The 144179-nt window shown below is 42.6% G+C and overlaps 2 protein-coding genes and 1 long non-coding RNA gene across 5 annotated transcripts in view; 2 read left to right on the forward strand and 1 right to left on the reverse strand.

Moving 5' to 3' along the window:
- Positions 1–4026: 4026 nt before the first annotated feature.
- LOC119659905 (protein tincar) lies at positions 4027–118276 on the forward strand. Of its 3 annotated transcripts, none has more exons than XM_038068230.1 (8): positions 4027–5547; positions 83116–84255; positions 88752–88867; positions 88940–89171; positions 106267–107796; positions 107855–108176; positions 111027–111522; positions 116128–118276. In XM_038068230.1, exons 2-8 carry the CDS (start codon positions 83754–83756, stop codon positions 116830–116832), a joined length of 3903 nt encoding a protein of 1300 aa, XP_037924158.1. In that variant the 5' UTR covers positions 4027–5547; positions 83116–83753; the 3' UTR covers positions 116833–118276. The 3 variants fall into 3 exon arrangements, with proteins under 3 accessions (XP_037924158.1, XP_037924159.1, XP_037924160.1); XM_038068231.1 differs by having other exon boundaries at positions 116132–116343; XM_038068232.1 differs by lacking the exon at positions 116128–118276 and adding an exon at positions 115717–115868.
- LOC119659906 lies at positions 90019–98401 on the forward strand. Its single transcript, XR_005250383.1, has 3 exons — positions 90019–90167; positions 90223–90325; positions 98274–98401. It is a non-coding gene; the product is annotated as an uncharacterized LOC119659906 (long non-coding RNA).
- Positions 118277–141239: 22963 nt separating the features above from the next.
- Positions 141240–144179, reverse strand: part of LOC119659657 (farnesol dehydrogenase-like) — a 7752-nt gene continuing 4812 nt past the window's right edge. The window contains exons 2-5 of the mRNA XM_038067867.1: positions 142107–142405; positions 141814–141958; positions 141572–141712; positions 141240–141354 (exon numbers count right to left, since the gene is read on the reverse strand). Coding sequence (XP_037923795.1) covers positions 141313–141354; positions 141572–141712; positions 141814–141958; positions 142107–142405 — 627 coding nt within the window. The 3' untranslated portion in view covers positions 141240–141312. The remainder of the gene's footprint in view (positions 141355–141571; positions 141713–141813; positions 141959–142106; positions 142406–144179) is intronic.

A 144179-nucleotide genomic window follows, 5' to 3' on the forward strand; every position in this document is an offset into this window, starting at 1 on the left:
CTTTTAGTCCATACCAGATGATAAAGGATAATGAAATTGCTTGAATTCATGGGCTTAGTTGTTTTTATGTTTCCTTCCTTCCCCGCTATCCTTCATTGTGACATTGATTGTGGAGATTCCAGCAAGGGACCCATTTTTATTTTGCAAATAAGTAGAAAAGGAAGACAAGTTTTGGACCGAAGAATATAGAAAGGAATTTGTTAAAAAATTTGATTGGAAAAGTTATTCATGGAGTCTCCTTTTCTGGGCATTTCCCTCACTTTTCTGATTTGAATCTTTTGTGTTATCAGATATTCAATGAAGGACGTTCTGTTTATGTAAGGTTTTGTCTCGGCTATGATAAAGGTAAAGAAAAAATTTGCTAATGGCAGAAATATTTTTGGAAGGAACGTGCTTGGAATGCGGATTAGAAAGAAAGGGTGGGGGAGGGGAGGGACATGGTATTTTAGGGAATAAATCATATTTTTCGGAAATTGAAAAATACGACATAATACAACCAACAATTTGCGGCGAGGCAGAAGGAGTTTATTCAAATGTTGAGTTTGTCCAAAAGAACTCCAGTTCCAAGGAATTGACACTTCTATCAGAGTAGTCACAAACAGGAAGGAGAGACATCAATAGATGCCTTTGGGAACAATCCAATCTTTTGAAGAACTTTAAATGCTTCTGCCTCCGTAATTATTTCAGGATTTAGAGAAAGAGATCAAGAAATTGTTACCTAACCTTCGGGAATAGAAACAATGGGATGAAAACCCAAGGGACCGAAAGAGATATATAAAGAAAAGGAGAAGAAGACGAAATCCCCTCATAAGTATCTCTGCAATGATCCCTTCTCTTGATCACTGCTTCTAGAAGCAAAGAGGCCCGAATGCGGAGAAAAAAGGACTAAAAAGTGATATACATTCAAAGTAGATGGTTGAAAAAGACGTTGAAAGCGTGTTTATCTTACGAGGAAGACGATCAAGATTGGTAGCAGACATAAGAAACGTCAGTGATTCTTTGAGCGGGGGGATGGGTTAACCCATTATTGTGCATTAACCCACAAGATGGATCGGAAGCAAGAGAGGCTTCCTCAAGAAGCTAGCTAGAATACACCGAAATGTAAAAATCATATACAGAGACGTCTCATCCAGCTCAGCCGCGCGAGCTTTGGAGCCAGAGCGGGCGCGTGTGGGCTTCGCACTCACTAAAAAACGACCCCCGGTCTCTCCAGCCGCAGGCCCGCGGGACCACCATTAGGCATTACTTCGGAGAATGGGTTTAACTTTAGGCACTTGTCCTTCTCACCGTTTCAGCCTTCCTCTGATTACTTTCTTCGCTAGCACGTTCTATACTTTTAGAATCGCGAGAGAAACCGTAAGCCAGTGCTCCTTCGACCTCAACATCTCCGCAACTATATTCTCCTATTCTTACATCTCGAACCTTTGACAGTTAAACATCACATCTACTGAATCCTCCGGTGTGACATTGCATATAGGACAATTCGGTGAATGATCCAGCTCAAAGCTGAGTTGATACCGTCCTTAGAAACACCATCTCCCGTGAGGAACTGGGTAATGAGATAGTTGATTTTTCTATGCTACAATGAACATGCATCAGAAATCCGGTTCAATAGATAGATTGCGAATGGCGCAGGCCAAGCGTCAGAAAGCTTTTAGAAATGTCGACCTCGGCGCAAAACTGGGAAGTTTAGAGTTCATTATTAAGGCAGCTCTAGACCACATACCGTTGATGATTATGATTTCGACTTCGCTTTAGACGACATAGATGCCATCCTGAGAGCGGGAATGAATGCCGGCGATATATGAATGTAGTGAGCTTCCCCTTTGGATTTCGTGGAGTTCTTGCTCTGACCAAAAACGTTGAACGAAATTATCGAGACCAAGCCCCTCGTCGCTAACGTGCGCAACAAACGACTGCAGTATAGTCTTGACAAAGACAAACCACCCAAATCGAATCAGCTATGCAAATAGTTCATCAGCTTTTCTGCTGAGAGCTATGGTTTCAGCCTCCCTAGGCGACTATTCTGCATGCAAATGTCCCGAATGTTGTATCGAGTTGTTGAAATCTTTTTAAAAGCGACCAATGAGGTCGGTCGCTGTAGTCGATGAGCTCACTTGGGATCTCAGGTGGCAAGGAAATTGAATCATATAAGCTTCATCAGATTTACCAAAAGCGTAGCGTGCGTCAAGTTAGAAGCCAAAAACCCCAATCATACTGGAAATGTACTTGAGAAAAGTATGCCAATAGAGCACCGTGCTGATATGCCAGTATCCTGAAGGACATCCCAAAAAGGGATCTCTTGATAATAGAAATTTTAACTCTGGTCTCCAGTCATTGCCATCCACCTTTAGCAACGACAAATTCGATGAGGACTCTGACATTAAGAGTACAAAGGAGAGTTTACTGTGGTAAAGCGCTACCTTCAAAGACCGGGGAATGGACCTGCGTAAGTCGCTGCACGGTGTTCCTCGGCAAAATTCTGGAATATCCTGAGCTGCTTTAGAGCATCCCATTAGTTGGCCTAGGAAAATCTACCACAGTCGGGACTGTTATCGCTAACAATCTTCAAATGATTCCTCGAATCTTGTGATGTGAATTATAATACTTCCAACTGCTTCCATAGCGGTCGTTTGATGTCTTCTACACTTCCTAGTTCAACTAGTATAGAGACCGTCACTGGTATGCCTTGGGATTGTCCTGGTTGCGGATGAGAGAGTGGGCGACCAAAAGGGCCAGTCAATTACCAACGTCCCCATTGAAAGGAAGCTTGGGCTCCTTACCGAACATCGTCAGCGCATTAGGCCAGAGTGTGGCAACATACCATATATGTCCAATTGGAGGGTGGGGGGTTGGGACACAACATCATCCTTATTGAAAGCGGAGTTAATGTTCATTTTTGACTTAATAAAACCCGATTTACACTGAATTTAGTATAAGCCCCCGTTGGGCGCCATTTGTAAGGAGCATAATGAGTTAACTTTACCAACCAGGAGCAAACTGTAACACACGTTTAATGACCGTGTAGATCTCCCTACATTTAAGCGTAGTTTCGCAGAACTTTTAGGGAGTCCATGTGTCTTCCCGAAATGGCTAGAATTAAGGCATTCAAGTGCTCGCGGTGTTACACTTAAATAGGTGTAGACGACCCCGTAGGTTAGGTAGGTATCAGTGACCGCTCCGAGCAGCTCAATTAGTGCTGTGGTGCGCTGTGTTGATGCCACAAACTCCTAAGAGCGTGAGTGCTGTTATGAGAGAGAGCAGGGAGGTAGAGTCCAGTCGGCTCAGATCTTTAGGGCCAGTCCATAGTATTCACGAAGGAAAGCAGCTCTCCCACCCTGCAGCTAGAAATCTCTCAAGAATGGTTTACCCAGTGTCCGTAGCCTGGCTCTAGCTAGAGCTGGCCAATCGCAAGGGAAGTGCCTGAGGGTTTCCTCTCTTCTCCGCAGTTTTAGCAATGCGAATTTTAGGGTATGCTAATCCTGGTGGTATGGTCCCCTATGGGCCAGTGTCCTGTGCAGACTGCCGTAATCTTGTATGCAATTGCACGCGTCCCCACCAGCCTGGATTATGTCGACCGCGTACATTTCAGTGTGACTTCCAGCTTTCGAAAATAAAATAGGATGTTCATTAGGGGTTTCGGAAATTTCAAAATAAATTATGTTCACCAGGCTCTCTTAGCAAATCTAAACTGGAACCATTTCTATGGCTAAAATCACATAATATTCAATTAATTCGGAACTAATTCACAACAAGTTCAAATCCCTCACAGGTAATCCAATATTCCACACCTGCATATAATTTTCCAGCAACAGATAGACAACACCACAACCTTGCACTTGGCTCCCATGCCCGCAAAAGGCCATCATCATTCGGCAAATCATTCCCCATCGCTCATCGATGCAATCCGCTTCCCAAAATAGCCATAGAAGCCCAAGAAAACTTTTATTCGCACTCTTACATGAAGACTAAGCGCCCAGTCTAGCAGCCGGCTAAGAACGCATCAGCCAAAACAAACCAAGACGCCGACGACTGATGAGCTCCCGACTCCCGTCCTACAGAAGTGGAAAAACCTCCCCCCGACTAGGGCATCCCAACATTCCCAGTGCGTTCATTCGATTTACTGTGCGCCTTTGCATTGTCGCTCTCACGGCGCATCCGTCCGAGTTGTTCGTTGAGACGCAAGGACCGAGGGAAATGTCTAGAATTGTTCAGAACGCAGTAATGCCATTCCTTCACTGGGGCAAAAGACCGACTTGCTGAAGTCTTCGAACGCGGAACTGGTCCATCACTCTCAGGTGGATTGCCGAGGTGCGCATTTCGGCATCGCTGTCCTGCTCGCATTTGAACAGTGCGTCTCCGAGTGGTTTATGTACCGGCTAAAGTCCGTTTGGGAAGGGGAGATTTGTGAAGTGAGAGTAGCAAGGACCTTCCTCGCATACACGTCCTTTAGTGTGTTCAGTGTCTCTTCCGCATTTCACTCCAGTCGGTGTGCTTGCTCGTCGGTGATTTCTGTGCAATCGACTTCGTCCCTTGTTGGTGGACGGCTGTTTTTGTTTTGGCTGCCGTGCGGTGTCCTTCGCAAGGCGAGTGAACTTCTAGTGGGTGGTAATGAAGGACGGGTGTGACGAGGTGGACCTTAAAGTATACGTCAGGGGGTCGCGTTCGTGTTAGAAGGCCGGTCGCCGTACGGTCGATCGGTTTTTGGCCGCGTATCGATTTTTTATTTTGTGTGTACATTCTTTCACCCCCTAGGCCCAGGCGGCGCATCCACCACCACCCCCGCCGCAGCTTCAAAAGGACTCGGCTTTCTGCTGTATTTCCGTGTGTTTGGTGTATGTGAATGGCTAAAGTTTTGTGGCCGCAGTAAGAATGGTCGTTATGCACTAGGGTATCTAGTCGACGAACTCCCCCGCAACCAAACGGTTCGAATAGACAAATAACGCGGAAACGCGGGTGGACGCGCGGCATTCTCGGGAATTTTAAATAGTTTTCCATGAAAAAAAAAATTGGTTTAATGAAAAATGTTGGGATGCGGGTCGAAATTAAATGCCACCCCTCGATGCAATGCCATGCAGTTACCTGCGGGTGGATAATTTATTCTGTTAATCCTAATTAATGTCCGTTCGTGGTCCTTGTGTACACTCGTGTGGTTCCATCGTGGACGCGATTAGACAAAAATAGTTTGTTCTCCTTTCCATGCTGGAAGTTCCTCCGACGTACATTAAAGGCGGTGACTGCCTATTAACTCGAGCAGGGGTTTTCCGTGATATGAAAGTGCAGTATTGGATGTTAGTGTAATTTGTTCGACCATTTCCTGAAAACATATTTTCCTGCTTTCCCCGATGCCTAGATTCTTCCCGTGATAGGATCTAAGAAATTGCCGGCAGCATATGGAGAATATAGTTTTCTAAGTGCAGTGAAAATTTGCATTTTACGTGAGGTGAATGTGTACCGACTGACTCTAATCCTGCTCACTAATTACTTAATGGATTGCTTCGGCGGAGGAATGGATAAAATGCGCAATAGACGAACAGAATGATTTAGGTACGTATCTATTGCTTGTTAGGGAGAGTTGACTATGTGCTCTTGGGCATTTCGCACTTGAGTGCTGGAAATAGAATTCAAAACTCCACATTGGGAAATGGGGCCTAAGAGTAATTGGCTGAGATAATGAATAGGCGACGAGGCAAATGAACCAGAAAATCTGCGTAGAGTTCAGAGATATACTAGGAGTATTTACGCTTTCTAACACTAAATGTGTCTTTTATCCAAATTTATGTTCGCTAATTAGAGTCTATAAAGGAAGCGGAAGGCTGTCTGCTTAATATCGCATTTGAAAATTGCTTGAAACTGTTGCAGAAATCGAAAATAAATTTATGTGCTCAGGTTCATTGCCCTTTGGCGCAAGATTCAATAAATTATTCTGTTACAAAATTTAAGGCTTTTTTAGCAATTCAACACAGGGTCATTTGGTTTGGAAATTCAAATCCCTGAAGTGACCAAGCTTTACCACCATCGAAAATTCAGATTCGAGAAACTATCAAAAGAAGAAATTCAAGCTAAAACCAGATCAACGAAACGAATCTTTTGGAAGCCATCTAGAACAGATCTTGGCAGAAGTCAAGTTTCCTTCGGAGTAGGTTAAAATGATTGCAGGAACTTCCCTCAGCACTGGAAAGGAAAGTACTCGTATAATACTCCTTCCGCGAATAGGGTAAACCTCATTTAGTGCTGACAATTTCATACAAACGAAGTCCACGATGAGTGTTTAAAAGGTGCAAGATTGTCTTAGTCTGGACCTAATTCTATCACTAACACAACCTAGCCAAGGCACCTCGAATACAGCCTCCAGCCTTCCTCCCCCTCCTTATCTTCCACTAGTAGCTATTTTGGACGCTATATCCAAAACAAGCTATTTAATATTCCCATGTTACTTACTTCAGATACCTCGAGGATGCCACAATTGCTAACCAACTGGAGAACCCACTAAATCCATCCTGGCTCTCCATTAAACTAAAAATGCCTAAGAAACAAAGACCTTAATAAAAATCGAATATCAAAGGCTGCTCAACCTGATAATTCCGCATAAGGCTAATACGATTCAATCTCATGAACAAGCACTTCAAACAGACATAGGGATTGCTAACTGACAACTCTGGTGACAGGGGCCTACCAGAAGCAGGCAAGTTATATCATAAACGCAAGAATGAAGTGTGAGGTCTTCTGAAAACTGGGCAACTCCACTCGAACCTGTCACACATATCTTTCTTGTATCACTGACCATAGAGAAATTTCGCAAATTTGTCACTGTTATCCGGACCCGGGGTGCAAATCATGCGGGCCCCCCTCTTATTCCTTTAGCGCTAGCTACTTCGTGGTTTTTCTCTACCCCGGGTTCAAGGGTAACTACCATTCTTACTGTCACATTCATCAGCCCTAGGTAACCTACTTCCAAGCATTCTGCACATCTCCTGTATCCGGGATCATTCTTGCCTTGGCTTTATTGTCGCTGGATGTTTGATAATCCTTATACCGCCAGAGTTGCTTTGATTAGCCCTGCATACAGACCGGCTTGAAATAACAAAAATCTAAGTTCTCGCATGGCGCTCTGCGATGATGAATATTGGTTATACTTTTTGCCCCGCGAATTTCTATCTGGACATCCTTCAGATGCTTTATCCTTACAACCTTTGCGGTTACCCACATGTTGAACCTTAAGTACATCATCGCATACGACGTTCGAGAACAGTGAGATTACTGTAGAGGTAGTGCTCACTCAGTCCTTCATCAGTGTCGTACCAAACTGCGTTTCCTATGGAGAACCAACGAGAGACTGGAATATCAACCGTTCAGCCGCTAACTAATTTTATGACTTCGAAAGGGAGATCGACTTACGATAATCAAATTAACCATCTCAAAGGTTTGTAGGGGGGTCAGCAACCCAGCCATTATATGTATATTATGAACTTTGGATACCGAAAGAAGTTACTTCCCCTCTCATGATACAGGGAAGATGTTCTTTGCAATACATACCTCGGACAACTCAGCAGATCTTGCCGACCTTTTCTTTACCATAAGCTGGGAGGCCTCATTATTATTAAGTTTGCCTTCCGGAACCAAAAATTCAGCTCTGCATATTGTGCCCTTCCCTCATTATTGTGGGTAATACCCATATCTGATGGCCGCCATGATTTTCCCCTTGCCGAAGGAAAAGTCCTTAAATGAGTTTTAGCAAGAGATTAGTCCACATAATCCACGGGAACATATGGTTTTTGGGTGGTCCTATCACAGCCCCCAATAAATTCATGAAAAACTTATATTCATCTCTGAGCGAAGCCCTTCCAGACACGCAGTTAAATTGTGGTCCCTTCTGGTGCTACTTGGTTCAGTCTAAACTACCACCTTCTGATCAATCATCTAATCTGGAACTAGTCAATTTCGCTATCTAAGTTTACCAAGGCTGAACATGGGGAATTGTTAGTTCCAAAGGAGCCATTCCAATGAATTTTTTCATTTTTTGCCCCGTCATCAATCGCCTTCTTTGTCTGACCCCTTCTGACTATATTTACTCATCCATGTTTTGGATGTTATTAATCGATGTGATCTACTGAAATCCACTGTTCACTACTACGTAGAATCTATTGTTCTGCTGGATTGCTGAATGTCCTTAGAATCATCTTTATAAAGTCATAAGGGGGGAGGCACTCAGTAGCCTAAGTAAGTTTCTACGTCCCGTTGAGAATAATCGAGTATTTTAAATTGAAAAATGACGAAGAGGATACTGGTTTCTTCCTCAGAAAACTCAGTTTGGAGGATAGGGTTAGCCTCTTTCATTTGATAAACGAAACGAATGTGGAGCGCGATGTGACAAGGCGCGTTGTCATGGTGGAAAAACTACTCGCCTATTAGCAAAAATTTTGGTATTTTCCGACGAACGCCACAACGTAAAGTTCTCAGGGTTTGTAAATATCGATAAAGACTGATTGTCGTACTTTGTAGGAGGAATTTATGATAGATGACATCACTTTAACGGTTGATCTAATCTAGAGAGCTTTTTTTGGTATTTGGTCTTTTTTGGCTCCCGACCAACCGCCAATGTGATGCACTTTTTAATTCTCTGTCATCAAACGTGGAATGAAGTTGGCTCAACTCCAATTTTTGGGTCAAAGTCTCCTGATATGACCCAAATGAGATGTCAGAGTCCTCTGCCATCCCTCGAATCGTTAAGCAACGATTAGAATGCACAAGAGCATTCATTCATTCAGCCACATGAAACTACTCAATTGAGGTTGAAGGCCTTTCTGATTTTTGATCAGACTTCGTACATCCAACCCTTTCTCTCCACACGTTGTGGCCCTCTCTGAGCATTTGCATCTACTGGTCAATGCGATGACCATGTCTAAATTCAAACATCTGGAAGGTAGCTTCTGAGTTAACAAATAACCGAACCCATTTTTTTGGGGTCTGCACGTTAAACACCTTGCTACATTAGCAGGAGCTAACCAGAGAGACCATATTCATCAGTTTCTGCCTATAAATCGATATATAGCTCAGATGAAGCTATGCTTATGGGGAGATCAAATATCAGTAGATGTGCTGCTTTGAAAATAAACGTAGTAGTAAGACGACGAATTGTAAAAAAAACTGCCGAATAAGATACTAGATAGTAACAATAATTGTTGGCCCAACAATGCAATTGGATCTAAGCCTTGAAGTCCGTTAGAGCACTTTATTAAAGTAGGATTACAGTACTTTGTAGGAGGCCATGTGGTCAGCATTGCGCTTGCCCGTGATCGTTACCTTGATCTCACTCAGGTACTCATTAACAGCTGAGTCGCTACAATGACATCCAATCACGATACAAATCCCATTACCACTAGTGAGATTTGAACCGCGATCGTCCGTACAACAGCCTAACGCCGCTGAACCGGAGCCATCAGAGCTGTAATATCCAAGCAGCAATCTATCTAGGGAATCAGATAATTAAATGCTCCCTCTTCAAGTTTCCATTTATTGAACCAACGTGTAATGATTGGAGTGGAAATAGGAGATCAGATCGATCATCCTGAGTGGCCGATAACGATCTAGAGGGTGGAGTTATCCCAAAAATCTAAACAAATTGGCTAAATTGACCGTGAAGGTCCACCCACAAAGAATGAAGTTCCATCATTACAAATGGCGCCCAACGTGGGGCCCAACATTTCCTGGAGTCAGGCGTAATTTTTTTTGTGTGCAGGTTTTCTGAATCAAGTGGAAGATAGCCTATTCCGGCTCACAACTTCGTTTGGTGGTGTCGGATAGAGAATCAATAGATTCTCAATATTGTTCCCGACTAGGCTCCACGTACACTTGCCTTCAGATTTCTAATTTTAGGTTTAACGCCTTTTTCCCCGGAAGCAAGTGTTCCTAAGCCTCATTTTCCTTTCCCACCTTGTAACGTTTCCTGTCCTATCCTTGGTAGTATGCCTTAAGAGCTAGTCGTTTGTTGTGTTTGTCTTGAGATTTAACGTCTCTAAGGTGATTGCCTTCCAGAAGCCTCTGGATCTACGGGTCTTTGCGGCTATAAGCCGAAAGGTATTGCCGTCCGAGCTTCTGAGGAGTGTCCTTCCCTACCTTTATGTGAAACGGTTATCACTTCGTTTCAGAATTTGAAAAAAATTAAATATTGCTTCTTCTTCGTAGGGATGAAGTGACGGGTGAAATGAGTCCTTGATGGAATACGGAGGTAGTCGGCTATATGCTGTACCGTTCCGTCCTCAATGATTCATCTTCACTTTGTTCTGTGACTTCAGACGAGGAAGACTGAATTCTCGCGATCCCTTTTTGCTTGTTTTTTTTTTTTTTATTGAATATTCTGCGACGGGGAGCAACTCGATTGTTGTCTCTTCATGGAAAAACACTGTGTGTGGAAGTTTTCTGCACACAGTTGGAAAAAAATTTATGAGGTTGGGATGGCTTTTTGGTCATCCGAGAGTTCTGCGGAAATTGAACAGGAGTTGAACATTTAAGGGGGGTCGAGCCGTTTTTTTTTTTCTTTTCTAATTTCCAATTTTAGTTCGCGTTCTGTTTATCATTCGATAGGCCGTCGCGAAAGCCTAATTAACGTCTATTTTAGAATCCGGTGCGGACCGACGCAATTTGTTTAGATTTTTGGGATAGCTCTGTCCTCTAGGTCGTTATCGGCCACTCAGGATGATCGACCTGATCTTCTATTTCCACTCCTATCATTACAAACGTTCACCGAAAATTTCATGGGTGTATTACAGTGGTATCACTGAAAATATTATGACTATATCCCTTCAGTTTAGACTCTAAAATTGAAGCTTCCTTTGTGAAGAACGCATTTTGTCATTGAGTATTAGCAGGTAACTATGGGCATACTTCATTGTTTTAAACTAAGCATGCTTTAGATATGATAAATCCAGAGGCTTCTCCTTTACATTTTGTCGGCCTTTCTAACCACCTATATGCACTGGTCAATGCCTAGGGAAGGTAGCTTCTGACGCCCCGAAAGTTCTCAGATATCCACGTTGAAAAAAATTGTATTCAAGGTTCTGTTCTGGACCCGTCCATGGTGTCCAGGTGGACGCAGAAATCTACATTGCTCCCTTCTACATTGCTGCTTTAAAGTTCACAAAAGAAAGTTCCAATTGTTGGCATATTCTCATATTCCTTTTACGTTCCTAGTAGATTAGGTAGATGCCAAGTTCCATTGAGCATTGATCTATCTGAATTGGTTATAATCAAAACCAACAAATGTCTGCATTTGGTTTTAAATCGTACATAAAGTAGGACATGTCCTTATATAAATTACATAGAACCTATTGGACTTAACCGACTCAAACTAACACCAATAAAACAACCCTTCCCTTAACCCACCTTCACCTGCAGCACAGTCCCTGTGATCAATCAACCAATCTCCATTTACATTTCAAATAGGAACAAACAACAGATGCAAATTTGAAAAGCGATTAACCGAAATCAATCTAATAAGCAGCTTCTACAAAGTATCAATCGATTTCCCTCAACGTCAGACGTATTCCAATCCGATTACTACATTCAATAATTATTCCAAGAAGCGAGAGCGTAACTACTGTACAACCCTCATATTCCCACATGAGCGTACTTAAAAGCGATTAATTTCCGAACCATTAACTCGCGAACAGTGAGCTCGAGCAGCATGCATTATATCGAGTAGGTACTTAGCCGGCTTCCATAGAAACCTCATAGTAAAAATACTCACCCCCACCCCTCCGTACTACAGCCGATGGCGTCAAATTTCTAAAAGCAGTCCTTGACAAATTATCCACTAAATAATTTTTAGTGAAACAACTGGAGTCCGCCATGAATTCACTCACCCCTTGGAGTGTTCATTGTCCTTTCCCTTTCACTACGCATTATAGACCTGAAAATGTGTTTAGCGTTTGTGATGTCCTTGGGTGCAAGTGTCGTTGGAAATCCTTACATGCATGAGGTTCAAACATTCACTAATGTGGCATTTTCGATTTTTACCATTTTGTAAGTGTACATCCTCAGAAGCGGTCTAAAAAGATACTATTAACTAGTTAATAGTCGGTGGGACATAAACAAGCGTATTGAGTTGCGAAAGACTGTTATTGATCAAATAGTCAGGGTGTGATTTTAGCTGGGAAGTGGGACACTATGGGGGTGCCAACGCTGTTGAAAGATATACCAAAAGGCTTATATTTAGTTGTTTTGGAGATGGTATGATTTATTGTTGCTTCTTTCGCTATTTATGTACTTTGGAGGGTGGAAAATATTTTGGAAGATTGAGATATTTGCAGATTTGGATATTTGGTGAATTTCAGATATTGTTCGCAGAAGAGGCTTTACAGAAATATACAGCCCTTTTGTGACTCACGCACCCTTTTAACTTATAGAGAGATGCTTTACCATGGATGCGAGGCTCACGGTATTAACACTAGGGCTGTGGCTTATTTAACCTCCCTTAATTGTGTTTCCAACAATCTTGGCAGGTTTGGCTTTTTTTTTTATTGCTTGGTCTGTGTCGACCAAAATCGAATGACTCCCCATGTCTCACTACAAGTAAGGTAGATGAATGCAGCTCAATTCATACTTTGCTGTGCTCAGACAATCTTTCTATTAGTTAGTTGGACAATAGATCAATAGATCAAGGTTGGAAGAAGGGGGCCCATGGAGAATCCCTCTTAGATATCAGCCAGCACCTATGCAGGTATACACTCTTATGAACTATGATTAAAGGTCTTTGGTTAACAGACCTTGTCCGTTATACCACCACTTTCACCATATGAAATGAGAGACTTCCCGGATCGAATAATTCTCAAATCTTACACGGTGTCAACCCCCTGAGGTAAAGCACAGTAAAACGTTGGGGTTTTGGCACCAAATTGCCTAGTGGCTGGTCTTTGTGGGATTGTGCATCAACATAGTTATCAAGCCACGAAAAATAACTAAGTTCGTATACAGTAATTATTCGTTAAATGTGTACTTGGAGTTGGTCCTCAATTTCTGAAAAACTACGTCGTCCTTCTGCGCCTCGGCGATTGCTGGAAAACCGACACGGTACCGGGGACCTTGACCTCTGCAACACGTGACAAAGCGCCAGCAACCACTTTATCTTTTCCAAACACGTGTGGAATATCGGGTGGGAACTGGCTGATAAAGCTCAAGTCCCGAAGTCGGCGAAGGGACGCTTTGCCGGGTTTTTGTTTCAAAGCAAAAGTGAGTGACTTGTGGTTTGTGAACAATGTGAATGGCCTACCTTCAAGGGAATACCGGAAGTATTTGATTGCGAGGTACACGGCAACTAACTCACGATCATAGGTCCTAAAGTGTAGTGTTGAAGAAGCTGAACGGTTGCCAGATTTGTTTCACTTTTTGGTGAAGAGCAGCACCAACGGCAATGTCCGAAGTATCGACGCATACGGCTAGGGGTGGATCTTGCTGAGGGAATGCCAGAACTGTAGTATCCACCAGCTGTTGCTTGGTGGTGTCCAATGCCTGGACAGCCTCTGGGAACCACACAATCAGACGGGAATCTTTGGTTTTCGATCCAGACAAGAAGGCATGAAGGATCGGTAGATGATGGGCAGCCTTGGCCAAGAAACGACGATAGAAGTTTAACCAGCCCAAGAACCTTCTCAGATCCTTAACTGTTAATGGAAGCGGGGAGCTGGAAATCACTTGCACCTTCACTGGGTCTGATTGGATGCCTTCAGTGGTAGTCAGGTGGTCGAGAAATCTCACCTGCAGTTGTAGGAATTTGCACATTTCAGCATTAAGTACTACACCGGCCTCAACGAGACGCCGACATTTGAAGTGCTCTAAACGCTCGGATTTAGAGAAAGACGCGAACTGAATATCATTCAAATATACGGAACAGAAGTGGAGGTCACATAATACAGATTGGATGAATCTCTGAAAAGTTTGTGCCGCGTTGCACAGTCGAAAAGTCATCCTACACTCGAAGAGTCCGAAAATTGTGCAAATTGCCGTTTTCGGAATGAGAGCTACAGGGATCTGATGGTTTGCCTTGACTAAATCGAATGTTGAGAAAATACGACAATTCGCGATAGAGCGCGTAAAATCGTGAATAAGTGGGATGGGGTATCGCCACAAGGTCGCCATTCGCCATTAGATTTAGGGACCATGTGAAGTGGCGAACACCAACAACAATGGTAGGTGAACCCTGCTAGGAATATCCACTAGCAATCCATAGTGGCACAGGAAATCCGCAACTAAGTTAGATATGCTGATGTCCGCGATAGTGAAGGGTCAAGAAAACGCTCGTCAAAGTCCTAAACTCAAGTCTACCTGCCTGTAGCCATACGTGCGAATCTACGAAGAATTTGCTGCCGCGAGTTTCCACGACTACTGTATTAAATTATGTTGCCAGGATACGGGAGGAACCAAAAACTTCAGCGCTTGTATCGACCAGGTAATAGCGCCGATGCAAAGGGTCGTGGATTGTGAGGCGACATGGTACTGCATTTCGGGTCGCTGTCGAACCCCCGGGAAATCTGGTTTTTTCGATACGAAATTGCAGAAGTTGGTACATTTCTTTGTTTTTTTCGGTTAACATACGATGGTATCAGTATGCTCCGGTACTTGCCGAAGATGCTACTTCTTAAACGCAAAGTACCGACGGCCTCTGCCAACTCAAAGACGGTGACTGTTAATGCTGCCACCATCTGCTACAGCTGATCCACCTTGCTTGGGTTTATATATCTCCTTAGAAGAAGCAAGCTGGGAAGTCTTCATCGCTTTCAGTGTACCTATGAATGCTCTGGAATAGCCTCAACATCACTTTGCTTCCCACCACTTCGTGAATTTAAGTCAAACACTATCAGATGCATCGTTGAGCTGTACTCCAAAGGTGCTTTGACCATGGTATGTTACGCTGTAAACCTACCAATTTAAAGCTTTGCAGTAATGTTGACCTCACAGTTAAGTGATATGCGCCACGACTGATGAATATTTTTGAAAGAAACTGTTAGCCCAATGGAATGTATGCGATTCGCACCTACTAAAAATTGCTATTTAGGCATACAGACAGACTAAGATTTCATCCAGGGCAGTTGCAAATCATTAGACGCTACCTCGAGTCGATTACTAGATATTGTTCCTTTCCTTATATTTATCGACAAGTAAGTCATAGGTGCGAATTATATCCACAGGGAAAAATCCCTAGTATTTCTGGCCTAAGCTGCGAAACTGGAATTGAGGGAGCACTGAGTCCGTTATCCACTTTATGGCACGCCGGTCCAATTGGAGAGAAACTTTAATCCATTTTTCTGGTCCATGGGCTGGTCTAACACCCAAAGTTCAAAGTTCAAATAAAATGACTTTTGGATGTGAGTCCAAAAAGAGGAGCCCATGGACGCGAAAAATGGGATGGCCTTGAACTCCTGCAATGGTCGTGGACATTAACTTGGCTAGTTTGATGTAAATCACCCACTCTCAGATATTTGACAGCAGGTCTATAAGAGTCTTTTTTCCACCGATTTCCATTTTAAGTTTTTCATTCTAAATCATATGCTGAAGCAGAGGAAGCTTTGTAATCAGAGCCGTAGAGAGGAAACCCGGAGTGAAAATTATGCGAAAAAATCGGACTCGGGGTGAAAATTTTATGGGTATGAAGTGAAAATTATGTCGGGCCCCATAATCTCCTTTTTTCACTGTCCTCACACACTTTTGCTTGCTTTATGCCAATGACCTTAAGTTGTTTTCACTTGTAGCTTCCCCTGTATACTGTGCGATCCTTTAGTCGAACCAAGACACTTTGGCTCGCTGATGTATTCTTCTTCTTCCGGCTTTGTTCCGTTCAAATGCGGGATCGTCTTGATCGGTTGGAAAATTTTGCTCGATAATATGACTGATCTGAGTGGAGTCGAGAAGCTCTCAACCATCTAGCGTATCAAGCCAATATCGTTTCGGGCGGTCTTTTCGGTTTCCATCGACGTCAGTTAGAGGTGAAATGCACAAAGGACCGAACACCTGTTCCAAATAAACCACCGGCTAAAGCACCCCCCGCCCCGTTGCATCTAAGATATTTACCCGGAACTGTTTGATGTATTAATTCAAGCCAAACCTATTCAGTTTAGGAGCACGTACCTCATAATTCATGGAGCCTCAGTTACTCTGTCGTCTCTCCTAGACGTCTCCTTCTTTTTCATCTTAAGGATGCCTTAAATCCTTGAGGGCTCCACGTGTCCTAGCTCCGTTGCAACATGACCTCAACTATGGTGTCCGGAGACACTTGGCACACTCTTGCTGACACGAAATGGCGAAGGTGCTCCCACCTTCTACAGAAAAAAAAGGTTTGACACACATCATCTACCACATTCTCGCAGTAAATGCAGTCGATTGCGTGCAGAAAAGACTGAAAATACTCGTTTCCGCTGAGCAGCTGGGTTAGGTAATTCGATAAGCACGATAAGGAGACGCAACTTGCAAAGCTCCTCGCCATTATACTAACACCACGTGCTTGTGGTGTATCTCCTTACTCCGGAGCCGTAAAGATGAACCACATTCATCAGCAAACGACGTCTACTGAATAAGAAATCTCCGACATTGGCTATCAGCCGGAAATCGTAAATACATCGCTAATCGCACGGCTGCAGCCTTGTCTGCGGTCTTCCGCATCTTCCTGTCTATCAAAATGCCGAGGTATTTCACCGCCAGCATTGACAAGAACTTGATTTCAGCAACTTCAATAGGGAAGACTGTGGGAGCCGTCTCCTTGTTCAGGTCGGCCACTTCAGTTTGCTTCAGAGCTAAGAAGAGCGAGCTTACGACTCCATATTCGACCAGATGCGATTAAGCAAGTATCTCAAATCATCGCAGGCTATCGTAGAAGTAGACCTCGATGTGACCCTCATCTTATATTGCCCTTTCCGGACCTCGTATAGCAGGGCGCGGTCTATATGGAAGCAATTTTCAGCACCTTGAGTATGTCGCACTCCCCTCATAGAATCGAAGACGTTTTTTAAATCTAACGTCACAAGGAGGAGGATTCCCCAATCCTGAGGCCATGTCGAAACTATAACGCATTGCAACGGGGTCCACTAGACTCCGATTCGTTCTCCAGTTTTAAGTGTAGGTTAAGGTTTCTTCTTTCTCGTCCTCGCGGGAGCAATATTTAACGAATCATCTCTGTTTTCAAACAGTAGATTTAAGCTAATGGGTTGGGTCGCAGATGTCAGCCCAAAAGTGTTACTTTGTCCGTATACAATTTGGTAGGCTGCAGTTTACTCGGAATTGGTTTGCTGGAAGATTGTCTTCCAAGACATATTTAGCTTTAGCTGTAAAGAATTGGCCTCAATACCAACTGTAACTGCTCAACAACAGAATAGTAGGACCTTGGTGGAACTTGGAGGTCGATTACTGCTTGAGTTAAAATCTTCGTTTTATTGTTTAAATTTCCCTTCTATTGTTGTTTCTCGATACTCTCACAATTCTAATGCTAACGCCCACCGAATATCCAAGTCGTATGGTCTTCTAGGATTCCAAGCGGAAGTGCTGGCGATACTGGAAGCCTCTGAGCCTCTGGCTGGGTATGATTCAAGCACCAAGCGTAACATAGCCATTTTGTCCGACAGCCAAGCGGTCATTAATACCTTCTACTCAGCGGCGACATTCTTCAGGCTGGTGGGACAGTGCAGAAACTGAACAGTATGGGCGGCACGCACTAGGTCACCCTCCTCCAGGTTCCCGGTCATAGGAGAACACAGGGAATGAGCGGGCCGATGAAGTGGCCAGACGGGTCCCCTCCCTTGGCAGTCCTTCGATGTGTTTTATGTCTGTCTGGGTACTGCCAAGGGTGGAATTTTCCACACAACTTGACAGCCGCAGACCTGAGATGGCGAAGGCTTACCACTTGTGCCAAGTCAAGGAGGATTTTGACCGCCTATAGCAAAACTCAATTGCTAGAGCTCTTGTACCAGACGAGTGCATATGCATATAAGATTGTGGCGGTCTACACGAAGCACTGGCCTATAGGGGACCATACTGCATACCCTATAATTCGCATTGCCCAAGTTGCCGAGAAGAGGGAGAAACAGTTTGGTACTCTAGCTGGAGCCGCGCTGTGGAGACTAGGTAGATTATTGTTTCAGGACTTCAAAGAGATCTTTAATTGCAAGGTGGGAGGGCTGCTTTCGTAAGTGAGTGTTACGCGGTGGCTCTCAAAATCTGAGCCGGCTGGACTCTCCCTCTGTGTTCTTATCCCAGCAATCAAAACGGCGCACCACAGCGCTAATTGGGCCACTGATATCTACCTACCTACCAATGCCCACCGTCAAGAAATACCAGCGTTGGAAGGAGCGTTATTCGACTGATTAATTGTACCTTTTTCAAGGGACAAATCTTAGGAGAATTGAACTGTTTATCGACAAAATGTTAGCTGTAGAGGCGATAATCTAATCGAATTGGAATTGTCGTCCTTCAAAGTATAAATCTCCTTGAACTAAGAAAGAATTTGTAATCTTTCCTCAGCTCCTGTTTTCAAAAGACAGAGCAACACCAAACACACTAAAAGGGATTCATCAAAATTACAATTGATAATTACAAAGCCTTCTGGATCTCTAGAAGGAGCCACACTGAAAAATTAATATCTTAAAAGACTCCCTTTTAGGGCTTCTTTATTGCACAGTGCGGCAGGTGGCTTTGTGATTCTTTTAATCCATACCAGCCACCAGACAACCCCACATGAGGTGCACTCCGTCTACATCCCATGCGTTTTTATTAAAAGGCAACTTAACCCTGACATTCGTCTCCTGAAGAATACGCCAAATATGCATTCAAATGTGCAGTCATTATCGATTATTGCAAATGCAACTGCGGGGCCCAACTGCAACGTGCTTTCCTGTATGCTGGCGGAGAGGTGGAAAACATGGAAATTATATCATGGAATCGATTTTTTTTCCTGTGCTCCTATTCTTAATGCTACGTTTGGCTTAGTGCCAGCTGCTGCCAAGTTCAGGGATTTCCTACGTTGAGAACTGGTAACGAGTTTTAGATTCAGCAAGCACCGAAACATTAATGAGATTTCGCTGTTATTATGGTTATTGTCGTTCAGGTAATTGATATATGATGTTCAGGTGTAATTTGTGGAATAATGACTAAGAATGAATTTAATGAGTTAAGCATGTTGTCTAATTTGTCTAGCGTGGGATAGGTTTGAGGGTGTTTCCGATATGGGTTGTTGGGTTATGGGAGAGCTGTGCTGTGAGGTGGGTAAACTCCAGGAAGACTTTGGAGAATTAGACAGACCGAAGTAGAGAGAAGATGAAAAGATAGAGTAAATCTATCCGAAAATGATGAGGACGCAGGACTCCACATATAGGTCTAATCGATTGGTATAAGCTCGAGTTCCAAACCATTAAGATTAAACAACCATAAAGGAAAGAAATACCACTTCAACTCCATTTTACTTCAGATGGACTATAAAACATATGCCCGTACATTCACGCTACAACCCTCCTCAAATCCCAAAAAAACAACTCTAAAGATACTCCAAACAAAGAAATCAAAGCCGTAATGAATGAATGAATGAATAGTCACATTTGGCTACAGGTACCATGTAAATGTGCACCTGCCCGGATTGCGTTTGCCTTCTCAACAGGAAAACGATTTCAATAAAATCTACAAGTAAATCTGATATTTGGCTAAAACTTCACGGAATACAGGTTCTTACGACTTGTATACCCTCTCGTACTGAATTCAAGCACAAAAACCTCTATAAAAACCGGTGAGCAGGTGCAAGAAAGCAAACAATCACCGTTTAAGGTTAAGATGTCAAGATTAAAGTGGCCTTTACGAGTCCGAGTCGTACTGTAGCTGAAAGTAGTAACTACGGTAACAGTATCAACACCAAGAATTTTAGAGTCCTGTAATTTTCTGTTATGTTCCTTTTAAGGTTCTTCTCATCCGAGCCACGGATGGTACTGAGCCTCTGGGCAGGGTTTCTGGACAAAGGAAAAATTGAGCCCCCTGCTGATAGCATAAATTTTATCAATTGCACTCAGACTAGCATTTTAATGGTAATTAGCGTCTTGATGCAGACTAGAAATTAATCTTTTTGGTCCCAAGATTGTTCTGAGAGGTGCCCATTTGAACCTACTGATAACTATCAGAAACCTACCTCCCATTATTATTATTCTGTTAAGGGAAAGTCGCACCGCGTCCTTGAAGAACTATTGTGCCCCTTTTACTGGTTATAGTGTACCTATTGATCATAGTATCTCAAGCAGGCCAACCTACCTCCCAAGTCACAGAGCAGTCTCGTTGCGTAGAGAAGCCAGTTATGAACTCTAAAACGGCAGCACCTTCAATCAAAAACCAAATCGAACAGGTAGAAAAATTCAAGGTGCAAAAACCCGAAAATTCTTACACAAATGCTAGTGAGAGGAAACACCACCATCGCCAATTTTCAAGATACCATCGAAACTCATCTTTTGCATTTTGCCTCTTCTTGGCTAGTTGGTCACGACTTATCGGCAGCCTCTTGGCTAGCGGTGTCCCCAGGCTCAGGGAGTATGCTGTGCAACACAAATTCGAAGGAGATAACATAATGATACGACGCACTTGGATAGCGTCTCCTTGAACTTCAACATGGAAATTATACTGGATAAAGGTGCACTTTGATAGCAACCGTGATAGTAGTACTACGAAGGAGTGCTCGAAACACGTGAGGTGAATCAATTTACATACAAAATTTGCGTAATGTGTAAATTCGCGTTGAGAGGGCAATAAACCTGGAAAATTTGCATAACTGAACATTTTTGGCGGGTTTTTTGAATTTATTATTACTTCCTGCACATGCCTGATAAGGTGTTGGGATGTGGAGATGAATTTGTAGAATGGGCAAAGGATATCGACCTCGTTCTTATGGTATAAGTTGAACGATTTTCAAGCAAGTATTTGGTAGAAATAAGGGGTTAATTCAGATTTGAATAATTATGCCTTTTGTGGTATTCTACTTAGCCTAATTAATGATTGTAAAGGATAATTAAAGGCTTCTAGCAGGGGACCTAACAAGATTGATGAAATCCAAAGACTATAATCCTCTCTGATATCAAAACTCTTTTCAAAGTAAAAACAAGTCGGAAACTGGAAGAGCGGCTCTTCAAGTATGGAAGGTTTTGTTGATTTTTTATATAAAAATATTTCGGTATACGATGTTTCTATTTCTACATTGCTTGTAGTCTGTATACGATGAATATACTCAATTCTATATGGTGGCTGACATTTTATTTCTTAGGCAGTGCTAATTTGTCGCGAAAGAGACAAATTTGATCTTCGTTAACAATAGTAGGATTTCTACCAAACTTTTCAGTATGATGCCTCACACACCACAATCCTGCATTTGAGGGATCTGGGATAAACTTAAGGGCAAATTTACTACCCTGCTCTGATCAAATTTTAGAAGAAATATCATCTGTTCTTGGGATTCTGTACCTTTATATACAATGATATAAAAATGAGCTCGGTTATTTCAACAATGAAGAGAGTCCTGTGCCCGGATCGCCCAGTGACATTAGTGACCGTCAATATGATCCGGAGTCCTAATAAGGGTAAATGCAGTGGATGAAATAGAGAAAAAGGCCAGCAAAGAAATTCAAAGTGAAAAATCGGCACCGAAGATTATGGCTACCATTTTCTGGAACAGCGAGGGAATTTTGCTAATTGATTACTTACCTAAAGGGATCACAATGAACGGCCAGTACTACGCTAATTTACTGGGCCAGGCACGTGAAGCAGTCGTACAGAAGGGACGTGGCAAGTTGACGCGGGCAGTCTTGTTTCTGCGAGACAAAGCGGCCGTTCACAAATTTGAAAAGGAGTCTAGAGAACATTTTTTCAGTGGCATATTCAAGATGTGTGGTATTCAGAGTTTAGCAAGGAACCTGAAAAAGTCAAGTCGTTCAGCCTCGTTCCGTAGTCCCTACAATGATGAAATTTATGAGCGATACCACGACCGTTGTGGATAAAATCTGGTCCAACAGGTTGCGGCGGGTGGGTTACTTAATACGCTTTGATGAGGATCACCCACCCCGGAAAGTCTATAAGGGCAATATTTATAGTAGAAAAAGAAGACGAGGCAGACCCTGCCGGAGATAGAGCGATGGCGAAGGTCAGGATGCCAGACAGTTTTTATGGATATCGAATTGATGGACCTCGGCGCAAACCGGGTTGTCGAGGGATACAAAGTATATATATAATTCGCTTGAGAGCGTAAGCGTTATTAATAAAGTATGTAACGCTAATCTAGTAGAAATATGAATGTCATTGCTCACCTCACAGATGCTTATACCTAAGAGTAATTTACAACTCGCAGCTAAGCAACTAAACAATCAATTCGCTGTACATGTGTTATGAAGCTTAGGGCGTCATGGTCAGAGTGAGCTACCACTGAGGAACAGCTAATGATGGGAGGTTGGACAAGATGAGTATAAAGCCATCTGGGAAGGATGATCTCCAGAGAGAAAGGTTGAGATTTCTGCATCAATACTACCCGGACTCAGGAATGGATCTGACTGGTCCCAGTCGAAGCGAGTTTGGTCGTTGTCGTTGGTAACTGAATCGCCTCAAGTTATACGCCTGGCGATGAGGTCGCTTCAGAGAATGAAATCGTCAAAACTGGCTGCGATTTACTAAAATTCGGACAGAACGGGGAGTGGTGGCGACCTGTAGCATCCGGCAAGTAGAGAGAGCCGATTAGGACTCGAAGGGTGGTGCCCTTGTCCCCTGACAGATAATTTTTTAGCACTTCCACTTTATTGTCGGCTATTTAGGAAATTCTTCCGTTTTTTTGCGCTTTTCCTTTCGATCCATTCCACACTTTTCCCCTTGCTTCTGACGGTGCCAATGTCTCTGAAAGGTTGAAATTTATTTAAATTAGGTTTTTTTGAGTTTTAAATTGTGAACTGCGTCAGCACTTTCCGAGTGTCCTGGTTCGGTTCAGCCACAACAAGCCGCCCCGGACGTCGGGCTTGAAGGAGTGCCCCTTCGCTCCACGACTTTAAAATGGGCTCTTATATGATGGGTACAGCGGTCTCTGAGAAGTGTCCATCCTAATGAGGACCTGCGAGCATGTCTCGAGGCCGCAGTTTCAAAACCGCGTCCCTGAGCAGACGTAGTATGCTATAGTTCCTTAACCCTGCTATGAGGTCGAGGCCAAGGTCGACGGGGAACCGCAGATTCTCCGCGTACACCATCGCTGCCAGGCGCGCCGAAAACTCCTCACAATGGGCTGTGCGAAGGCCCATGAGGTCGAAAGGCAAGGACTGCGACCACGAGGGATCGTCGTGAGCCATTAAGGTAGCCTTTAGTCTCCGATACCAACGTTCCAGCATCCCATTGGATAGCGGAGTTTATCCTCAGGCTCTGAGGCTTTGTATCGTCTTTCTGTGCTTCAGCGATTGCCGTATAATCGATTGTGGCGGGACGGTGTGTTGAATTGATTCCATCCTACGGGAACATTTTCAGAAATTTCCGGGGTAACCCAGTTGGCCACAGTATTTGTGGGGCAATATAGACTCCCTGTCGGCCTTAACTGTCAAGCAGCGGCATTCCCTGGAGGCATGTGGGCCCGCGCATCTCTGAGATTGAAGTTTCTCCCGAGGCAAACGAGACAACATTCCGTCGAGAGCGACAAAGCGCCACGAGTCTAATGCATCCATATGTCCGTCAACACCAGTTTCCTAATATATCAAGCGTGAAGCCACAATCCGTCCTAAATTTAGGTATTTAGGCTGATTTCTCCTCCTTGAATCAGGACTTTTTCATGCTTAGAGTAAGGTTGAAAATATGAAAATTTCATCTCCCATAACAACATATGACAAATAATCCTGACTAATTGCACAGACCAACTTAGAACAAGCTCGTAATGACCTCTTCACTGGCTCAATTGGCTAAGTGTGTTCACTATTCGGAATTGAGAAGAAAGCAAAACATAGCAATTGATGTGAGTCACACTGAGTTTTGTATTGTGCAGGCAAGCCTTGAAATCCTTCTGGCTCTAATCTCTATTGTCATAATTATAAGGATTAAAACTGTTGGCTCATATTCGTCCCATTTTTTTTTTTTTTTGAGGTAAATGCTTTCATTTATTTATGTTAGAATCAAATTTAACTCAATTATTCACGGAGTTACAATGTCCCCTTATCAAAAAGGATTTGGTAATGTGAGCCTTTTTGATGACATATAAAAGCTTCGTTTAATTGATGGAATTTATGTAATTTTTATGTTTTTTATGTATACATCCACAGGTGGGTACTATATGGGCAGTCCAGGGTGATTTATAACAAGGTGTTATCTGAAATTTGATAAAGGACACGGAATTTCGGTTATGGCGTAGGCATGCGAGGAATACCGAAATACAACCACAAATGTCCCTCATCATTTAACGTTTTTTGATGTTCGATCTATTAAAAATGAGTATAGATTCAACAAAAGATACTTCTCTAACAGAGCCATTCAATTTAGATTGTTATCACGAACATAAAGCGGCCAATCTGTTTCCAATCATTACTCTGATGAAAGATCGAATGTCCTTTGGGAACATTCTCATATTGAACATGGACGCGCGTTGGGTGTGATTGATTGGCTGACAATGCATAGCCACTAAAACATTAGCACGTGACTCCTAGCATGGTGGCCGGCTACTATTTTTGGTGACTATTTCCAAGCTGACATCATCCGCACTCTCGCTACCCAAGAATAGCCAGCAGAGCACCTCATGCTCATCCCAATATGTTTATCTTGTATCGCACGTTGGATGGTCGTACACCTTCCCTTCCTCATTTATAGCCACAAAATGATATGTGTCGCATGAAGCTAAACAAGATTCTGCTTCCTTTTGCGTTATCGTGTATTGTCGCAAGGTTGACGACTTGTATAAAATGTTTACAATTTCCTGTTCATTTCGTTTTTTATTGCACGACCTGGGCTTGTGTGCTTCCTTCTGAGTTGGTGCGATATTGTGTCTTGGGATGCAATCACGCAGGAGGTCGATAGTCGGAGCATTTTGTATTCTAGAAGGGGGTCGACGCCTTTTTTGGGAGACAAAGAACTTTTGCATGTTATTAGACAAATTACTTCAGATGTTTCGCAAGAATAGTTGGAGATAGTCATGCTTATTCATTGAGTCTATAAATAGGAGGAGCGTCCCAGCTCATCCCCAATAGCCAGCAATAAACATGGAAGTCTGAACTCTGGACAGTACCCTGAGCTATTGGATTACAAAACACTGAATAAGTTCATTCATAGCATTCAATCTAAATACAAAAAACAATGAACATCAATCGTTTGATGAAGAAATCAATTAACATCAAAGAGGCCTTCCACTGACCGAATCCCAAACAAATGTTTCCGGCTTTAAAATTGTTTTCATTCTCCTACAAGCGGATGCCCAGTCAATCCATTGATATTTAATGGCTCAGATGATAATTGTGTTGTTTCTCCATTATACATACACCTCGCGCAAGACTTAATAAAACTTCTTTAATTAATTCTATCCAAAGAGGTTGATGGCGATTTCCCATCAAGCCTGGCATGGTAGCCGTTTCCTATACGGCCTCTTCCAGGCTGTTCCGCGAGCGCAATGTTAAATTATTCAGGTCGCGTATCTTTTATCCATGGTCAACACTTAAGGAGCGGTTGAATCTCAAGTGCATTGAAACACTACCCAGCGCATTATTCTATCCGACTACGAGCGGCATTAACGCTTCTCAAGAGCCCTACAAAAAGGTTTTAGATTAAAGGGATTAGGTAATTTGATGGCTTACCATTAACATATTCATCCGTTTGCCTGCACTTGAAGGAGATGCTGCGGGATATATCAAGGACATTAAAAGTTTTTTTGGGGTAAAAATCCTCAAGAGTGAAGAGTTATAGAGACCAGAACACTTGAGTGACACTCTTGAAAAGCCTGAACATCAAAATTACCCTGAAGCCATGTTCTTTGTTTCTATGCAGAAAGGGTATATGGATTCATCCGTAAAAAGGTCCTTAACGAAGCACACTTAACCCTTAAAGGTAATTCATTTTGACTCCGAGGATTCCACCTTCTATTCAAAGGGAATTGCATAATTTCCAATTTGAGTACTTTCCCAGATTTATCTATTTACGAGATTTTAATAAAAGTCTCAAGGAAACCCGAAAACCTGGCCTCCACAATCTTTTGAACAACTCCCAAAACCTCATCTATTATTCAAAATCCGCACTTCAACTTTGAACTTAGTGAACTACTCGCCCGACAGGGTTAAACGGGTTACACAACCAGCTTCCTTAATATCTGTTGACATCGTCAACTCTACCGCTACTCAGCATCTCTGCTTACTCTTCAACGCTCCTTATCCTTGCTTTTATGGCTCTACAACGACGTAATTTCATTACCTTATCTATATGAGACACTTTTATGGGGTGAGAGTTTATTGTTAATGTTTTTCTGCTTTTCTGCCATTCTGCAACCCTGAAAACTTTTAAATTACGTATGAAATCTAGGGACCGGATTTATGCATGACTCCATTCCTTTAGACTACATAAAACAGGATCAATTATTACATTTTCAAATTAAAGTCAGTCATTTTCTATAGCGTTGAGTTTTTCGAGTAGGTTTTCGGTGATTTATGGAGGTGAAGTGGATGAATGGAATTTAGGTTTTCTAGCCGGGAGAGAAAAGGTCCTTGCTCTCATCTTTCTTCTGGATTAATCACATTTCAGCTGGGATTTATATAGGAAAGCTACTCAAAAGATTTGCGACTTTAGGTGCTCCTTTTGGATGGAAGGCACTCATTAGTTTGTCTAGAAAGCCCAAAATAATGATAATATTGTTTTAGACTGGTGTTAGCGTTGCAGTGGAGGATGCCATTATTTCTGGAGTCCTTTCTTGAACTTGGCATCTTAAACCAGCGAAGCGGCGCCTTTGTTTCTAGTCGTAAGTTGCTCACAATTTCAAAAGTTCAAGACATTTGAATGGAAACTTTTGCTTCCCAACCCCAGTACCTCGTGTCTTTTGAATTGTATTTTCCATATCCCTTCTTCTTTGGCATAAAAAAGATGTCCCAGTACATGAAATGAGCAACATCCAACGCACTAATAAGGGGGGGGGGGGGGGGGGGGGTCTCTTAGTCTTTAATTATTCGGTACTGTAAGTATCTTCAAGACATCCATGAAAAACTGAGGTTAGTTTCGGAATGATGTATCCCTAAATTAAGGTCGGAAGGGCTTATTAACGTGTTTAGCCTTTGTCATCCAAGTGTAACAAACTTTGGACGAAGTCTTCTGTGTAAGATTCAATAGGGTTGCTGGTATGCACTAACTGGATCTCTGCAAAACAGTCATGAATAGTGTTGATGCGCAGAGTATTTGATAGTTTGACAACAATTATCTATTTAAGGGAGATGTACCCTTTTTGCAGAATTCTTTTTGTCTGCAAAACCCTTAGGATTGTCACAAGTAAGGTTCTCTGAGCTCGAGGAATCAAGAGATTAGAAAAAATTACAAAATTATAAGGCTCCACTCGATTGAGGCTAACGAAACTACGAATACAAAGTTTTCTGAAGCACGTGCTGTCAACGTTACTAATCAAGATCTGTACCTTGCTTCGACACCTTTTTTGGAATTCCGCGCTGCTAACAGTCGAGAGAGAGCTTCATTGCGAACTTATGTCTAGTTTTGGCACGAAACTGTCTTGAGCGGCAGAGACGTCCCCTTCAATTCCCCGTAAGCTGGGAGCAGAATATCGTCTGCTGCTGATTTCTATCTCCTTAAAACACAAAAAAAAATACAGACAGTAAGCCGATTTTAATACACAAAACCTTAAAATTGTGTAAAACCAAACCTTATTAAAATTGGTTTACTGACTGTCTTCTTTAAAACATTCTGTGTTGCTCCGCTGGATGTGAACTTGAAGTTCCTACAGGGTTCCTTATAGGCCTTCTCCTTTTGCCCTTCATCGATGCTACCTATTGCCCCCTGAGCTATGCGTCTTCGAGAAAATTCCCCCACCAACTTCATCGACCACCTTTGTTCCGCCGGTGAAGAATACTGTGTCATAGCCTTGCAACACATCGCCGGTATTCCAATCTTATCTGGTTAGAAAGTCCACAGCGAAGTTTCTCGTGAAATTCAGCTTGCCTTCCGTGAGGAACGCCCAGGTTCCCGAGATACTTCGTCTAAGATGTTACTACGGCCGCAAGGCTTCGCGGTCCAACACCTCCCATAATTTGACAACACTGCACGCTACAACGTATTTGATGAGTAAGTCTAGGAGTAAGGGGTTTGGTTGGATTTATGCCGAATCCGTATTTTGCGAATCGTAGACATAACTTTCCCAACCCTCCTTTCATCATGTGACTCATAATGGAAGGAAACATCCCTCACAACAATATTATTATGGTGTCGGTATACGCCACCACCTTCACCCCGTTTTTGTCCAATATCCATAAAATTTCATTCATCGCTATCAGCAGGAGCACCGGAGAGATAGGGCCATCCTGGGACGTGCCATTGCTTACAGCTCCTACAGATCAAGTGGCTACCTCAGAAATCCGAGTATCCTGGTTCTTTGCATGGGTACTATCCAATATGCAAGATACCTGCCGATCCAATACTAGATAAGGCTTCCTTGATGTCATTGCTAATAACGTTGTTGAATGCTTCCTCTAGATCCAGGAAGACAGCTCATCCGTGCCATTTACCTCGTAGAGAAGAGCTCGAGGAGTTTCCCGACTTTTTAAGAAAGCATGAATACCTATGCTTTCTGTCCAAGAAGCATTGCTGATAATCGCAGATTTGCTGGTGATTTCAATCTTCTAACAATAGCCCATCGAGAACCATGTTCTGGCAGTGTCGATGGCCGATTTGTACTTCTTCAGGCAGTCCTTACATGGCTGCCAATATTTAGATGTTGAAGATCTCCCTGATGCTGAGGCTGGACTGGTTCTCATTCCACCACGGTGGCGAGCAATATCTTCTTGCTGTATTTAGCAGGAGACCAGACTTTAAAGGCGGTTTGGAATGCCTTTTCCAGAGCTGGGACCTTTGACTCCAGTTCCAGTTCGGTCTATCGTGCCAGTCTTACCAATTCATGCAACAGAGAGTTTGTTCTTGATAACTTGACTAAACTTCCTCCAGTCGATCCCCCTGGAATTTCCAAAGGATTTGGGGACCACTGCGGCGATATCTAGACTGAAAATTATCCAATTGTGATCTAAGAATGATCTGCGGTGAGACACTCTCCAGTTTTTCAACCTAAGAATCTCATTGTCGGTTAACTGGATGATATCAAGGACCTCCTCTCAACCGTCACAGTTCTTCTAACTGGGAAAATGAAAGGTTGGTGTACTGCTCCTGTTACAAACTGATTGGTTGGTGTAATGAAATCAATGAATGACTCATTTCTTTCGTTGATTTCTGGACTGTTTCAAAATCTACACCTTGCATTGGCGTATGGTGAACGTCAAATATTGCAATTCCTTTGGCGGAGCTGATCGATCGTGAGCCATGCAAGCAGAGGAAATATACATTTTCTCCGTTCCCGCCTGTTACAGTTTGACGATGACTAGGTTACATACCCTCTTTATCCTCTCTCTTTAACGGAATTAGGCTAACAATTCAATCTTTACAATGATAATATCAAAAAAGCTTTTGACGGGGGTGACCGACACAAACTTTCATCGGGTTTTAAGAGGAGGGACCTCTGCTATCCATCTCCATAAATTTTTCACTCCCTCCTTGGATGAAGTTAAAAATTCAACCTTTACCGCATTATCTTCTTCCTACGTTGCTTATTCTTGTTTACTTCACTACTCCCTGTCACCGCCGCAACACGGACACACCGAGCTAAATTGAAACAAATTTACCTTTTAGTCCCACTGGAAGAAGAACTAAACCTTCTACTTTAAGAATTGCATGAATTTCTTGATAGCCAAAGTTGTCCGGTTGAATATTTGCGAAGGAATTTAAAGCTATCACCGATGACAACACGTTTAAAGGGCCTGACACTCGTACGCATTGTAATCGGAAGACGAAAATGGCGGTGGATAGGTCACACATTAAGAAGGGGCTACAATTGCATTGCGGGCTACGCCATGCAGAGGAATCCACCCTCCCAAGCCGGCCGAAGAGTGAGTCGCCCCAAGGGCACTTAGCGCAGAAGAGTAGAGGTGGAGTGGGTCCGTCTCGGAAAGTCGTGCGGAGAGCTGGAGGGTATTTCAAGTAATCGCGAACGATGCCGCGTATATATGGTGGCTAAACTCCACCAAAGGGCAAAGGGCAACATACATATATAAATTAGTTGGCATGAGAATAATCAGCCTTTCTGTACTTACTTTACTGTTCAGGGATGAACAATAGGATACAGGTGACGTCAACAAATCCCCTGATTAATTCCCTTTTTCTTGTTATTTTATTTCATCCCTCAGAACATCCCCAATTTATTATACAAATGAATGAACAATGAAGCAAAAAAAAACACTGCCTCCTTCATTTCTCTGAGTAATAACATCCTTTCTCATCAGGAAACCAAAACGACATCTAATTTCTGCGAATCCTAACCCTTTCACTGATTTCTAGGCTGAATTTCATTCTCGGAATTATTCATTTCTCGACAGATCATAAAAATGTAATAAAATCATAGGCCACCCACTCAGAGTTTTTTATTAGCACCTCCAAGACACTTCTTGTTTCTCTCCTTTGACTTGAAATGTTTATTGCTTGGGGTCACGTCGCATTTCTTTTCTTTCTGTGCAGAAGTAAAAAAAATGCTCCCCCCCCCTTTCCTGCTGCTGTTCCTCCTCCCTTGCTCACTCCATGACGAGAAAGTATTGTTGTTATTCGCTGGGGAAGATGAATACTCGTTAGAACACCTACAAGCTGAGTATGGAGGAGGTCCTGCAAACACTCCACTCTCACAGTGGAAAACCATTAAAATTCTTATCGAATTTCATTTCTTTTCGTTATGCTAATTTTTTCTCGACATTTTCAAGAACCCAAAAAAAAAACCATTTTGGGGCATACGAAATGAAATAGGAGAAATGCGTGCAGACAACAAAAATGTTCATCATGCGATTGAAGGCGTTTTGGAGAGTGTGAGCCCAACGAGTAGCGCTCGTTTTTCCTGGAACGTAAAAGGAATCAAGGCAGAAAAATTAAATTAAGTCGGTCTCCATGTATATTTTGGGGACTTGGATAATGGATTTAATATGCTGCTAGGCTGCGAGGATAAGCAGTGGAGGATATTTATTGAGGGACGAAAATATGACTGAGCGGAATGTGTTTCGGATACTAAGCATAGCGAAATTTATCGAAAGTGACTGAACGGAATTTAAATAGGGCTTTTCACAATTGTCGCTATTAGGGTCTATTCAAAGAGGTGTATTTTAGATACATCTAGTGGCACCTTCAGATACATTTACCTCCGGTTATTTTTTGATCTTAATTTTTCGTCCCAGTGAGCGCATAAAGCGCTTAGTGTTACTTCTGAATATAACACTAAGCGCTTTCTATTTTTTGACCCATCTACTAAGTCAACCGCTCCTTGTTTTTTTCTGTAAAACACCACCAGCTTACGGTGGGTATCATAGTGCATAACAAGTGCTACTTGTTCATCATAAAAACCATGCGACTATATTCAATTACAAAATCGCTGATTGTGCTTTTTGCTGGGACTTTTCAACGTCGTCGTTCGAGTCAAGTCTTAACAAGGGCACCTTTTGTTATCCACAGACTCGTCGTGCATTCACATTCAGTGATTACTATACAATTCCCCGTAGTACACTCAACGCAACGTACTCTAAGCACTTCGCCTCGTATTTCATCTCCATAATGCGTTTGCCGGAGGATCGGTGGCAGTTTCATTCAGATTTCAGTCATCGCATCTTCATATGAATTTCAGCCATGACTGATTCTAGGAGAGAGAAACTAGATGTAGCGGAGGCTGCACAAAACAGACTTTCTTATAATAGATATGAAAGGCTTCTTATGCGGACGTTGGCACAAGAATTCCACAACTATCGGGGGCTCAAAACGTGTCGAAGTACATAGCACTCGATAGTAAACTTTTTCTTAGGAATTCAAAGCAGACGTATCCTGAGATTGACCCCGAAACCAACCAACCCTTTGTCCAATCTCTACCTCAGAACTCTCTACTACAAAGAAATATCGTAACCAACTGTTGCATGCATAAAAAGCACTTCTGAAAAGGGATGACGGCAAGCCCAGAAGGGGATGATTTCAAGGTGGATTGTTTCGGCCCGGTATCGCTATAATCCGTCGCTTCGCTGCTCTTAGGAAAGTGCTTTTAACAGCTAAAGTGTCATTACTCGTTAGTCGTAGCAGCTACCGCTTCGACGCACCGCCTGCAGTACTACCCACAGGCCCGCAGCCTTTGATGGGAGGCCAGGCCATTCACCACTCAACAAATAATCTCCAGATTACATGCAGTCATCCACCGTGACGGAATAGAAGAAAAGGAAATTTAATATTTCATATATATATATATATACGTACGATAGGCGAATAATGTTTTCCATTTTCATTACAGACAGACTTCCATGGGGCCAACATGGCTATTGACAAGAAAACAGAGTGAGTGGGCGCTTGATGGTTTGGCTACTATTCGGTAACTTCTAGCCAAGGCACCCGTTTTACTCCAACACCACTTCCTTACTACCCATTCCGGGGACCTTTTTATGATTTTCTTTATGACTCTACCAGACTTTCTCGTTTCGTAGAGTAATTCGTCAAGCGTGAAGCACGAAAGAGATTGACGTTTCGACGGGAACTGGTAGTGGAAGTAGATTTGTGTTTGATGTCAACCCCTTGTCAAGGAAAAGTTGTTTCCTGAGAACAAAGTAACGAACACAGAAACAAAAAATATTTTCAGTCATTTTTCATTGGGGAGGATTCGTACACCAAATTAGGCAGGTATATAGCTGTTCAGTCAAATGGAGCGAATGATCAAAACCAAGCTTTACTAATCGTCAGATAAAGCTACCCCCGGGAGAGAAAACATGAATTATCATTAAAATTTTCCTAAGATTAACTCCCAAAGCGACGCTTCCTCGATTGTAATCTTAAACGTTGCTCTCCTGCTAAGAAATGCAAATACAGGACATTTTCCAAAGGCGCTTAAATCATGGTATTCCCCACTGAACATTCCCGTAATCTCAGGTAACTTTTATCGGTCTATTTTATTTGAATCCCAGCTATTACTCGTTGGAACGCAACATCCAGCTTTCATCTTGACTCCAATCCCTGCCGTCTAATGTTATTTACATTTCACTCACCCCGAAAGAGAATTTATTAAAATTATAATGAACGAAAGGCGCCATATACCCGGAAAATAAAGTTAGTCAGACGACAACGATTTCAAACAGAACGTCTGCCGAGGGTGAAGGTAGGGACCGTAAAATTCCCTTTTCCTGTCCACACCTGGCCCCGGCTGAAAGCCAGGACAAACGCATTAGTTGCGACTCGAATTTCGGGGATGGTGATGGGCGGACGTAAAGTAAGGAAACCATAAACCATGAAAACGTACTTAGTTAATTGTCAATTAGGCAACCACCTAATGAAAGTCTATATCCAGGATTATATTTTTGCTCCAATAACTTCCCATATTTTGCTTCACTCGCTATAGGAGGTCCTGTTTAGATACAGGAACATGGCTCCACACCGATTCCAACTGCAGTGAATATCCTGGTTTGAACTAAGCATGGGTATGTCGTCCTCGTACAAATAATAAAGGGAAGCGAGGATAGTCAGGGTGTCTCCTTCAGGAGCAGACGACCAGCGAACGCCAGCAGGAATACTCAATAAAACACATCACAGCCGGTGGGATACAACAATAATGGCGGTTGTGGCGGCTGCCGATAGTGCTCACATATCCGGCTCGTGTTTAATCAATTAAATTGATTAACAATTTTCATCACGTTTTTCAAGCTCCACTAAATATTGGATCCCTCCCTCTCACCGGATGATATCCGCAGGCTATCAATTTCCAAGCTACATTCAATTCTGACGAACTCATTCGTTACTTGCAGCTAAATTCGAACGAATTCAATTGATCCTGTTCTTATATGGAGTCGAATTGTAGTTGGGAGTGCATTCAGTCGAATAAATGCCCATTTCAATGTGGAGACATTTATAGCCTTTAGAATGGGGAGTTTTAGGATGAGTGGAGGACGGGGTGGAGTCAGTAAGTTGAAAGCACTCAACCGATTTGTAGACGTTCAGATATGTTCACTGCAACTGAATTGCAGATAGTAAACCGAAAATTTGGCCTTATCACGTGGAGAGTTACGTGTCTTGTCGAATGTTATCTAGACGATGCTTAATTGTCCTGTGCAGTCACAGGAACGTGACTGAAAATGTCATGTTCTTTTTCAACCAAAATGAGTCATATCGACGTTGAAGAAGCTTTCCAACCATGAATTCTATGACCAGAAGATGAGTTTCTTTTGAATCCTCTAGGAAGGATGAAAATTCTGGGTTACTATGAACCTATTCCATCTTACATAAAATTCCACGGATGCGTTGAAGTGACGTAGATCAAACACCGGGGAAAAAAAAAGACCCTGCCGCGCCAAGTTGCGGCAATGTGTGGAATTCTCATCTACTAAAACCATCCCTACTTCTCCGCCTATATCCCCCCCGGGACCATCGAGAAGTATTGCTTTACTAGAAGGGTTCTGGTTTACACCAGTACAACTAAGTCGCGAATCAATCGCGCTTTCCGAGCTCGATCCAGTTCCTGATTTCAGCATCTCCTCCACAAAATTGCACGATCCGATAATTACATTGAAGGCATCATTTAACATTCCTCTTTTTTTTCGTGAAACTCGGACAATGGAACATAACATGCTTCCGGTCCTCGGGTGTAACAGCGCATTCGGGACAGTCTGGGGACTAATCCAATCCGAAACGAGGTAAGTACTTCTTGTATCCACCGTGTCCCGTAAGGAACTGCGTTAGGTGGTAATTAAATTCTCCATACTTCCACTCGACCCATCTCTCAATACAAAGGATCAGTGTATGGGTCCATTGGCCTTCCTCGGAATTATCCCACATCTCCTATACAGCTCCTTCTCCGATGAAGACAGCGGGCCTCATTCGTGAGAAGATGCAAGGGAATCATCCCCGCGATGAAACACACTGCCTCACCGAATACTTTCCTATATGCACTGCACACCCTCAGTGCCATTGGCCGGTATGTCAAACTTACCCTTCCCTGGTTCACTGTATTATCCAGTCCTGGAGGTGTTTCGCAACTACTACCACTGCTAGGTCGTCTGCAAAACCAATCAATGTTGCCTCCCTTGGCACACCAAGGCCGAGCACTGCGTCATACATTAAGTTCCCCAGCAGAGCGCGCAGTACAGAGCCTTGGGAAACACCTGCTGTCACAACAGATTCCTCCGGCCTGTCGTCCGTCTCGTACCAAAAAGGTAACTCTCGATTATCCCAGCTAAGTAACTAGGGACACCTAGTTTAGCCAGGGTACCTTTAATCCAACCGCAATTGGCTGACTTAAAAGCGTTCCTGTCATCCAGCCCCACTACCAGAAAATGCTTTCCGAGCCTGGTCCGCTACCGTTGCTATTGCATCGACATTGGACCGTGCTCTGCGAAACCCATACTGCCGCTCCGATAGACCACCCGCTACCTCGACGAAGGAAAGCGGCCAGTTGTGTATCACCCTTTCTATCATTTTCCCCATAGCGCCTAAAAGACAGATAGGAGGATAGAGGGTGCGCTCGGTGGTTTTTGGGGCTTTGGTAGCAGAACCAACCTCTGCCTTTTCCACTGGGCGGGAAACACTCCTTCCACCATGCACGATTCAAATGTTCTTATGAAAAATGCGGGCTTGATTTTAGCAGAGATTAGATTTTTGACTGTTACTTGTAGTCTTGCCCAAAATTGATTGATTTAATCCCTGATTCAACCGACAAGCTAATGATAGCAGTTTGTGTACCTCCTTCTTCATTCTCTTCACCGCGCTAAGGTCGAATTGTTCCCTTAACGCAGCTAAGATGCATGCGGTATACTACGAGGTCCTTTTACAACCTTATCCCAGAAGATACTAGAATTCAACGCGCGGAACAGCCTCAGTTTGATGCTGGCGCTGAGATATTTGCATTTCCAGATATTCAACAAATCGAAAATCGGGAGCTCAGCGCTTCAAGTACGAAAGAGTTTGTTGATGTTTTATGTAAGAACATTTGGTCATACGATGACTCCCCTTATGCACATATATACTATAACTTTGTTAATAATGGATGGATTTCCACCAAAATTTCCAAAATGATGAATCCTATCTTGCTGCAAAATTTAATTAGGATCAACTTAAAGCATTCGCAGTAAATTTTCAAAATATAATAATATTATTGACTTTATTTGAGCAGATATCATAACGGGGATTATTTTGAGGGCTCGATCTCATGGGCATGGACCACTATAATTTTCTCTAATTTTGACGCTTGAAATAATGGGCCCTTTTCAGGGTATGGGGTACATATTTGACTGATGGAGCGACGATAGCGGCCAAGAAGCCATACAATGGACTATGAATCAGGCAACCAGCGGCTTTGTGTGGGCGAAAAAAGGTGGTGTTTATGTTTACAGCTGCTACGTCTCATGAAGCTGACACTGTCTGAATTCGAGGAAATGCTTGACAATCTTGTTCTAAACGCACATCCAAAGGTGAATAACGGTTATTTCAATGATCGAGCACTTGAGTGTGTAGCAAAGAAACAAATGTAAGGAGGCGCAGCCTGTTAGAGGCTTTTGCGTGGTTTGATATAATCCTGGCCAACGAGGGTGATGTAAACACCTTTCCGAAGGGAGGGTCTGCTTCGTAGACCTAACTTTTGTCAGCCCTGCACTGATACGCGGTATGTCCTAGTGCACCAACGGGGACTACACTCACCGTGATCACCAAGTGATCCTTTTTGAACTATGGGGGAAAAACCAGAGCAGAAAACCATCATGGCCAGAGTCGACGAAAATGTCAAGCTAGTCTACAAAAGGTTTAAATGAGCAGACCATTATATTACTGGGGAAATTTATTATTGGGGGTATTTCATGCAGCGTAGAAGCGGCAGAAGCTGGTACTGCTGCTTAAAGTTGGTAAACCGCCAAGTGAACCACCTCCTACAGACCCATATGTCTTCTGATCACTGTGGGGAAAATCGTTGAGCGGGTTATACACAATAGATCGCCACTGGTTGTCGAGAGCCAAGCAGGCATTTCAAATCGACAGAATGCGTTGGAACCCAGAGCCAGATCAGCCATTGATGCCATTAAATTGGTTACTGGCTTGGCAGAAGATGCAACTCACGGAAAGGGCAATGCCAGAAAATATTGCATTGGACATGAGAAATGCGTTCAATTCGGCCAATTGGAACCTAATACGGAAATGCCTGGCACATATTGGTATTCCCGCTTATCTCGTTACTATTGTTTACAGCTATTTACAAGAACGGAAGCTCTGGTATGACACCGATGAGGGATCCAAGGGGTACGTTGTCTCCATGGGTGTCCCACAGGACTCTGTATTGTGTCTACTGCAGTGTGACATCATGTACAACAATGTGCTTAATATTCCATGCTAGTGGGTTATGCAGACGACAAAGCACTGGCTGTGATCGCAAAGCATCTGAATTATCTGCATGTGGAGTAACCAGTGCTGATATGGGTTGGCTAGGGAGTTCTGATTTGACAATTGCGGAATCATCAGTTCCAATCTGGCCATCAAATATTTGGGTGTGATGGCAGACGCTCGACACTGGAGAAAGGGTCGGTGCACACACAGGTGCCTGCCTGCCATCAAGGAGTGGTTGGAGAGATGGATGGAGTCCCAGAGGACCCAGAGCACGTATTCTTCCACTATCCAAGATTTGTGGAATAAAAGATGATCCCAGAGGAGTCTTTAGGAGAGGTATTGATACCAAAATATCTGCTGCGAAGGATGCTAGTACGTGAGGAAGATTGGGATGCGATCAATTCCATGATCAAGAAGGGCGTGTTACTTGCCAGACTGAGAACTTTGTTTTTTACCGCATTTATTTTCAATCCGACTCCTCTTACTTTCTTCTTCAAATCCATTCAATCATTTGGCCAAGGTCCATGTCTCGGTGAAAGACCAAGTACATTTCATAAGTATAGTCAAGCGTAAACGTCTCGCCGCTCACCGCCGTGGTGTGTGTTTTGCTAATGAGATAGGATTCCTTGTTTCAAGTGACATGTTGTGTTGGATGTGGGTTGAGTCTTCATTTCCATATATTCCGACAACGTGTCATAGGAAGCATCTTTCTCTACACCGTAATCGCTTCATCTGCGCTGGGGATAAGTTGCACCAGAAAATGAAGCCGTAGGCGATAAAGGATCTCAAGAGCTGTTCACAGCACATCAGTTTAAATTGTTAGAGGTAGGTCTTCGGTAGAGCATAATTGAGCGAAGGAAATGACAGCGTAGTAGGCCTAGAGATGGGGTTTCTTCTTAATTTTGGGGTATTGGAGAGTGGAGGAAATTGCGAACTCTTAGCCGCGTTCGAGAGAAGAATCCTCCTTCAGACAGCTTTTAGGGATATCGAATTGGTGAACCCCGGCGCTAAACCGAGATGCCTGGAGTTCCTCCCTAAGGCAATTCTAGACCGGATACCTGTTGTTGCGCCGTTGATTATGATTGGAGAGTTTGGAGTTCATTGTGACTCCTAAGTATGTGACTTTATCGTTATTTGGGATGGGAGAGTTGTTAATCTGAAGCGAGATGTTTCTGAAGCTCTGCTAGAAGCGGCTTCGGAAGAGAAGGGCTTAGCGTTTGAGGGAATTCAGCGCTTTGCCACTGTACAGATAAAACGGGATTCCCTGACCAGAATGTTTGCTGTCGAGGTGTAGATAATGATGAAGGAGGTTATGGGAGATCTGCTGTGAAGAGTGAGAACAGGGTGTCGAAGAGGGCCGAGTCTTGTGGAATACCTGCCGGGCAGGGGTAGGATGATGAGGTGGTTTCTTGAATGGCTACTCTTGCAGAGTCTATCTAGGAAACTGAGTATCTACTTGCGTAGATGTGCGTGGAAAGATAGGGTATGATGTAGTTTACGGACTAGTCCGAGCTGCCAGACTGAGTCGAAGGCTTGCTTAACGTCAAGAAGGCAGGCTATGATAAGGGTTTTTCCATTGAGGCTTAGCAGAATTAGAATGATTGGAGTCGTTTTGATCATCGATGAATGTTTTGATTGTTCGCTCAAAGGCTTAGCTAGGGATGGAAGTTTTGAAATTGGCTGGTAGCTGTTGGGGTGGCGTAAATTTGGTTGTTTTTTAAGGATGGCGACGATTCGTGCGCTTTTTCAGCTTGGTAGAAAGTGGGCATTCAGAATGCAGTGATTTATTAGATTGGACAGGAAAAGGCTGAGGTCAAAACCGGTTGACCTTTAGTCTTTGATCGTTAGTGCTAAATCTTTCATCGCACTGAGCTTTGTGAAGGATGAAGGGATGATCAACTAATCACCAACAGAGCATGTTCGGATACAAAACAGAATATGAAAGAAACATTCATCTTCCCATTACTGAGAACGATAACGGACTGTGGAAATTCCAGATTGATAAGCGGTCATTTCGAAGCCTCTAAAGGGACATAAACCTGGGTGTACACCAAGGTAACTCTCTAAGGAGAGCATAAAGCAATCTGCATGGTATGTTTTAGGCAATCGGCATGGTGCGACTATCCTCCCAAGAAGAATATTTGTCATCATTTTTGGATCTAAACTAAAGGAAAACGAAACTTAGATTAGAAAGAAAATACTACCTCCTTAAATAGTACACATACTTGAGATGTTTTCTTTTATATTTTTTTCCAACCCTTATAAGATAAGAAAATACAATAGTTATTATAACTTCTCCTTTCTTCTCTATTCACAGGTAATTTGAGAACTGGGAAATAATCCATCCTTATTTCTGCGGAAGGTAAATTACTGGTAAGAATAACTCTTCGAAGACTTTCCAGATAATAAGAGAAGAGGGTGTAGTAGCGGTTTAGGACGCAGATATCGTACTTAGTAGACTTCTTCATTCACAATATCTTCACTTAAAACAAAAATTTGAAAAAAGGTTAAGATGGGGTGCCATTATCTCTACAAACAAATAACTAACGCGTAAGTTTCCTGGCTCGCCTCGCTACTGCATAACAACAAAAGGTCCTCCCAGCAAAACAAACAACTTTCCATTAACTGGGCGAGTCCTTATTCCCACAGCCTTTCAAGTTATTCATCAACATTTCAAGATAGAATCATAATAAATTTTCCAGAAGCAAATTGAAATTTCTCACTTGACAAAATCCAAACAAACTTTTCGTATTCACTTTTCTCCGGCTTTTTTCGTCCTTTCCATCGTCCCGGGTGAAAACTCATAAATAAAATGCATTCAACGATAATTCTTTGGCTCTGAATGTGCAAGGAACATTTATTATATGCACATTGAAAGGCAATAAATTTCCCATTCTCCTGGGCTAGGCTCCAGGCTGCCATCTCCACCCCTTACTCGCCATGTATCCTTTTGCATCGACCGTCTCGCCCCCGGTATGGATATGCAATCGGAGAAACAGGAAATAATAGCATCCTGCCACTTTCCGGGGTCCAACCAAAGCTTGGAATACATTTTGGCTAACAGGATTTTTGCATCTGTGTCAAGAATAATGGAAAATGTGAACGAAATAAGGAAGAAAAAAATATATCCAACCCTTAGTTTGGGGACGTTCTTATTTCCTTGATGGAAAATTAAAGGACGTATTGCATTGCATTGAAACTAAAGGAATTTTATGGTAGCCTTCGTTGTTTTTGATACGACAGGAAATATGGGGAAAATATGAAGGGTCAAATCGAAAGGGAAAGTTTTGTTGCGTTTCGAAAACATTTTTATTACATTTCGTTTTCGATTTGATTCGATTGAATGATTCGTTCGATGTCCTACCCTTTACGGAAGTATTCGATTGGATGACTATTGGATAATCGAACGAAGGAGTATCGCTGGAGTGGCGCTTTTTGTAAGGGTGGATATTTGTGTGTAGTCCCAAAAGCGGTTCTCGGTTGGATATGTACATATATAGTTTTGTACCCCCTTCTGAAACACCTAGCTATGAAAAGCACCCCTTACTGACACATCTATCTAAGGAGTTTGGCGATGGACTGACTCTAAGGAAATTCTGGTATCACTTCGTCAAGTAATTCGTAGCAGTTCCTTGAAAATTGAAATCTCTAAGCAAAATCCACCCCTAAATTGTCGCATCGACAATCCACAATGACGATATGCAACCACTTCCATGGAGGTTAGTATCGTACGCCTGAAAGTCTCACCAAATACACAATAACAAGGGTGTTGCTATAGGAACTGATTTTCAGTTGAAAACGATTTTCTCTTGGGTGCCCCTTTGGGGAGCATAAAATATTTCGAGTGCCTTTTTGAGGTAGACTTTTCAGATGAGGGTTGAATGTTTTCCACTTATCCAGTGAGAGAATGAATATGCGTTTCGTCCCAAAAGAATGAATCATGCGGGGAGGGAAATGAAATATACGAAGTAGGTGTTTAGATTAATCGCGATAAGGACCAGGTCTGGATGCAGTTCCTTTAGAAGGGAGGCTATAGTTAAGCCAAAGGACGTGGGCTTTGTCTTGTCTAGTCTTTTTGGAGTGCTTGTTTTCGGGTGAAAAATCGATTGTTCTTGGGAGTTAGAAGCATGTGTTCTTCACGGCCAAGGGAATGAGACAATTATGGCGACTGTTTAATTTTATTTTTCCGAGTGTTCCTTACGAGGGATGTTCTCATCATAGGGAATTTCTGAAAATACTACTAGTTCGATTGCATAAGATCCATTTTGATAGGATACTCAATTGAGAGACAAGCCCAGTGTACAAGACATTATTGAAGGGGACCGGAAAATTTCTGTAATATGAAGGATATATAAGTTTGGGGGTAGTAATCGCGTTTCAGCTCCTTTATTCAGGCTCATAATATACCTCGGGGAATTGTAATTACGTTTCGATAGGGATAAGGACGTAGTGTAGGCGGCAGCCTCTTCTTTTATAATCAAATTGTGCGCTAGTCAAAAACTCATTTTTTGTTTAATGTAGGGATGAACGTGGGTGGAGAGCTTTGCTTGTTGATTTTAAATATTGACCATGTCTGAACCAGAAAATGTCACGAACATCAACAGCGTCATATTTAATTGAGATTGAAGGAGAACAAGGTCAGAGCTTATAAAGTTCGTCGGGCGAAAACTTGACTACGAAATTTTTTTCAGCTATTTTAGGGAGGAAATCGCTAGACATTCGTGCTCATAGGGGAAGCCATGGGATTAAAAGCCTCGGAATTAAAGGATGCTAAGTCAGTTCATAATGATTGATACGGAAATTATTCTTCGCGATTTTGTTTGGACATTATAAAGCGAACTAAGGATCTCGTTTTTCGCCTTTTGGTGGCGAAATAATAAGGGAGATCAAGCAGTGCACTGCAGGATAAACTGACGCAGAATGTAGCTCCTTGAGGCTAACTTACCTCTCTTTGAGGGTGATCTGTCTCTCCTCTAGGGCGATGTGTGGCTTTTCAGGGGCCAAGCCTCTCGTCTACCATGACCATTAGTGAGTGGTAATAGTCGCACCCTGTACGAGGTAACCCTACTATTAACAAAACGCTACGGATCTAGACTGGCGAGTCAAAAACACCTCCCCCAATCCAGGGTGTCATGCGAACCATGCCCATTGGATAGTTTTCAGTCGGGGATAACTGATTGTATTCGAACGGAGCCTCACTGATATCTGGTCGCCTCAGTGAATAAGTTAGACCCTACCGTGCTACGGGGTGCTATCACAGGGCGGACTTCCTAACCCCCATACTCGTGGGAATTACCCGTAATAAAATAAAAGAAACTACAGCCAATAAAGCGGAACCCGTACCGCACACAAACTGATTAACCAGGCGAGGTACATCTCCGAAATACTGAGAGCCGGGTGATTGCACCCAAGAAGGGAGAAGTTGGGACGTGAAGTAGTGGACCGAAGGTCAACGTTGGTATACTGCAAGGACAACAACCAACAAACACCACTGCTCTCCAGCTACTAGACATAACTCCAGGAAACACTCTAATAAACGGGCAGATCAGGAATTGGAGGGTGTAACATGAGCCCTCTATGTCTGATCACAGAATAATCAGACTCGACGTTGAGGTTAACTCCGAAATAAAAAGAATAATAAAGAATCCCAGGAGAACGGGTTGGGAAGAGGGGAAGAGGCTGCGCGAAAAACTGAACGACTCAACAGGCCAGTAAACCCCGAAAAGAAAAAAGGATTCGGCTCCCAAAAAGGCGGAGCACATGAGGGCCACGGCTGAAGCTGCCAGCGAAACTGTTGCACCGCCGACCTCGAGAAGACAGGCCGCAAGATCAAGGATGGATGCGTAAGCCGGAAGGCAAATGTAACCGTGGAAAAGAAACGATCAAAGGTGATTATCACTTCCAAACGAGGTGAAGAAGGGTCATATGCTGAAATTCTCAGGAGAGTAAAGACAGACCCTGAACTCACCAACTTGGATCTTATATTAGAGCTCAATAAATCCAAAGATGCCAGTAAAGACAGCATTCAAACTATTAGCAGCAGGGAGAGTTAGAATAGGTTTGGTTATGTGTCATATTAGGCAGCAGGTGGCATTGAAGCGATGCTTTAAATGACTTAGCTTCGGTCACATTGCGAAGGCATGTACTTATCCAAATGACAGTTCGAAACGATGCATGAGATGAGGCCTTATCAGCAAGGACTGCGGAGCTGACCCAAATTGCCTACTGTGAAAAGGAATGGAGAGTGTAAACCATCATCATATTGCAGGCAGCAGCAGATGCCCGGGTACAGAAGAGTCCTTAACAAAAACCGCAGTGAGGTTGATACAAATTAACTTCAACCACTATTCCCGCAAACCATCCTCAGGAAAAAACATCGATGAGACCATAATTAGTAAGCCATATCGAAACCACGGAGGTAGCATTTGCGTCAAAGACCAAACGGGCCAAGCAGCGCTTCGGGCTTGTGGAGAACCAGCCTTCGAGGAAACAATGAAGCACCCGGAGGAGGGCCTCATCAGAGTGAAAGGTGTCCACATCTAGGTACCATGCTCAAACCAGGACTACACTTGCCTAGTATGAGCAGATGCTTGCCACTCTGGTTTTGGATACAAGACGCCATTGGCCGACCGTATTGGCAGGCGATTTTAATGCGTGCACTCTTGAATAAGGCAGCAGGAGGAACAAAAAGAATTACCTCAAACAGCTGTGTGACCATGCCGACATAAACCCATGGGGCGAAGCATACAGGGTGGTAATGAAAAGGAGATCACCCCCGGTGACCTGTTCGCGCCTCCTGAAGCAAATTGTTACCACTCTGTTCCCTCACCACGAAAGTAGGGGGAAGCAAATGTTTGTCGAGCTAAATGAGGGCATAATACCCCTGCGGAAAATATGTGGTAGGATCGGCAAGCTTTGAAATTGGCAGTGAAGACTAGGCCAGACCTTTTTTGCCAGCACTTTCAAAGCGTTTCTAAAAGAAGGAATATTCCCTGTGCAGTGAAAAAAACAAAAGTTGGTGTTGCTTCCGAAACCTGACAAGCCCTTTTGGAAACCCAGCGTCGTATCATCCTATCTGCCTGCTGGATACAAGGGAGAAGATGATGGAGAGAGTCATTTACAAGAGACTGCTGCCCATCGTCGAAACCGGCAATGGTTTGTTTGAACGCTAGTTTGGTTTCCGGTGTGCCCATGCTACGGTGGACGCAATTAGCATCGTAGCAAACCTGGCAAAAGGCGCACTGATTTTTGGCGGCTGCTGTCCCGTGTTGGCGCTGGATGTCAAAAACGCATTCAATTCGACCAAATGGAACAGAATTAGAGGGGCGTTGGCTGACATTGGTGTCCCCTTGTATTTAGCGAATTTAGTTGAAAATTACCTCTCGGAGAGGACTCTCTGGTACGAACGGTTGAGGGCCCCAAAGAGTATATTGTTACAGGCGGTTGTGGAATCTCATGTATAATGGGGTGCTTGCTTTTCTCGTCCCAGAGGGGACTACGATTGTCGGCTTTCCTGATGACCTAGCTGTGGTTGTTACAGCAAAACACCCAGAAGATGTGGAGGTCTACGCGACGGAAACAGTAAGAGCGGTAAAGTCTTGGCTAGAAAGAGCCGGACTGACCTTGGCGGACCACGTTCAAACTCCAAAGCCGAGCGCTAAGCCAACTTTGATGGCCTGAACTTAGCTTTAGCGTCTTTCAACTGGGTTTATATATTAAGTAACGCAACCGCGAAAACGGAAGCGATCTTAATAATTAACCGAACCGAATTGACCGAAACACTCTTGGAGGTTGTTTCTAGCCGTAGTGGTGTGCTTCACCCTGCCCTATTCGTCACCTGTGTGAGCAGAGGCGCTTGCAAACTCTCAGAGACAAAAGCAGGTGAACTCTGTTTACCGTCTGATGGTTTTGAGCGTTTGCAGTAATTTTAGAACCACAGCAGATGAAGCAGTATTGGTGGTGGCAAGTATGATCCCTGCCGGCATTCTGGCGAAAGAAAAAGTGTGCTGTAGCATGATTTCTGGCAACGCAGATGGGACGAGTCTACAAAGGGTCGGGGACTCACAATATTAGGGTGTGGCCTGAGCGGAAATATGATGAGACCAACTACCACATTAACTAATTCCTCAGGGGATACGATGCTTGTTACAGGCAATATCTGCACCGCTTTGGGTTGGATGATTCTCTGATTTGTCCTAGATACCGGTGGCAACCGAAGAATCCAGAGCATGTTTCACTGCCCAAGATGCAATGGAGAGGATGAACCTAAATCAAGTGTTAGGCAGAAGCATGAGACCGAAGAACTGAGTTGTGGAGATGCTGAAGTCCAAGGAGAACTGGCTTGCGGTTTGCTCCGCAATCGTGTAAATACGGGAGGAGTTGCTGAAGAAACAAAGAACGAAGAAAGCCGAAAGATGGGGAAGGATGAGTGGCTAAAGAAGCTGGGGCGGACATGCCTTTATAAGATTTTCTACCTCCGTGTCCGAACACGCCGTGGATTTTCAAGAGTCCATAGAGACAGCTCTTGTTTTGACCGTGTTCTAAGTGGCTTCATGTTGATTGCAATTTTTCTTTGGACGACGTACATGGGACTCCTTTCCTAGTGTTCTTTTACTTTTCTACGGTTGGGTTTATGCCGTTCCTTGAATAAATACTTCTTAAGTGCTCCCTTCTCGAACTGTACCTGGCGTAGGATGTCAGACGGTGTCACACCATCATGGATGGGAATGTGCTTCTCAAAAAACCAACTCGGAAGACCTAAAAATTTCGTCAAGACACTTTCTAGCAAACTTCTGGTAAAAATTCCTCAGCTTTAATTTCACACGCCATGGACAACTTAGCCACAAAGGACTTTGCAAGGAATACCAAACACAACCGATAGTCTACACAAGTCACAAGCTTATGTAAAATTAATTAAATTCCAATCATCACACTTAAGTTTTCGAATTAACTTTCAATTAGAATTTAATGCGACAACAGCCTGTCTTTCACTTTCTTGAAATAAATCCTTCAAAGTTTCCAAATCTACCTATCAAATTTGAAATAATTCAGGATGGGTCCAGCCTTCTGCGTCAACAATTTCTCGACCATGGAAGCATTTAACTTAATTCGTGTCTCCTTTAAACTACTCAGACAGCATTAAACTGAACCTTTTCCGGACCTATCTAATGGTGACTGTCCAAAAGGGATGTATAAGAAATTATTGATCACAACCTTCTTCAAATTCTCCATTACTTGGTAGTAGGCGGTATTTTGTGTCCTTTATTTATTTCATATCATATCAGAGTACCAAATCGATTTTCTGATTCAATTAAATTCCTCGGCAAACAACAGAATGAATGTGACTCGTCCCTTGTGCGTCGCCCGAGCCGTACATGTCCTGGGGATAGAAATTCCATTCTTTTGTACGAAATAGGATATTCGTGCAAATATTTGTAGTTTGGTCTGAGCAGGATGAGCGTTTATGTGAAGCCTGGCAAGTGCAGTAGAATAAACAACAAATCCACCACCCACACTACCCCTGGGCCCTTATCTTCCATCCTGGAGGGTTTATTTAGCATTCGGTTAGCTGAAATTTCACGCGGACCATAGTAGAAAGGATTCTAGTCATATATTTTGTATGCATCGCATAAGATAAATCAACTGCATCGCTTGGCAATAGTGGCACTAGTGGCAATGTTGTTAGAGGACGCGACTGTGTAAATATAATTACCGCCGCAGACAGTCACATGTTTGATAGTCTGGTTTGATTACAGCTCCAATGTGCAGCGTGACTGGTGTCCTGAAGGATTATAACTGCAAAAGGATGAGATTGATGAACATTTAAATAAATTATTATGTGACCAGAGAAGGTGATTTTGTGATAAAATTTCAACTCTTCTTAACCTGGATTGAAAGAGCTTATCTGTTTGAGTCCTGGATGCAGCCAAGACAGTCAACTTCCTAGGATAGGTCCTTCAGCACTTGCGTCATTTTTTTCAATACACCAATTTTTTGAATATGGGAAAATTTTGAGTCTATAAGGCGGTTTTTTAGCTTCTATCTCTTCAGAGTTACTTCTTTGGGCCAGAAAGGGTTGAAAAGTACCATTTACCCTAAAATTTCATGTTTTCGCAAAATAAAATGTAAATAAGGATGCGATGGGATGAGTATCCCAGTCCATTATGAAAATGATGCCTGAAAGAACACGAAATACAGCAATCATTTGGTAGATCTACCACTCAAGGATTTTCTAGTCTTCAAAATTCCACACTCCTCGATGTTTCAGCCAGTCCGCTCAATTGAAGAAAAGTATACAACTAGTAGCAGGCGAACCAAGTTAGACCGATTTCTGGTCTGGCAACCTATTTAAAACTCAGCATTTCTAAACAGAGAAGGATTTCAAGGAACGAGGAAATTGTCCCTGTCTCCATTCAAGCACAACCAGCTATTCTACATTCATTCCAATCCTGTTTTCTCTCTAATTCCTATAATTTATATTTCAAGTAATACCAAGTAATTTAAAATCATGTTCCATTCCTTGACTCATTCAGTGTCTTCGACATCAGAGTCCTGTCTACCAGTCCATGATGGACTCATCATAAGCGCAGAAACAAAGCCTATTAGAATGATTAGACCTGGTTATGGAGGAAAACATAGCATCTCCCTGTTAAAGCTTGTAGTATGCAAATGAAGTCCTGTCTTTCAATGTCCTTTCCAGGATACGACACATTCAAATACTCCAAGTCCTTGTAGATGATGATGAAGTTGTGCTATGAAAGCTGCATGTAGGCCTCTTTGGATGATGGGCTTGTCGGATGGATTTGTAAAGGACATTAAAATAGACGCGTTACTACTAGTACGTCCGCTTTTGCCTTCAGGACACATTCAGCGTGTTAGACCATATGACGTACATGATATGATGAGCTACTACTGACATCGTTAGATGAGTAGGACCGATATTCACTGGTGAAAGCAAACAAGCCACTGGTGATGATTGCTCGATGCTTCGAAGCGGAAATTTACTGGTTATTTGTGTACGAGTACTTACACATTGCTATCGATGTACTGAAGGATTTGCGTAAATTACTAGATGAACCGAGTTAGTGGCCCTTTATTCTGCCTAGTACAGCGAAACCCATCAAGTATAAAGGAATTTGCCAGGAAGATTTGCTGGAATCGGTACAAACAACTAATTGGACTGCACAAGTTTGGTAAATAATGTCCAGGAATTTGTCTTTGATGGCACCGATAGCCTTCTGTCATGAGGAGCCAATTTAAAGTTATCATAGCTTTGCTCACTTCGACGTATTCGCAAGCCTTGAATCTCCAAGGACTTTTGCGAGGAAGCGGAGGTAAGGTTTGTAGGAAACTTTGTTTTATAGGTTCATTGTAGGTTCACCCAGAAAACCCGGTGATTACTTATTTCCAGACAGTGTGATAGGCAAGCGCGACTAGCTGCTTCTTTCGCTGCTTGGGCGTGGATCTAGTGTTTAAAACTCCGAGCCCCGTTCCCGTCGCAGTTGCAGTATCCGTTTCCCTCTGGAGTATGGATGAGACATGCCCCATTCAAGGGTCCCAACTTTGAAATCAGTCTATGCCAGGATTCGCTCCTGCCTGAAATGGTATCCTTCAAAGCATCAAGGATGCATCGAAAGTCCGGCATCGTTTCCTTCGATATCAGGTAAATGCTAAAGAACGTTATCCATAAACATCGAATCCAGACAAAACCCTCGGCCTTAGGCAAGTAATCCAAATCGGGTGCCATCCCAAACCCAGATGACAGAGGCACAAAATAAGTCAAGATGCCATAAAGCTGGATCCTTATTCCGGCAGTGCTCGCTGATTAGCACTAGATCAGCTTTTAGCTGCAAAGCGAACTGCGCTAGCCGCGTCCTAGTTTTCGCCACTTTGGTTTAGCCTCTAGCTAGTAGTGTGTGTAGCGCTCTCCCTAGATGCGCCACGATTCCTTTTCTGTTTCGTTGCAGATTTTCACTTGATGGCCTACCTGAATACAACAACGACGTACAGTCCTCCTGTCGGGTCCCTGTGAAGTTGTAGACATGTGTACATGGTTTAAGGACTGTTCAGTGTTCGCTCGGGACGACGCAGTCTACTAAATCCGGTTCGATACTCACTATACGACTAAGGACCGGGAGGGACTGACCCCTGACAATGCAAAATTGGTTCCAAAATTAGCTACGAACTCCATGTTCTCTGATCATCGGAAAGCCAACATGGCGCTGTTCACGTCACAAAACAATAGGAATATCGACTTGATTGAGAAAAATAAGCCGGCAGAATTTATCAATATATGGCAGAGAGCATATATCGTCGGCAAGGATGGTGATCTCCGTTCTTTGACACTTGCAATGCTTGGATTAAAGTAAAAATAGCAACTCAAGATCGTAAGTTGTCAAGGGAGTGTTGCGGACAAGGGACCTCACGTTTTGCTTGCTTCCAAGCATGGGTCTCAATTCAAAGCTACTGAATTCAGGCTACTTTCGTATCACAAACTCCAGAAGATTAACACTTCTGATCGATAGCGAAAGCCAACGACGACGAATTTCTGAGCCAATATGGGAAACATCAACATGTTAGCCGTCAACAACAAAGATTATTTCTTTTCTCTAATTATGGATGTGATCCTGACTCCTAGGTTGAATTGAATATAGAACTGAGGATTAAGAAGATCTGTATAGCTTACTACAACTGCTATAGGACCTTTGTAAGGAAACGAGGTCTCCGGCCGAGGATGGCTTGTCCCATTCTAACGCAGAAGTAGAGTTCTGTCTGGCAGATGCTCTCCATGTACTCCTACAACTCTTCCCCGGACGTCCACATTAAATACGCTGTAGTGTGCCGTGCTGTCAGACTATGTGCATCGAAATGTTGGGCAGCGAAGCCCTACGGCCTTAGTAACATTCTAGACGAAGTGCACTATGAACTGCGCCACACACAAGCTGAACTTCAAGAAGAACTTTGCTATAGATTTTCCAACCGGGACAAAGTGAAAGACCGTCGACATGTCACCGATGGCATCCTCTAGGCTAATGGGGCAGTGCAGGTATGCGCCAAACTGGACAACACTTTTTTTGAGGACCTCAGGGAAGTCTCTATTTGCAGGCTGGTAGAGGCTGCTTTTCTTGTGAAGTTACGGCCGGCTGAACTCTACCTCCTTTCTCTTATCACAGTAGTCAAATTCTCAAGTTTCTAAGATCATCCGTAAGAAGAGGAAGTGGTTGGCAATTTATCCATTCAAATCGAAACCAATTCTCCAGTTTCTTCATTTCCAATGTCAGGTTCTTAACTAAAACCTGGAGCACTAATTCAGCTTGGCTGTATTTTTCAGAGGACTCGCTATTCACATTGGCTACCTCCTCCTCTGAAAGTCAGCATAATAAGCAGGCCAGACAGCGGTGGGCGTACCCAGCGTTTGTGCAACATATGATGAAGGATCCATACTGCATCCTGAGACACTTCTTACCATTCAGTAAAGTCTACTTTTCAGTTCTAGGATCGTGTCAGTAATCGTTATCCTGTCAAATTTCCTTTAGGTGACCATCTAGTGAGGAAACTCCCGTCACCGTTGGATTAATATTTCAAAAGAATTCAATTTTCAAAACCAATCAAGGAAGTATCCTCTAATCCAATTTACTCAGAAACTTGAGCTCCTCCCTCTGTATAAACCGAAGAATAACCACAAACACTTCCACCCTCTATTCCTATTCCAATTATAATTTCATTTCAACTGGGAGAAAATGTGTTAATTTTGAAAAGCTGAAGTTTATTTATAATCAGAACCTAACAAAGGGCCAAGCTAATTACCATTTTACTTCGATGTCCTTATACACATAATCCAATTAGCAAGGACACAATCCATTACAAAGGTCGACCATTTCTCTTTCATTTCTCACTACCAGGACATTCTTCATCTAATATGAAGCGGGAATCTAACCGAATAACACAACAAGGATGTGGTGGCTACGATGAAAGCGGCATTATAATGTGCAATTTCAGTGGTAGACAACAAAATGAGATCCTTAATTAAAATGTTCGCTGTGTTGTGAGGATTACCACCAGCATCATGGGAATGAATTATTTGACCTGTTTAAAGTGGTGAAGTTATAACCACGGAGAGGGAGAGAAACAGGCCACGTCAGGCCGATGGAAGGGCAGGGACTTCGCGTTTGTCATTTTTATGTGCAGATATTTCAAAATGCACTTCTAAGCAAAGGAATGCTGTTCAGCGTTACGTGTCCTTTAAAAGATGCTTTCCAGAAGTTCAAGCGTGTAGAGGAAGGCCATCTGCTTTTATGATAGAGTGATAAAGGGAGGGAATTATTAAATCTAGTATCGGCGATATTTGGCTTTATTCAGTTTTCAGCTGACTCCTTCTAAAGGATACACCGGAAAAGGAGGTTTAAAATTATAAGGGACAAACAGTTTTCTTAAGTAAAACCGAATTTGATGGAAAGGCACGAGAAAATCGCCGATGGCGGCACTCTTTCAACTGACCAACTCTCTCCTTTCACTGTCCTTCGAGTTCCTTATGGTTACGGTTATCAGGACTATGTCTGGTAGTCTATCAATGCTTATTACAATACAATAGTAAATTCTCTCCCCCTCGGACACCACCTTGTGGTTGTGGGGGAGTCTAGGGTGTCAAAAAACGCATGAAGACGGAAACAAAGAATGGTAACTCTCCAAGTGGTATGAAGCCACAGACTTCGAATCCACACGCAATTTTGAGAAATCAAGTCGTGGCCAAGACACGAATTTTGAAGGCCTCACCGGATTCATGTTCCCTCACGGAGAAATCTGTGGAAGACAGGCTCTCCACTTCAGTGGAAAACCAACACCCGATGTCTACGTCACGGTCAGCCAGAAAGGATAGTACAGCAACTCCCTTAATGAGAGGAACTGGAAACCTGACTAACCTAACTCTACCAAAAATGGGGGGAGGAAAGCTCAGAGGAAGGAAACTTCAGGCGCTAAGATGAAGGGTTTTGCCGGTCAGAATTTTCTCCTTCGCCTCTACCAAGAAAAGCGGGAGGAAGGGAAACTGGTGATGTGAACGCAACTGGTCTAATTCTGGTATGTGGAAACAGACCCATGCAGCCCGGACACCGTGTACCTGGGAGGGCTCCCAGCCAACGGCAATGTTAGACACTGCGAAAGAAGGCAAAATTTCTTGGGAATGAGGACATGGGCGTTGCTACACTACCCTACAATTCCCCAAGCAAATGCGGTAGAGCGGTTCCATGGTAAAACCGAAAAATGCTAAGACTCAGGAAATCCACCAGACTAAAACTAAATCGTGCTTGCAAAAGCAATAAGCAAAAAGATTGGTTAAACTTTCGGAACTCACAGCGTGAATATAAAAGGCTCGTGAAACGTTCGAAACGAGACTCTTTTAGAACATATTGTGAGGAACTAGGAGGTGAAAGGGAGACTTCCAGGCTGTACAGAGTTCTTAATAAGGATGACTCGACCGGTTGGACTGTCCTAGATAACTGGATGGTACTTTGATGAACTCTAGAACTGAGTCTATACAGACTCTCTTGGAAGTACACTGCCCGGGAGAACACGTCTCAGAAGTCGGAGGAAGGAAATTGGCGGTTTCTGCAAACCTTTCATCACGAAGGTGATGCAAAGGGAATTGGGACACTGTGAAGACGCCCGTTACCAATGAAAAGGCGAGAGGTGCTATACATTTGAACTCTTCAAAGCACCTGGCATGTATGGCCTCTACCCAGCCATGCTAGAGGAGGATATAGAGCACTTACAGCAACTTCTAAGAAATATTTTTCGAAGATGTCTTCCTCTGGGCTACGTGCCTTCCTCTTGGCAGAAAGTTAAGGTGGTTTTTATCCCTAAGCCCGAGAAAGATGACTATTCAAATCCAAAGAACCTCAGGCAGATTAGCTTGACTTCATTCTTGCTGAAAGGTTTGGGGAGACTTGTTGAGCGTCAGATTCGTGGGAAGATACTTAGGTAACACTCACTTAATGAAAACCAACATGCTTACCAACGTGGGAAGTCCTGTGAGTCTGCTCTTCATTCTTTGGTTTCAAAGATAGAGAACGCAACTCTGAAAGGCGAGTACGCGATGGGGGTATTTGTGGACATTGAAGGGGCTTTTGACTGTGCGCCCTTCCAAAAGCTTTCTGATGCCGCCAGAGAGCACGGTGTTGACGAAACTCACATAGGCTTTTCCCTTGGCAATACGATCCTAAGGGCGGCAAACTGGATGATTGACGAACGATTGAAGGACAAGTGCATCGCAACCTGTAGCGATAATCAAGCTGCATTGGGGGCGTTGAACAGTCCTTTAACCACTTTAAAAATCGATCAGGAATATAGAAATCGATTGAACTCTGTTTCTAGATTCAATACGGTGAAACTACTATGGGTACCCGATTATTGTGACGTAGAGGGAAATGAAGTTTCGGATACTTTGGCAAAAGAGGGATCAACTTCTCCCATGCCTAGACCGGAACCAGCAATTGGGGTGTCAGTAGCATTGGCTGATTTTGCTATCAAAAACTAGGAACAAGCTTCCCATAATGCCAGGTGGGGCGCAGCTAAACAACCAAACTTTTCCTATCAGAACCAAACAAACATGCGGCGCAGCAGGAAAACTTGCAGAAGTATTGTGGACATTCTGACAGGACATAATACTCAAGCTGGGCATATGTTCAGAGTGGGAATTCTCCAAGTTGATACGTGTCCATCCTGTAATGAGGAAGCGGAATCCACGGAAAATTTTCTATGGGAAGACCTCGCCAATGGACGCACCAGACATAAGATTTTTTGTCCTGATGAACTACAACTGTAAGGACGATTAATAGAACAAATCAAAAACTAGTCGACTTCGTAGCCTGAGTAATGTCGAAAGTCTCCCTGCCATAGAAATGAAATATTGATCGATCAGTCATATCCTTTCACTTTTTCCACGTTTTATCCCCAAGTCCTTGAACCTCCTTTTTCCATTTACCCTCAACCGACAGAAAATCTCCAGCTCACCTTTAATCATCACTAAATGGCTGAACTGGCATTCCTTTCCTAACATTGTCAGACGATTAGATTGAAACACGCTATAGAAATCCTTAACCCAGGATATGCCTCAGGACAGGCCAAAGTATAGCCCGGATACATGTCCTGGCCACTTGGCAAATTCCTACCGTGGCAGTAAAGTGTCGGACAAATGGTCTTACCTTCCGGGCATCCTTTCTCCAACATCCCATCCTGAAACCGTGAAATTTGGAAAAAAAGAAGTCTTCATTTTCTCTTCTTTCTCACCAGCTCCTTTGCAGTGATAAAACAACTTTCGACTTCCATGGGTTGTGTCTGCAATTTGTTATCCCGCGGGGCAGCAATGTGTCGACTAACCGGTACAGTGAAGGAGCGAGAATCGTACAATAGGACAGGAAATTATTGTTGTATAAAAAGTTTGTTGCTTTGTCCTTTTGTATGTTTTGGCCGCAAGTAGTAGATGCTGAGCTTGCTGGAAGAGTGTGGAATCCTACTTCAGTTTTCACTGGCTTGTTTCTGGTAATTATGTACATAAAAAGTGGCGTATGTGAAGTGGAACTTGTTTAGGACGAAAATGCAATTGAATTTTAGAGAAGAGAAGGATGTTCACAAGTGGAGTAGTTACCTTTGTGCAGAACGGTTGCCTTTTTGGTCCTTGCCAGATAGTCTCATTTGGGAACTGCTGGTATTGATGGCAACTTGTACTCCGTTGAGTAAGTTGAGAATGAATTTCTTTTGCAAACCATAAGCACTTGCAATGCATATTCCAAATTGCTAATCCGAAAGCGAACCAAGCCCCGAAAAACCGACATAGAGCTCTACTCTGCTCTTGGACGCCACTTTAAGGCTTCACGCTCAGTCCCAATCAAGATTCCTTGTCCCAATTGAATTATCTCATTCCATAATCCAGAAAAAAACGACCCAAGTTAAATTTCATGAATTTCACATGGCCCGCCATATACGGAGCCAGGGAAACATCAAAAGCCTGCACCGGGTGCGCTTGTTGGTATCATTTAAGGCCGCAACTGGTTTCGCTTGAATTCGTTCTCCAACCGCCAGCCATACCATTCCATTTACAATGGCCCCATAGAATCCAATGCCTCAGAAAACTACCATGCCCATAATAATAATAAAGGACTTCTGTCGCGTGGGATCTTTAGATAGTGCACGAAACATGGAGCACATGGAGCGCATGATGCTACTATTGGCAAGTAATGAATGTGGATATACCATAAAATGCTTTTGTTCGGTAATACCAGTCGTGTTGGTTATGCTGTTGCTAAGCATTCCTTGGACATTGGAAGCTGGTGGTTAGTACATGAGAGTGGGACATCAAATAGACCGCAGAAATTATAGTTTGTGCAAGAATAGTTTAATCAATAGTGGTCAAAGAGCACAAATTTGTAAATATGGTTGAGAAATTAATGAGTGCGGAAACAGCAAGGATATTTTTGCAGGTGGGTATCCATAGAAGCTGAGGCTTAAAGCATATTAGTTTTGCATCCTTTCTGGTCCAAAACTATGCTATTCTGAACCCTTAAATAGGGCACTATATAGGCCCTTAAGTGGGGTCGAAAAAATTTGGAAATGGGGCCGAAAAAGTTTGGTAATGAGCTCCATTTGGGTCTATCGGGGCTGTTGCCTCTGATGGAAAAATGGGTTTAAATAATTGGCAACCTAAAAATAGAGTTGACTTCTTAGGGAGCAACAACCCTTTCTTCGTGTGATTTAATTTTCTCAACCCTCCTAAAGTAGATCACCGAAAAAAAGGACCGAAAAACACAAAATCGGAATTCTCGCCCGATTTTTCACCATCACCTTCCGACCCCAAAGTCTAAACTTCAACCCCATCCTCCTGTTATCCTTTTGCACTGCACACTGTATCCTTCTGAAAACTGTCTGATAAAAAAGAAACTTAATAAAACGTAAAGACCTTCTGAAGATACTCAAAGGCGCGCATTAAAGAAGTACATATTGTGCATCCTTAAGACGAATCGAATGCACACAAAACCCCTTTTGTACGAAGGTAATTATGTGCATGTTTTTGAAAAGCGACAACTTTCCCACAATCTGGATTTGTGAACAGGTTGATGGTATTCAGACTATAAATGATTTAACGCCTTAAGCTTATGCTGACAAGAATAAATTATGCAAATTAAATTTTTCAAAAGGTTTGAAGGATTTCTCTAAGATGTTTCTCTGTGTTTCTTAAGTAGTCTTCAAGCTTTGTAGGCTCTGTGATGCAGGATGTTCGTGGTATAAATAAAGTTCATTTATGGTCGGAGTCGGACCAACGAAAGGCTTAGGAAGAAGGAACTGGCGACAAAGTAAGTCATAAAAATGAAATAATAAATGGAAATGACTTTCCACTAAGAGACTTTTCGTCTCTCTTTTTTTGCCATTTTAGGACTCCAATCTACCTTTCTGGAGAAAATTGAAAAGTTATGCAGCTTCCTCGAAATATCACTACAGATATTATTGTGGTCGGTTTGGTTGTTTTTTGCATGTCGACTTAGCAGAATGTAATAAACTTGAGCGAAATGGAGCTCAAAAATGGCTCCGTAATGAACTTTTGTCTTGCGTTAGCAAAAATTCAAGCAAGGATATTAAAAAAATTCAAAGCCCAGGATATTGTAGAAATATAGGTATTCCTTCGTCGCTTCTTCTCCTACGACACTAAAAGTGTGAATATATTGAAGAACTAACATCCTATATAAACCGAAAGATAACATCAAAAAGTACTTAAAGATTGACGTGTTTCAAGCCCCTTGAACCTTCATTTTACCGAACTCGAGCAGCAAATTACCATCGCAATATTAGACAGCAAACTTCCTAATTGCAGCCTCCAATGTCCACTTTATTCTCAGAGCGTCAGCGACCTTCAACGGGTCGCTAACGATAGGAGGAGTAACGTCCCTCAGGTGCCCTAGTAAGTAGTTCTGACCCCCTAGCAGCACACTTGCGTCCTAGGTAGTAACCTTGAGAAAGCCTCTCGATGAAGAGCGAACCATGGATGACCGGAACACGTCGCAAAACACTGGGAGTCCCTGGAGTCATCGACAGCTCTCTGTCGAGGTTGATGGGGTGATGTAAGCCTCGCTCCGCCAAGGTGGTAGTTGTGACGTGTATCAGGAGTCAGCCCCTTGGGCACCCTAGATGGGTAGTGTGGATTGAACCGAAGTTAGTAGACCGAGTTGCCCTGAGCGAGCGCTGATCTGTCCGTGAGTTCCGGAATCAGCTAAGCGTAGGTCAGGCCTCAGGGAACTAGGATAGGGACTGTTTTCCTCAGGGTACAACCGTCCGTGACTATTGCGCTCTTTCACACAGGAAGCCTTACCAAGTAGCGCGACCGACGGTGCAGGGACGGCAACTATAAAACCTTGTAGTGTCCTTGTTCTGCGAAAAAGCCCAATCAGGCGTTAATCCTGGGCAGGTGTATTCGGACACGAACCGAGTAGAAGTGCATCGTCCCAGCTAGAGCCGAACATGAAAGGCTCATCAGGAAATGCGGGGCAGTGATGAAGCATATGCGCTCGGCAACGTTCCCGCAGAGCAACTGGAGGAACTACTGGACTGCATTTCATTTTACAGGCGAACGTGAAAAACAGCGGAAGACGCTTTGAAAGCAGAAACAGCCTCACTTCCCGCTGATAACACTGTAAGCACCAATTGGATCCCAAATAGCTCCCCCAAAACGAACTGGGGAAAAAGCGGAAAAACGTCGACCGAAGACGATGAACGAAAAAAGGAAACAACTGGCTATGTTGCCAGAGACCCGTCTGTTCAAAAACAATGAAGCTACTAACCGAAAGCCAGTAACAGAAAAGACCATGAAACGAAGAAGGACGAGGCCATCAGCTCTGCTCATTACGTCGACGAAAGACAAGACATTTGCGGAAGTTCTTAGTGAAATCCGCTAGAGGATGAAACCCGAAAACAACGAAGCAGAAGTGTCTTCCATACGGAAAACGTAGGATGGCGGAGTTTTCGTCGAACTAGGCCTGAAGACTACTAACAAAATTACGTTCTGCGAGGCATTTAACGATTTACTGTTAGAAAAGGCTCTCGTTTCTAGTTTAGAGCCCATGTGCTCTCTAGAAATCCGAGACCTTGACTGCCTCATAGAAAAGGTCGAAGGTGGGGAGGCCATAAAGGTGAATGTCCAAAGGTAACCAATGCCCGGATAGGGCTCGAATGCTCGAGGTCAAAAACTCGTTGTCGTGTAGCAATATGCGAGGAAATTCCTTAGCAGCATTAAAATCAAAATTGTATGGATAATCCCCATCAGGTGCTACAGCTGTCTGGACTATGGACACACATCAGCAACTTGCAAGGGACCGGAGAGCATAACAGCATGGTGCAAATGTAGTCAGTTAGATCACTAAGCGAAGACCTGCAATGAAAGCGGAAGTTGTCTCCTCGGTAGGGATCGTCGCAAGTCGGATGAGAGCGCCGCACACACTGCCGGTTCGGGCGGTGTTTAATCTTTAGGCCGGAACTAAAAAGGACTAGGGCACAAATAGTATGATTCGCATTATTCAAATTAACATGCACCGGAGTGCAACCGTTTATCAGACGCCGAATGAGGCCGCAATTTCGGGCACGGAGGTACGAATCCTGGTAGCCGGTGATTTTTGCTAGGGCCCTTTAATGGGGCATGCCTAAGACAGATTCCAGAAGAAAACGGATCCTAGAAATAGCGGCGAGAACTGGGCTCGTAGTTTTAAACACCGGAGCCAACGTTTCGGCGCCTAGGATGGAAGAAAGGAAGGAAGGAAGCATGCCTGGCATCACTTTTGCGTCGGAAACTCTGGCACTATCGGTGGACGGGTGAGTTTTGGAAGACTTCCTAGCAAGTGATCATCAGCACATCGCGCTCGAAGGGGTTGACCCTACTTGCCGGCGTGCACCAACCCGGCGCTCCCCCTGCGTGTGGAATGTTGGGAGGATGAACATCGGGAAGTTTGTCAAGACTCTTAGAACAGACAGAGTCGCGCTGGAGGACGATTCGGGGGTGGCAGCGTTGTAGCTGATACTATCGTAAATTCACTGATGAACCTATGAGACTTCCATGGCTCGGAGTGGCCTCCGGGCTGACAAGCCTTCTATGTACAGTTTTAGATTGCCAACTTACGGAGGGAGTGTCATAAACTTCACCGTTTAGCACAACGTTTACACGTTTACAGCGAGGGGGCACGCGCCATAAAGGCAGAATATAGATCAGCAAAAAGAAACTCCACATTGCGATAAAAAAATCGAAGCTCGCGGCTGACAAAACCTGATCAATGAAGTGAATGAACCAGAGGAGGAGAAGACGGGTTCGGCGGGGAGTATATCTTTTTTTGCAATTAGGACATCCCGGTTCCTGTCAAAGCGGAAAGTGGAGTACCCTTCGGGGAGCTCGGAGTTTAGTATGGCATCGTCCAGCCAGCTTTCGGAGATACAGATGGCATGGTGTTGCTAAGCCAGTGCGGATAAATTGAAGGCCCCCAGCTTCGTTCTTAAGCCCGTAACATTCTGATAAAACAGACGGATAGTAAACATGGATCCAATTATATTGTTCGGCGAGGCAGGCGGGTTGTCCTGAAATTTACCCGAAATTTGAGGTGCTTGTATGGTTTGATGAATACACCTTAAGGCCAGAAAGAAGGGCAGCCGAGGACGTCAATCACCCGGTCGATATTGTTGTCTTTTGTCAGTTTGACGCAGGACAGAGGAGAAAATAACTTTGCTCTTTATATACTAAAGTGCATCGTCCGTAGAAGTTGCGAACGCTAGCCTGGAGATAAAGAGCTTTTTAGGTGGGGACGACTCCTTAAGCTGGGGTCCGCTGGTATGGGTGGAAAAAGTGCCAGTATATATGGCAGCCAGATGCAAAGTTGAAAGATCTAGAAGTAGGGAACATACTAAAGTTCCTGACGGTTATAGGCCTGCTTGAGATACTATGATCAATAGGGACACTATAACCAGTAAAAGGGCACAATAGTTCTTTAAGGACGCGGTGCGCCTTTCGCTTAACAGAATAATAATAATATATGGCAGCGGCGGGAAGTGGAGTTTCGCTGGCGACGGGAACGATTTCAAAAAATGGAGCGACTGTGATCCAATTTGTAACCTGCTGAGGACGCTGCGGATATTGTCCCGTTGAAAGCACGATGAAGCGGGACAGGATCGGACGCTCGGTGGACCGTAACTCGTCGCATAGGGGCCGCTGAATCAGGGATGTAGAGCCAGTTGAAGCAACCCTGATGCATGAAGGAATAGCAGATGAAATCAACTTAGATTAAGAGGTCTGGTGCACAGACTCCTAAGAAGATGTTGAGGCTACACTGTTAGCCACCAGTAGGAAGCGCCTTTTCAGAAGTCAAAATCTCGTCGAACGAATTCCTAAGCCGCCGGGAGCATGTAGATAACGACGACTTAGTCCATCGTTGTATTTTTTGCACTACACCAGCATTGCGATTCACGTTTCCGGCGGAATTCAGTGATTGTGCTGAGTCGCTGGGCTTGATTAAGTCATCCTTGGCAGAAGGAGAAGTAAAAACAGCTGAAGATATAGTTGATAGCGCCGGTAGAGGGACTCCATTCGTCTCTGGGACCGAAGTAGAAATCTCAACGGCGCGCTGAATGGTTGCCAAGGTCCTAGACGTTTTATTAAACAGCCGTATCGCATCCGACAGCGTGGAGCCATGGTAGATGTTGCAACGATTGTCCCTAATCAAAAAACAATCTTTTCGTTTGATTGAGTACCACTCCTGTTAACCCCTCATTCCCACTATCAAGGAAGTCACCTACCTAGGGGTAACAATGAACCCGAGTCTCTTCCATGTATCCCATATTTGGAAGGCGTTGAACCGTGCAAATGGTGTCTATTAATCTCTGCACCCTATCCTAAAACATAGCGCTCCAACGCCCCTGACAACAGAGCTATTCAACCACAAACAGCTGATAAGACCTCTCTTCACTTTCGGCTCCACTTTCTGGTTTGATGGTTCCCCGTTGCAGACAGAAAGGCTTCGTCAGAGAGAATAAAAGATCATGTGCCAGTGCTCTAATATCTATAGGAACGAATACCATTCCAAAGACATTTCCAACCTATTCCTATACGGTCCCTGTCAGACTTCCGGCATTGAAGCTGTCCTTGCCCGCCACACCGTCGACTTCCTAACCAAATATCAAAACACACCGAAAGGCGCTTGTCACATAAGTCACGCAGATGGGGAGCGTCGAAGGGAACCTTCTTCGTACCCAACGATTCACTCAAGTCCTCTCTCTCCCCCCAAGGCAGAATAGTTTTCTACACCGGTAGCTACTTCCAGTCCCAATTTTCAAAACCCACCCATCCTTGGCACCAATCTCTAGCTTCTAACTCGCAGTTCTCTTATGCATGCAATCCATCCTGTGCCCTTTAGGTTAGGATAGTTTAAGTTTAGTCGCTGTTTTCGGAAATATCAACGATCCCATGAGAACAAGTCCTAATTTTTCAAAAGGTCTCTTCCTCCCGCTTTCGAATCCACATGGTCTACTTGAAAATTTCGTCCAAGATCACCCCCATCCAAGTCATTTATTTAATCTACACTTTAAACCCATAACAATCTTTAGATAAACTTACCAGATAACAAACGTGTTACAGTCCAATTTTTTCATCCCCTTATTAAATAACGTCTTCTCATCCTAACGTCACTCCTGCAGCAGAAAATGGCAAATATGAAGAATTCTATATCCAAGTCTAAACCCCAAACTGTATCTACTCTTGCACTTTATTTCATTATGTGATGCTCTCGTTGCAAGGCAACAACGATTTATTGTCAAGATGCCAAGAAGTAGACGACAACCTGCCGCCTTTTCTTATATTTGTAATCTAACGATGCGACGGTAGATTTTGCTGTCTTGACAGGATTCCATTCTTAGCATGGAACCAAGTATCTTATATGGATATATTCGTACATGCCCGTAGTTAGATGGATTTGATACCCAAGCACAGTGACATGTTGCCTTCCATTTTTTTGAAGAGTGTACCAGCAGGAAACTCTCGTAATGGATAAACATGTACACTTGTCTTCCATTGAGAGCTTTCCTTCCTTGAAGTATCTGAAGGCTGTCACTGTGCATCTCTGGATAGGGGAAGGACTGCTTCGGGTGGGTACTCCTTACTTTGTAGATATATGGAAAGTGCTTCCATGAACTTATCTCTCATCTCTGGAGATCCTCATATGAGTGTCGAAATATTTGTAACGACTTGAAAAGTTTATTACAAAAGTTCTTTGAGTCCTTGGTGAAGGAGCTAAGTTCTTGGCAATCTTTTCTTATGGCGCATCTGCTTCGAAAATTAATTCGAAGCTTAAATATATCAAGAATCTGACATTGAAAACTTGTTCGATAATTCTCCATATTTTGGCAAGGGCCCAGATGTAATTTTGCATGGACCCACATACCTCCCAGCCTCCTCTATAACCCCTCATTGTCCCATAGTGCACACAAGCCCCGAAACGAAAACTCCATACTTCATTGTTCGGTATTTGCTTCATCTTATGTCTGACTATGGCGGTAGATTGCTTCTGCTGCCAACTTCTGCCCGTCGAAGATGTGATATGTTCGCATTATTTGCTCAATTCTCCACAGAGAATACATAGTTCAAGAAGACTCAAGACATCATGGAACGTACTTCTGTAAAATATCTTAAAAGGAAGATTAAAGTTCTGCAGAATCAGATGCGAGCGCACAGAGGCTTGCGGAACAGAACAAAAGTTTTACGAGACGATTTATTCTTCTATGTGGTCTCCGCTTGTTGGGATACCTATGAGGATATGGTCCTTTTGTGTAGGTTCTCTGTGCAATTTAATGTCCACTTGGATAAAGTTTGTCATCAGAGTAAAGTGCTCAAGTTATGTGGAGATTTCATTTGGGCTTCCTAGTTTAAGCCAGACAAATGTTATTGTAGTTGATGATGCTCTGCATTTAGGACTTTCATGTTTTTTTATGATTAATTGGCCCATAAGGACGATATTCAGAGTTAATTTGGGACTTTCAAGTGGTCTTACATCGGGACCAGATGGAACCTTGGCAAAGTACTTTTCAACCCCCATCCGTCAATAACTACGCTACTTTAAAAAACTGCAAATATTTGGGGAATCACGTTCAAATGATAACCAGGAACCTTTCTCAGTTTTCAACACCCAATGTCAACCGTTCAGTCCAACATTACATTATTCCATTCGTTCCCGTCAAATGCAAACATTGCACTCTTTAAACGAGACTATCACAAGTTCTACATATCCTTTTTGCATGTTTGAAACAATTTTCCAGTTGATTTGGCTGTTCCAACGACACTACGGGAATACCAAGCTTATTTGCATTTGAAGGGTTCCTTTATCGACAAAGCCCTCGAGACTGCACCCATGTTAGGATATGAATCATCAGAACACAAGCAGACAGGATCCTCTTTTTTTCGACAAAAAAAGGAAGAAGAAAAATGACTAAGGGTGTGAAAATCAATGGGTAAAAAAGTGGATGAGTGAAAAATCGAAGTGGAATGTTTGATTGAAAGGTCGTGGTATGTAATTAAAAAGCGACTAGCAAATTTCTGTCGGTGAAGTCAGCAATTGGAATTTTAATTAAATCTGCACTTCAAATATTGTCTGTACTATCTTTAGTGGGGTGTAAGAATGGAGGGGATATCGCATTTTATCTGAACTTTAATGTTTGCCTTGACAAGAAGTGATAAGACCCATGGCTGAAGTCTAGGGAGAGACAACACAAAGCCAACTTCACCACTTATATTTTAGACCTTCCAGCGCCTCATCACATAGCCCACCTTCCGGAATTCACCTTTAGACTTCGAACTGACAGAATGGTTACTAAACTAGCCCCACATCGACCCTCACTTCAAGATATGAGAGACCTATCTAAATTCCCTACTGTACCTTTATAATTTTGTGATACTACCCTAAAAGGAAGAAAGATTACCAGCAGGTACAGCTTCCCCTTTTTTTCAGTCTTTGTCCCGTTCACAAGAGGAATCGTCTTTATCGACGGCTCCATTTTGCCCGGTAAAAAGCCTGCTCTGGATCTCTGGATGGAGTCGCGAGGCTTTCAAATCACCATCAAGCGTTTCTAGCCATAGTAGCCTCAACCAACCTTTTGGTCGTTTCCCATCGACTTTGATGGCCACACCAATCGTGGCAATTTAGTTCTCATTAGCGCGAATTGCACGACCATACCATCGAAGACGCTTCTCTCACAATTTTTCTATAATCGGTGCAACGTCATATCGATTGCGGATGTCCTCATTTTGAATGTGATCACGCCGTCTTACAACACTGGTCAAACGCAACATTTTCGTTTCCATTACCGCGAAGCGCCATTCATTGTGCCTTTAGTCGACCAGCACTCAGAACCACAGGGCAGACAACACTCCGTGTTGGATTTGAAACATTCGTTGATATGTTGGATCACAAAGAATCCCAATTGTGGTACACCACTTTATCAAAATTGCAATGATGCGTGAAGCAATTTCATAACCCAATACACAATTGGCTGATAGCATTCATCCTCGATAATTAAATCGCTTAGGTCTGGGCAGGTTGCTGCCACTGACAGTGATAGTGCCTGCTTCATTGGGATCGGTCTTCAATAACTCTGTTTTATTTAGATCCAATCTGAGACCGCGTTGCATGAGGTATTCATTCCACTTTTGAAGAAGTTGCTCTAGATCAGCTTTTGTGTGACTGACATGCTGGGAAAATATCATCTACATAAAGCAATGTATAGAGCGCTGAACGTTGGATGGACCGTGTGACCCCCGCCCATAACAAAAACAAAGAGGAGTGGTAAGAGTACACTCACTGAATGAACAATCACTTCCGGCTATTTTACCATTTAAAAATACGCAGAGACCTTATTTTTGACCTTAAAGCATATATCCGGCCTTTGAAACCTGCATTTTCAAGCAAAGGACGCACTTTTAGGATTTTTTTCAAGCTTACTGCATTCGACGCGTTTGTCCCCCTGTCACATGACTAATGTGATGCAGGAGCTCCTTCACAGATGGTACCAGATTTTACATCCTTTTATTCCCGAGTTCATAACAAATATTTCCGGTATTATCTTTGAACATGTGATGTATGATTCGGTCTTTCAGACGAGGGTAGTCCCAAAAGATGATTTCTTAACTTTGACTGACAAACCAATAGAGGACTAGATTAGTCACCAAAACTGCATCACGGCGCAAAAGAGATAATTTGTCTACATCTACGTATACCAAATCAATATCGGGAATTTTCATAAGATATCATAAAATTATGAGTAAGTTTTCAATCGATAAATGTTCTCTTTTTATTCTTTTCAGGTAAGTTCACATCTAACAAGACGTCTGACATGGCATCACCCATATTTAAGGTAAAGCTCAGCTCTATAGCTATCTATCAAGGTAAACCAACGTTCCTGGGAAATATATAACGTATACTAGATAGGGCAATAACAGCTGACATACTTCGATAAAGTCAAGATTAAAAAAGTAGGAGACCTATTTGTTTGAAACAATTTGAAATGGAGGGTCTGTCCTAAAAGTATCGAGAATAAAATTCTACCACAAACCAAAAGCTCGAAAGGTGGAGAAGGAGGTCTGGATTAGAGGTGAATAGGTGATGTATGAAATATTACAAAAGTGATATCACCTTAAAGTGTGATATCACATTGCTATCAGCAAACATGATCCAAACATTATAACATCACCTAACATTACTCGCTCTCAGCTGGTTGACTCTCATTTATGTAGTATACTTCTAGCGATCCTGTAAGCTGAACACCTGGTAATACCCGTTGAATGATTGTAATCGCGATATTTGGTTTCTCCACATAGGAGACAACGAGGGTTCTTAGTGCAGTCCTTCGCAATTTCTCGTCCATATCGCTGACACAGTTTGGGTCTATCGGTGGGCTAGTGCAATCCCTAGTTATATGTGCGAACCCGAGACATTTGAAGCACTTTTTTTTAGTGGAATTTGCTCGTGCAGCCGGCACACGACCCATCTGATGCAGACTTTACTTGCATCATAAAGGCGTATGTATGATCGATGAGCAATTGAAGAGCAGGTACATCAATCTGTGGCGATAGCCAGGCTACATTGAGGGCATTGGGTAGTCTTTGATTACCTCTAGAATTGATCAGGAATGTAGAAACCGATTGAACTCTATTTCTAGATTTACTACGGTGGAACTACTCAGGATAACTCGTCATTGTGGTGTAGAGGTAAAAGAAATCTCAGATGCCTTAGCAAAAGAGGGTTTAATTACCCCCATTGCGGGACTGGAATCAGCAATAGCATAGTGCGTAGCATTGGCCTTCAAAACTGGGAACAAGCTCCCTATAATGACAGATCAGAGTGTAAATGCTGCTAGACACTCTAAATTTGTCCTGTCAGAACCTAGCAAACATACGGGAAAGTTTATCCTATCGAAAAGGAAAAAGACTTGTAGAAGTCCTGCGATACATAAGCGTATTTAGGGTATTTCTTTAGACGAGGAGTAGAATGGGCCACTACGGTCTGAGTGCTCAGAACCTATGCTTTTACGCGACCTCAAACACATACACGTACAAACACAAGGGTTAGCTTGGCACCGATCGTCATCACGGGGTACCTGATGGCCGATTGTGAAATGACCTACTGGTGATCAAACTAGATATACGTTAGTGTTTCTCTAGCGACTTCCCATTTGCATGAAGCATAGATTGCAGCGTGACAACGTTTCCTCCACTAACTAGGATTGCTCCTTTCACTATGCACAAAGGATCTATGAATTATTCTGAGGTACTTATTACTGAAAATTTCGTTCGAGCACTTGATATCTTCCATGAATATGTTCGCTAGTCCTTCTTTAAAAAAAATAAGCCCTTTGACGCGTAACTGAATACTCTCAAAATGACCGCAAATTGTTAGCTTATTCCAGTTACTAAACCCTTTTGATTTTGAAGTAAGCATTCCCGTAATCATAGGAGGCTGCAATTTCTGCGTTGCAGCAGTGCATTTACTATTACTAGAGAGCAATTACATTTAGTAGCTTGCAATGAAAGTATCTATAATAAGCATAGAAAATACAAGATAATCGGATCATACAACTCGAATTGACTATTGCCAACCATAAGTGGCATAATATATGTAATTGGACATAAGGGGCTAAGATGGGTACGAAATTAAACTGTACACCTCGATTTCAGCTTAAGCTAAACGGAATACCAAACAAGGATGTAAACTCTAAAGGTTTCCTCTTCATTCCAGGAACAGCCAAACCATCTATTTTCTTCTCTTCTTCGGTTTTGAAATTTTATAAAATGGCTTATAAGGGCCGAAATGCCAAGATCCCCTTTCACCCAAGATTCCATCGTTATCCGTTCCAACTCATGATCGCCTTTCAGAACCACAACAATTGTTCTCAAAAGCATCTGTAAATCAGCTAAACACCCTAGTTTCCTTTATGCGAAGAAGTCTTCCCCCATCATAACATCTATTCCCAGTTCTGAGGTAGATAGACTTTTCTGTCTAACCTTTCGTAAAGTTATTATAGTTTTCCACTGAATAGTTTTCCTCGACCTCAATTATACCTGCCACTTTGCTAGGAGTACACATTTAGGATACCTACGGTATTTGGCAATAAAAAATTTATCCGCGGTAAGTGACTCTGCAACCTTGCAACCTTGTCATTCCATTCGATGTGTACTAAATTTTACTGAGCAGCCTACCTACCTGACCAGCCAGTTTTGGAAATAGAACATCAACAATTTTTCCACGTCTTTCAGGAGAAGAGAGAGCTTAAATTTATGGATCCCTCTGGTTTTGATGACTCTTTTTTCTTAGCTTTCCATTCCGTTGAAATGAAAACAGGATCTGGAATGTACATAGGAAGATTGTTTTACCTTCAATAATTCTGAAGTCCGGAGAAAGTTTCATCTGTCAAATCCTTTCTTCCTCCGTTCCCCTTGGGTATAGCCTTTCTATTTCCATATGGAGGAACCTAAGGATTACCCGAAATCTTTGAGTATAACGTATATAATTTTTGAAAACCTTCATTCCTTATTAGCAGAGCAGCACTGACAAATATCAATAGGCACGTCTCTGAGGTATCATCGAAGGCGCGTACATCAAAGTGCTTCACTATGATACTCATACTCAAAAGGACTGAGGAGGTTTTATAAACGTTCAACTTGAAAGGCTGAGTGAGACTTCTGCTATCAAAAAGTTACAATAAAGCTTAGAGCGCCCCCATTGATCAAAAAACTCCTACGATGACAGCAAAATATTATTTATGACTTTCTTTGTTTTCCAGCAGAAAAGACAATAGCATCGGTTGACATATGCGGTTACTTAGAAATGTCCTTTTTCAAGCCAAAGATCTTTTTATCTATTCTTCTTCCATAAGAGAGCGGTTGCATAAAACCTCTCATATCTAAAAGCCCCAATTTGCGGTCTCTGGGAACTTTGCCACAGGAACCAACTTTACCAAACCACTACCACTCCAAAGCCATATATATCATATTCCCTTTGAAATTTCTTGCAATTTTCTCTCCCTTAACCATGATCTGAACTTTTAATTAAAATTTATTGACTTTCCAGTTTAGTATATTTATAAACAGACAACCACCACCACCAGCAGCAGTCGGGTTCGTTTTTCATAGTAAATTAATTCAAAAATTTCTTAAATAAAAACATTCGTTCGACTTGAAAAGAAAGCATAAAGAAAATGCACTTCAAAAAAAAGGAAGAAAGTAGCAGAAAACTCCTGAGGATGAAAAGGAGAAATTCTTGAAATAGAGCTCCAAGGCAAACTGAATAGACTACTAGCAGCCAGTGCAGACATGTCCTGATGCCTTGCAGTATGAAAAGCGTTTTTGGCTTGCTCTTTTTTTTCGGTCCCGGTATTTCAAGGACGACGGGAGCATGGAGGAATTAAACTTTTCATGCCTTCTACATAATGCGGTAGCATGTCATGATTGCAGTTGGATAAACTAAATGAATTCTCAGATAACTTCGGGGCGAGAATTTTTTTTCAGTTTCAGTCTCAATGGAAATATATTGGGAGTGTTGTGGGGTTGGGAAATGGAAAAATGGTTAAGGAGACGTCAGGGAATCCATTAATGTGTATACACTGCACGAAGTTGGTTGTTTCAAAATTTGCACCTGAACAACTAGTCTAGGTGCAATTAATAGGGGACTACTGCTATGTCGCAGGTTACTTGGTGGTAAATTGTAATAACATCTTCAGACCACAAAAGTTTCTGAAAAACGTCTTACGTGCGGTGCCAAATAAACTTGGATGCATGCGGGATAGGTAACAAATTTATTATGTAAATCATCCCTACGGATACTGGGAAACTTTAAATTAGACTTACGTGAACTTCATCAGGAACTTGATCCTAGATTGCTTAGGAGCATTCTGATTAAGTTGCTGAAAAAGTTTAAAATTAATCCCTAATTGGTTCCTTTTCAAATGAAAACCGAATCAATATTACTCCCATTGGGGAGTTGGTTCAGCTAAATCAAATAATTCGATGCTGCAAGACATTATTCAATCAGGTAATTGGATATACTTATCCGCAGGACAAGTATGGTCTCCTTTACAGTTGGTATCATGAACGGCTGGGATATTTAATTTGTCTGTAGCACTGTGTATTGCACTTTTATTGATGCGTGGTCACCAGAGGTTGCCCTTTTCAAGTGGAAGTCCATTCGAGAAACGAATTTTGACTTGGAGCCAACTCGAACTCGTCACCTTCTTCGGGCTGAAAGACATTTGTGTAACCTTCCCACTGCAAGGGAGCACCATATGTACAAGGACATCTCTCCTGCAAGGGAGGCACGAAATTGAAACAGATATAATAAACGTGCCATTGAGGTATGTGCGAATAGACGCAACGGATGAGGGAGGGAGAATCAGGGCGTTTTGAGGAAGAGAGACTCAAAAAGGTTTTCTTTCCAAAACTGGTTGTTGATAGAGGAATTAGGGTGGGCATCAGGCTGACGAAATGATTAGGATATGAAAGGATCAATCACACAAGAGAAGAAATGTAAAGCTTAAAAGAGCCAAGTGAACAAAGCCCTTGGAGCATGTGGCTTCCGCAGGGATATGTCCAGGACTACCATTGATAAAAACACGTATTGTTATTGCCGAAGCAATATTGTGAATTCATGTGTATAAGGCCAAGAAAAGTAGCCTTGGTTGAAAAAGAAGTGAGTGCTTCTGAGCAATAGAAGGTATGCTCCATGTCATGGGCGATACCACAACACTATGGTGAGATCACCTGAAAAGCAGAAATCTGCCCGCGTTAGCAGAGCAATTCAAGCTGCACACCTTGCAGGAGGTATCTTTTGTAAACCTTAAAAAGACATATGGAGGCACACAAACAGCGACCATCCTGCTACTAACAGAGGCGCGCAAGCTGCTGGATGTCGGGATGTTGGTAAATATTGGATAGGTGGTCTACCGAATCTTTTGAAGAGAAGCTCCAAGTGTCATGCACAAGTGCGATGCAGATAATGTGGGGAAACGAGTCGTATTGTCCGAGAATGTAACAAGGATGCCAAATGCATGTTGTGCAATGAAAAGGAAGGCCTGGAAAGGCCTGCCCCGAAAGCGGCAAGTGTGCGTTCAATGCAGTAGGAAAATGAGATTGATCCAAATCATCATTAATCATCGCAAGATTGCTTCCGCGGACCACCAACGAAACGGAGGTGCAAATGGCTATAATAAGCGAACTTTGCAGAAAACCTTATAATAATATATGAATAATCGATCGGTTTATGGATATGCGGGGACCCAGTCATACAGGAATGTATAAGACAGCCCACAAGTGGTTTTATATGGGCAAAAATAGACGACATATATGTCTAATTGCTATGCTTCTTCAAGTCTGACTTTGACTGCTGAAAATTCGAGAGCATTTTGGACAAACTGGTCGTGGAGCCAAAAGGAGGAAGACCAAAGAATGAGAAAGTTCACTGACAAATCCAAGAGGGCATCGTCTCTTGGAGGTTTCCGCGCAGTTAGACATTGGCTAACATATTGGCTAACGACGATCAGGTTCTTACTAATCGGAAAATGAGGTTCGGTTCAATTGTAGATCAGACTTTTATTAGTCCGTCACTATTTCGCGATATGTTCTGGAATGTAAGTGAACACCACACCAACAGTCATCACAAGGCAATCGTCTTTGACCTGAAGAGCAAGTCAAGCAGTTAGTTTGCGAAAGCAATTGACGAGCAAACATTCATAGATGTGTGGTTTGCCCAGCACATTATACCAGCCAGACCCTCGGAGGGAGCCACGGAATGCATCGCATCAGCATGCGACTCATCGATGCCAATACGTTATACTTTCCTCAGTAAAAGTTCTAGCTACTGGTGGAATAAGGAACTGTCTTATCTACGGTCGACATGTCATCAGCCCAGAGACCAATGGATAGGACTGACAAAGGGGTGAAGTAGCATGTCTACAACGAAACTCGAAGAAACCTGAAGGTAGCTATATGGTGAAGCAAGAGGCACTACTTCAAACAACTCCACTTAGAAGCAGATATACACCAATGGGGTAGCCCCTACAGGGTTATAATAGGGACATGCAAAGGCCAGGTTACATGTCCCACTCTCCTACTGAATACTTTTCATGGTTTGTTTCCTCAGGAGAGCACGAGCAGTTACATTCTCTAGATCCTTTAGGTGTGGCTGTAATGCCCGCGACGAAAGAAGTAGAGATTTGCAGTAGGCTGTGAGATAATAAAGCACCGGACCTTGACGGTGTTTGACGGAGACATCGAAATGACAAATACTAGTCTTGTTGCTTAAACTTGGTAAGCCTCCCCGTGAACCATATTCCTACAGACTTATATGTCTATTTGACACTATGGAGAATGTGCTGGAGTGAATAATTTGTAACAGATTACTCCCGGCTGTAGAAGGTTTGGAAGGCTTCAACAATTACGCTTCCGTGCGGCCAAACCAACCATTGACGCTATCAAACTGGTCACTTCCTTAGCTGAAAATGCGATGCATGGAAAGCGTGATACTAGTAAATATTGCGCAGTACGTGTAAAATACATTCAATGCGGCCAGTTGGAACCTTATAAGAATGACTTGAATACTATGAAGGGAAAATATGTTTTCCTTAAATAAATCGAATAGGATGGATCAGTGCCAGGAGCTAGGAGACTATTGAAACATATGGTTCTGAAATGTTTCGTGTGGTTATGAATACCAACCAACTGAGACATTGTCTTCTCTAAATATTCTGTGGCTGGGTTGACAGTAAGTCCTTTTAAGGATTCTACAAATGGAAACTTGGCTTGAGAAAGAGGACTATCACTTAAGTATTGCAAGCTCAGGGCTTCGATGATATGGTGCAGTTCTCCATGCCAGTAATAACCAGTTAGTCTGAACATCAAGGCCGATGAGAGACAACTCAAAGACGGATGAGATCAGCTATCACTTAACACGTTGGATGGTGTTTCAAGAACTTCTTCACCCCATGCGGATCTGAACTACGACCGAGAGAAGTGGCGAACCAGATTAGAGTCAGTCCAATAAAACTAACGTTCAATAAAACAAGGAAAAATTCTCTACCACTACTCTCTCTACCTCTTTCAACCGCAAAATTGGACTGTGTAAATCAGATTCAAGTTACAAAAGTTTACCTAACGATCAAATTATGTGTTTTAACTAATTGAAATTGTACTCACCATCCAAATGAGTAGTAATCAGTGAATGCAAAACCCATAAATATTCACCATGTATTAATGGGAACTTATCAGATTCATTTCTCCACGTCGCTCCCTTCATAAAAAATGCAAAAGCCATTACATTTTTAAGATAAAATTATGCGGAAAAATTTCACACAAACCCATATGGTACTCAGTCCATGCTGGCAGCATAATACCAACCAACCATAAACCATCCACAGAAGCCTATTCACCATAGCAATAAGCAATCAAATCATGATACCCCCACCCGTGAGGCAGCCAGCCAACTCGCAACCATCTCATAAATTTGTAAAAATGTAATTATCTCAAGTAAACAAAGTTCAAACCATACCATCGACATTCTCCACGTGAATTTGCCCTACAATGGCCCCAGTCGGTGGTAGGTTCGATTCACCTCCAGGGCACCTGAAGTATGTACCTGTGTACCTACCTACGCTCCTGCCAAACATCCGTATCCTGGAAGAACGTTCAGATAAGATACAAAGCAGGGAAAATTGAGCGAGAGGCTCGACAAAACATTATATACGTATGATACGTCACAGGGGGTCCATGGAGTCCTGCCACATATTATCGAAAAACGTTACCAACAAACTCGAAAACTCTGAGTAGAGTAGAAGATACATGGCAGCAACAAACAACAACAGCAAGGACATGCCTCATAGAAACCGGAATGCATAGGAACAAACTTTCTTTGATAACGTCGAAGAAGGATGGGGCATGGAGGCCAGTCGCATTGAAAAGCCCTCTAGGATATTGATTTCCAGTCGGATCCCAGTTCCTTACATTTCGCCATACATGCGTGAAGAACATATTGAATGCCATCACTGGCTATCAGCCACAGAGCCCCTGGTAGAGTACTTTACTCCCCCAATTTGTCTACGCTCTATGAGTCATCGCATACTCGCATATGAATTGGGTGAATTCAAAAGAAGCGCCAAAATAGAGAGCGGGACAGAGGGAGGTCCTTGATAACGAGGGTGTGGATGCATAATCGTCCTAGTGGTCCCGAGACGAATGTTTGCATACGTATACGCAGAGGAATTGATTTTTCAAAGTGGAGGTGGGTGATGGGTGCTTATTTATTTTTTTAGAAATGAATTTTTGGGGAAAATACTTATTTAAATTTCGGGTCCGTAAATAAATCAAAATGGCTGGAGAAATTTCGTTTTCGTTGTTTACTTAGCCTGAGACTGTCTGAGATATTTTACCTTGAAAGTTGGGAGATGTTTTCGTCTGGATTTTATCAAAGACTGAGTTTGTGAATTTTGTCTAATAATCTTTTCTACGAAGTTTATAAGTAAACCAAGTGCACCAACGTAATCTGTCTATAAAAATTCTTTGAGTGTTTTGAAATTGTGATTTAATTGCTTGAATATACAAATATTTGAGTCCCAATTCCCTGTAATACTAAAGAGGGAAACTCGTCTCACCTGGTTTCATTTTGATAACCAGATCTGGCTCTATGCAAATGCTCATAGGCATGAGTGGGGCAAACTCGCCTCTATAAATTAGGAACTCTGTATATTATTCCCTAGTCCTTGAGGAACCTTGTTAAAAATTAAGATAAGCTACTCGGTTTTGGTACCCATGTACGATCACCCTTTGTCGCAGGGGCAGCAGCTCTTCTAAAGAAAGGCTTCAGCCTGGTTATTGAGACCGTCTTGAGCTTGCCTCCAACGACCAATCTGAAATGGTGCTCCCCGTGCCCAAGGGCCTCATAGGGGCCCTGGTATGATAGTTGCAGTGGGGACCGGAAGCTTCATCAAGACGAGATTGCGCAGGCGGCTTCAATTTAACACCGGCCGTCCGTAGCAGGCACAAACATTCATCCTCTCCAAAACCATGCACCTGATCAGCAAAGCTAGTAGCAAACCCTCCGTGGCCACATTCCATTAGACTGCAAATGGTATGCAGTTTTCTGATAACCCCTGCCCTGCCCCTGGTCCGTGATTATATAATATTATAACAGTTGGAAACCCAAATCATAGAATCCACTCCCAAAAAAAAGAGCCTCAGCACTGTGCTGTAATGTTCCTCATAGGTATTGCGTCAACCCACCGCATAAACCGAACAATGATCGTAAGGTACAACTTACAGTCGTGGGAGTCTCGCAAAAGTCCTCTGACCGGCCAGAGGTAGCGACTAACGGGTTCATTATCCAAATGTCGGAGTGCGTAGGATCGTGCCCTGAGCGAAATACTTCCATCCATAAAGCGGAATTTGTGGCTTTGGTCCCCTTTTTGAAGATCTTACAACAGATAGACCAAGGTCAATCAAAAATAGGGAACTTCTTGAATGTGTATTTGGAATCCTACTGCTGGCTCTAAAGAACTGGCCCATCTTTCTGGGCCGTAACGATTGCCGAAAAATCCAATGCGACTGGGATATTGATCTCTAAAATCCAGGATAAATCGTCAACGACTAAATTATCAAATATTGAATGGCTTATGAAGCTTAGGTGCCGAAGTTGACGAAGGGACATTTCGTCGAGTTTTCCCCATGAGGAAAAAGTGGAACGATTATGATCTGTAAACACGATGAATGGTCTGCCTTCAAAGGAAAACGGAAATATTTGGTGCTCAGATATGCGTTTAGATAATAGGTCACGATCGCAGGTGCTATAGTTCAGTTGAGGGATTTAAAAAGAATTTCAACGGATACCAGGCTTCGTTCTGGTGAACGGCAGTGTGTACTGCTATGTCTCAGGCATCGACGAACACGGCTATGGGTACATCCGAATGATGAAATGCCAAAAATGTAACATCTTCCAAGTGCCGCTTATAAATACGGTTGCCATTTACCTCTTGGTGAAGTATGGGGCGGCAACCACACCAACGCACCATCGTTCGCGGTTACTTAAAATGCCCTTTCACTTCCCCCATGGCTCCCCGAGAACCTCACACCCTTCCTCTTCTGCTCTGCGCCAAATACCCCTGAGGCGACCCACTTGTTGGCCATCTTGGGGGAGCGGATTCCACTCCACGATGTAGCCAGCAATGCAATTGTCGCCCCTCCTTAATGTGTGGACTGTCTACTGCCACTTCCGTCTTCCGATCATAGTGTATGTGAGTGCCAGACCTGCGTCTTAGATAGTATCAGGCCAGCCAGATTTTACCTCGATGTAGCAGGTGACATTTTTTATCATCATTTGTCGCTCTGATAATAACTACTAGTTTGTCCGGAATACATCTTTACGGTGAGCGCCCCAGATGGACTACCTGTTCGCGATATCAAAACCCTTCTCGAAATCGATGTCCAAAATGATCTGCAAGGTCTTCATGTAGTCAATGTAGAAGGAGCCGAAGCGGAAACCAACCAACTCTTTGTCGATCAAGCTTTTGGAATGTTCTTTGATACGTTCCAGGATTATGTTAGCCATTATCTTCATGAAGGCAGTGAGCACGCAGATATCCCTCCAGCTCCAAGACGTAGGCCCTTCTTCCATTCTCCAGGGAAAGGGAATTCTTCAAGTCATCATAACCCAAAAATGTACACATATAACCCTTCATGTGACAGTTGCTAAAGGAATTGCATCTGGAACTGGAGTCAGCAGGACGATATCTTAGCAGGAGTTCACGAACGGATCGATAAATGGAAAGACTCTGTTTGGAGTCGTCATCTTTTTGAGTTACCCTAGGCACAAGGCAGTTCCGCCAGATAAGATGATAACAATCTTTCAGTCAGGTCATCAATAGAATAGAGATTATGAAGTTGGAATTGGATGATCCGCTTGAGAAATCTTTAGATATCTTCATGGTCGAATTTTACACAAATGTAGTTAGGTTCACTGTGGTCCACCTTGAAGGTGCCAAGATGAGATGAGATCTCTCTCCTAAATCTTCGGAGAGAGATGCTGAATCTGAAAAAATTGGAAACAATATAGGAAAGGACTACAGGATGACATGATGCTGCAATTTTATTAGATCAAGGGGAACGGCTATGAAGAATCCTTTTTGAGAATTTCTCCCTGTAGAATGCGGTTATTGATTCATTAGTAAACCATTTTGAAGGACAAGAACCGAATTGCTTGTCATATCATTTAAATAAAAATATGAACTAAGAAAGGTACCACGTTTTGGGCCATGCCTTCATTGCTAAAATCTGCGCTGAATTTGAGGAAATAAGACTTCCTAGGGTACTTTTAAAAATAAAACTTTACTACTACATGCTTGCAATCCATTAAATCATTCATTCTTTTCTGAAAGAAAATATAAATAAATACAAAACATTACATAACATCAACTATATCAGCAAAACAAAGTAGCTGTCAACTACCCATCCATCCATCACTCAATTTACTCCCCATTTCGACCCTCAATTAAAGCCACAAAAAGATGACAATTTGACGCCTGAATTCAGCCATTCTATTCAACCACAAAGGACCAATGATTGGCGCAATTCAATATGGCTTTGAGTATCGAAAAGAGTCCTTGAAAGGATTCAATTCTCTGCGGAATGCATTTAGATAGAGAATCATGCCAATGACAGTGGGTACTCAGCATCAATTACAGACTAATTAATTTTGAAAATGTCGGGAAAATTTAGATGAAATAAGCAAAGCTAATGAAATGGTGGTTGAAGGATGCTTTTCCTTTCTTTGAAGGTTGGGTTTATAAGAAAATCTTGGTACTACCAGGAGGAGACGTTTCTTTAGAAAAAGATTTTGTTCTAGTTTTTCTCTGAATACGATTTTCGTTTAATTAAAAATGAATCAAATGAATAGACTCCTCACGAACTGAATGTTGAACACCCTTCCTACCATTTCAATGCTTTTTCTCGAAAAGGATCTGACCTGCTTCTCTCTATATTCGAAGAACTGCTTACATATTCCAGTGACAAAATCCTTCACATGTTTCATGGACGATTGAAAATTGAACACCGTCCATTCACCCCTATTTGAGCACCTGAAAAAAAAGGAAAATTCATTTTACATTAATCCAACCATTGAACATTTTGAAGATTTTCTAACCCTTTCATTCAACATTTTGACAGATAATCCGACCCATAATTTATTTGAAATTCCCGCCACATGACTGAGCTCGTTCATCACCATTCCTGCCCCCTTCGTTGCCAACGTCCAGGCCAATCCTTTCCTACGAATCCAGCCGAGAAAACCCCAACTATTCAACGAATTTTTCCTTGCACGATGAAATATATTTCTCTATTTCCATCATACATTTTCATCATTCAGGTCACGAATTTTCCTTCTAGTCAACAAAGAAAAGTATTCGGAATTTTCGTGTTCGCGTCGAATTCGACGAAGCATTAAGGAAATATCACAAGTGCAGAATGCAAAGTATTCCCAGCCATAGAATCACAACTATATCTAGAGGAGCCCAGCATCTCATTCACACAGCTCTTAGCTAGCTGGCTTCAGTCCTGCTCTAGGAGGTTCTTCTAGGAAAAATAAAAAAAGTTGAGGACAGACAACAAAGCCAAGGAACACGTATCTACACTACCCTAGACTATCGAAGAATTGAATTTGTGCCAACCCAGAATGGTGGTAACGAGGCGCCCCGGAGAGGAAATGAATACACTAATGAAATTAGCATGCAACAGTGTAATTAGCTCGAGCGCTCCAAATTTGAAATGAAGAGATCGAGACCAAAATAATGTTAATTCAGAAATTTGCATTTTGGGAAACGAAATAAAAGGCAGATTAACGAAATACACGTTGAAATCCGTGACCATAAAGAAGGCGATGCCCTCTGCATTATGGTACTGAGGATGTCCAAAATTTAAGGAGATATCGAATGGAAAGGACTGGTCTTTGGTAGACTGTACGAGAGCCAATCAAAAGTGAATGGGAATCATCAAGTTTACCAGACAACCAGAAGGCAGGGCCATTTTTCCAAAAAATTTAAACAGGATCTCCCAACTATCATTACTGTCAATTTCAATTCCATTTAGTGGATACTAAAAGCAGAGGGTGAACATAAGGTTCCTATTCGAGGGGTGTTTTTTTTTTGGAATGGGGTCCGTGAATGCGTTTACGTAAATAATATTGGACTCCCGCAACAGTACGCTGTCGAACTACCAACTGAAGACCTCCCTGCCATCAGAGAACTAGCCTGGAACTGTTTGACACATTACTCCGGGCTAGCCCTCCCGTTCTCCCGGCTTTGGGGGCCTTCTAGTCAAGGAATCCCTTTCACCAATGAGAGGGGAGGGGAGGAAGCGAGTTGTTAGTTCATGGAACCCCTTACCATCAACCCATACCTCCGCGCCATAGAGCGGAATCGACTGCGTTGTTCCCATAAGCAGACGTCTCCTAGTAAATATAGGGCCCCCAACATTCGCCGACTTAAGACTGCGACTCCAGCTGCAGCCCTGTCCGCTGCTGCTTCGATTCGCTCGAAAAAACTCATCTTCGAGTCATGCATTAAACCGGAGTATTTAACTGCTTGTTTTGACTCTATAGTCAGCCCGCCGATCGATATGGGACGCAGGGGTGGGATTCTCCTTCTGGTCAAGAGCAGTCATTCATCCGCTTACCCATCGCATCAATATGCCAAGTATGCTTTGCACCTGTTCAACGGTGCGTCCGGCAACAAGTGCCGCAACGTCGTCTACATAACCGACCAGGCGCGACTCTTCGAGCATATCGAGTCTCAGCAAACTACTGTAGGAAACGTTCGATAGGTCCGGCCCTAGGATGGATCCCTGTACTACTACCGACGTGATTTCCATCCTCCTCTGACGCGCTATTGACATCAACCCGTACAACGCGATCCATCGGATCGGTACTTAGTATGCGGGGCCTCCACAGAGCTTATGACCAAGTCCCCAGGGGTCCTCATTCACCTCGTTGACAAGGTTCTGCCAACCGCGAGCCCTGCTTTTATTTATAGTGCGAAGTCTCGTTTTACTGTGCCTTCATGGCGCATGCCTCCTCTTTGGCGTGAAAACGTTGTGCCAAACGGTGGAGCTTCTGACACTCCCTCCGTAGGTCGGCAATTTCTGCCGTCCACCAGTAAATAAAAGGCTTGTCGCGGCTGGGGAAGTCTCACATGCCGTCGTTATCAGGTTCATCACTGAATTTTCGACGGTGTCAGCTGCGACGTTCCAAGAGCTTCGACGAACTTCCCGATATTCACCCTCGCGACATTCGACAGGCAGGGGGAGCGTCACGTTGGTGCCCGCCAGCAAGTAGCGCCAACCACCTCAAACGCGATGTACTGGTTATCACTTGCCGAGAAGTCTTCTAGGACTCGCCAACCGTCCACCGATAATGCCAGAGATTTCAAAGCGAAAGTGATATCAGGAATGCTTCCTTCATAGCCTGGGCACCGAAATTTTGGCGTAAATCCGGTGTTTAAAACTATGAGTCCGGTTCTTGCGGTCATTTCCAGAATCCGTTTCCCTCTGGAGTCTGATTGAGGCATTCCCCATTCAAGGGTCCTGTGCCCCCCGCGGTGTATACATAAGTATACAGTAGATCGAAATCCACCTGTAGGGTTTAGTGTGTTAGCGATTCCACAAGGAACATGAACTAGTTAATTGGCAAAGATATTGGTGTGCCATCAAATACCAGCTCCTAGGATGCTACACTAGTGTAGACCGGATGTGCTGAGAGGGAATTAAGCGGTCGTGCCTGGCATGCCAAAGTGGAGCTGTTATCGTCGGTTACGTTATCAACCCAATCCGCAGGATCCATCGAGTTTCTCTCCATCGAAGAGTATTGAACAAGTAAAATCAAGCAAAAAGGAATCGCTAGAATTCAATCTTTCTCCTTTGGAATCCAAAAGCAAAGTAAGAATGAAGCACTGCGAACGGAACGGCATATCATTTAGCCGACTTTCTCCGTATCCCTCGAAGATTCATCTCACCCGTCACTTAATCCCAACCAAGCAGAAAGAATATTTAATTTTTAAATTAAATGATCGAAGAGATTACCATTTCATGTAGAGGTAGGGAAAGAGACCGTTCAGAAGCTCGGAGGACAATACCTTCCAGCATAAAGCCGCAAAGGCCAGTAGATCCAGAGTCTTCTGAAAGACAATCATCTACGAGACTCCAAATCTGAAAGGCAAACTCAAGAAACGATCAGTCTTTGAGGTATACTACCAAGGAGAGAATATTCTACTCTACAGGGTGAGAAGGAAAAATGAGGCATAGGAACACTTGGCGTGAAACCTAAAACATGAAAGATGACGTCAAGTGGACACATCAAAACAAAGTTATGGGTCTGACTAAGATATCTTCTGCTAATTCGAACCGAACGAATATTAAGCCATGAACTTAGAAAATGTTACGCCCCACGTTGGGCGCTATTTGTAATAACCAAGTGAGATTAGACGATGGTTAGACGACCATCCTGAGTGGCCAGAGACGACCAAAAGGAGAGGGCTATCCCAAAAAAAAAACCTAAACAGAACGGGGAAACTGGCCGTGCATGTCCGCGCGCAAATACTGAAGTTCCATTGAAGATTAGTCGAGCCAACGTCAGAGATTGGGTCAGAACAACATCTAAGCTCAGTTACGATCAGGATGAAAGAAGGATCAGTAAAATTTGAACCCAGTGAAGACCCTGGCCTTTACTTCGCGCTTTCGGGATATCATAGTTAGTAAATTTAGTTAGTTAGTAAAATTTTACTCAAAAGCAGGAATGGCTTGATAATTTGGGGAAACAAATTAGCTTACCCTTTCCTATCAATACCAGTTAGATGCAGGAGGAATATTATACGAACCATGTTACACATTTGGGAGGGGCCACAATTGCGTTGCAGGCAACCCCATGCAGTGGGATTCACTATTTCAAAATGGCCGACGAGTGGGTTGCCCCAAAGGCACTTGGCGCAGAACAGTAGACAAGGAATGCGGGCGTCTCGGAAAGTCGTGGAGAGAGCTGAAGAGCATTCCAAGTAACCGCGAATGATAGCGCGTATGAGTTAAAAAGGATATTCACAATTGCAATGCATTCTCCTAGCTGAACTACCAGAAAGTCCTATTCTTCCAAAAAGGGCGTGGGAAGACATATGCGATTATAAGGTAGTGCTAAAATCTTCCATGCTTCTCCTCAGTTACCAGCTCAAAGCTTTCTAGAAACCAGAGCAAACCGCCACCTCAAAACCACCGATCCCATCATTTCGAAATATCAACCCTATTTCAAAACAAACAGCTCTAAGGATATCACTTTGAAATTAATGCTCAATGAAGTGCCTCCCACACAATTCCTCGCTAGCGTACCAGGAAAATGGAAAAGAAAATTTTATGGAAATTAGGAAAATAATTGAGTCTTAATAAGACGGAAATGATAAACGAGATTCGCCTCTCTCTTCTCTCTCCTCTCGACCATTTCCGTTCTGAAAGCCTGAGGGCTTGGGTTTATATGTATCAGGCTCAGTAAGAGATTTCCAGGATAAAAACCACAATTTCTGGTTTGAAAGCTGGAGCTGGATTTGAGTTCGTAATCAATTTTTAATTACATGATGTGCGTGCCATGAAGCCATTAATTAATGCGGTCATTTGGTATGAATTTCAAAATAAATTTTTTTTGGACTTGAGGTAAATTAAATGGAATGGATCTGATTTCAATGTAAATTGAGATAATGGATGAGTGTTTATGTGAGATTTTGAAGGTAACGTCCTGGAAACAAAATGTGTCAGAGGTGGATGTGGCTGTTAATTTTTCAATCAAATATAAGTGGCATTTGAGCCTCTCTCTCTCAGATTGCAGTACTAAACAGTTTTAATTTTTAAGGACCGAAAAGATAAATTCATCTTTTTCTTCATTTCAGATCAGATACAACTAGGAGAATTTTTACTACAGGACATATCTAGAACATAATCAAAGCAACTGAAAGAACTGTAAAGCGATTTTTAACAAGATTTCGAAGCACGAATAAGTCTGAACAAAGGAATTTTTAAATCGATTTTTGAACAAATTAGTCAGAAAAGGACGTGAGTCGTTTGAAAAGTGGATTCAAATCTCAAATGGCAAACCGGTGGATATATCAAAAACAGCGAAATGGAGAACATAACGAGCAATATCGACTACAAGCAATAACAAAACGAACTGAGCGATATCACATGAAATCGTGGACTGACCAATCAATACTGTCCTCTGAATTCATATAATGAATGAATCTATTTGAAATTGAATATCGAAAGCATATGCAAAGCAACTAGACTGCCATCTAATCAATTAGGCTAGAATTGCTCTATCGAATAAGTAGAAAAAAAAATCAACGCCAAAATATGTAGCGTTTCGCATGAAAACTATCATCATCGCATCCAACATTCAATTATTTCCAGTACAAATAATTGAAATTAAAATTGGACATACAAATGGGAATCCGTCGAATTGGAATTCCGATAAGCGAAAAATATATCGAAAATTAAAAGCTCTTCATAAAATACTTTTAATCATATCAAAATGTCAATAACTGGATCCCTGGTCGGCTATGAAAACAACAACGAAATCACAATCACGAAAAAGACTCACACATCATCATCCACAGCAATAGCCTCGACGAATCGTTCATTGCTCAACATCACCACGACCTCGGGCGGCTCAATAACAAAACCATGTCCTAGCCTGAATTCAAGCATTAGCAATTCGATTATAACAACGGCCAGTAGCAATTTGAGTGCAGGACATCATCAACATCATCAGCATCAACAAAATGCCAAAAACCAAAACATGTCCAATCGGAAGAGTCAACAGAAACAACAGCAACAGCATAAATCCTACCATCAAAAGCAATTGGAAGGACACCATCGCGCAGGTGGTGGCGGTATAGGTGGTGGACAGAATCAGGATGGTGGCGTAGCCGTCAGTCATTTGCACTTGAATTCGTTATGGTCAATTTGGTATGGAATCCTAGTCACCCTCTTTCAGGGATATTTAGCTGTACATGGCGCCTATCGATTTCTAGGTGAGTTTTGTAGATAGACGTATTACTATGTGGTGTGAATATATTAGGGATGTACGAAGTCGAAGGGATGGTGCTAGACAATATGCGAGGAGGCTCAGCGCACTCAGCATGATATTCAACTACTTTCCACGACCCTTACGATGCCTATAGGGGATTACCCTCGCACTGCATGGGACTCCTTCTCTGTGAAAAAACATCTTTCACATTGGAAATATCTGAAGGATATTATTATTATTATTATTCTGTTAAGGGAAAGTCGCACCGCGTCCTTGAAGAACTATTGTGCCCCTTTTACTGGTTATAGTGTACCTGTTGATCATAGTATCTCAAGCAGGCCTGTAACCGTTAGGAACTTTAGTATGTTCCCCACTTCCAGATGTTTCAGCTTTGCATCTGATATTAAGTGTTCTCCCAGATGTATCGACCTGCTTTGCACAAGTGCCGGACACTGTCCCAGGACGTGCATAGAGGTTTCGTCCTCCTCCTCAGAAAGCCTGCAGGCAGTGTCCGTAGATACCCCTAGCTTCCCTAGGTGATAGTTCAGCCGACAATGGCCAGTGAAAATTCCCACTATAATTCGGAGGTTCTTTTTGGTGAGGTTTAAGCAATCCTTTGTGCGCATGGGTTCGTATCCCCCAATAAGCACCCTGGACTGCTCCATCCCTGGTAGGCCAGTCCAATATAGTTCCCTCAACCGTTTCTCTTCGTTTCTTAGATTCATAGCCATGAAACCGTTTCCGATTCCACAGAAGGGTTCTGGCCCGTGTAAAGGCATCCCTGCTCCCTTCTTGGCTAGTTCATCCGCTGCCTCATTGACTTCCAACCCAGCATGACCTGGAACCCAAAGTATCCAGACCTTGTTGGACGAGCCGAGTGTATTCAGTCTCTCAAGGCATTCCCATACCAGTTTAGAGTTCACCTGGTTGGACCTAAGTGCCTTGATCGCGGCTTGGCTATCGGTGAGAATAGCTATGTTCTGCCCCCTGTAGTTCCTTTGCAGATTAAAAGAGGCACATTTGTCTATGGCGTAAATTTCCACCTGGAATATGCTAGTGTACCTGCCCATTGGCTCGAAGTACATTTTCCTTGGACCAATGACACCGGCACCCGCTCCCTCTGCTGTGAGGGATCCGTCAATGTACCAAGTAATCAGTTGCTGGTTTAAGTCGTATGTCGCAGCCACGCTCTCCCAGTTTGCCTTGTTACTCCAACGTGTTTCAAACTTCTTATCGAAGTGAAACCTCGTTGTCATGTTGTCCCTCGGTATCAGTAATTCGGGATACCGCCTAGAAAGGATATCAATCTTCCTTCGATTTAGGCAGCTCCCCACCTCACTGATACTACCGGCCATCCTGAATATTGATCTCCTTGCCTGCATCTGTATGTGCAGATGGAGAGGGGTTAATCCCAGAAGGACCTCCAGGGATGCCGTTGGGCACCTTCTCTTTGGCCAGGACTACCATTTTAGTTTCATCCAGAGCTAGGGAAAATCTATGCTGTCATCCATCTGCTTGCTCGTTGAATACGCTCATTGGCAGCATCAGCTCGAACAGAAAAAGTGCTTGCATGATTTCTTCCCTCTTTACTGCTTCCATCGAACAGGGAAATCGATGGGTAGCTTAATTTTTGGTAACAAGCTTCTACCTGACGCTCCATGAGATCCTGTTAATCCCGCTGATTAGATCCTGCGAAGAACGTGTCTCTTGCCTGTTGAGTTCCTTTTTCACTCACTTGAATTCTGCGGATCTAAGGGCAGTTGCTTCATAGACTTACAATTTCGGGACGGAATCTTCTTTTGGGTGCCGACGCACCGCTGCTGTGATGATAAAGTTGATTCTTAAGTTTACTAACGATTCAATCGCAGTTTTTCTGTCCGCGTCCGGATCATATTGTTCATTTACCCATCTACAAGGAGCCTCAGTAAATTTACCAACGTCAACGGCAAGTATTATCTGGACGACAGGGCATTGTGGGGATAGTTTGGCAATGAGTAGAAATTACTGGCCATGAGATCTCCCAGCACCCTCCATGGTTGCACCGCTACCCCTAAGGAATCCATAGCAAAGGTCCCGCTAAAAATAATGCGCTCACAACAGGGCGTCAAAAAGTCAATATTTATAACAATAAATGCCGTCCTTGGGGCCACATTCAAAATTTACGTGCACCGACAATCTGGTTGAGGCATGTCCCATTTTAACTAGAACTCTCCTTTCTGTGCTTCGAATCTCCTCCTCCAAAGTCATGAGCTAGAAAAAAGTCACTTCCAGAAAACGAACCCATACGAAGCCTCGACCATGGCCCGCACTTGCAAGTTTTCCGTGTCTCTCAAGCAAATGCCAGCAGTGCCAGATATATCGACATATCACGATGGTGAAATCCTATCTCGGTACTGCTCTTTGAGGAGCAACAAGTCATGTCTTTTTTTGTGAGGAGTCACACTCCTACGCATGTTCGCTTGCAGAATGTGAATCGTGGTGGGTGACTTCTCACTTTTTGCAACTCTTCTTTGAAGACCTAACACACATTAGCCACATTTACTTTCTGTACTTCGTCTAAACTGCTGTCAGACATGCTTCAAAATAAGCGTAACTTTGCGGCAGCTCCTACTTCCCTGGGTAGTGTAATAATGAATATCCTTTCGTCACGGCGCACGCTTCGCTTCACATCCCGGGGTTGTCCGCGATACCGGAGTTCAAGCGCATCAAGTTAGTCCGCATCACAATGATAACAAAAACCTTTGGTTCATGACACTCCTCGATCTCCGTTTATGTCCCGGTAGTTAGTCAGACCTTATGGCGCCCCTTCGAAACGTGACAAACATCTCATTTACAAAGGCAAAATGAACACTTTTGAAGGCAGCCTAGTACTCATCAATATTCTCAGGCGAGCTGTTCAATATGTCTGCCATGCGATCAGCAAAGTCATATTCCCACTATCGGATGACAGCCAAGCCCCGTGCTGAGCATCGGGGGTTACCAGTTAATTGACACACATCTCGCCTTATAGCGATATACGATCTGCAAGATCGTGTTTCCCATCGCATGTTCGAGTAAGATGTTATCAGAGCATACCTCACCCAACACTCAGATCTCACAATAAGGCCGCAATATTTTTGTTAGGAAGCTTCTCCTGGGTTGCTCATAAAATGTTTCATTCCCGTCTGCATCGAAAGTCAACGCTGGTGGATAACACTGCACTGGTGAGATGTTGTTTCTCTCGGACCGCAGTCTTGCAGTGAGTGAGAGAGAGAGTTCTGTCTGGAACTAGTTTCCAGGACAAGAGGACGCATCCACACTTACTTCCAGAGGACTTGCCAGAATGCAACACCACTGTGCTATAGGAGGGAGCGGACTACCTAGAGTACCATCATTTTATTTTGCGTAACCCCAGAATATCGAGCCTGTTACGCTAAAGTTGAAGCGAACGAGCGTTCCGGTGAACCACGATCCCATAATCGAAAAACTTTCGACCATGCCAAAATTCATAAACCGTTGAAAAAAGCTAAAGGTCGTAGTCAAAACATCAGTCAGATTTTGTCTCTTTTAGTCGCCTTTTTAAAGAATACTTTGAGTGAATTCTACAACTCCCAACTGACAGCCTGCGAAGCGAGGACTTTGACGTCGCCTGCAGGACCGTTCGAACGTATAATCCTATAATGAATCCTTGGACCAATGAAAGACGGAACCGGCTGCCAAATTCGATAATTTCTAAACAGCAAGCGGTAGCCGGGCATATATAACAAATGGACAACGAACGAATTCCTGAGAGAGTATTCAAAGGCAAATTTAAAGGATATAGAACTGTCACACAACTGCTACAGTGTTTCTAGCTGTATCCCGGAGGCTAAACTTCGAATTGGGTGACAGCGCCTTTGAAAAGGGAGAATGCAGTTAGAGGAGAACCTCCCACCACGAGGAAATCAAAAGTTTGCAATCGACCGAGTCCTTGTGTTTGTGACTTCTAAGACCGTTTGATTTTTATCTGTTCTTCCTGAGGGCATTCTTGAAGATTCTTCCTCCAAAATATCGCCTTTTCCAGTGTGTCAGTGTGTCAGTATGGTTCGCATTTGGACCTGTCTAACAAAGGAAGTAAAAGTCTATTACAGTTTTAAAGTTTTTGTGACGTTCTTGCAACTTTAACAGATTGCCTACTGATAAAGCTTGGGTCATAAAGGCTGACGTTTTTGTGACCATTCTAGCTATACCACCGAGAGTCAGGGATAGTTCTTCAAGGGATGCCTTTTAAAGATACGAACACACTTGCTTCCTACACTAACAAATAGTCCACAGCAGGACGGGCCGATATCAGCCCCATAAACAAAAGCGAGATTCCGTCAATAGCCTCTCTCAGTGTGAATCCTGATATGTTCAATCCACTTCAAAAAAAAAAAAACTTCCGCATTCATTCGTCAGGATTCATCTCCTGAAATCTAAAACCATTTTCAGATTCCAATTTCCCGAAAACAATACATCAACTTTCATTTCTCATTTTCACAGGTTGCTCACTAGTCCAATGGAAAATAGAGCCAATAATCGAGCTCAACATACAAATAGTAATATGCGGAGTCGTTTTCATTTTGCTGCCACTATTCTTCGCCTCGGCCGTGTTCAAGGTAAGTGGGAACATTAATAAGGTGTCCATTCCAATCAACTCAATCACAATCAATCACATTGCATTCCACTAGGTGGGAAACTTAGCCAACGATGGAATCAAGCTTGGCACTATGGCGCATAGTAGATGTTCAATTTCACCACATGATGGATTGGAAGAGGAAGCCAAAGGTGGTACAGTACGTGCCCTGTGGACGCATGGCGGGCCTACAGCGGCTTTTGTTCACATTGTCATTGCATTGTGCCTACTCCTGCCCAGATTGCTGTTGGAGGCGCGCATCATTGAAAATGGATTGCTGCCAAGAGGTAAGTGAAATTCCATTAAACACAATACGAGATACATCTTCAATGGATCTCGTCTCGCATCTCCTTCTCGTTCCTTAAATAGTGATCGAGCCAGGAGGATTCGTGTTGCTTATTTGAATGGAATTTGCATAGGTGAGAGGAGGGTATCATGGGGCATTCTGGAGTGCAAAATCAGCGCATAGCATATGAAAACTTGTTACACGCTGGGTCATTCACGTACTAGATAAAAGGTCCTTTTTATGCTTTCATCTTGACTAGTCTACAGCCAGGCAGTTAACCAGTCTACCTACTTTGAATCGCTATTCAGTTTACCCCATTTGGATCTAAAAATACAGGCAGCATGTCTGGAACTCTCACAACACATCTCGAATTCCCAAAAAAGGATAATTGAATCACTGATGTGTAGCAGACTTCCCAAAACAGCGAGTCTAGACTGGGTGCTTTCTTAAAGTGAAAACGCTTTTGAGACCTAAAATTATATATAGTTTTCCTAGGAGATTCCGACTTTTCCCACTGAAAGTGCTTCACATCAACCAGCACTCCTGGGACTACACTTCAAAGTTACGTCTAACACTCAAAGCCCTTCAAATCCTTTCTCTCTGCCATGAAACAATTAAAAACTTAACTGAAAACCAATGATAAGTTCATGCCTCCCACTTACATTTCAAAATTGAAGCAATTTAAAATTGCTTGTTCCATCCCCAAACAAACAACTTAATATCAGTCCAAGTATCCTTGACAACACTTCCCCTAGGAAACTTCATACTTAAATTCCTTAGAAATTTTCGAGGCAAGCCAAGAAACGCTGGGCTGTATCTGTCTCTCGCTCTCTTGTTCCCCATGGAAATTCATTTAAATGCCAACAATATCTTTTATCTGAGAAAACTTTGAATTACTTTAGCTCCGAGGCTTTTGTATGTTAGAAGGAGGCACTTTTCTTATCCTTAATGGACTAAAATGAAGAAGAACGAATAGCAAAACAAAGAAAATTGCCAGGTAAGCAGCGCAATCATTGTTCAAGATGCGATTGAAGTGGACTGACTGTCTTCAGTGGAGGAGGCTGTATCTAACAAGAGAACGATTTTCGGATGATAAATAGTGGGAAGCAGACATGTTGGCCGCATTAAAGATTGCGAGCCAATGTCGAAAGTGAGGTGAATTTTCAATTTGTCGAGTTAAGTAATTGAAGGTATTCAGAAATTTGTCTTGGAATTCACACATTTTCACACTGAATGAGGTAGCCAGGTCCCAGGAGGGACGGTAGCGCTACAACGAGGAATGAAATATGAGATCCTGAATACTTTCTGTGCAAAGAATTATTCCTCTGGGACTCTGCGCCCTTCACATGAGGATGGTCAAAATGTATTAATTGTCATTTTATATCCTTTATAACCTTTCCATTTTTGGACGATTAGTCATAAGATACCAATTATCGAATCAACTAGACCTTTCCCGAAGATATCCAATTATACACACTTCACTTGTGATCCTACGAAGAATAAGATATCCTTAGGTCCCTGTGAGGAGTGAGGAGTGAGGAGATCTTCCATTAGGGGCCAGTTGGCAGATGTTCATGCACTTTCTTTCCTGATTGTGAATGGGCTAGTGTTTGCTCATCTTTGGTGCGTGGATCAAAATGGCTATGGGAAGGATACCCAGAACATAAGACCCCCATGGAAGACGAGGGAAGGAGAAAACTTACGGTGCTGGGGCTCGGAACTCCAATACCGGCAGCTTTTGAAAGTGAGCAAGCGCGCTCCCGATCGTCGATATTCCTCGACTGCCGTGCCTCGATGGTGGACAATTTGGCCACGTTGGCATATAATGCAAGATGTGGTTTGGATCTGGAAAAGGAGGTGTTCAAACGAAGTACGACCTTACCGACAACACCAGTAACAAGACCAAACAAGGATGAGCTAAAGGCGGATCAAGCTATACTTCGCGTGGTGGACCAGTACACCAGTTTCCCTCCGACTCCAGCATTTCCCCGACGATGTTCTGCGGGCTTAGGCTGATTTTCAGGGAGTCTTCCCGGCCCCTCCTCTCTGAGTAAAATCGTAAATAATGGAACATAACATGCTCCGGGTCCTCAGGTGCGCAACCACATTCAGGACAGAATCACCCAGCCTGAATTGGTGCAGATACTTCCTGTAACCACCATGACCTGACTGGAATTGCGTCAAATCGTAGTTAATCTCACCATGTCGTCGCTGGATCCACTCCTCAATACGGGGAATCAAAGTGTGGTTCCAGCGACCCCTCCGCGAGTTATGCCGCCTTTCGGTATTCTGCATCTTTTTCAGGTGCATTTTCCCTTTCTCGTATAGTCAGCGTGTCTCACTTGCCAGAATGTCTATCGGGATCATTCCCACAATAACACAAGCTACGTCACGTCTGATTTCGAAATGATGATGATGTGACCACCAAGACGAATTTTAACCGTATTCCCCTTTCTACGATTGGTAATCAAGACCGCCTCCGTCTTTTGTTCCGCAAGGTCAAGCTGAATCATCTGCAGCCACGCTTTTATGGTGCTACTGGTATCGTCAGCATACACTTCAACGTCTTCTTCTTCAAACCGATTATCATGGCCTCCTTTGGCACAGGAACGAGAAGGACCTCATTGTACATCACGTTCTACAGGAGAGGACCCAATACTGAGCCCAGTGGTACTCCAGCGATGACAGTGTACTGCTTGGATCCCTCATCCATATCGTATCAAAGTGTCCTCTCCGAGAGGTAACTTTCGAGAAGTTTAGTCGAATTACTAGGGACACCCGTTTTAGCCAGTGACCTTTTTATCCACTCTCAGCTAGCGGAATTGAATGCATTTTTGACGTCCAACGTCATCACGGCGCAGCGTTTATTAGACGACATCGCGTCTCGAGCCAGCTTCAAAACAACGTCTACAGCGTCGATCGTTGAGTGTCTTGTCGAAATCCAAATTATCGCGCCGATAATGCATCCTTATATTCAATGATAGGGTGCAGTCTATTGAGATGACCCTTTCGAGCATCTTTCCTACCGTGTCGATGAGGCAAATCGGGCGATATGATGAGGGATGTCCTGCTTATTCGGCTTCGGGAACAAAACTAGGTTTTGCCTTTTCCACCGGTCGGGGCAAAGTCTTTTTACCATGCATGATTCAAATACGCTGATAAACCAGTCGGATCTGGTCTTAACAGCGAGTTTAAGAGCTCTATTGGAAACAGCAGCCACTGAACTTCCTCTTCAGTTACCGCAGATATGATGTAGATGTCCAATACATGCTTGTGTTGTTTGCGCTCCACTGTATCCGAGGGAAAGAGCGCCATCACGATATTGAGCAGAAGATGCGGGCAGGCAGGTTCGCCATCTCATTTTCCTCATAACCACCCTGAACGCTGTTCCCTAGGGGCTTGAGTCTACCTCTGCGCAAAGTTCCTTCAAGTACTCTCGCTTGCTGGTCCGTGTAGCCTACTTAAACCTACCTCAAAAGTTCACATATACTTGCCGAATAGGTTACGGCCCCTGTGTTCGTAATGCGGCTGCTCCAATCGACGCGTTGAAATCACCCGCTATGATCTTGGGGTTTCGACTTCTTGCAGACTAACATACCTAGCATTCCTTCCAATTCTGCTATCGTCGCGCTTGGTGGAGCATAGCAACTATATATGTAGATACCAGCTATTTTTTCCCAGACGAATCCCACTTCTGGAAAGTCCATCACTTCTTGAATGGCTTGATTTCCACACGTCCATATTGCTGCCTTACCAGTTACACCTGTAGCCCAAGCACCGCTCTTGTTATTACTATGAGGGTCGCTGATTATGGTCGCTCAAGATTTACTTGAGCAGACCACGTTCGAACCTGAGATAGAAATTGCCATCCAAAATGAATCGTATATAAACCGCCACGGTTACGTATGGGACAAAGATTCGACTGGTGGAGCCCATATCGCCGCTCCACCAGTCGAATCTTTGCGTTAAACAGACCATACAATATACTGCGAGTCAGGCAGCCAGTGGCGAAAATAAGTGGTGTACATGTGTAGTATAGTTTGACACTGTTTGAATTCGAGGAAATGCTTGATAATCTTGTTCTCGACGCAAGGGGACGAAGTGATTGCTGGTGATTTCAATGATTGGGCCCTAGAGTGGGGTAGCAGACAATCAAATGCTAGAGGGCGCAGTTTATTAGAAGCTTTCGCGTAGATGGACATAGTTTTGGCTAACGAAGGTGTTGTAAACACTTTTTAGAAACGGGGGTCAGGTTCGTTTGTAGGCCTTATCTTTGTAAGCCCCGCGCTGGCGCGTGGTATGTCCTCGTACGTCAGCGAACGCTACACCCACAGCGGTCACCAGGCAATCTTCTTTGAGACATGTGTCAAGCCACAGGGCAAAAACGCATCATGCCCGAAACCGAGAAAGATTTCAGGCTGGTCTGCAAAACCTTTGGATGGGCAGACTTTCATAGAGGTGTGGTTAGATCAACGCGATAAAACAGGCGACTCTACAGAAAGAGCTGTTCATGTAGCCCAATCCATTGCCAAAGAATATGACGCGTCCATGCCTAGGAGGAGCTCATTCCCTAGCAAAAGACCAAATTACTGATGGAATGGTGAACTGGCCAGCCTGCCATCGAGCCAAAAGAACGGCTCAGAGGGCGGTAGGTAGAGTCGATCAGGGGTAAAAAGAGTGCGTCTATAAGGCAGCCCGCAAAACCCTCAAGCTCACCATCCAGCGAAGCAAGAGGAAATGCTTTAAGGAGCTCTGCTCAGAAGCGGACGTAAACTCGTGGGGCAGTGCTTATAAAATGTGATGGGACGGTTCAAGGGCCGTTCGTCTCCGCAGATCACATGCCCTACCCTCTTGCTGAAAATTATCCCGGGATTATTCCCCCAGCAAGAGGAGGACACTGACACATTCCAACGACCTTTGAATGTGACGGCAATTTCGCCAGTCACTAGAGACAAGCTATAATAGATTACTCCCGGTTGTTGAGAGCCAAGGCGGCCTTTCAGGTCGACAGAACAATAGTAGTAGTCGGTTCGTTTCGAAGGTTTCATTATGCGAACTGGTGAGGCGCTTCATTGGTTGGAAATCCTGAGTGGATAACGATGTGATAGCCGACGTAGTTGAGGCGCCAGCTTCACTAACTCCACTTTGTCCCCGGGATTAAAATCCTGACCAAAGGGTCGACGTAAGTACAATGGATGCGGACTTGTCTAAAATTGCATAATTGACCCAGTTTTGCCAAAGATTCTCTATTCCGAATCCTCCAAGGTAATTCGGGATGAATGCAAGTAATTTCCCTCCCCCTCTCCCTTCTCTCGCCGGGTCTGTTTTCAAAATACACTATTTATACTGCGCTTCGAAGAGTAAATTTTTCATTGTTGACTGCTATACATGATGATGATATAAAATTGTCTTCCATCAACTATGTTCTTGGTTCAGCAAAGCGTGCGCGATAGGGCTTCCACCCTATCGTGTTATATTTGAGTGAAGTCAGGACGTGTTTTCCAAGAATAGGCTTTAGAAACGAATCCTACAAAAGTGAGAGATGCAGGGGAAGGATCGCAACATGCAATCTTGAGCCTTTGACATTAAAGTATCGTCGATACGCCGCTTTACAGTCAAAACAGTGATGTTAAGCTAAGGTGGACCAGAAGTTTTTGAAAGCGAGAGTTATCAAGAGAGTTAAAATGGTTCAATTCGTTCGCAATCTGGGTATCACATGCCCGAAAGACTTGAAGGCCTAACCAACATAACAATGCCAAAAAAACACTCTGAAATAGATCAACATCAATAGGAGAATAGCTTCTAGGACATATTGTAAAATTTCACTGGGATGTGGGTAGGTTTCGATTTGGCACGAAGTTAAGCTGGAAACAGAACCGAAGACCAACCATTATCGACCCCATTGCAGCAAAAAGTCACCAAACAAGGTTATTGACTGATTTGGAAAAAAAGTCTATAAGATTACCAGGGAACTTTGGGAGGTTGACACTTCCTATAAGGTTACCTCTAGATGGAGATGACATAAATTTTCCGCTTCAGTGGTAACTTTCGGAATCATATAACAAAAGAGACGTTATACGATTCCATTTTTTCAATGAGGGCTTAAGAATTGGCACCCGCTTACAAGGCAAGGAAGACTCAGACTTAGCTTCGTATGAATCTGGCCTAGAAATGGTAATAGCTGCTGGTCCAGGATTCAACAGGTAACCGAAACTGACAGCGGTTACGTTGAGTAATTTCAATGAGTAACATCGTTCCGAGGTTTTAATAAACAGCTAGCACAGCCACATCATCCACATAAACTTGAATTCCAGGGGGCAGCTTTTCGTTGTCTTCATTGTCAGGAAGTGGTCAACACCTGATTTAGCACACAACGATTTCACCGTGAACATAGCATAGATCTAGACTTAACCAAAGTATCTTCAACACCACGCTCTCTGGTGACGATCACATTACAAAATTTTTGGGAAGGCGCACAGTCAAATGTCTCTTCAACGTCAACGCGGCTCGCCATTCATAGTTACGAAGAGCAGAGTCACTTGACTTTCTACACTAGTAAACATGTTGGTTTCAGCGGGAATGGTGTTAAACCAATTTGTCTGAAGTTCTCTGGATTTGAATAGTCATCTTCAGGTGATTTAAGACGATCAGTTTTGTCACGTGTACTCCGGAACTATGTATTTCAAGAGCGTTTGTTTTGGCGAAATCGACAATTTTTGAAAGTACCATCCGGTGGTCTGCCAACCCATCCCTTTCAAGAACTCTGAGCAGCTTTGACTGACACGTAGGATTTAGCCGGTAATCCATTCGATCTGGCAATGTATGTTTGTTTTGTGTGAGTCATATGTAGCATCATATGGTGACTGTCTTGAGCCACTTTAGACTTTTTTGGTTCAGTTCGAACACCAAGCTGGTTTCTTTTACATCTGTGGATTTATCCTTCTTGATCTTCATGAACCTTACTCTTCAATGTTTGAAATCAATGCTATGGCTCTGTTCATTAAGCATACGGATGATGTCCCCTTCCTGCGAAGACCGGGTATCCATCTGACATACTCTCCTGCTCACCTTGGTGTTCGCAATGCTGGATTTAGGACGACCGGCAAAACAATTAGATAAGCTGCTAGTCGTAACTGTGATAAATCCTTGATGATACGGTGAAACCTGGAATGCCTCAAGCGTTGTTCAGCGTGCGGTGAATTCAGGGCCAGAACCAGAAAGCCTTTCGTCCATTGTTCGAATGGTATGTAACCCATTTGTGTATGGTTTTTCGACCATACGACTTTGTTGCTTTATTCCATACCGTGTCCTATGAGCCTCTTTGGTCTCAGCACGCTCTCCATGATGAGACCAAAATGATAAGAGTTCAAACCAACCAAGTTAATTTTTAGGTCAACTATCACCAAAAGGACCTTTGAAGTTAGTTTACCTCAGGGGTTACATTTCTAATTTCCAATTCGAGAAAGGATGTTGAAAGAAAAACTGCATCAATTCTGCTTCCCTAAAAGAGGACATAAACAAAATAACTAATATCCCATTGTCTTTGTTTCTGCATTTCAACAATCCTTTGAGAAAACAAATGCAATTTCTCCTACTTGGTTAAAACAACAAAACTGCCTTCCTTTTTCCTGGTTTATATTCCTTTTGTGTGCTTCACTTTGAATTCCGTAACCAGTTTCCTAATTTGTTTCAACATTTGAATTCATGGTGTGCTGCATTCACTATGCACACTTTTGATGTAATCCCGTCCGCCTTCGGTACATACGCTATCTCTCTACGTCACAGGAGAACGCTGTAGTAGTGTAGAATGTTGATATGCCCCCGGGGGCTCATAAAAAGGCACGATATCAAAACGAACAAAACTGAATGGGACGCTATACAAGGATATGATGTGGGAACATTCGTAGAGAAAGCCTTGTGATGGTTTTAATTTCGGGTTACCAGTTTAAAAGTAGTTTCCGTGGAAGGAATTGGGAGTGTATATGTTGCCAATGCAGTTCTTTCTCTAGGGTCTCATGTGATGGTAGCTGGAAAACCATTATCCTTTTCATATCTTTACATTAAATTCATTGATTACTTTGTGTTGTAATGTATCTTCCTCTCATAAAGGCGTCACATCACAAACTGTGATGTGTGATTGTGGGTGATGATTATCAGTTTCTCGATCCTTTGCCCTGGGTTCGATTCCTGGTTCAGCGTTTGTTATAATGATAATTTATCTGAAATCTAAGCTCATTCAAAAAAAAATAAACATAATCAAGGGAGATACCAGACCTAACTCAAAAACAGTCATGGTCGAGTAATGTAAGGCTAATCCTTGAATTACAATGAATGAAAAATATTCAACTTGATATAGCCCAGGTCCAATAATTTGGCAATACTAATTCCAAACTACAAAAAGATACGTCAAAATGTTACGTGAATTTCCATAGATAGCGGACATGACACTCAACCAAGCAAAAAAAATTCAGATGAGGGTTTGAACTTTGACATTTCCATGCTAAATTAAATACCAGCAGAACCTAAGGACGGGAAATCTGTTTATTTAAATTTATCGATTAAATTCCACTTTCAGAGTAAATATTTGAAGAGTTTTCAGGAAATGCAATTCTGTTTGGATGCAATGAAACTTTAACGAATTTTGTTCGTCCTTTTTTTTTGTTATTCATCAGAATCTACCCTGCTTCATGCCTTTTTTGTCTAGCTGGGATGGTCAGGGAGGCCAGCTGGTCGTTGAGCATTTTGTTCAACTGAACAGTGTAAAAGAACTCCAACAACTGGTTTTATGTAAAGTTGATTGTTACTTACTTTTGAGGTTCAATTCTCCCAAAATAATTGTGTTTTAAATTCAGGATATTACTATGTATATGGATACTCTCATTAAAATTTATTCTGAGTCAAAAATATACAATTGTATCCCACAAATTGCTTAACGACGCTGAAACTTATTATTCCCAACTGCAAAAGCCCTATTCCGATATTTAATAGAACCCGACAAGAAAAGGACGAAGCCGTCATGCTTCCACTAATAAAAATCACGGACCATTCAACCACTTGCATTATCATTTCATAACAAGAAAACTTTTCCTTCTTCCCGGGTCAGATACGTCCATTCGATAGCTGCTACTCTCAAGAGAAAGACAGAAAAAAAAGTCCTTTAACTTCCCAACTAACATAAGAATGGAAAATTCAAGATAAAGGCAGAAAAAATATTATTGGAAAAAAAGCTTGGAGACCAGGTAGTGAGCCTGATGCAACCATCTCAACTCATTGAGTAGCCAGTGCAACCAGGGAAGTATCTTTTCGATAGTTAAGATTTCAAGACTAGACCACTCGGCGAAAATAAAGAGAAAAAAAAGTTTTGTTCGTATTCCCTGAGAACCAATTAAAGTTCTATGGAGAGGAAATTGTGTTTTTGATAAGGGCGTTGAGGAAAAAAACGTGATGGTGCTTTTCTTTTTTCTTTGCTTTTCTTGGAAAGGGTACAGCAATGCGGGTTTGTGGTATAATGGATCACGTTTTTAGGTTAAATCTAGATGAGTGTAATACCAGTTTTCTGAAGCTTCAATTAGGAAGCATAGAAAATTGAAAACTGGTCACTGAAACGTTTTATAACGAGCAGAGAGTTTGAAGATACAAAAGTTGTCCATGCTGCATATTATTGGGTGCATACTATAGCCATCGTTTGTTTCTGGTTGGGGCGAATGAGGATTCGTTTTCGCAATGGAAAAATTTCATGTAATTTTTGCTTTGCAACTGTTAACTTTGAGTTTGAAATTCAAGGTCAAGGTCAGCGAAAACAAAAATTAGTGAGGCCTGGACCGGCTGATGAAGATAGATCGGTAAACTGTTGGATTCAGGAAGTTTATGAAGAGCTGCCGCCAGCATAGAACGGATTGTGTGATTAACATTTTGGGAGTAAAGTTTGGGACGAAGAAAAAAGTTTTCAGATTTGCTTGTGTGTACTTTAGTCCATGAGGCAAGAATTGGAACATACCAACTTGAGGCTGCGTCATTATTGGAGTCGCTGCAGATCTGGAATGACAAGGTTGAAGTCAATCGTTCAACCGGTTGTTAAAGGAGATCAAATGAAATCGCGGAAGGGACAACTCTCCCCTTCTGGTCGCCTCTGGCCAATCTCTAAGAGTCAATACAATTTGAGGCAAAACTCAGAATAAGATTTTCATCCCTTTTTCTTCACAATTAATCTGACCTTATCAATCTTAAGATGTTGATATTGATTTTCTACCCAATCACCCTCATTTTCTCCCATAAATATGCCGAGGAAATGGTAGGCACCGCTACAAACCCTCATCAAAAATTCTTTGATGTCACATAGGTGCTAAAGACCTGCGGAAACCTAAATATATTCTTTGAACTTGTTTTCAGGAGGAACCTACTTTCCCCCAGATTATCACTTATCCGCTAAATAATTCTCATGATCCTTCTTGTTGTCAATCGCGTCGTGACGAAGTCCCCTTGTAGGCTCCCTGCTTCAAGCGTTTCTTTAGGGAAGTGTTAGATTTTATATTGATTTATCAAAGCCTTCTCACGTTGGAAGGTACCAGACTCAGAACTTGTTGCATATCAGCCGACTGGTCGCGAAGTTCCTGTTTTACCCATTTGAGAAGCTGGGGGATTTGAGTATCTAGACAAGCTCAACTCCATGGAAAGTCCCTATAATTGTGATAGCACCTGGCTATATGGCCAAAAACCATTTTCTTTAGATGTTGAAACATATTGGGGATGAAAGTGGGTACCTGTGTAGAAGACTACTGTACCATTTCTGTCGAATAGATAGTTATAAATTTTACTGGAAATCTGTGGAAATTTTCCTCGGTGATCTTAGTTGCCAGACATTCGATAACTAAGATAAGTTTTGCCGTGACATCTATCAAAAAATTTTGCCGTGAATTCGGTCAGAACAGCAACAGCAGCAGGAACTGCCCTTCTTTGAAATGCAACCTTTACATCTAATGAGGGGAGGTGTGGCCCCAAAGGATGAAATCGAAGGTGATTAGTGGTCGAAATCAATGCTGAAAACACAAAGTCTTACTCTTTGATAAATGGGGTATGTTGAATCAGAGAATAGAATACAAGGATCTGAGGGTGCCACGTGCTGTACAAGCAAGAATTGCCTTGTCCATATCAAGAACGTTTATAAAGTTGAGTTTATGGTGAAGCCAAGATAGATAACCTAAGATAGCCTAAGTTACTGTAGAAAAGGGAGAAATGTGGATCCCTAAGGACAGACAGGCCGTGGAGAAAAAATCCGAACCCGGGGTGAAAATTGTAAATGAAAATAGGACCCGGGGTGAAGATGATACAGATCTGGGGATAAAATATGATGACGATATTCTCTAGGAATTTAAAGGCGTTAACAGGAAGGACGGCTTGAGTGTCGAGGGGTTTGTCAGAAATTAGTATTACGGATCCTCCAGCAAGTTGAGAGGGATAGGAAGGGATCTATCTATGCGGAAAAGATTCAAACTTGTGAATGTAGGTGTTAATTGATAATCCTTCCTCACGTTAGACACGAGCACTATTTGTCTATTATGTTCCTTGTTGAGCAATTCAAGTTCGTATTCGCAAACCCGACTGAATATAACGTTAATGTTCACATCCACAGTTGAATGTTGGCGAGTTGGTCATTGTTATGAACATTTTCATAAACTTCCCGGAGTGTTCGAAGAACTGACCGAGGTCCTGGGTGGCTTGGTTAGCGGGTGAATGTTGCGTCGATGCCCTTCGCTTGCCGCTGCGTTGAGATAGAGATATGGATGGTGAGTGCTAAAAGGCATTGTAATCATGCGCAGTTAGTTGATGAACACAGGTTGGTCCGGGATTGAAGAGGAAATTGCTAAGACGTTACCTGAAAGTTATGGCAAACTTTCAGTGAGGACTCTGGAGTTTACGCACGTGTAATGTTCGTCCAGCATCTCTGGGACACCCACATTGCCCGCGCTTACCATCATTGGACGCAGCGATACTGGAGGTAGCAATTCGGAACCGATTGTTCGGCTAGCTAGCAGGTTTTGAGCTAGCAAAGGCGTTTGTTCATAATCCGTTGGAATCGGATTAGAGTACAGTATACAGGTATCACTTTCGATAGAAGAATCAAAGGTGACTAGGTAAAAGTTCAGTCTTAGGCCCCCTTGCATAGGGTTCGATATATCGAACGATTTAACGGACATATCTCCTTAGGAATGACTTACGCCTTTAGGTCCTCAGCGATCTCCGGCACGGAGTAATTTCAAATGACACCATGAATAATGAGAGACGTGCATTCTCCGAACGGAGAGTTTAGATGAGGCACCTTGCCATGTTTTCCACGAGAAGCGTTTTTGTTCCTGGGTTTGTTTGTTTTTAGGAAATACTTGTGGTTTGGGCTTTCAGATTTTTTTTTATCAGAAAGTGTTCGACAGAAGAATTGTCAATTTTAGCTTCTATCGCTTTAAATATCCCTTAAGCGGGTCTGATCACAACAATAGGTTGTATTTTGCTATTCATATGTTTCCTTCGCCATAGTATTATGTTGACTGTTGCAGGATTTAGTTGTAGTAGAGGCAGCAGGGTCGGTTTCTGCGGGTTTGCTTGGAGCTGAGGCATTTTCTTATCGAAGAGTGAGGCATTCTCTTATCGTTTCAATATTCAGGATTTTTCCCGCTCGTCCTTCAATAGAGCAATTGTTGAGTTCTCTACTTTTCCAAGTAGTTTAATGAACGCACTGAGCGTGCCTGGAGGGGACGTAGAACTTTGGTAAGCCAGTTATGGAGCTGATATTCCAATCCCTCGATACAATCGATATGCCAATTCGATTCAACATGAATAAGAGCGAGACAGGCCAGAAGCAACTGTTAGATCCGCGTGGACTCATTGATTATAAGGGAAAATTGGCAGTTAACAGGTCATACATTAAGAAATCGGGCAATTCTGTTAGCGGCTACGCCGTACATCGAATAACACAATGCTATCAAAGTCCTTGTACACATCGATCTAAGCCAGCATATTCTGAGAAGAGTTCGAGTATACCTCCAGAAACTGACAATTTGTTTTTGACCTCGGCGGAGATTTCAGGAGGGAGACGGGGGCTTTGCAAGTTCAGTGAAAAAATCCTTAGCTACTTTATATTTCTTTTGAAATTCCCTTGTCAGAGGGCCATTTAAGTGGTGCTTGCTTAGTCAATACCGGAATTTGGTTAGATGGCAGAAGTGGTAGTGGGAAAGTCATATGTTGAAAAAAAGAGGCGGTGCTATTGCCGCCTACCCCAATCCATAAAATCCATTATCCCAGAATGGCTGACAAATAGGTTCCCTCAGGAATACGCGACGCAGAATAATAGAGAAGGAGCTGAAACACATTTCCTGACTACGGACTACAATGTCGAGTAGGCGCGCTTGACATGCCATGTCCTGTATAGAGGTTTTTCAAAATCATATATATATGTGAATTTCTTTATAGAATACTTTTAAATAATTTAACTAGCACTCACTTTCCAACACGTAACATTGAAAGGAAATGTTTTGACAACAAGCCTACTCAAAACACTCCATTTACTCTAAATCTAAACATAGAAAAATGTTCATTCTTCCTCTGCATTCCTCTCTTGCAAGTTAAAAATACCAAACGCTTTCAAGAAGAAAAACTTTTCCACCATAATTTCCTTCTTCGCATCTGAACTTGAATCAGTCCCAGGACAAATTAATGGTTAGGCACTGATGTGGTTTAAATTATGCAGCAACCAAGAAAAACGCAAGTCGTCTCTCTCAGTCTAAGACGGCAAATATTTTCCTCTGATACTTTATTTTCATTCTTTCATGAAGGCAAGGAAACTTTTTTTCCCTTCATCATTCACTTCAGTGAAAATATCAAGTACCATTGGAGAAAAGGATATAAGGAAGCGAATTTAGTGCCAATTAAAGTCAAATTACACTCATGCAAGACTTGTTACGAATTACAAGTCCCCGTTGGGAGGAGGAAACTGAGGCGAAAAGGAAGAAAAGATGGTGGAAGCTGACCCCCAAGGGAATTTTTACGACAATACTATAAAAATGTGGCTATAAATCAACCCTCCTGGAAAAAGCTATAAGATCTCTTGGCTTGCCATTTATTGATGGACGAGGGGCTTGGAGGTGCAGATTAATGGTATTTGGTCGTCATTATTAATTTTTGTTTGCTATCATCATAATCGTTCGGAAATATCTGAACGGAATTCTTCTTATGTAGAGGGGTGGCGCGGAATTAATAGATAGTTGAGATAATGGAGAGCTTTCATTTCGAGATGACCAAAATGACTTTAATTCAATTTGCCTTAGTAGATATCTTGGAATTTAGTTTAGAATTCACTGTATTTGGTGCCGCAATCTGTGGAGAACCAAGATGAATAGGGAAAGTATTATATTACAGCCAACCTCTTACTGAAGCCGTCCAGACGAAATTTGGGAGGTGGCAAACGCAGTCTTAGGGAGCTAAAGCAATGCCCCAATCGTTATCCATTTGGAAGAGATAGCTAGAACCACTGGTCCACTGGTTCAGCCCAACATCTCCAACGTCTCCTTATTGCGGAGGGCCGTTAATTGCAGAGTTGAACTTCGACCTCTCGGCTCATATTGACGCTTGACGAATACCACATTCACAACTCTCCCCACATGTAGTAGCCAAATAGGACAAAAGGTAGGACCGATATTGTATCCGCCTCTGCAAGCAGCGCCTGTAGACTGCACCACACCCGCCCCTTACAAAGATGCCATAGAATATCGAAATACTGATGGGACTACTTCCAGATATAACGATAAAAATAAACCAATACAAACGGCAAGAAAAGATGATGACACTGACTTCCAAATTTTGATTTTCTCGCTGCGTGATAACTATCCGAGCATTGGTTAATTTTGAACGTTGAAGCCTAGCCTCCTTCGTCACCTTGCGTTTTCCGTATGGAAGACACTGCTGCATTGTCTTCGTTTTTCATCTTGTAGCAGATAGCACTGAGGACTTCCCCAAATCCCTTTCTTTCCATCGGCTTAATAACCAAAGCCGACGGTCTAGACCTTTTTCGTTTCGTCTTTTCTGTGGTTTTCGACTTATAGCCTCCTTGTCTTTGGACAGACGGGTCTCTGGCGGCGTAGTCTGTTCTCTCCTTTTGTCCTTTTTTACCTTGTAAGCCCAAAAACCCGAAACACCATTGTCGTGCATTTCCGGACGAACCTTCCCTCTTCAACTCTAGCTAGGACGGACGACTACACTTCCACTCGATTTATGTCCAAATCAGGAACACTGCAGGGTATTAGAGTTGTCGTCCCCGTACCGTCAACACCGCCATTTTCCTCCTCTTTTTTGGAGGCCCCAGCGTAACATCGGTTATTTCAACCCTCGCAACGCTTCCTCCTAATATTTCATCGATTTTTTTTTTCAGTTTTTTATCTTTGTACTCCATGCAAGGGAGCGGGCCGCAATAGTCAAGAACGGGTGTGCCCTCGAGGGCAAAGCGCCTTCCCTAGTTCCCTGAGGCCTGACCTATACTTAGCTTATCCCGGGAATAACGGATGGATCAGCGCTCACTCGGGGCAACGCGGTCTACTAATTCCAGTTCTATATACACTACCTGAACAGGGTACGGAAGGAGGTGGCCCTTAATACGCGTCACAACGACCCCCTTGGTAGAGCTAGGTTCACATCATACGCAAACACTAGGAAAGGATATCCTGTTCCTGAAACCATTTAGACGAATTAGTCATGTATAAGAGGGTGCAAAAGGACGAAATTATATTAACGAACTCTGTCCTAACTTTGAGTATAGTAAAGTAGGCAGTAATCTTATTTGAACCACTCAAATCGTCTGATCACGAAGGAAGGAATCTACCCTATGCTTTCAGAGCAGGGAATTACCCAAAATGATTTCACACAGAATGCTGGGTTGACCGAATCCTGACGAAGCCGCCGTCGCCACCGCCGCGAAGTTTTGAACCATCCGGGCCCCACAATAGTTTTTACCATAATGATACTCAGGAAGGTCCACAGATATTGGTGCAAGCCCTTATTGTCCGTTCTTTGGTGTTGTTAGGATTTCCTGTCTCCATTGAAAGCGTCCCCCAGCACTTTCAATACTCTCCAACACAAATGCCTCGCATTTCTCCTTTAAACACCCTTTCGAATTTAGTCCTGGCCGGGATTTTTTCTGTCATGTCCGTCCGTTGTTCCATTGTAGATTCTATTTATTTCCGTTGGCATATTGCAATAAATAACCATTTTCCTTTGCAAATAAAAATTTTATTACCGCATCGGCCCTTGTAAATTGAATAATACTTGGTCCTTATTCACTTCGAAGTCAATTCCTTGTCTTCTCCTCATCATCCCACAACTGCCTCCACATTACTTAATGACAAGCAAATATCCATTCAATTAATACTCCTACAAATTACGCTTTGATCTTATATAATTAGTTCCCTAAGTACCGGACCATTAATAAGATAGAAATGAAAGAAAAAAAATAGTCTATGGACCGCCTTGGCGTCATGGACAAAAAGTACTCCCACCAGTCAGCTTCATTGAGAATTGAAGTTTATTCTTCTTGGTCCTTCTCGTCTATTTTGAAAATAATTAATGACAAGGAATTAATAATCCCTACAGCTTCGAAACTTAGTCGGATTCGGATAATTCGTTTCGTTTCTTTTGATGAATTAATTGCAAATTGAAGATTAGATTCGATCCTTAAAAATATTCAAGGTTTTTATGCTTGGGATTGAGGGAGGAAATGTTAAGGCGAAAGCATCCTGTTGTGTTTCGAAAGGAGAAGGATTCATCAGTAGGCAATATAATAATTAGTAACGATATAATAAGCGAAGGAAAATAATCTGCCGTCTTCAATCAATTATTATTGAACAGGAAAAGGATACGGGCATGTGCACGATCTAATCACCATTTCTCAAGAAACCAATTTCCCTATTTCTCTCTCAATAGCTAAGTAACTCAATTCCGGTACCCTCGACAAATTCATCGGCTCTATTTATAGGAAACATTATCCTTAATATCCTTCTTATTCGTCTCACTTGACCTTATTCCTCACTTTATGAACTTTTTGTCTATTTCCATTCCAGAAAATATCTGGCGAAATGAATTGGATTTTCTCGGATCGAATCGAGAACGATTAGTGGTGATGTCCTTCACAACATCTCCTTACCAGAATCGAACCTTCGGTGGAAACGATACAAACTACTATTGGGACGATGACAACAGCACTTCACATTTGCCACAAAAGAATATTGGGCACGTGTATAAATTCTACCCCAAATTACCAGTCTTTGAATCGGAAGCAGTGGAACAATTTGCCCCGGATAATAGCGAGATTATGGACTCTCATGAAAACCTAGAAATGGAGCCAACAAGTAGTTCAGCGACTCCGATGAAAATAGTCAAACATTCGAAAACAACAGCGACGACACCCAAGATCACACCAAGTATTTCCACGACAAGGACAGCCAAGTCCATTCGCAACGAATCAAGGAAGAATGGCAGCAGAAGTCACCGAAAACAACCTCACAAGTCCAATAAATCTAGTGAAGAAAAACGATCCCACTACAAACTAGAAGATGTCAACAGAAGTCTAGAACTAAAGTCTGAAAAATTCGATTTTAACAACTTCAAGGATATCGAACTCTCCACAGTTTTCGAGAGTACATCACATTCGAAATCACACCGAACAACACCATCAACAAAAAAACATACCAGCAGTCTTGCATCAAAAGCAACACTTGCGCCTAAAACCACCCCCACTGAACCTACAATGGTTCGTCGATACACTCAAACGACAACCACAAGACTAACCAGCTTACCTGATAGTGACATACACATTGTGAAACCAGAAAGACTGCCGGAGATCATCCCCTCCACACCGATTGCAACAAACTCGAAAATTATCGAAATCAAACCGAAAAAAGTTCAGAAACGAACAATCATGGACGACTCGGCTGACGAGGATGCTGTCATAGTTGAAATTCTCCCAGAAGCCCTTATTGGGGCTGTCCAGGCGAATCTGTCCTCGTATTCGCTAGTCAAATTGGACGGTTTCTCAGGAGTTTTGCAGCGATTTTTCGGGATCGAAAAACCCATAGATACTTCGTCCTTCTCGCATCCTCCAAGCATGGAGTTCCTAAATCTAGTTGTAGCAATGATAGTCTGGTCAGTGCGATATCCTGCTGTTTTCTGGAGTACGACAAAATCGTTTGCAACTGTTTTTAGTATTCAAATGGTTGCAAATACTGTGGATATTATCCTTAGCTATGTGGGAGTTTCAACGCTCTACAAACTGCAGATTGTTGGAAATGTCCTGCCTACGCATACGCCAGGACTGCTTCTAAACGCAGTCGTGACTCTTTCGTTGTTTCTTTTGTCCACGATACTGATCATCGCTTCATCCTTGATATTGTATTTGTACGGACACGGTAGGCTTGCAGCAAGGATGCGAGATCGTTGCATGATCACAGTGAAAAATAGTGAAACTTGGATCTATTTCGCCCACTGTGCTTCCCTCTGCCTAGTATTAGCTCTGGCAGTAGTCAAGGCTCCTCTAATGCATGACCTGAGCGCTGCATACAGAGGAAGCTTGGACAACTCAATACTTTGCTCAGGTAAGTACTAACGCTGGTCCAAAATCTGAATATTACGAAACTACCTTCCTTTGCACAGCTCTTGGATCAGTCATACACCTATTTCTATGGATCGTGATTTGGCTTGGACTAACAGCTAAACGTCGTTGGTCCTTCAAACTGCCACCCCTTGTCCAGTATGGAACCGGATCAGGTGCAACTCAACCGTTGCTGATTTCAACACGGGACGGTGGTCATAGTGACTCGAAAGGACTTAGTACAACATCAAGTACTGATGGTGTTGAGGATACAATTTATTGGCCGAAAATGACACCGAATTCACCGAAATTAAAGGTTACATTCAACGAAGTAACGAGTACGTCCGAAGATGTCCTAATAATCGGCGAACATGATGGCAAGCGGTAAAAATTTGGCCATAAATGATTTCATGTTTGTTTTATGGAAAATTCAAAAAAATTGCACGTTTGTGTTTAACGTTTTTTCGACCTTGATTTTGATTTTATTTCAATTAATTTGTTTTAATAACGTTTTTTTATTTAATTTAGTTAACGCACGTGTTGGTTATTTTGTATAGAGATTTCGTCGTTTGAAATTATCCTGAGAGCAGAACCGTATTAACAACTGAAAGATAAAGCTTCGAACTTGCATTCAAATCCTTCTCTGATCTGCATATGAATCCTACACTACAGCAGCTCCTTTTCTATTTTTATAATTAAAACATAAAAGCGTCTCCCTTCCGATTTGAACTTCTCCCAACGACTATATATGTTTGGAGCACACGTTCGCCTCCAGGGCTCCTTTTTTCCAAGCTTCAAAACTAGGGCAATGAAAGCACTCGTGGCCCTCCACTTACCCTCCTTATCCAAGACTATTTTGCGATGTATTAAGCAAAACCTCTGCTTTATGTAAGGAACGAGGAGCAGCGTAATATCGCACTGAGGTACCACAGTCTTTATAGCATGGCATCCTGAGATGCCCAGATTCAGTGTCCCTGAACATGTCGGTTGCCAACGCAGACAAAAACGACGAGGTCCACCAATGACCCATGATATACGAGGTGTGTCGTGAGACGTCAAACTAGCGTCAGGCCTTTCGGAAAATACAGGGACGTCTTGGTACACTATAGGTTCCTCGAAAAGGCCATAAAATGTACCAGTCCCTGCATTTTCCCGCACTAAAAATTATACTTGCCGGAAATTCGGGGGACGGCTGAAATGCAATCGCCTGAAATGCGTCGCCTGTCAATTAATGAACCTTTGACCCGGCGGTTCTATCTTGTTGTAAAAGCGTTGAAATCTCGGTTCTTCCCCTATCCCTGAACCACAAATTAACACCGCAAATTGATCCGCACGTATGGCTACAATCAAGTGGATATGAGTCTAGAATTTCGAAGAGCATTTTCTTGGCACTCCATGGATCACGGATATTAGCACTCCCATCTTAGGCGCAAACTTCCTGTGCCATTATGGATTTCCAGTTGATTTGTACAACAGATCCCTCATTGATCGCACAGTCTCCCTTAGGACATCAAAAAGAATCTCAACCGGCACGCTCAACATTGTTTTCGACGAAGTGGAAAATCGATGGATCAAACGGTTGCGATTGTCACGCTCAACAATTCACTTTGAAATAACGACGCTTGGCAGCCACAATTGTTTCAGTCCCAGTAATTCACAATCAACCAAGCACCAAAAATTTTGCGTTCTGCCAATCCAACTACCTATCGTCCTTTTCAACTAAATATAACAGCATTTTGACCCTTGGCTCCTTGACTCTTACCGGGAAAGAACCCTTTGAAGATACGACTATGGGGCGTCAATTCTCCTGATGGTTTACTGAGTTCAGGTGCCAGTACCAAGTTTTGCAAAAAATATCCCTTTTTTCAACACATTTAGAAGATATTGGTAAAAAGGACGGGGTCAATTTTTACAATCATATGCAATACTATCCAAACCCGAGATCTTGTTGGCACCTATCTATTCCCATATTCGTAGGGATTTCTCCTCGGTGACTCGGCTGACCCACTGGGAGTAATTTTATCGTGTTACAGACTTGTAGGTTATTACATACAGCCTTCTTCTCTACCATCCATTGTTCCTCAAACTATTTCAAGGATTCTTTGTAGTGCCTTCCGTTCAACACACCATGATCTTAGGTGTTTTGATCATTGACCAGTAACCCTACTTCTTTCAAAGTTCACAGAGGTTTTGTTGGCACCAAGGAGGAACCAAGGCAACATATTGATCTCAGCTGCGTACTATACTACTTGCGATAATTGCGTGTTTTAAGCGGAGAGCGCGGTTGCTTGTGCTTTTCAGGCATCTTCTATTGCTATGTATGTCCACATGTAGTACGAAATTCGAACCAGGAACTCCTCTAGCACCATCAGGGCCTATTTTCACGCTGTGCTTAGAATCATAGCTAACAGTTCATCTAATTTTGATGTGAAATCGTTCATATTTCCTTCTTGCATGACACCATCAACAATTAGGATTGACCCCCATTGTAATTGCAACAGATCAAATTCCCTGTCCCTTCGATATTGCTTGACCTCCAGTTACCATTCGGAAGATACCAATTCCAGTTCACTCCCCAAGTACTGTACAATCTCTAAAGCTATCGTGGGAAAACTACCCTCCTCGTAGCACCTTTGCTTAGGAGCAAGTATTGTTGGAAGTTCCCTCTGTATCCATTACGTTTCAGTCCAATTGCTACCACAAATTGTTCGCAATCCTTTTTAGTACCTCGATTTCCTTGTCCAATTTATTTTCATCCCTTGTACCACTTCAATTTTTTTGAATACAAATTAGCTTAAGTAGACGACAAAAGACTTTACAGATACCTTGACCAGAAACCCCCAAATACACCACTTGACCCCACAACAGACCTTAATGAACTACCAACTAATACTATTCTGCTCTCAGCTCACGGAAATATATCACAATTCAATCTCATAATTAATCTCATAACATAATTATTTCAAGATTTTTTTATCTTTTTTTTTAATAGAAAGTGCATTTTGTTCCGCTTGTCGCCTGTTTATGCCTGCCCTCAGTTTTCTTAGTGTGTTCAAATTTAATTTGTTGTGTCACAGTGCACCGTCAACCTAACCGCAGACTAAAAAATTAAATTTACACTTAAATCTAATCATAATTTTCTCTTCTATATTTTCTTCCTGATGCTTCCTGTTTGCACTGCGCTCCCGACAAAATCCACCCCCGAATGAAAATCTAAATGTAATAAAATTGCAGCTGTACGACCGGTGGAACCACGATATGTATTACCAGTGTTACGGGGGAGGCTGATGACGGAGACTATGCTACCCTAAGAGCTGGAGTAATCCAAGGCGGTGGCTGTCCGCTAAACGGAGTGGATGGAACAACAAATGGTATCATTGGTGGTGGTCCTAGTGGTGGAAGCATATTGCATTTAAGTGAATACGATGAACTCCCACCGCCACCGGAGCAACTACTCCCGCTACCCTCGTGTAACACAGTTAATGGAATAGATTTTGTTGATGATAACACCTCGGAGGAAGGTAAGCTGCTGGCGTGTGTACGCGATGATAGTGTTACGTATGCATCAACAAGAGACCTTGAACCTCCGCAACCACCTCCACCACCCACGGTTCAATCGCCCATTGTAGCACCACAACAACACATCGAGGTGATGCATCTGGGATCACCGGTTGATTTGGTTAGTCCATTGGCTCCGGTTACGGTCACCGTTCATACAAATGAGGCACATGTAAGTACAAACAAATGTTATTGGTTTGCGGGGGAGTATGTTTTCCTAACACCGCGCTCTGTCACTTTTCAAAATTTCAAACTTCCATGCATATTCCCAAGCCTCAAAGGCTTACAGGATTTAAAGTTTTAAGGACAATTTTCCCTAAACTGCATTTCAAAAATAATTTAAATTTAAAGCTTTAGACTCACCACATTCCGGGTCAATAATCAAATCAATTCGGGATAAAGCCGGGGGTTGAAAAAGTCCTCCGAAAAAATCACGCTCCACCATGTTGATTTTTAATCCTGTAAATGAACACGAGCATGAAATTGGATGAGCATTTCACCGAAAAATTGATTCAATGTCGATAATATTTATAAAATATAAAAAGAATCTGAAAAATATTAATATTAACAGGAAATATTTGTATGTATCTTGGATGTTGGCTGAACTGAGATCGAAGTAATTAATGAATCATGAAAAATGTTTCGGTTGCAGTGAACTATAAAATGGATGCTGGATGGATATAGCTTTCTGTTCCAATACAAAAGACTCGAATTTGTGTTTTGCTACCAAGAATATTGAGAGCTGAAAGCTGTGTCATTAGGGTAGTAAGGAGAAAACGAAGGGAGGAGTGAAAGTTATACAGAAAATTCCGGCTCAGGGTGAAAATTATGTGGGGCCCTATTATCCTTTATTTAATTGAAGCCTTCATTCTAGAACCCGAGAAAACTCCGGGCTCTGAATGAAGAAAATTATTATTCTTCTTCTTTTTCTTCGGCCTTTTTCCCGTTCACAAGGGGGGTCGGCTCCTTGTGATCGGTTTCGCCATTTGGCTCTATCGAATGCCTGATCTGGGTGCAATCTCGAGGCCTTTAAATACCAATCCAAGCCACCGTTGTTTCGGGCGGCCCTTTGATCGTTTACCATCGACTTCGATGTTCAGACCAATTTTGGCAAGTGAATTCTCGTTAGCACGAATTCCATCGAGGACCCCTCTCTCGCAATTTTTCCATGATCGGTGTAACCCCACAACGATCGCGGATATCCTCATTTCGTGGATTTTTGTCTTTTATAGTCGGCCAACACTCAGAAACATAGAGAGCGACAGGACGGACGACATTGCGGTAAATTTTAGATTTGAGACGTTCGTTGATACGTCGATCACAAAGAACACCAGTTGTGGAAAGCCACTTCATCCAGGTTGCGTTAATGTGTGAAACAATTTCATAACGCAGTTCTCCATTGGCTGATAGCGTTGACCCGAGGTATTTAAATCGCTCAGTTCTGGTCAGTTCACTGCCGCTGATGATTATGCCTGTTTCATGGGGACCGGTCATCAAAAATTCAGTTTTATTTAGATACAATCTGAGACCGTGTTGTATGAGGCGATCATTCCATTTTGGGACAAGTTGCTAGGAAAACACCAGCTGCATAAAGCAGTGTATAGGGCGCTGGACGTTGGATATCCCGTGTGACGGTATCCATAACAAGAACAAAGAGGAGTGGTGAGAGGGCGCTTCCTTGATAAACACCATGAGAGACACGAAGCAGTTTTGATACACCTGCCAAACCTCGAACAGATCGTGGTAGAGGAATTGAACCCAGCGCACGAGTTCTTCTGGCACCAAGTGTTATCGTACAGCATAACAGACGAATTCTTGAGTTAGTTTCCAGCAGAAATAAGGGTGAAAAAGAGTCGGTAAGATGGGACGTTGAAATCCGGAATTCATATGAAACCATGTAGAAGACTACTCTACCTTGGGGGTCAAGAAGGCGGTTTTTGGAATTGCAGGGATAAAAGAAGTTGAGGGAACAGATGAATACGAAGAAGATTGTCTTCAGCGTTCTGAATCTGCATGGCCTGACGATAAGGGGAGTGGAGTCTGTCTGACATTTGGTTAGGAAATTGATGGCGTGACGGACGGCGACAATGTCGATGCGGGGAGTTTGGCAGGAATTGTATTGGATTCGATTGGAGATATATTTTGAATGGTTCTTATAGTTCTTTCAGGCGGAGCCTCTCTGTTTGGGACGGTGAACCATCGGACCAGAAGATGAAGTGAGGAGAGGTCTGATAAGCTATTTGTAACAGAACAACTTAATTTTTTGATGCGTTGGGGAGCTGTATTTTGGTAGGAGATACAGGGATTTCCAGACACCACTTGCACGGTTCAGTGTCTTCGAAATATGGAATACGTGAGTTCATAACCAACCCTAGGTAGGTGACTACGTTCACAGTGGGAATGGGCGTGTCATGGATTTTGAGGAAAAGGACGGCAATTTCTCTCCTTATTTTTGGCGTGACCCTGATGTTGCCGCGAAACACAATTGTTTCACACTTCTGGAGAAACTTTATAAAGCCAATCCAAATAGGAACTCAGATGAACTTCACCGAGGGAAATATGTTTAATGGATGTGTGAAGGATTTGGATACAATTAGGGCCAGGGCTCGTATGTCAGCGGTGAATAGGGAAAACAAGGTGGTTGAAAGGACTGAACCTTGGAGAATGTCTGCTGAACATATGTATGGGGATGAAAGGTGCTGTTGGATGTTGACTTGGGATTTCCACCCATCTAGAAAGCTAAGGTTTAGCTTACAGAGGTGCGGATGGAATTTGATAACTTCAGAAAGCTCAAAAGCGAGACCGCATTGCCATACGGAGTCGAAAACTTTTCTTAGGTCCAGTAGACAGGCGATGGTTGGTCAATACTGAGAAGAATGTCCATCTTAAAGATAAGAAGCGCATGCTCGACTGAGTTTTTAGGTCGAGAAGTGTGCAATTGAAGTCACAGTGCTTCTCAATTATCGACTTAATGGTCCACTCGAAGATCTTGGCGGAGGATGAAAGGATGGAGATAGACTTGTAGCTATCGGGATTAAGAGGGTTTTCATTTTTTGGGATAGGAATTATAAGAGCACTCTTTGAATCAATGGGAAAATGGGCATTGGTTAATAATTGAGGAAAGGAAGATGAATTTTGTCAGCACCTACCGATTTCTTAGTTTTCGACGAAAATCACAGGTCAAAGTTGTCGCTTCAGTGCAAAATATAGAAAATACAAAAAACTTTTCCAGCTTCTAATTTCCCAACTTTTTATTTTTTTTTTCTGATAATAGATTAGTGGGTTGCTTTCCCAAATTTCGGGATGTGGGAGTGGTTGGGAGAAAGAGTTCGTGCTGGCTTGTCACCGTAAGTATGGTGGGCGTCAGAGGAGGTTGGAGATGGGCGCGTCGACCTCCTTTTCAAAACGCTGATGATTGATAAACGATGGTTTCAAGGAAAGGGAATTTTTTGGGGTTTAGGATAATAGTAATATTACTGCTGATGAAGGAATAGTCAAGGTAGATGCGGGCAAATATTTTGATGAAAGTGAGGAGGGCTGGGCAGAAATCAAACAGGTTAAGGCCCATTTTTTGCATGCCCCTAATATCGAGGGTAGATAAATGCTACGCAGAGGGAACCTATAGGAGACTCTAGGAGTGCTGATACTAGAAAATCTGGTGCGAAAGGTGCTTGCATGCCAGGGGGACGTCCACACAGACAGACAATAAACCGATTTTCTGTAGCTACCTCAACGACCTCGGAACTAGCTAGCATGGTTTTATTTAAACTCATTCCGAGTGTCTACTAACAGGCAAGTCTACTCAACTATCAAGCAGGTGAATTAATGTTTTCACATCCAAATAGTGTCTATCAATTGAATGGTTTTTTAATTTTCTTTACCCAGCACCAAACGAATTCCACAATTATGTTCGACTCTACAGAAAAATTTGCCTTTCCTTGACTGAAACCACCGGAGTTTCAACTCCCAGCACATTCTTTGATATTTTATGGAGACGGGAAAGTCTTGCATATCTTCAACCGCGAACAGAGTCGCGCGAGCAAAATTCTATACTTAAGAACAGAATGTTAGTGCCGTATATGTGATGCAGTGCATTGGTATCCGCCCACGTGATTACGAACACAAGGCTGCGAGCACGTGGCAGAATCGGTCATAACTACATACATTGTGTAGCTGTTTATTAAATTCCTCTTTGGGAAGCTTGGCGGTAGCAAACAAACGCAACATTCTCGGCAATAGATCCGTGTTTGCTCTCCTCGGAAATGAGTACCTACCTCGTCTCTACCCAAAAATTGCACAATGTGATTCCGTGTCCTTTTTCTTGCTGTGTGTTGTCTTCTTGACCGAGACCTTTCTTCCATTTCAGGAGACGAATCTTAGATCGAGAAATGGAAAAAACATTTGGCTTAACTTCAACGTCTAAAGTCAAATAATAATGGATGGCGTAATAGGCTAACTTAGCTATTCATAGTTGAGTTTACTGATATCAAATGCCAAGCCTAAATATCCCACTCCAACCACTAGGTCATATGGAAAAGTCAAAAGTTTAAGGTTACTGTAGAAGAGACCCAAAATAGTTGTTGGAACAATCGTTCTAGGCAACTGGGTAATGGAGCTACGTATCTATAATATAAATAAAATTTCGAGGTATACAGTTGAAGGCTTAAAAATCGTCTTATGCAATACTAAATTAGATATAAATTTTATGTAGCACTATCAAGAAAAATTACAAATTAATTAATCATTCTTTTCCCACTCTCTCCTTTTCTTTCAACAGATAGCTTCAAGCTCAACACCACGTTGCTTACGTCGTGCCGATTCAGGTGTCCCAAATGAAGCCTTAACACCACGTAGCGATACAACTTCAACAACAGAGAGTACAACATCTCCGCCTGAACGAGCACCCTCCGAATCATCGAGTGGCGTTCATTCAGGCGAAGAACGCGAGGAAGTTGTTATCCGTCCACGTGTTGTTGCCAAAGCTACACCAAAACCGCCACCGCCTGTTATCCAGGAGGAACCATTTAGTCGTTCCACCAACATGAAAATGTCTAGCTTCAATATTGACACCAAATCCAGTGCCACTTTGCCTCTAACACGAAACACGCCTGAGCCAAGGATCGACTATTCACATTGTAGTACTATGCCGCTACCCCTGGGATGCCATCAAGCTCAATATAAACCGCAAATCTACACTCCAACGGCATCCACAAAACAACTGATGCATACCACCCTCCCGAATGGAGTTCGCTACTCCAACCCTCATTTACTCAGACGAATACCACACATAGCAAAGGCTGAATCACCCTACGGTCATTTAGGTTTGGGTGCAGGACATCATACATTCTCGAAGCTACTTCAGGATCCACTACATAGTCTGGCGGCCACTTCTATTCCTGAGGACCGTGATTCCGCGAATTTCTCCATGTCATCGGAAACAGAACGGGAGTGTCTCTACGCTAATGCTCAGCATATAAACTAAAGGAAAGGAAGTAAAAAAAGTTATGAAAAAATTTATCTAAATTTCCGCAGTCTGCAAATACTCACGCACAAACGACGTACCCATACAAATTAGGTTTGTTCTAAGTTACAGTGACCTTCCTAGGATTAACTATTAACACAAAACCCTAAAAAGGATATCTAATCTATGAGTACAGATAACAATCTAAGTTAAATTTAGTTGAAATTTCCTATTTTTTAGTTTTTTGTACAAAATGTTTTCTCGAATTAGCTAAAAGGAAATATAGAGTTAGACTTTTAGGTTTTCTAAGCTTAGGGACATAATTTAAGCTTAAGCCTTTATATCAATTGCGACAAATCTCAAAAGGATATTTAAAAAAAAACTAAAAAAATACTAAAAACGAAAGAAAAAGGCTTGAATAGTTTTTGAAACTGTACAAAGGATTCATCGCGTCGTTTCCTAATTTCTATGAGATTTAATTAGGTATTGATATAATTTCTGTTTTTATACAAATACTTGCATATATATTCCAATATTTATAACAATTTATTATAAAATTATATAATTATTTCGCTTTGTTAAGTTTACACACATGTAGATGGTAAGAGTGTGAATTTTCTATTAAACAAATGAAAACAATAGTTGAATAGCTGGAAAGGTCGTGAACAGAAAAAAGAGCTCCACCGTATGGTCCAAATGTAGTTTCAGTGTCTACGATATATGAATTTGTACAATAATAAAAACAAATGCATAAATAATATCACAACATACACATCCTTGTTTCCTTCATTCATTTTTTTTTTGATTTTACATCACACTCCATTCATTAAATTTAACTTCTTCCATTTTTAACAGTACGCAAAAATGTGAAGAAATTTCCATGGAGGAGACTAGGTAAGTTACATAAAAAAATAAAAAAAGTTATTTGAAATATCCTTTAAAAATTTTCATTGTGGAACCCTCCAGCGTGTTCTAATCTTAGTTTTCCTTAAACGTTAACAAGAGTTCTATTGAAAGGTTTCATCCAATAGTCCTGAGAGTGTCCGTCTTGAGCTTGCGGTCAGCCATCTGAACACCAGACTAGACGGACCACAGCCAGCTCACTGAAAACCCGAAGGACTCCCGCTCCCAGAACACAAGAAAACTTGGCATTATATCTTCAAATGTATCTTCACTTTGTTTTTTTACATAGTCTCCTTGTAAGTCCATAGACATTAGTGATGCTCCTATCCCTTCAGCTCATCTTAAAAGTTCTTGGCGGGTTTTTTTTCAAAAAATAACTTCTCCTGTATTTTCACAATTCCCGAGGAAACCGTAAATCAATTAAGTTCCCCGGGCTCACACTCTTGCCCAACGCTTGGTTTAGGTTCCTAGTCTCCATTACAACCCTTGAGCAGTGAAGCATCACATGGTCTGGATCCTCCGGTATACCACCGGATCTAGGATAATCCGGTGCAAATACTGCCTGTAGCAATCCCCATGCGGCTCTGACCTTGCTGCATTCCTATTTTCTGTGTGCTCCTCCACACTCATTTCTTTCGCCAGAATGTTGACAGGGATCACGCCCCCCACCCCCAATACTGCCTAATTTGATGTGGTTCTAAAAGCAGCTCTCAGTTGGTAAACCGAGTTCACCTGCTTCTGCCTCTGAGAGTTTGCAAGCGCCTCTGCCCACACAGGTGAAGATTAAAGCAGGATGGATCGCACCACTCCGACAAGAGCAAACTCCGACAGTATTTCGGCCCAGCAATATTCGGCAACATTTTTGCAAATGTTACGGTGGCATTGGCTGCGTTTTTGGCATGTTTACTGTATGTGTTTCCTAAAGCTCAATCTGGTGTCAATTATCACTCCAGGTATTTTCCACTTTCACGGTGTTCTTTTTCTTGCACTTCGTTATTAAGACCGCTTCCGTTTTCGCGTTCCCCAAGGTCAGCCTGGCTCTTTCTAGCCAGAACTTTACCACTCTCACTGTTTCCGCAGCTTAGATCTCCACATTTGCTGGTTTTTTTTTTCATCATCTGCAAAGCCGACAATCCTAGTCTCCTCTGAGACGGAAGCAGCAAGCACCCCGTTCATGAAACATGATATTCCACAGCAGAGGACTGAATACCGATCCCGGCTATGACAATGTATTCCAACAGATTCTCTAAATACCCGGTGGCACTAATGTCAGCCAACACCCCTTTCATTTTGTTCCAGTTAGCCAAGTTGAATGCATTTTTGACATCCAACGTCAACACGACACAAAAGCCACCAGAAGTCAGTGCACCTTTTGCCAGATTCACAATCATGCTTATTGCATCCACCGTAGATTGGGCACGCCGCAAACCAAACTGACGCTCCGACAATCCATTGCTATTTTCAACGGTGGGTATCTCCATCATCTTCCCCCAGGTGGCTGGTTGGGTTTGGCAAGCAACACCAACTTTTGTTTTTTTCCAATTGGATATGGAATATCTCTTCTTTTAGGCATGCCTCGAAGGTGTTGGCAGAAAGGTCTGGCCTAGTCTTCACTGCCAATTTCAAAGCTCGGTTAGGGATGCAATCCAAACCTGGGGCGTTGTTGTCACCGATTAGGATGAAGGTGAGCGAACAGACTGGGAAGAATCTATTTCAGGAGGCTGACGTCGGGGTGATCTCCGCAACCTTTTCATTGCACTCTGTAGAGTTTATGTCGATATGGTCACACAGCTGCTTGAAGAAGTCTTTTTTGCTCCTCCGAATGGCCTCTTCTAAGCGGCCACGCAGTTGCCTGCGTGTCTCCTCTCGATCGTCGCCACCGGACTTTGCCCTGAGCTTCTGCCCGGAAAAATGCGGCTCGCAAACTTGTGATATCGTTGTTCCACCAGTAGTTGGGTTACCTACTGGGGAGCAATCGCCTTCGGGACATAGTAGGATTGCATGCTTCCGTCATGCTTCGGGTGACTTTTCCGTAGTCATACCATCCAGTGATATGTCGAGGAGTTTGTTTGTGTCCCCCTCAAGAGCTTTCCCTGTCCAGCTGAGCAAACCACCCGGCATTCTGTGAGAGCTCTTTTTCGAGCTCGATTCGCCCTTGATTTCCATGCAGAATGCCTGGTGGTCGCTATGAATATAGTCCTCATTGGCATACCAAGCGACTCTACTGACTAAAGCAGCACTCGCGTATGTCAGGTCCGATATATTATAGATACCAGGCCCCTTCCCCCGAAGATATATAAGGCCCCACCATTCGCAAGTACCACGTCTAGCTCCACGAATGCGTCGAGGAGAATACGTCGCTTCACTCCCTGTCCCTGAATCCAATTTAAGGTCATGCTATGTTCCTTATGGGAGTCAAATCGATGGAGTACTTTCCTTCCGTTTTCAAAACCCGGATTTTCTCCGTACGACCTTGCCTCTAGGGATTTTATTAGTAGCTTATGCGCGATAAAAATTCTTTAGATGTCAGGATGGACTGTCCAAGATTATAGTCAGTGTATGTTCACCGTGTTTTAGCGAAAAAAATAATGGATTAAAACTCAACATCGTCTCCGTCGCTAGTAGTGTTATTTATTTTGACATATATCGATATTTTGGAAACAACTTGTTCCCTTCCTCAGTGTCAGATATTTGCGTACCTATAAAATATGGAGTTTAGGTGGATCATAGGATTCATCTACTGATTTTGGATCGGATATTGAACATCAAATTTGAGTCAGTCGTTTCTCTGGAAGACTTCAAACTTAAGTCGACATCTACAAACCGTTTCATGGTAGGCCGTCGAACATCACTTTCCAAAAATACTTTGTTGGAATGAAATGTGACAAGGGTTGGGATTTTGGATCTGTCGTGATGTTGACGAAAATGTCGTATGTACAACGCGTTAACTGGCCACTGGAACGTATTTTCAAACCAGATATACAGGAGGGGAAAAATAAGCCATTAGATTGAAAACTTTGGCGTCACTGGTGTTAATCTCCAATCTGACCCTGCTTCTCTAAATTTAGAATCCAGATTAGGAGATATAGTTGTTGTCCACAAAGCTGAGTGGTTAGAGCACGAGGCTGTCATACGGAAGGCCACGGTGCATATTTCACTGGTGGCAGCGGGATTTCTATCGTGATTTAACGTCGTATATCAGTTGACTCAACTGTGAATGAGTACCTGAGTCAAATCAGGGTAATAATCTCGGGTTCTAACAGACTTCAAGGCCCCAATTGGATTGTTGCGCCAACGATTATTATTATTATTAGTAGCTAGGATAAACTACATTATCCTGTGAGAGAGAAAGCAGGCGCCATTAGCATAGTTAAGGTTCTATGTCTTGCAGGCTACGGAGCACCCTATCTTAAGCTTTTGTAAACGGATTGACGTGACGTTCGACTACCTGCCTCTTCCAACTCTTCTACAGAGAAAAGTGGCCAATCCTTGCCGCATTCAACGCTGTGGTCATCAAACCGTACTGTAAATGCAGGGAACAGTACCCGTATTATACAATCCCTCTGTTCGACCTTAATTGAGCAGAATTTCCGCAGAGTACCTCGTAGACCAAGCCCTACCAATGAACTAGGAGGAGGATCCGAATTTGATGTTTTGATTTTTTGCTATGAATACAGGAGACTAGACACCTCAAACCACAGTGTCGCCCTTGCTCCTTGATAAAAGAACCCTATCACTTAAGATCTTTTTCAGGAAAACTAGGGGAATAGTATCAACTGAACTATAACACCAATGCAACTTTAAATCATCTGTGCGGATCCCGGAAATTGGACAATCTACAATTTTGAGCTCTTATCCTCCTTCTAATCACTGATATCTGCGATGATTTCTAATTTCTAGGGAAGGTTTCAAGTCGTACCATTCCAATTAGTATGCCTTAGGTAGGCAACAGCAGAATCAGGGAGTTTTTTATTCGGACTTTTCCCCATAATCACCAGTAGTGTCACTCCTCTAGATCAATATGTGGTTTATTTTGGATAGTACAGAGTAGAGCACCACAGACAGATGGATTACGAAACTGAAAAAAAGTCCAAACTAAATAATGTATCACTCAAATGTGCTCCATCCCCCATATGCACTGTAGTAGCCTTTTTCTGTAGTTTTGGTGTACTGTCTAAAGCACTCTAACCGGAACTGCTGCAATACTGGCCCGGATATTGTTGTTGAGGGCCTCGAGAGTCCTAGAGCGGTCAATGTAAACTTTAGATTTGAGATATTCCCATAGAAAAAAATCGCAAGGAGTCAAATCAGGAGAGCGGACGGGCCAGTTCAAATCTTTCTTTATAGAGATAAGAGTCCGGGGAACCTGGCTCTCAAAAAGACCATGACAACCCTTGCTGTGTGGGCTGTGCCCCTGTCCTGCCAAACGTCTTCCAGTTAAAATTCATCCAATTCAGGCAATTCCTGAATCATGGCCATGCAACGAGCTGAATTGACCGGGGCGGCTCGGCTGTCTTCTCCACAAAAATAAGGGGCGATGATCCCACTTCTTGAAAGGGCACACCATACTGTAACCCTGTCGAAGTGCAGAGGCCTCTGGTGACCCCGCTCCCTGGGGTTTTTTACACAGCAATACCATATGTTTTGACACATTCACTGAGGTGAAAATGTGCCTTGTCCGGAAAGAAAATTACGGCGTCCCGCGGAAGAATGGACGTCTACTGTTTTATAAGAAAAAATATGAAGATGTTCTTTAGCTATTCGATGAATGGAACGCCTCGAAATACCAAGAACGTTTGACTGCCTCCGTATTGAACGCCGAGCAGACTGTCCAATGACGGCCCGAACCCTCTCAACATTTTCCGGGGTGGTGACGATGTTCTGATGCACCCTTCTGATTCACCGGACATTTCCAGTTGCCTTGAATGCATTAACCCACGAAACCATTCGATTTCGATCGAAAGCACAATCGCGGGGAGCAATATTGAACCTCAAACTAAAGGCACGCTGTAGTGTGTCAAAATAGGTTTTCACACAAAAAGTCCGCTGTTACGCAGACCACTCCATATTGGCGAACTGAGTATGGTAACAACAAACCTGCTATCCTCCTCAGTCGGATGATACCACCACCCACATCTGCTACAAGAGGAATGCCCCCACTATCAAATAATCTGGCCGCCGTCTCAAATCCATATGGACCTCCATCCTGTATATTTTACGAAGGCTTAACTTGAATGACGCGCAGAAGGCGGAAGCTGATTGTGTGTTAGCTGTACATATGCCGAAATTCGATCAAGAGCACGCCCGCGGGGAGCAATATTGAACTTAAACGAAAGGCACACTACAGTGTCAAAATAGGCTTTCAGACAAAACTTCCGCTGTTGCGCAGACCACACCATGTCCAGATCCATCTGGCTCCCCTCTCAAATTCATTTCGCCCTCCACTCTATATATTTTACGAAAGCCTAACCTGAATGAGCTGTACCTCAGGCGGGAGCTGATAGTGTACTAGCTGTGTATGCCGGAATGAATTTCGAAAGTCTTCATGCGTGTTAAGAGAAATCATTGAAAATCTGACTCACGATGTATTGCAGCTTGGTTTTTTGCGCTTTTTCGTTGCTTTCCTTGGAGTAAAGATCGCGGTCGAATAGCTAGCTAGCCAGATTTCGAGCAACATTTTTGAACTCCTGCAAGTCTGCAAGGGATTCCCTTAACTTAGAAATGAGATGATTATCGAAATAAAAAAAATATTGAGAAAACAGCTACCTTAGATGAACTACAAGAGCATTATCTACGACAGACCTTGAAAATAAAATCCCGGCCTGAAGTGAAAATGATGTGCCCCCCTAAACGTTGTAGCCTTATCTATTTTGTTGTATTTCTCAACTCTCAATAAAGCCGCAGAACCGAAAAAAAGGAGATTATTTTCTCCCTCATCTTAAAGGTCGCAAGCCTTGAGGACGTTTTTAACGTGATTAGATCATACCATGGAGCTTTCTTTGCATCCACTTGTTCTTCAAAGACTTTGGTAATTTGTTTGGCTCTAAATGAGGAGCCTCCCTTCGGTGTAGCCATGGATATTTTTGGAAATTTCAACTCCATCTCCGGTAAGTGGGGGAGGAATACCTTTCTAGATGTTTTGCAAATGCCACCTCTTTTTCGGCATCACTTCTTCCCCAGCTGTCTTGCGCTGATCTCAGTGGCGATTCGCAATAATCACCTCTCTTTAACTTTCTTGTAGTTTTCCACAGGGAAAATCAGTCAATGCAATAGATGACAAACCGAGTAAATAACTTTATAAGTCCTGTTCCCGTCGATCCTTAAGGGCTTCAAGGGGCGATTGACCTGTTGTGGTCAATTGCTTTTTAAGTCTGAAGATTTTTGAGCCTGTCATTGTCTTTTCAACTTCCGCTTTACTTGAAAAAAGTCAATCAGGTCCGGTATTTTCGGTGGATCTTCTGGCCAGTAAGTGGGTCGTCCAAATGAGACGATGTCAAGTCTAGTATCTCGGGGTAGCACGTTTCACAACTGCCTTCCCTTGGAAGTGATCAATCTGAATCCTCAATAAGTGTGTTTAGCATCAAAATCCCTAACGGCGAGAAATTTGTTCGAACGTCTGCGAAGTCAATTTAAATTTTGAAGGACAATAGATCGCGGTGATGGTTATCTCGCTGGCCCACTCCAGTAATCGGATCTTTGAGAGGATAATGCTTAATGCGGGATCTAATAAGTATTTTCTATTTTGATTTCTTTGTCAAAGAGGAAGTTTCGTATTTCCAGTTGGTGCGACTGACGCCGCTTGCATTCCAATGACATATTTCGAGCAGGTTCATCTGCTTCTGAAAAGGACCTGTAAGATCTGGATCAGATTACGCATAATTTTTCACAAAATTTTTTGTATCGAGACCATAAACTGGTACATTGTTTGAGTCAGTGTTAGGGGAAGCCTGTCCAGATTGTAGGTTGAGCTGATGATTTCTCTAACAGACTGATTCTCAGAAACTACCCAACTGAAAAATCTGATACGATGTCCAAGCGTCAAGATACTCTCCATATCGATATCTACTCAAATTAATTTAATAATAATACATTAGTATGTTTTTGGGATATTGACAGGAAACCCCCCTTAAGTTCATCCTAGATCCTAGAAAAACGATTTGTGATAAGCCAATCCTGGGAAATTTTATTAACAATTTCGAATTTAAAGAAATTTCTTCACATTTTGTCGTATATTCAATGGTTCATGAACATTTTACAAAACTAGAATTATCAAAACACAACCTCCACCCCAACCGAGCATATTTACAATAAAATTGAATCGAAATTGAAAAGGCTAATTTTATATAGAGATACACATACGTAAAATTAGTACTCGTAAATTGAAATTTTATACTTGAAAAAAAAACTGTATTTGGAATAGTTTTATGCTTAGCTTTTTTACAACCAAGTAGCAATTCCATCTTATAGAAATCTAGACCTCCACCTCCACCTGAAAAATGAAAAATTGAGCATATCCCTCTGAACGAATTTCGACACTTGATCCAATTCAAAAACAAACAAAATATTTTACAGAAACTATAGGAGAATTTAATACCTAATCCTGAAGACTATTTTATGTACATAGGAGATCCTTGAAGAACTCAAACTCCGCATTTTTAGCTCTGCATTTAGTAATGTCACTAACAAATAACGCAGATATTTGCTTGTAAAGATCAATTATGTCGATGTGCACTAGATCAGCATAAATTATACTAAAGATACATACTTAATGCAACTAGCAAGTCTAAAGTTTCATTTTGAATACAGATTCATTTTATGGGTAATATTTGTAAAGTAGCAAAGGACGAAGCAAACTGGAAGCGATATTAAGTAAGATACTAAGATACTATCAAATATACTAAGGGAAAATCTTGAAAAGTAAAACAGGCTAGCTTAAATATATGTAAAAGAAACAGCTATATAGAATTTCAAACTGTATACAAATGTATTATGTATTATATACAAATTAAAAGTAAAAAAAAAGGACGAAGTTGTTATTGTAAACATTTTTTTACGCCAGCTATTTGTACTTATTCAATCAATATTTATCAAATGCTATGTAATGTTAATAAAACACAGGAAATGTAAGCTAATAAAAATCTGATAAAAAAGAAAACAATTTATTTCAAAGGACATGTTGGTTTCACTTGGTTCAGGATCGAAAGGAATGTCAGCAATTATGCTGATGCACCGACAACCCCATATTGGCTTACGGAAATCCTAACGAAATTAGGTTTGTCATGACCCGATCGGAATTATGTTAATATGGAACTCCAGAAGTTTTATTGTATCTTGTCAATTGGAGTGACTTGTATCTTCCTTCCCAGAGAAGAAAATTTTTCAATCTAAATTTTCTCTCATTTTTAGTATCGAGTTCTCCCTGATTTTATTTATTTTATTTATTTTTTTTTTTATTTAATTTTTTTTTATTTAATTTAATTTATTTTAATCTAAAATTTATTTTTCCTTTCTAACGTTGTTTTTCGCTCAAAATTTAAAAATTTCAATTAAATTTATACTCTCTATACTGATCCTGATACAAATGGAAAAATGTCCTGAATTTCAGCCAATATAACACCAACACTCTAGCCAATGCCAATGCAAACATTCAATGAACAAAAGAAAATTTACAGGAAACTATCTAAATTAGGAGTAACCGAAAAAGACATGATTATGGACAATATAGAAAGTTTTTTACATATTTGATATGAAATTTTTGCAATCGATTTACAGAGGAAGAAATAAAAACCGTAGCCAGCAAAGTAAACGTTTTTACAAGCGTAGAAGGTAAGATAAATAAAAAAAAAACACATTTACGGATATACGAAAACTGTTTAGAAGTTAGTGGAAGTACTTAGAATGGAAGTAGTTAAAAACTTGGCAAAAAAATAGAATAATTCGATAGAGCAGGCAATTTATGGAATATTAAACTACCACCTAACAAGGACGTTGAATTTATCAAACTTTCTATGTGTAGCAAACCAAAACCATCTTGTTTAATTCCTCCTGGACTGAAAATTGTATCCAACCATCATCCCCAACTTCATTTACTCTCAAAACAATCTGAAAACTCATTGGAAAACACAAAGTTTTGAATATCAAAAGCAAACAAAACAGAATTCAAACACTAGGACGTTAGTCAAAGTCCAAATAAACAAGCATACGAGTCCTTATACACTACATCCATCCATGTACCAAAACGGTGCTCCAAGGCTACAATAAAAGAATTCTAGGAAGTGTTGTGGAGAGAAAAAAAAAGTCCTTAACATTCTAAAATGAACTTCGCTTAATATGAATGGATTCTAAAAACTCATAGCAGATACTCGTTTACATGTATATCTACGTAGATCGTATATGTCCCATGAGTCCTGGGAGAAAGCATTTCAGCAAAATTTCACCATGTTTGATGGCACATCAGCGTTTAGGAAAGTTTTAATGGAACTTTTATTATCGCAGAGAGACTTTTGAATGAATGTCGTGTATTGAGAGTAAACTCACTTCAATGTGCAAGTCAAATCATGAGTTAGAAACTTTGAATTTGGGTTAAATATTGTCATCATTGAGAGCCTAAGAGACTTTATGGCTTTGAATTGATTTGCATTTTGAATAGCAAAGTATTTTCATCCTTTATCTATATTTTACATAAGAAAGCGTCATGAAGCAGCAATACGTCTATGAATAGATACATCATCCCCTGATTCATCAGATAGAATATCTCGAACCCTTCTTAACTTATGATGATTGAGCACTTCTTCTACTAAATGAGGTGAATTCCAATTTTTAAGGACATAAAAACTATTTATTATCTATTTTTAAATATTAAAAAAAAATAATTTAATAAAAAGCTTCACAATACATCTTTTATTTCAAGTAAAACTTCTGGAAGTTCTACTTTATTTTTTCCTTATTGATGAAAGTTATAAAAATAAAACAAAATGGAAAAAAAAAACAGGAAGAAAATAAAATAAAGAAAAAATAAACTAAAAAGAGAATTAAATAAAGAGAAAGTAAAATAGTCTAATCCATCTTCCAAAATTTTACTCGAAATCAAAAGGTCCTTAATCATACCAAGAACTTCAAGAAAAGGTAGCAAAACCTTGAAAATTTTGAAATTTGCATCAAATTTTTTAAAACACTTCAATCTACCCTTCTTTCAATTTACTACAATTCACCACATTTCCTAAAGCTATTTTCAAAATTTAATTGTAAATATATGTTTCATATATAACTAAAAATATCTAAATAATTTTCAAAATAACGCAGCTTCCAATTTTCGTATCCTAATCATAAATATTTCTATTTGTATAAATAAATAAATTTCAATTCAAACTAATTTGTATTATAGAAATGATCTAAGATAAAGATATATCGAACTTTTAAATTAAATTAAATTAAATAAAAAAAAAAAAAGAATAAAATTCTACCCTACTTGGAAATATAAAAACAACAACTATTGAAATATTTTAAATATTGCTTTCAACTAATAAAAATTTATATAATTATTAGCAAAAAAAAAATATGACAGTAAATTTAAGGCTGAAAAAGAAATGCTAAAGTGATATAACAACATAAAAGTATTATTAGTATAAAATTATTTACTAAAATAAATAGAAAGAGATGAAACATATAAATTATAAAATAAAACCACCGCTTTATGTACTTAAAACAAGATTTTTTTATTATTTGTTGTGGCATAGTCAAGGGTCCTCGTTACTTTACTTCCTTAACGATAGGACCATCAAAATAAAAAAAAATTATTGAAAAAACAGCAGCCTATGCCGAACTACCCTTACGGAATAGTTCAACTCGTGAGCATCGAAAACATTGTCTACAACAGACCCAAAATTATAGGGATGAAATCCCTAGCTGGAGTGAAAATTATGTGCCCCTTTTAAACTTTACAGCTTCAGTTGTTTTGTTATATGTCTCGACTCTCTCGACAAAGCCGCAGCCCCAAAAAAAGGGAATGATTTCCACTTCATCAAGCCTGAAGGGAAAAACTGCCTCAAAGATCCGAAACGCTCCTGGCGTAGAAAAAACCAACCCGAATTTGAGGAGCTAAACTTGCAAAAGCGCCAGCCAAAAGTTCCAAGTAACTATTATGAAGAGCAAAACCGACAGCACCTGGTATGTTTGCCCAAGTTTTTACGGCATGCCTTAGAGTCGGAGAATTCTCCAATTCTCAGGTAAACCATTGCATGACCCCTCCTTATATAGACGGATAGGTTTGATCAATACTATTGGCAAACTATTTGAACGTGTAATATACAATAGGTTACTTCCTATTGCGGAAAAAGAAGGAGACTTTCTGACAAGCAATTCGGATTCTGTAAGGTGAGATCAACTGTCTACGCAATCAATATGGCAACTGGTATGACATAATAGGATTGGCCCACTTCGGTCCCTCAAGTTGTCTTTGCAAATGGCGCCCAATGTGGGTTCCAACATTTTTAAGTTCGGAATGGAAGATGGCCTATTCCGGCTCCCAATTTCATTTTGGTGCGTCGGGTAGAGATACAATAGTTGGTCAATTTTGTTCCAGGCTAGGCTCCACGTACACTTGACTTCATCTTTCATCTTTCCGCAAATGATAAGGATTCCCAAATTGGCGAAAAATTACGACGAGCATGCGGTGGGTACATCCCAAGGAGTACTGGTTCCCAGAAACGAGCGCCGAACTTCTGGATACGAGCAGCTACAGGAACAATGCAAAGAGGCACAGAAAAAATTGCATGTGGCTATAGTAAGTAGTGAAAACCAATACTTCTAGCGGCTGTATAAGGAAGCTGATTCCGAAGCATAGGGCGGCGGGTACGAAACGGTGATGTTCAAAATCAAAGGCAAACTCACTTCATCAATTACTTACACTAATTTGCTAGACAAGCTAGTGATGAAAATGTGAATACCGCTAACCTTCCTATTGTCCAAGTGGATCCCGTCGAAATCCCAATGATAAACGAGGAACAGGTCCTTTAAGCTTAAAAAAAATAGCGGAAAATGAGGATCCTAGCTTGGATAGCATCCCCAACAAAGCCCTTAAGATAGTGAATATAGCGTGTTTATGTTTGCCGAGGTATTCACCGCATGTCTTAAAGAAGGAGCATTTTCTATCGAGTGAAAAAACACAGGCTGATTCTCATAATCAAGCCGGACCAACCGCTGGGTGAGCCTCCATCATATAGAACGATATGCCTTCTAAATAATACTGGTAAATTATTTGATCGTATAATATGTAACAGATCACTTCCAACTGCCGAAAAGGAAGGCGGTCTCTCTGAGAATCAGTTCGGTTTTCGAAAAGGAAAGTTTACGACCGATGCAGTTAGCCTGGTGGCAGCTAAGGACGCCTTGACGAGGACAAATGCTAAGAGGCTAAACTTCAAATCACATGTTCAGTGTACAGCAACCAAGACATATATCATTGAAGCACTGATTGCGAGAATGCTACCCAATATAGGTGACCCAAGCTTGGGCTACCGAGTTCTTACTTCGAGGGTGGGCAGTTCGATCCTACTGTATGCAGCCACAGGGTGGGAAGATGCATTGAAAAATACAACAAATACAACAAACAAAGTAAGAGAAAGATTGGAACTGCGTATCTCGTAAGTGCACTCCGAACATGTTGCGCTTACAGAACGATATCCAATAAAACAACTTGCGTGATAGCAGGAAGGATCTCAATTGAGATTCTGACGAGAGAAGGAAAACAACTTTACCACTGGGGAGACACATGTCGGAAACACTTGTCGAAAAGCTACAAGTGCAGAGCTAAGAAGCAGAAAAAAAATGGGATTGCACCCCGAAGATACTACATTGGATATACAAGGCCAATGATTACCGGAAGGCGGTAATCTGGGCAAAAACAAGTGAACGAAGCACACAAGGTAGGGAGTTACTCCAAAGACTGGTTTGCGTGTGTATCAGTGGGGCAATGAGGACATGCCAAACGACATCCCTGGAAGTCCTTTGGAACTAACCTCTCCCCACTTGCAATCTTCAGGATAGCTGGGAGTATCAATGAGGCGGGGAGCTGCCTAAATCAAAGGAAGATTGATATTCTTTCTAGGCGATATCGAGAATTATTCATACCAAGGGATAACATGAGGGATGGGTAAGCACACTAGCATATTCCAGGCGGAAATATACGCCATAGACAGATGTGGCTCCTTTAATGCCCAAGGGAACTGCAGGGGGCAGAACATTACTATTCTGACTGACAACCAAGCGGCGATCAAGGCACTTCGAACCAGCTGAACTGTAAACTGGAGGGGAAGGATAAACTCCTTACGATCGGGGTAGATGACCGATCCCTGGTACGGGAGTGCTTTAAGAGACTGAACACGCTCGGCTCGCTCAATAAGATCTCGATAGTCTAGGTTCCAAGCCATGTTGGGTTGGAAGGCAGTGAGACAGTGGACGAACTAGCCAAGAAGGAAGTAGGCACGTCTTTACACGGACCCTTCTGTGGAATCGGAAACGGGCTCATGGCTCTGACATTTAAAAACAAGAGAAACGATTTAGGGAACTACACTGGGCGGGTCTACCAGGAATGCAACAGTCCAGGGTGCTTATTGGGGGATACGAACCGAACCGCACAAAGGATTGCTTAAACCTCGCCAAAAAGAACCTGCGAATCATAGTGGGAATTCTCAATGCATCATAGTGGGAATTCTCACTGCCAGCTAAACTATCTCGTAGGGAAGCTAGCCTGCAGGTTCTGTGCGGAGTGTGATGATACCTCTGTACACGTTCTGGAACAGAGTCCGGCACTTGTGCAAAGTAAGCCTAGGCATCTGGGAGACACTCAATACCAGATGCAATGTTAAAAGATTTAGAGTAGGGAATATACTCAAATTCCTAATTGTTATAGGCTTGCTTGACTTACTATAATTAATAGGTACACTATAACTAGTAAAAGGGGCACAATAGTTCTTTAAGGACGGCGTTGTGACTTCCCCTTTACATAATAATAATAAAGGGTTAAGCAAAAAAGGAGCTTAAACATTCAGAGTCAATCACCAACTCTGATTCCACTGAACTAGCCACTGTACAGGTAGATCCCGAGGTAATCACAGAAAAAGTCCTTATAGCTGCGAAGAAGATTGCTGTAAATAACGCTCCAGACTTAGATGACATCAAGAATAAAGCTGTCTTAGTGGTCGTGAAGACAGTTCTACGATGTGCTGTGAAAACAACAGAAGCCAAATAAGCCTTTGGACGATCTTTCGTCTTATGTGCTTAATAAACGGCGATCACAGGAAAAGAGGGTAGTCTTTCAGATAGGAGGTTCGAATCTACTGCCAATGGGATGAGCACAGCAACCTAAATTGCGGAGGTAGCAATGGACGCCAATAAATCTTACACAGAAGATAATTTCGATCAGAACCATAACTTTAACTCTGCGAGATGAAGTAAAATAATTGAGACTTCAGGCAAATTAAAGACCCTCAAATACTCATAGAGTTCCCCGCGATTGCTCCCCAGTAGGCAACCTTACTATTGGCGGAACAATGAATGAAAGTTTGTGAGCCGCATGTTTTCGGGCAAGGAGGCTTTGCCAGAGGCTCAGGGGAAAACCCGGTGGCGACGATCGAGAGGAGGCACACAAGCAATTGCGTGGCCGCCTAAAGGAAGCCATTCGGAGGAGCAAAAAGAATTGCTTTAAACAGCTGTGCGACCATGCCGACATAAACCCTTGGGGCGAGGCTTACAGAGTGGTGATGAAAAGGCTGCGGAAATCACCCCAGGTGACCTGTCCGCGCCTCCTGAAACAGATTGTTACCACTCTGTTCCCTCACCACGAAAATAGGGGAAGGCAAACTTTTGTCCAGCTAAATGACGGCATAACACCGCCTGTAACTGTGGAGGAGCTGCGGGAAATATGTGGTAGGTTCGGTGACAACAAGGCCCCAGGTTTGGATGGCATCCCCAACAGAGCTTTGAAACTGGCAGTGAAGACTAGGCCCGAACTTTTCGCCAGCACCTTCGAGGCGTGCCTAAAACAAGGAATATTCCCTGCCCAGTGGAAAAAGCAAAAGTTGGTGTTGGTTCCGAAGCCTGGCAAGCCACCTGGAAACCCAGCGTCTTATCGTCCTATCTGCCTGTTGGATACAATGGGGAAGATGATGGAAAGAGTCATCTACAACAGACTCCTGCCCATCGTCGAAGACAGCAATGGTTTGTCGGAACGCCAGTTTGGTTTCCGACGCGCCCACTCTACGGTGGACGCAATTGGCATGGTGGTAAACCTGGCAAAAGGTGCACTGTCGGCTTTGCTGATGACCTAGCTGTGGTTGTTGCAGCAAAACACCCAGAAGATATGGAGGTTTACGCAACAGAAATAGTAAGAGCGGTAAAGTCCTGGTTAGAAAAGGCCGGGCTGACCTTGGCGGACGCGAAAACGGAAGCGGTCTTAATAACGAAACACTGTAAAAGCGGAGGTCGGTGGACATACGGTCGTATCAAAGCCGGCTATCAAATACCTGGGGGTAATAATTGACACCAAATTGAGTTTTAGGGAACACCTAGAGTATGCATGCCAAAAGGCAGCCAGTGCCACCACGGCACTTGCAAAAATGTTGCCAAATATTGGTGGGCCGAAACATTGCCGGAGGTTGGTGCTAGCCAGAGTGGTGCGCTCCATCCTGCTCTACTCGTCGCCTGTGTGGGCAGAGGCGCTTGCAAACTCTCAGAGACGGAAGCAGGTGAACTCGGTTTACCGGTGGATGGCTTTGAGGGTTTGCAGTGCTTTTAGAACCACATCAGATGAGGCAGTATTGGCAAGGTCAGAGGCGCTTGATCTCTGGCAACGCAGATGGGACGAGTCTGCGAAAGGTCGGTGGAAGCACAGGCTCATTCCCAACATTAGGGTGTGGCTTGAGCGAAAACATGGGGAGACCAACTACCACATTACCCAGTTCCTCACGGGGCACGGTGGTTGCTACAGGCAGTATCTGCACCGCTTTGGGTTGGATGATTCTCCGAACTGTCCCAGATGCGATGGCATACCGGAGGATCCAGAGCATGTGATGTTTTACTGCCCACGATTTGCGATGGAGAGAAGGAGCTTAAACCAGGTGCTGGGCAGGAGCAGGACCCCGGAGAGCTTGGTTAATGAGATGCTGGAGTCCGAGGAGAAGTGGCTTGCGGTTGGCTCCGCAATCATCCAAATGCAGGAGGAGTTGCTGAAGGAACAAAGAAAGAGGAAAGCTGCAAATAGGAGAAGGATGAGTGCCTAAGAGCAAACCTACCCCGCGAAGAAATACCTCAATGGTGGACCCGCGGGGCTGGGGCTGGAGAGACTGGGGGTGGTTTTTAGTGGTGTGAATCCCACACGCGCCCGCTGTAGTTGCTGTATCTGCGGCGGACGTGTCTTTCTAAGATTTTCCACCTCCGTGTACGCAAAAAAAAAATAGGTGGCATGGTCCCCATGATCTTGGCATACGAAGGTGCACCTCTATGACCCAAAGCATCGTATGCCTATCGCCGCCAATAAGCACGGACTAAAGCTACTTTAGAATGGCAAAAAAGATGGGACGATTCAGATAAAGGATGATGGATTCACAGAATTACATATCAAATAACGAATCAACGACTTGTTGAAGAACAGCCAAAATTCCAAGCAAAAGTTGATTTACATCAGTGATAGGTATGAGGTATGTAAAATTACCTGGGAATCTTGCCCGAATATCCAAGAACGCTGCAGGAATACCAAAACACTTTACGGTGGAATGTTCTCCAACACAGATGGCGGTGTAACAATTTCAAACGCGAAGATACCGATTCGTTACAGTAAGTGCATCATATATGCTGCCTAGGTAATGACATTGCATAGCAAATTTAGTTATGACACCAACCAGAAATACGAATTTGCAATAAGTCTCGCTACCAAATATAAATCTGCCTGAGAGTATGCAATGGAAGATGCGTGTCATATATATTTAGGCGCCAGATTCAAATATATAAATTACAGGTTTGGCCCAACGAAAGACTGCATACGTTTAGGAAAGAAATACAAAGCAATTGAGCATTTGAAACAAATGAAGATCTAATTGTAAAAAGCACGCCATAATGCAATTACCGACAGTATCGACTTAACTTAACACACGCGCGTAACACAATTTAGGACTTCGCGGAAACGGAAAGCTAACCAAAAAGGCACAGAAACGGATAACTAACTCTAAACACATGAAAACGCGTAAGAACTCAAAACTTCACGCGGATAAAAGGACAACAAAAAGCGGAAGATAAAAAACGCGTCCAACACCGACGAGATACAATGGCGGCACTCTGACGTGCAATCGACGCCACGATTAGAGGTTCTAATAATCCCGATCGTCCTCGGTGCTCTATCAATTTTTTAGACCGAACTTAGTTCATCACGAGATATTTCCGACCCCATTCCCGCAGGATCTAATAGATGTGCTGTGTCATAGTCGTTGCTAACGTTTCCACTGTCTATTCACCCGATCGGAGGATCAATCTTCAAACAATTCAACATTCAACTTTCCAGCATTCGGAAAATGCTGATCAGAGTGATTTTATTCAAAATTAATTAAACTAAATACGCGGATTCTCACGACAAAAATTAAATCTTCGTTCGACTGATTCTATCTGGACTAGTACTTTATGCAGAGAAAGATGGCTGCCGCTATCAGTGTGGAAACGGATGTATCTTTATGGAACTAATCTTCTGTGTCGATAATCTTTTCTCAATAACTCCTCCCATAGTGTTCCCGGGATTCTAATTAGTGAGTGACCGTTTTTATCAGTAGTGCCCCTGGTTTTCCCGATAGTGTTCTGGAGGTGAGTGCTTAGCTAGTTTGCTGGAAGCCAGTGTTGTGTTGGCGTGAGGAGCCACGTATGTGACCACTCCCTCCTTAAGATCGACCTCCTGATCGATTGCAGTTGAAGGACATTTTACTCCAGGTAGGACGTTTTTTATTGTTGTTCTTGTTGAAAACTAAGGATATTACTAGATATTACAAATGCTGTTTTTTTTTTGTAAAATAATACATTTATTTTATGGATGGAAGTGTAAATCTTAGAAAAAACACTTCCACGCCAGGTTGTAGCAATGTGTGGGATTCTCACCCACTAAAACCATTCCCACTTTCTCTTTCCTTCCGCACGCAACCGCCGCATTAGTTCGCGGAGAAGACTAGGCTTTAAGCGAGCAAACCTTTCGTTCTTCGTGTTCTCCTTGCGTGCTCCGCTTTTCCAAGCTCCTTTTGTATACTTTTAATTGCGGAGTTCGTCATACACCAGTTTTCCTCCGACTTCAGCATTTCCCCGACGATGTTCTGCGGGATTATGTTAATTTTCAGAGTCTTCCAGGCTCCTCCTCCCTGGGTAAAATCGTGGACAGTGAACGTAACATACTCTCGGTGTCCAACCACATTCAGGACAAAAGATGAATCATCCAACCTGAATTGGCGCAGATACTGAATGTAATCACCATGTCCTGACAGGAATTGCGTGAGATGGTAGTTAATTTCGCCGTGTAATGGGTGGATCTATTCCTCAGTGTGGGTCCAGCGACCTCTCCGCGAATCATTCCACCGTTGCTGCACTTTTCCTGTCGTACTCCTGATGTGCCGGTTTACTTCTCGGATTGTCAAATAACTAGGGACACCCTTTTTAGCCAGTGAGCTTTTTATCCACTTCCACCTAGCTGAATTGAACGTATTTCCGACATCCAACGTCACTACGGCCAGCATTTATTAGACGAAATCTCATTTCGAGCCAGCTTCAGAACAACCACCCTGTTCGCTGTTCCCCAGGTCCTTTGGTCTGCCTCAGCGCAAAGTTCCTTGAAGCATTCTCGCTTGCAGGTTCGTATAGCCTGCTTAAGCCTACCTCGAAAATTCACATATACTTGCCGTTTCTTGTCGAAGTCTGATCTTCCTTTAGATCGTTGGCAGATCCTTCTAGTTCGAAAACATCCAACCCGTACCTCCGCGATCTCTTCATTCCACTCGCAACTCCGCGATCTCTTCATTTGACCAATAATTTGACCACCTTTTTGCCTCGGGATAGCAGCGTCGCACGCTCTCACTATGCGTCCCATCATTTTCTGAAGCCGCACCACTAGAATTGTGGCCCCCCAATAGCATCTCTATGAATGCATCCTCAATACCCCAAATCAAACTTTTTGACGGGCCAGCTCAGCGGTAAAGCACATCCTCGCATGCTCCATATTCGATCCGGAGGGAAATTGTCTGATGGTCGCTATGAGTATAATGCTCACTGATAAACCATGCCATTTTCGTCGCCGATGTGGTATTCACATATGCCAGCACGAATATTGAGTCCGACCCTGTCCCACGGAAGGTGGACACATTTCCCGTATTGACCAGCACCAAGCCTAGTTTCGCGAAACCCTCGAGCAGTATACAGCCCTTGGTGTTCGTAATTCGACTGACCCAATCCACGGCCCATGCGTTGAAATTACCCACTATGATCTTGGGGTTTCGACTTCTTGCATCCAAAACTAGCATACCTAGCATTCCATCGAACTCTGCTATCGTCGCGAGCATAGCAACTATATATGTAGATGCCAGCTATTTTTGCTCTGACGAATCCAACAATCTTGAGTGGCTTGATTTCCACACACAATATGGGTAATATTGCTGTCTTGCCAGTTACATCTGTAATCCAGGCATCGCTCTTATTGTTGCGATAAGGCTCGGTGATTATGACAGCTTCGATTCCCTTCTCATAGATGGTCTGCGAGAGAAGGTCTTGCGCTACCTTGCAGTGGTTGAGGTTGATTTGCATCAACCTCATTTCTTTACTGCATGTAAGGCTCTCCTAAACACTGGGCATCTGCTGCTGCAATGTGCCGACAGTCGACGCCCGTTTACCCTTGCAAAGCATTCAGGTTCAGCCTTGCACTCGCTGAAGATGTAACCTTCCCGCTGCCACTACTTGCTACTATGTGGCCAAAGCTAAGCAATTTGAACACTGCTTCAGCTGGTAAACTTATAGTTGCCGTTTGCGTGCTTCCTTTTGCCTTCCTCAGTCCTCTGATTACGGAATTTTGCAAACCAAGTAGTCCAAACTGCTTTTCTAAGGCGTCGCGGATATGCTCCTTGCCTGTAATTCCATACATTGTATTTTCCAGAACTCACCACTTGTCCACTAGCGACACCAGTTTCCCTCCGGAATCTGTGTGAGGCATCCCCAAGTGCCCTGGTATTGAAGTCACCCCCGACCAGCATCCGCTCATCTGTGCCTAAGATAGCGTCTCCCAAAGCATCAAGCCTGCGTCGAAAGTCCGGCATCGGTTATTCCTGAAAACCGAATCCAGACAAAGCCGTCCCCTCGCCCGTGGCTAAGAACCCTGAGTAGGATGCCGTTCCGAAAACATATTGCAGCGATGCCTTGAAATTGGATCCCTTTTTGGTACTGCTCACTGATGAATACTAAATCAGCTTTGGTCTCCGCTGCGAACTACGCTAGCAGCTCGTGAGGGGTTGCACTCCGGTGCATATTGATTTGTAGGGTGCGAATCATGTTGACCGCGTCCTAGCTCTTTCCAATTCGTGTGCGCAACATCCTCATCTGTTTCGCCACGGTCCCTGCATAGGACGCAGTTTTCCTTTTCATTGCAGGTGTTCTCTTTATAGCCTGACTGACCGCATTTATGTCATGTTGCTCTTATGTCAGGTTACATATGTGTGCCCGTAATTCAAACATCAGTAACATTTGGTTGGGCGGCCCGGATTCGTATCCTACAAACTATCCAACCCATTCTTATTTTCCCGCTGTTTAGAAGCTTCCTCGCGTATTGCTCGGCAACTTCCATCACAGCGAGTTTTTGGCCTCAGGATTTCGTATAGGTCATACCAATCCGAGCATTGGTTACCTCCGGACATTCGCGTTTGATGACATCTTCTACCTCGTTCTTTTCTGTGAGGCAGTTAAGGTGTCGGATTTCCAGAGATCACGTGGCTTCTAGACTGGAAACCAAAGCTTTTTCTCCCAGAAGCCCCTTGACTGCTTTACAGAATGTAACTTTATTTATTGTCCTCGCGCCTAGTTCGAATAGGGCTCCATCACCCTTTGTTTTACGAATGGAAGACACTCCTGCTTCGTTATCTTCGGGTTTGATCTTCTAACGGATTTCACTGAGGACTTGCCTTCCGTCGGCTTAATAAGTAGTAGTAAGTAAGTAGATCTAGTCCTCATTCGTTTCCCCACCTTTTCTTTTCGTGTCCTCTCCTTCGTGGTCATTTTAATTTTAGGTAGAGGTTTTTTTGATGACACGACGTATTGTTTCCTGTTGTTCCTCTTTGCCTTGTTTTTTTGAGCCCCGGAGAGTACCTGAGTACCTTTCAGATATCCCTTCCTTCTTTTATTTTTTTCCCAGTTCGCTCTGCAATGGGCTGTCTTTAAACCCCTTTGCTGACGTCCGGGGGAACGTCGCAGATCGCATGCGCTTCACAACTGTCGCACATTTTTTAATAAGCCTTTCCTCTTCAGCTTGCGCCAGAGTAGTCGACAGCCCTCCCACTCGGCTTATATTCGAAGCCATTTGGCTAGTTTCGACAGTTTCCACTGTGCCTCTTTCCGCAATTATAGCACTATGTGGTAAGGTCTGGGTTTCTGTCTTCGTTGCAGATGCCGCATCACTTTGCGAGTCCTTCTCGCCATCTGCGCGTCCCAATGTCTCGCCGGGTATTTCAGCCCTTGTTGCGTATTTCGCTGGGGGCTGGGGTGAGCGGCGCATTTTCGTGCTGCGTATAAACGCAGCCAGCTCACTCTCCATTCCCACTATCTCGTCGTTTGTTTTGTTTTTGTTCGCCATTTAAGTTGTTTACCAGCGGATCATGTGCAAGGGAGCTGGCCACAGGCCGGGTAGACCCTCGGGGACAAAGCCCCTACCCCAGTTCCCTGAGACCTAACCTACTATTAGCTGATCCTGGAACTCACGGACAGATCGCTCGGGGCAACGTGGTCTACTATTACCTGTTCAATGCAAACTGCCCAACCAGGGATACACGCCTCGACTACCACCTTGGCAGAGCTAGGTTCACATCATCCGACAAGGGACAAGGAGGTGTCGACGGCTGCAGGAACTCCCAGCGTGTCCCGGCGTGTATCGGTCATTAGCAGTTCGCTCTTCATCGAGAAACTTCCTCAAGGCTACTACCTAGGACGTAGGTATTATGCCAACTAAGGGGGGACATGGGGAACCCGGGCACGCCACTCCACGTATCGTGAACGACCCGTTAAGGATCGTTTACGACCCCTGCAGAATCCAAATTTTTTGTATGTGACTTATATGTACTAGGTCTGAAGGGTAAGAGACGAAATTCAAAACATAAAATTGCATCCCTTAGTCCGAAATACCAAAAACCAATGACCAAAGAATGTTTCTTAGTTTTAAGTATCATCTTTGATGTCTTTTCATAAAATCGAGATTTCTTGGTGAAAATTCGTTAGATTAACCTTTCCCCTACTTCATATAATATCTTTCAATGCTTCGCTACCATTTTCACAGAACTTAAGTAGAAGGACAACTTAAGACTAATATCTTTCTACAATTTTCCAAGACCCATTTTAACGAGTTGTCTCCAAGCAGTTCGCGCTCTAATTCCATTTTGAAACTTCCTGAATCCTTTTCCATGTTCACTACTATTGCCTAAGCTCTTCGGAAAGAAAATGTTTCGCAGAAAAGATATGAAAAGAGAAAAATGTGTTCATGCAAGCTGTCATTTGTTTAAAGGATGAGGACACCCACTTTAGAATCTGGTGACCGTATTTATGTATTTTCTTTAAAGAAATTTTAAAACTCTTTACTCTTCCCTGGAAAAATTGTCACCGCATCATTTTGCTGGAGTGGGTTTCGCATACCCTAAGGACCAGATATCGTAATAAAAGCATGCTCAAGTTCAACTTCATTTATATTTCCTGGTATCGTTGTCCTTTTGAATAGCTCTTTCAGTGGTTTCCATTGTATGAACCTTGCTACTACAAGTACATCACTTTCTATGTGCGAAACCTTCCAGGAACATGCACTCAACACATCTGCTTCCTCCACTGATGTGCGTGCACCCATTTCATTCCACCCAAAACCAGGACTCTACATCAAACCTACTCTCTGATAAAATTCAATTTTCCACTACACCAAGGAAACCATTAAAGTTCACCTGACACATTCCCTCCAGGAAGTTCTGATAACTTGCTGTTAAGGACTTGTATCCTTCAACTCAGAAAATCTTTCTGAGAATTTTATGTAAATGGAACACAAACTTTGGATTTTATGTTACAGTTGATAGTTGGGGTAATAGTATTCGTATCTGTTAGGTCGGAGCGCTCCAGCAGTCAGGATACCCGTCCAGGAAGTTTAATTCAAGCAGCCGCGGTTACGAACAAAATAAGAAGATATTAAACTTGGGTAATACGAAAGACCATAAGAATTCTGAATGTGGCGAGTGCTTTAAATGGGTTTCAGGAGAAGTTAAAAAAAAATGTCCTTATAAAGTTTTTTAATTGCATTTATTTCTAATACACAGTAGTGAATCAATAATGTGTGCTGAGCTCGATGTGATGTTAGACAAACTCACCCTGGGGCTTTATAATGATGTCTTGAACCTGGAATGAGATAGACGTGGGAGACAAATTTAGATATCGGGAGTAGTACTGTAATATCTTATAAGGAAACCCAACTTCCCTACCCTTGACTTGAGTCCACATTTTCATCCCCTGCTTCTTCTTCTTCAGCCTTTGTCCTTTTCACAAAGCGGGGACGACTCGAGTCCACGTTTTCATCCCCACAAACTCAAATTACCACTCAATCTAAATTACTTACCAAAACATTTTCCGGCGTGGATATGGCAAACATAAGAGCCTTGGCAACCTGCGAGCCAGCCAGTCGTGGCATTAAATTCACTAGATCATTATCTGACCCCGCTGTCAAGATGTCATTTTCCACTAAGCCAGGACTTAAGTTCTGCAAATAATAAGCGTAACGCAGCACAGTGTACTTAAACTAGCAATTACTCATAATGGCACGACTACAACCCACCCCAATGGCCAACCCTCTTCACTTACAATTATTTTGGCTGACATCTCAAAGAACATAACTTCTTGGCGGAGGCATTCTGTTAGGGCTGTCATGGCAAACTTGCAAGCCGGATACATTCCGTTCACTGGTTTTGTCCCAGGCACACATGTGTTTGTTTTATGACCTAAAATGCTGAAAGCGTTCATACTTTAGTACGTCCACAAGGATTTGTTGCCGGCAAAATTATGAGGGTCCTCATAGTTTCCGACATGCTAAACGCTAACATTATTTTTCATGCTCCAGATACATCACACCCGCTTAATCTTAATTCTCAACTGACCTGTTAATGTTCACCACAACCCCCTGGACGTCTCGCGCCTTCATCATCTTGAGCGCTTGTTTAGTGCAAATTATCAATCCTATGAGATTCGTATCCAGCATTAATCTCAAATCCTTGATGTTGTTCTCGTCGAGGAGCAGATACTTGCTAATGATTCCGGCATTATTCACCAGTAGATCGATACCCCCTAATGTCTTTTCAATCCAGGAGAATGCCTGAGTTACCGAGGCTTCCGATGTAATATCACATTCAACGGCGTTAAGTTGTCCTTTTGCGCCAAAGACATCTTTACGAAGAGCCTGTCGGGGGATGAGAATGTAATGTGAGTCAATAAAATGATGCTATTTAGTCTTGGATTTAGTTTATAGGCCCAAATAAGTCTTTTACGTTAGATTGAATTACATGTTGGCTAGAGGCAAAGTAATCCTGGTTCCAGGGAGAGAGTTTCGCACAAATTTAGGACCATGACCCACTGGAGAAATTAGTAGGAATAAATTTAAGATAGTTGCCTGGAGATAGTTTGATAGCTATTAGATGGTTCGATAGGTAGTTGATACATCGGAACTACATGTGGAGCTAGGTTGCGTTTACCCTTCGGGTAAGGACGCTAGATATAGTGCTTAAATTTTCTTGTACCGACTGAAGGTGAGGTGGCTCCCTGACTCCTTCTTTTTCTTTATTGTTATCTATCCCAGTACTGAAAAGTTCATTCTAATAATCGTCCCAAAAGCCTGGAGAAGTATCCAGCTCTTAATATGACTCGGCAGTGCGAAAGTTTAAATATCAAGGATGTGTGGTGTCCACGTCATCAGTGCTATTCATTATCGCCATCAGATGCTATCTCAGTTCATACCGCAAGGGAAGGTTTTCCTGCAACAAAATTCAATAATTCTGCGTTGGCATCAAGATCCATGTGGCTCGTATACGGAGTCCTTATATTTGTACACAGAAACACAAAGTTAAAAAAGGACTTCAAGATATTTTTCCGTCCACTTTCAGAAGACTTCTAAATGTTACCATACAGAATCGCCTTGTGCTTTACATAAAAAGAAACAAACGAAAGGATAATTATCTCTACAGTGACAGCCAGTTCGGCGCCCCTTTTTTAGCAGGAACCTTCCTCAGTAATCTCACCACGACGTGGGAAAATCTTAGGAATCCGAGACCTTTCCTAGTGAGTGGAAGAAGCGGATGATCGTTAAGATTCCAAAGAAGGGCTTTCGTTCTTCCGCCAGTGTTACATCCTTCCATCGATATCATTTCTTCTTGTTCTCGGTGACCTTCTTCAAACTGCCTTGTCTAGAGGACGGAAAATTGAGCTCGACCGATGGAACGACTGGATAGCAAAAGGCTCCTTGAACTAAAAAAAAATCCTTTCATCCTCTCCCTTCCCGTCCTACGTTGGCATCTTTCAAAAGCTGAAACCAATCCTGAAATTAATGAACTTGGGCGATAATGTGTGCTGTAATAGGCGAACATAGAAAGGAAATCTGTTGCTGAGATCAAATAGATTCGGCAAAAGTCAGCGGATAGCTTTCGTGTTAAGGTGAAAAGCTGAGGCTAGACCTCGAAAACATGAAAAAATAATCGATTCCAAGGATTCAGATACTTCGCGCTAAAAGAAAATTTGATTTTAGAATAAATTGAAAAACCATACGAAAATTAGAGTGATTTATGGAGGTAGCTTCTTTAAAGCCGGTCATTTTGCAGTAGCGTGCACCAGCTAACCTGATAAGCTACAGGAAAAGGTCAAGGGAATGCATTGAAGAGGACCATGTTTCGCGAAAGAGTAAGGTGTAGACAACTGAGACGTAGCAGGTGATGGCCGATGTCCGGCATTTAGGAGAGAGATGAAACGCAAGGTTCAATGCTGGTGATTAAAATCAAATTGAATCACTACTTGGCAGCTAAGGACCTACTCTTATAAACAGTTCGAGAGCCGAATGTAGATGTCGTGGAAATTTGCTAAATGTGCCCAAAATGATGGTAGTACTACTTAGATGAGAGATGCGTGCGCAGTGCCATGATGCGGCCACGTAGAAGAAAACCGATATGGGGAAAAACGTCATCCTC

This window comes from Hermetia illucens, chromosome 6, assembly GCF_905115235.1.
Source record: "Hermetia illucens chromosome 6, iHerIll2.2.curated.20191125, whole genome shotgun sequence".
Classification (NCBI taxonomy): domain Eukaryota; kingdom Metazoa; phylum Arthropoda; class Insecta; order Diptera; family Stratiomyidae; genus Hermetia; species Hermetia illucens.

Bases quoted from the DNA above. Each gene is read 5' to 3' on its own strand.
- LOC119659905 (XM_038068230.1), top strand. From the start codon at position 83,754: ATGTCAATAACTGGATCCCTGGTCGGCTATGAAAACAACAACGAAATC. The intron at 107,797-107,854 runs GTAAGTACTAAC...TCCTTTGCACAG, and splicing joins CAACTCAATACTTTGCTCAG to CTCTTGGATCAGTCATACAC. The intron at 111,523-116,127 runs GTAAGTACAAAC...TTCTTTCAACAG, and splicing joins TTCATACAAATGAGGCACAT to ATAGCTTCAAGCTCAACACC.